This window comes from Budorcas taxicolor, chromosome 2 (genome assembly GCF_023091745.1).
Source record: "Budorcas taxicolor isolate Tak-1 chromosome 2, Takin1.1, whole genome shotgun sequence".
NCBI lineage: Eukaryota > Metazoa > Chordata > Mammalia > Artiodactyla > Bovidae > Budorcas > Budorcas taxicolor.
In genome coordinates, this window is record NC_068911.1 from 26,090,609 (window position 1) to 26,215,648 (window position 125,040).

A 125,040-nucleotide genomic window follows, 5' to 3' on the forward strand; every position below is an offset into this window, starting at 1 on the left:
CCAAAGCCTTGACTGTGTGGATCACAACAAACTGTGGAAAATTCTTCAAGAGATGGGAATACCAGACCACCTGACCTGAGAAACCTATATGCAGATCAGGAAGCAACAATTAGAACCAGACATGGAACAACAGACTGGTTCCAATTTGGGAAAGGAGTATGTCAAGTCTATATATTGTCACCCTGCTTATTTAACTTATATGCAGAGTACATCATGTGAAATGCCAGGCTGGATGAAGCACAAGCTGCAATCAAGATTGCTGGGAGAAATATCAACCACCTCAGATATGCAGATGATGCCACCCTTATGGCAAAAAGCAAGAGGAACTAAAGACCCTCTTGATGAAAGTGAAAGAGGAGAGTGAAAAAGCTGGCTTAAAACTCAATATTCAAAAACTAAGATCATGGCATAGGGTCCCATCGCTTCATGGTAAATAGATGGGGAAACAATGGAAAGAGTGGCAGAACTTATTTTCTTGGGCTCCAAAATCACTGCAGATGGTGACTGCAGCCATGAAATTAAAAGACACTTGTTCTTTGGAAGAAAAGCTATGACCAACCTAGACAGCACAATAAAAAGCAGAGACATTACTTTGCTGACAAAGGTCCATCAAGTCAGTTATGGTTTTTCCAGTAGTCATATATGGATGTGAAAGTTGGACTATAAAGAAAGCTGAGTTCCGAAGAGTTGATGCTTTTGAACTGTGGTGTTGGACAAGACTCTTGAGAGTCCCTTGGACTGCAAGGAGATTAAACAATTCAATTATAAAGAAATTCAGTCCTGAATACTCATTGTAAGGACTGATGCTGAAGCTGAGACTACAATACTTTGGCTACCTGATGCAAAGAACTTACTCATTTGAAAAGACTCTGATGCTGGGAAAGGTTGAAGGCAGGAGGAGAAGGGGATGACAGGATGAGATGGTTGGATGGCATCACCAACTAGATGCAGGTGAGTTTGAGCAAGCTCTGGGATTTGGTGACAGACAGGGAAGCCTGGCATGCTGCAGTCCATGGGGGTTGCAAAGAGTCGGTCACGACTGAGCGATTGAACAGAACTGAATCAAAGGAAAATGATGCATCTTTAGCTGAGATCATTATTTTTTTGATCCTAAGTTCTAAACAGGCTGGATGTGAACAATTTAAATTTATTCTTCCTGTCTGTTTTTCTATCTTTGCTCTTCTTCCTTCTCCCCGTTTGGTGTGGATGCACCGTTGTCGCTATCACAAAATGATTGCTGCCAGGTACTGGGCTAGGTGCTTTTCACTGGGGAAATGAGCTGTTATCGCCCTTATTTTACGCTAAAGGAACTGAGGCTACAAGAAGCTAAGGAACGACCCTCAACTTGCATTTGGCCAGCCCTGGAGGTGACAGTTGGGCAGGGTGTCCTCTGGAAGATAAATAACTTGTCCAAAGTCACATGGCTGGGAAGTGTCAGAGCTGGAATTCAAGCAGAAGTGAGATGCCTTAAATATCTTTAGCACATTTTGTGTAATTGTAATGGGATGTAGGTGGAAGTTGATTTGGGTTCAGTTCTGCCTCTTAACAGCATCGTAAGGGACTTCCCTGGCGGTCCAGTTGTTGGGAGTCCATCTCCTGGTTGGGGGACATGGGTTTGATCTCCGGTCGAGTATCTAAGATTCCACATGTTGCAGGGCAGCTGGGCCCGAGCGTGGCAACTAAAATCCGTCACAACCAAAAATAAATAAAATTTTAAAAAAGATGATCTGGGCAATTACTTAACTCCATTGGGCCTCAGTTTCTTCATCTAAAAAATAGGTAAATAATAGCCCCAGCCTCAGGAAATATTGTCCGGATTCCATGAATTGATGCCTAGGGAGGATTTAGTACTAAGTGCGGCAAGGAGGGTGCTCGTTATTATCAACTTTTGATACCAAGAGTCCTTGATGATAAAGAAAATGTGGTATACACATATAATGGACTACTATTTATCCTTATAAAAAAGAAGGAAAGGTTATCATATATAACAACATGGATGAAACTTGAGGATATTATGCTGAGTGAAATAAGCCAGACCACAGAAAGTCAAATACAGCATGATCTCATTCATAAGTGGACTTAGACATAGTCAGATTCATCGAAGCAGAGAGTAGAATGGTGGTTGCCAGGGCCCGGCGAGTGGTGGGCCAAGGGCTTCAGTTATGCAAAATAAAGTTCTGGAGATCTACTGTACAACATAGGGCTGATGACTAACAGTGTTATATAATATACTTCAAAATTCACTAAGAGGATAGAACTTATGTTAAGTGCTCTTAACCGTTAAAGAGGAAAAAACAAAGGGGCAGGAGGAACTTTTGGAGGAGATGAATACATTTATGGCATTGACAGTGATGATGGTTTCACAGGTACATACTTGTCTCCAAACACATCACGTTGTATACATTAAACATCTACAACTTAATATACATGTATAAAGAATCCTTGGTGAGGCAGAAATGGCCAGTTCTGGGCCTGAGATGGGGTCAACCTCTCTTTTCAATTTTATAAGCCTTTTTTTCCCTGGCCTGCACTCCCCCAGCTATCTAATTGCCCTGGGGACAGAAGTGGAAGCAACCAGGACAAGGGCTACAGTTTAATAAACTCCCCTTGAAATGACCAGGAGGCCCCAGCTCTGAGCTGTCTGCAGTGGTTTTCACTGCAAGCCTCGCAGTAATACCTCTGCTTTTATTTGTATTACATTTCCCTGTTTACTAAGCATTATTGCTACACACCCTTGTCTGCCCTCCGACTGCCTCACTTCACCTCTCTGGCAGTTCTGTGAACGGGCCAGGTTCTCACCCCCATTGCATAGATGAAGTGAAGGAGAGGGTTAAGTGGCTTCTTCAAGGTCACTCAGTAGAGTGGATACAGAACCCAGTTATTCTGGGTCCAAGGTCGGGGTTTTCCTCTACCACTTCCTGCTGCAGGCCAGCAGTTAATAAAAACCACTTCTGGAAATAGTTAGGAGCCAGAGCCAGAAAAAAGCACATTTTGAATTGGCCAAGAGGGATTTGAAAAACAACACATGTCAAATCCTTGGCTCTGCTCCTAATGTGGATGCTTATTCCTTGTCCCCTGTCCCTGCAGTCTTCATGTGTCTTTATTCTCCTACCCAGAAGCAAAGCGGTAGACTGGTCCATTCATTCACTCAGTGTTCTGACTGAACTGAGTTGAAGTTCCTAACGCCCAGTACATCAGAATGTGTCTGCCATTTGGAGAGAGGACCTTTAAAGAGAGAATGAAGGTGAAATGAGATCAGATGCGGGGCGAGGGGGGCCTAATACAATATGACTGGTGTCCTTACAGGGAAAGATGAGGACACAGAAACATGGATGGAGAGGGGACCACGCAAGGGCACAGGGGGAAGGTGGCCATCTGCAAGCTAAAGAGAGAGGCCTTAGGAGGAACCTGCTGACACTATGATCTTGGACTTCCAGAACTTTCAGAACCAAACGTTTGTTGCTTAAGACCCCCAGTCTCTGGGATTTTGTTGTGGAGGCCCCAGCAGAGTAACGCATTCACGTATTCCCGCATCATACTTTCCTCCACACCTTGCCGCCTGCGGGTCTCTGCTTAACTGTCATTCAGCGAGGTTTCCTGACTACCCTCTTTAAAACTGCAGCTCCACAGCCCTTTGCTTCACACCCATCAGTTCCCTTTTCTGCTTCATTGTTCTCTGCGGCACTTACCACTATCTGGAAACCCATGTATTTGCTTATTTCTATCGCCACCACCCGCCCCCTATACACTTAGATATAAACATAATGAAGGCAGGGATATTTTTTTTTTAAACCTGTTTGGTTCACTGCTACATTCGCAGTGCCTTATTCACAGAAGATATTCTATAAGTTGCACTCCTTATCCTCCTGGCTTGCCATCCGTGGCTTGCAGCACTTTGAGCTGCTCTTCTAGAATTATCTGCTGCTGCTGCTAAGTCGCTTCCGTCGTGTCCGATTCTGTGTGACCCCATAGACGGCAGCCCACCAGGCTCCCCCGTCCCTGGGATTCTCCAGGCAAGAACACTGGAGTGGGTTGCCATTTCCTTCTCCAATGCGTGAAGGTGAAGTTGCTCAGTCGTGTCCAACTCTTTGTGACCCCATGGACTGCAGCCCACCAGGCTCCCTCGCCCATGGGATTTTCCAGGCAAGAGTACTGGAGTGGGGTGCCATTGCCTTCTCCAAGAATTATATGTATTTGCCTTTAATTTTACTCATTTAGATATTTTTACAAAGGTGGAAGTTCAGCATGGAAGAGAAAAGCAGGCATATAAAGGCACTTTCTAGGGTGATAGAGATGTTCTGTATCTCAATAGGGGTTGGTGTTACACAGCTGTGTACCTTTGTCAAAACCCATTAAGGGGTATACTTAAGATCTGTGCAAACAACCATTTGGAATTTTACCTATACACAAATACTGGATTCCGGGGAATGATAATCGTGCTGAAACGTCTTTAGAAAGAAGTGAACTGATACCTGCAACTTACTCTGAAATGCATCGACAGCGCTCATGATGGATTAAGAGATGGAAAGTGAGATGGACAGATTCAAGATGAAGCACATGGAATGAAATACTAAATGCTGAGTTTATGTGATCACTGTAAAATTCTTTAGGCTTCTTGGTATGTTCAGACATTTTTATTTTAAATTTTGGAGAATAAAAATCATAAGCAAGGCACTCTCTCTTTTTCTGAGGAGAAGGGTACACAGGTTCCTTGAAGTACCATTTTCAGAAAAGTTTTCACCAAGCTCCTGATTCATTTTCCTTTCATATTTTTAATTTCTCTTTTCTTGACTGTGCTGGGTCTTGGTTGCTGCATGCGAGCCTTCTCTAGTTTCGGTGTTCAGTCTTCTCATTGCAGTGGCTTCTCTTTTTGCAAAGCGTGGACTCTAGGGTGCAGGGGCTTCACTAGCTGTGGTGCACGGGCTTGGTTGTTCTGTGACTTGTGGAATCTTCCTGGACCGGGAATCGAACCTTTATCCCCTGCATTGGCAGGTGGATTCTAAACCACTGGACCACCAGGAAAGCCCTTCTTTTTCCTTCTTGAGTAAACTGTTGGATCATTGGTGCCATTGTAAATAGAACTGTGACTCCTGATTCATCCTAATCTCTTCCAGTTTATAAAGTGGATTGCAGGTATTAAATATTTTAGAAAGCCCACCATATTTTTAACATCTATAAACTTTTTTCATTTGGAATTTGGGGACACATACTACCCATTCAGTCCACTCACTCACTCATTAACTTATTTATTCATCCATTCTTGTCTCTTTCTTGCCTCTTTCCTTCCTTCCTCCTTCCAATCTGTCTTTCACTAACTCCTTTAATCACCATAATACCTCATTGTTATAATTAAAATCAGACAATGAAACAAGGAAGAATAATTTTTCATATTAATAATCATGTGTTAGGATCTACAGTTAATGTGCTATCATTTTAAATAATTGGAGAAGGAAATGACAACCCACTCCAGTGTCTTGCCTGGAGAAGCCCATGGACAGAGGAGCCTGGCGGGCTATAGTCCATGGACGGAGTTGCAAAGAGTTAGACACAACAGAACACGTACGCACATTTTAATAATAAGGTTTATTTCTACATCTTCATCAATGTTACATCTGGATATCATTGCCAGATTTAGCAAATAAAAATTCAGGTGAATTTGAATTCCAGATGAACAATGAATACTTTAAAAAATGTATTTATTGCCCCACGCAATGTTTGGGGCATATTTATACTAAAAATCAGTGTTTTTCTGAAATTAAAGTTTAGCTGAGCTTCCTGCATTTTTTTTCTGGCTATCCTACACACAGACTCACCTTGCTTTTATCACCTGTAAAATACAAACCTGGGGAAACATCACTTGTTTTTAAAAATCTTTTGTAATAATTTTATATTTATGGAAAGCTACAAAGACAGCATAGAAAGTTCCAGTATACCCTTCACGTAGCTCCCCAGTATTAAATTTTCCGAAACCATAGTGCATTTGTCAAAACTGAAAAATTCACGTTGGCACAGTGGTATTCACTAACCTCCAGACTTTATTCAGATTTTACCAAGTTTTCCACTGATGGTCCTTTTCTGTTCCAGGATCCAATCGAGTGTAACACATCATATTTAATAACTTTGGTTTTCTTTTAAAGTTGCATGTTTTTGGAATTGAGGTTGAGTGTGTTTATCTGCCTTTTCTTATATAAGGGCAAATTTCTATGATTTAAAAAAAATGATTAAGTTTTCACGGCTGACAAAATGTGTATAGGAGAAGCACAGCAAAGAGAAGGATAGGGGACTTCCCTGGTGGTCCAGTGGCTAAGACTCCCCACCCCAAGGCTTGGGGTCCAGGTTTGATCCCCGGTCAGGAAACTAGATCCAACATGCCACAAGTAAAGATCCCGCATGCCGCAGCTAAGACCTGGCTCAGCCAAATAAATAAATATTTTTTTCTTTAAAAGAAGAACATAATCTAAGGCACAGATTACTTCCTCATACATTTTCATTTGGTTACAATCTGGGCATGCTGGTGGGAGTACATTGCATGAGTGAATCTCCTTACATCTGAGCTTCAATTATATTAATAGTAATAATATTATTTATTGAGATATTACTATTTGCTCCTTGGAAGAAAAGCTATGACAAACCTAGACAGCATATTGAAAAGTAGAAATATTACTTTGCCAACAAAAATCTGTCTAGTCCAAGCTATGGTTTTCCCAGTAGTCATGTACGGATGTGAGAGTTGGACCATTAAGAAGGCTGAGTGCTGAAGAGTTGATACTTTTCAACTGTGGTGTTGGAGAAGACTCTTGAGAATCCCTTGGATAGCAAGGAGACCAAACCAGTCAATCCTAAAGGAAATCAATCCAAATATTCATTGGAAGGCCTGATGCTGAAGCTCAAGCTTCAATACTTTGGCCACCTGATGCAAAGAACTGGCTCCTTAGGAAAGACCCTGATGCTGGGAAAGATAGAAGGCAGGAGGAGAAGGGGACAACAGAGGATGAGATAGCTGGATGGTATCACCGACTCAATGGACATGAGTTTGAGCAAGCTCCAGCAGTTGGTGATGGACAGGGAAGCCTGGCGTGCTGCAGTCCATGGGGTCGCAAAGAGTCAGTCGTGACTGAGCAATTGAACAACTGTGAAGTTATGATTATGATGAAATCACGAGCCCCGTGAGGACAGAGACAATCCTTTACTTGTTTCTGGAACCATGACACAGTATGTGGCATACAGTCTGTGCTCTGTAAGTGAAAGTGAAAGTGAAGTCGCTCAGTCGTGTCTGACTCTTTGCAACCCCATGGACACTAGGCTCCTCTGTCCATGGGATTTTCTAGGCAAGAGTACTGGAGTGGGTTGCCTTTTCCTTCTCCAGGGAACTTCCCAACCCAGGGATTGAACCCAGGTCTCCTGCATTATAGACAGACACTTTACCGTCTGAGCCACCAGGGAAGTCAAACACTTGCCAAATAAAGGAGGTATATCATTGTTCTCCCCAAGTCCCTCACCACCAGTTTAACTGGTTTAAAAGTTTAGATTTTAAATTAGTCAAGTGAGGCTAAGTTATGTTGGGGTAATAAGTGAATCCCTGAATCTCAGTAGCTTAAGAAAACGAACATTTCTTTCTGATTCCTGCTTCGTGAATGAATTTGGGTAGAGGAAGCAGGGGTGTAGCTCTGCTCCATTCTGTCACTCATAGAGGCTCAGGCTGACTGACGTTCAGACCTCCATCTCTGTATTCTTGGACCCCAGGCCAGAGAACCAGAGAAGGAAAGGTTGCACCTGCTTCTGGTTGCACCAGAAATGACACTGGTCATTCCTGTTATGTGTTTTGGCTAGAAAGAATTACATTGCCTCTCTTAGCTGCAGAGAGGCTGTGAAATAACTTCCTTTATCCATCCAAAAAGAGGGAACAAAAAGACAACTTGGTGGATCCGTGGCATTATGTGCCACGCGTTTAAATTAGTTTCCTTTAAGCGGAGTACTTGTCATACATGGCTAAACAGTGCTGAGGTGGAGACAAATTGTTCACTTTTATCCACTTGCCTGAACTCCCAGCAGAGGTTGGCACAATGAAAGGTGCATTGTCAGGGCTTGTGGACTGAATAAATACATGAATAAATCAAATGAATGATCACCTAACTTTTCACCTGGCTTTGGAAAGCACACACTCTGAGTCATACTTAATTCCCTCACACCCAGGCTGAACCCTTTAAAAAAGATCCTAGCTAGATTTTTAGAAGAAACAATACCCTTCAGACAAACAAATCACAGGAGGTTGCCTGTGGAGCTAAACTCCAGGCTGAGAAAATGTAATAAAAGGGCCTGTCCCTTCGGGGACTAGACAGAAATGAGGGAGAAAGGTCATGTCAATTCACAGTAGGCACCATTCCTTCAGGAATCAGCATCCTACTCACTGCTGTTCCAACAAGGAAGAGGCATCTCTTTCATGTGACTGTAGGGACTTACTTTGTTTCTGATAAATTAAACTCCAGAGAGTTCTGGATTGTCAATGAGGGTGTTTTACAACCAAAAGGGCTGTATTATGGGCAATATGGGGAAGTCAGAAACATCTCTGCACTACCATTTGGCAAAGCACCAGGAAGGCCTCCCGGGAAAGCATAAGACCCCTCTGTGTATTGGCCTGTTTTTTATACTCCCGTGTGACTGCACATGGTTTGTCACAGTATCATAAGGTTTCAGAAGGGGCCTCAGAATCATTCTAGAATGACCAGCTTAATTTACAGATGAGGAAATTGGAGCCCAGACTGAACTTAGCAAGATTAAACATCTGTGGCTGGGCAGGCTGGGCACTGCACAACTTAGAGTGTTAATGATGCAGGCCCCATGAATAGCACCTCCTGGAGGTGTGTGGTTCCATTGTCCTGCATCCCTTCATCGTGAGGGAAAAATGGTCTCCTGTTGCTTTGAATGAAAAAATGTGTGTAAATTTCAGGTAACTTTGAACTGACATGATTTAAAGGTGATTAGAATCTCAAATTTGTAAAGAGTCTCATTATTTTTGCTTTCTTTCTGAAAGTCAGTATCCCACTGCAACTAAGAGCTCAGACTTGGGAATCAAGGGAGAATTGTAATTTGATCATTAATTTGTTGTGACCTTCGGCAAGTCAGTTTATGAATACTTCTCTAATATTAAGCTATTCATTTGTAATATGGACAAGGTTACCTACAAGTTATCCATCCTTCTACTTTTTTGCCTACTCTGAATTTGTTCCAGGTAGGAGTGGGCTCACCTTAGACTATGGATCACTAAATCAATCAGGAAATGCTACTTCCTGCTGTCCCAGACTCCTTTGCACCCAGGGGTATCTGTATGATCCTGTTTTGGCCGAGGAGAGGGCAGCGTTCATTTCCAGGGGATTTGATGACACTTGAGCCCCTTTCATTCTTTCACAGACTTGATAGGTCTCGGAGGCTGTGGCCAGCTGGGCGGAGAATCCATCTGCCAAGCTCTGAATCAGAAATCAGAAACCCAAGCTCTCACTCCAGCTGTGCCAGGGGTCTTGTTGTGTGACCCTGGGCTAGCTACTTTTCCTTTGGGGATCTTGGTTTTCCCATGCAAAGTGAAGGGGGTTGGTGCCTAAGAGGTTATTGATTTATTTAAGTCTTCAGAGAACAGGTTTCCCTTGTGGCTCAGCTGGTAAAGAATCCGCCTGCAATGAAGGAGACTTGGGTTCGATCCCTGGGTTGGGAAGATCCCTTGGAGAAGGGAAAGGCTACCCACTCCAATATTCTGGCCTGGAGAATGCCATGGACTGTATAGCCTGTGGGATCACAAAGAGTAGGACACGACTGAGCAACTTTCACTTCATTTCAGAAAGCAGTCTTCAGACTTCCTGCCTGGCCCTGCTACCCATTACCCTTTTAGCCCCTCTATGAGGGGAAGATGCTAGCCAGCTCCCCGAGAATCCTGGACTCCCTGGGCCATGTGTCATTAGTGGGAGAGGTCACTGTGGGGCAATGGCTGCACTTCTGCTCTACCCCCGCTCCCTGAGGCTGAGCCAGCTCCAAGATTTATATTCATGAATGGGGGTAGGGGAATAAGACACCCATTTTATTCTAGAGCTTAAACTGAGTGCTCTAATTTAAATTTTAGAAGGAAATTTTTTATTCTTTTTTTTAAAATTGAAGTATATAGTTAATTTCAATGTTATGCTAATTTCTGCTGTACAGCAAAGTGTTATACACATATATACATTCTTTTAAATTTTCTTTCGCATTATGGTTTATCCCAAGTGATTGGATATAATTCCCTATGCTGCACGGTAGGACCTTGTTGCTTATCCATTTGAAATGTGGTAGTTTGCATCTACCAACCCCAGACTCTCAGTCCACCCCTCTCCCTCTCCACTCTCCCCTAGCTTGGCTGTCACACATCTATTTCTCTATGTCTGTGAGTCTGTTTCTCTTTTGTAGGTAGGTTTATTTGTGCCGTATTTAAAGGAAATTTTACATTGATGATTATTAGGTCTACATTCAACTATTAATAAAGAAGTGCTTGGGACTCTCTATAGTAAAGAAGTGCTGGGCTTCCCTAGTGGTTCAAACACTAAAGAATCTGCCTGCAATGTGGGAGACCCGGGTACAGTCCCTGGGTTGGGAAGATCCCCTGGAGAAGGGAATGGCTACCCACTCCAGTATTCTTGCCTGGAGAATTCTGTGGACAGAGGGGCCTCTTGGGCTACAGACCATGGGGTCGCAGAGTCGAACATGACTGAGCGACTAACACTTTCACAGCAGCTCCCTAAGTAACTTTGAGAGGGAGGAGGAGAAGAGGGGTGGTAAAAGGAGATTGACAGGGGGAAGGTTTAGGCTTTCCTGGATCCCTGGGCTCTGTAGCATCTAAAAGATGAGCAAAATCTCAACTCAGGCTAATTCTTACTGTGACCAGGTAGGACCCTATGAGGCCTTCCCAGAATATACCCCCACCCATGTCCACTGCCTGTGTTTTGTCTGTAGGAAAACTTGAGTCAAAGAAAAACTTCAATCAGAGAAGCGAGAAAATGCAGAAAGGAAGGAAAACTGTCAAGCAAGACAAAAAATAATAATACTTTAGCCATTATACCAAGTCAAGGACCCTTAGTTCTCCCTCAAGAGCAATAGATAATATTCTGAGCCATGTCCTTTGAGCTGTTTTCTAGATACTGAAACCCCCACCAGGTGCAATAAGTTAACTGTGTGTTGCCCACAAGCACGTAGACTCCAGGCCAGTTGGAACTAGAAGGTTGACAATGCTGACTCCTGATGACCTCACCACTAACCAATCAGAAGAATGTCCCACGAACTGATCACACCCCGCCCCTTGAACACTGTAGCGCACTCTTCACTGCTCCCTCCAGGAGGGGACACACAGTTTTGAGGGTATTAGCCCACGGTGGCCCCCTTTGCCTGGCAAAGCAATAAAGCTGTTCTTTTCTACTTCATCCAAAACTCTGTCTCCGCGTTACTATTCAGCATTGGTAAACAGAGGCCGAGTTTCACAAACACTGCTGAATTTTTAAGAAATATTTCTGAAACACTTATCTTTTGCCATGTCCCAGCTCTGATATGTTAAGATCCTAAAATCCTGCTAGACTGATTTGAGATCAACCCTGAATCCCAAATAGCTATCTTTCCAGTGGTTTGTGGTTTCCATTCCTAAGACCCAAATACCATTGGTGGTTCCCAGGGGACAGCATTATATGCGTGTGTGTGTGTGTGTGTGTGTGTGTGTGTGTGTGTGTGTACTGGGGGGAGTTTCGTTTTCCCCATTGTTCAGTTTCCATCCGTCCACCACTCTTTAATATGGGCAGCTGACATTTTCTTAATCCACTGTGCTATTCAACATCCTCATCGTCAAACCTCCTTTCCACCAGCGTCCTAACTCCCCTCCTTCCATAAAAATCCCAGGGCTACCTCTGCTGAGGAGTCTCCAAAGATTTTCACTTCCAAAAGGAGCGGAATGGGTACCATTCTGAAAAACTACTTTCCTCAAAAGCAAACGTCCAAGTGACATAGCTGAGTCTTGCCTTCCAACACCTTTGGTTGGGGTTGGGGGTGGGGTGGGGTTAGCTCCGCAACCAGGGACCCCAGGGCATTGTCATGCTTTTTTAAAGTGGAACAGGCTATTGGATACAAGTAGATGCTGTAAATCGGCCATGTGATGCGGATTCTTGTTCTTTTTCCCTGGGCAGGATTTGAAGGAAAGAAAAAGGAAGTAGCCAGCCCAGGTGGCTTAAGAATCCACCTGGAAGACAGGAGATGTGGGTTCAGTCCTTGGGTGAGAAAGATCCCCTGGAGAAGGAAATGGCAACCCACTCCCAGTGTTCTTCCCTGAAAAATCCCACGGACAGAGGAGCCTGGCAGGCTAATCCAAGGGGTCACAAAGAGTTGGACATGACTGAGCCTGCACACTCTACTTGATAGAAAGTAGGTGGTCCCAGCAGTTTACTGCGCCAAGTTCTGTAGCAGGTGTTCAGGAAAGAGAAGTGGAAGAGGTGCAGTTCTGTCCTTGCAGGGCTGGTGGCCTAGGGATGAAACAGACATAAAGACAAGTACCTAAAATACTGACTAGCTTTGGCCAGCGCCTCTCATAATTTGACATTCACAACTACCTGGGTTCTTTGGAAAATGAAGACTCTGAGAAGTCAATTTGGGAAAGAGCCTGAGACCTGCATTTCTCACAGGTTCCCAGGTGATGCTACTGCTGCTGCCAATCTAAAGACCACACTTGGATTAGCAAGGGGCCAGGCACTTGAGGCATCGTGTCTGGAGCCTAATTCAAATGGATTCAAATCCTGACTCCTCCACTTACCAGCTGAGTGAGTTTGGGGAAGTACCTTTAGCTCCCTGAACCTCAGTTTCCTCTTCTGTATGAAGACGATAATTCCTACTCAGGGTGTCGTGTCAGCATCAAATGATATAATTCAGGTTAAGCGCTCAGCCCAGTACCTGGTACACAATAAGCACAGAAAGCAAAGAGGAACTAAAAGAGCCTCTCGATGAAGGTGAAAGAGAAGCGTGAAAAAGCTGGCTTAAAACTCAGCACTCAAAAACTTAAGGTCATGGCATCCAATCCCATCACTTCATGGCAAATAGATGGGGAAAAGTAGAAACAGTGACAGATTTTATTTTCTTGGGCTCCAAAATCACTGCGGGCAGTGACTGCAGCCATGAAATTAAAAGACACTTGCTCCTTGGAAGAAAAGCTATGACAAACTTAGACGGCATATTACAAAGCAGAGACATTACTTTGCCAACAAATGTCCGTCTAGTCAAAGCTATGGTTTTTCCAGCAATGTGTATGGATGTGAGAGTTGGGCCATAAAGAAAGCTGAGCACTGATGAACTGATATTTTTGTACTGTGGTGCTGAAGAAGACTCTTGAGAGTCCCTTGGACAGCAGGGAGATCAAACTAGTCAATCCTAAAGGAAATCAGTCCTGAATATTCATTGGAAGGACTGATGCTGAAGCTTCAATATTTTGGCCACCTGTTGCAAAGAGCTGACTCACTGGGTAACACCCTGATGCTGGGGAAGATTGAGGGCTGGAGAAGGGAATGACAGAGGGTGAAATGGTTGGATGGCATCATTGACTCAATGGACACGAGTTCGGGCAAACTCTGGGTGATAGTGAAGGACAGGGAAGCCTGGCATGCTGCAGTCTATGGGGTCGCAAAGAGTCAGACATGACTGAGCAACTGAATAACAACAAAGTGCTCGCTAAATTGTAGCTGTTATTGGGAAAGGCAATTAGGAATTGTTTAATTAATTTTCTGTGCATTTTGCAGAATTCTTAATTTTAAAATCATTTTATTGAAATATAGTTGATTTACTATGTTGCATTAATTTCTGCTATAGAGCAAAGTGACTCAGTTATACATATGTATACATATATATAGTCTTTTTCATTATGGTTTATCACAGAATCGTGAGTATAGTTCTCTGTGTTATACAGTAGGCCCTTGTAGTTTATCCATTCTATATATAACAGTCTGCATCTGCTAATCCCAAACTCCCAATCCATCCCTCTACTACCACTCTTCCCCTTGGCAACCACAAGTCTTGTTTTCTATGTCTGTGCGTCTGTTTCTGTTTCAGAGATAAGTTCATTTGAGTCATATTTTAGATTCCACGTATACCATTGCGTGGTACTTGTCTTTGTCTGGCTTATTTCCCTTAGTATGATCATGTCTAGGTCCATACATGTTGCCGCAAATAGCGTTAGTTCATTCTTTTTGATGGCTGAGTAGTATTCCATTATATATTTGTACCACGTCTTCTTTATCTGTTCATCTGCTGATGGATGTTTAGGTTGTTTCCAGGTCTTGGCTATTGCGAATAGTGCTACTATGAACATATGGGTGCATGTATCTTTTTAAATTATAGTTTTGACTGGGTATATGCCCAGGAATGGGACTGCTAGATCATATGGCAACTCTACTTTCAGATTTCTGAGGAACGTCCATAATGTTCTCCATAGTGGCTGCACCAATTTGCATTCCGGCTCTGCTCCAGCTCCAGACTTTTTAACGATAACCATTCTGACCGGTGTGAGGTTGCACCTCATTGTAGTTTTGATTTGCACGTCTCTGATCATTAGCAATGCTGAGTGTAATTTTCATGTCCCTGTTGGCCATTTGTATGTCTTAAAGAACTGTTTTAGAATTCTGAAGTTAGAGCTACGGGCATTCAAGGAAGGCTTCACGGAGATGGGGATATGTGAGCTGTTGGGCAGAATGGGGAGAAGTATAGGGCAGGGGGATAGCATGGGCAGATGTCTTACACGTGGCAATGTGCTGGGCGCGATTTTTCTTTGGTCAGGTTTCAGAGTGACGTGGGATTGGTGGAGGCTCTGCTCTCTCTGCTCCCTCTGCTTCTTACTCATTCCTGCTGCCACTGTTGCTCTGGAAGGGACATGAGTAGGGGTCAGCATGCTCTGTCCAAAATACTAGCTGTGTGTGGCTAGTCAACATTTGCAATGTGCCTAGTGCCACATGTTGAAATGACAACATTTTGGATACACTGGGTTAAAGGAACTATATAAGAAAATATGTAACAAGATACATTATTAAAATTAATTTCACTGTTTCTTTTTACCATTTTAGAAAATGTGGCTAGGGACTTCCCTGGTGGTCCAGAGGGAAGAATCTGCCTTCCAGTGCAAGGGACACAGGTTCAGTCTCTGGTTGGGGAACTGAGATCCCACTTGCAACTAAGTCCAAGTGCCACAATGAAAAAGCCTGTGCACCAGGATGCCCCACATGCCACAACAAAGACCCAGCACAGCCAAAAAAAAAAAAAAACTGAAAGTGGGAAAGTGGCTAGTAACAAATATAAAATTAAGTGTGTCTTATTTTATATTTTTCTTGGTTTGGAGCCTCCATCTGGTCCTGATTGATTGCCTTGTTGAGACTGGGGCAGGGTCAGTGGGGAGGTCCGACTTGGGGTCTAGGATAAGGAATCATCCCAGTGACTGGGGCAGCTAGGAAAATAGATGTGGAACAGAAATGAGGGATGGATTAGGGGAAGTAAGGAGATCAATCACCTTTCCACCAGAAGTTCACAATGTTTTGTGTGTCAGTTAGCTACTGCTGCATAACAAACTACTCCCAAACCTAGTTGCCTAAAACAAGACCCATTATTAATGCTGACACCTGTTATTATTGTTTGTGGGTCAGTTGGGCAGTTCTGTTGATTTACACCTGGCTGGGCTGATTTTGATCTGGTGTTTTTATGGGCCTGGGATTTAGTTGGCCTGCAGATGGGGCTTAGAGATCCTAATACAACCAGGATGGAGAACTACTGATTTAGACCCTAAAGTAGCAGTTCTCAGACATAAGCATGCAACAGAATTCCCTGGAGGGCTTATTAAAATATAGATTGCTGGGTCCCACTCTCAGAGTTTATGATTTAGAAGGTTTGGACTGGGTCCTAATCACTTGCTTTTTTTGTTTTGTTTTGCTTTTTACAAGTTCCTAGATGCTGCTGCTGCTGGTCTGGGACCACAGGAAGAAAAGAACTATGAGGTAATGATGAAAGAAGATTCCTACCAGACAGAATGGGGAAGTAGGATCCACTGGGAGGAGGAAGGAACAGAGAGAGAGGAAGTGAGGTAAGAGAACAGAGTCCTCACTCCTCACTTCCTGGAAGAAGTGGCAAAGGCCAGTGAGTTGTTGAGGTCTCCAGAAAGGCTCTGGGGGATCTGAGAGAAACCAGCTTTCCATGACACAGCCTAGGGAGACCATAAGTCTCCAAAGAGAAACCTGCTTTGGTTCAGGGAATGGAATTCAAGGTGGCTCCGGAATGGTAGATTGACTAAGATTGAGGAGGACCTGGGGTGAAGGTGAACTTGAGGGTGGCCTCCCAGGGTCTGGACCACTGCAGAAACTCCCTCCATTCCAAAGGTTTACAACACCCGCCCCCGCCCCCCAACCTTGGGGGTACAGCGGTCACTGTGGTTGACAAAGCTTGGGATTGTAAAGATGCAATCACAGGGACAGGATGATGGAAACATCAGCAGAACTCGCAGTCATTGGTTCCAGCACAAAATCTAGGAAACAACGCAGTCCAGGCGAGTGAAGATGGGCTACTCCATAGCAGACAGCAGCAAGAAGAGAGGCTGAGAGTCAAGAGTGAAGCAGGGGAGGCACTTTAGTATCCAAAGTTCAAGTGCAGGGCCAGCGCTCACTGTAACCCCAGGCCCCACACAAACACAAGAGGGGAGGTGAGACCCCTTCTAAACTGAGGTCCCACAGCTGCAGCACTGTAAGTCAATTATGTGTGGGTGCCTGCTTAGTTACTTTAGTCATGTCCAACTCTTTGGGATGGTATGGACTGTAGCCTGCCAGCCTCCTCTGTCCATGGGATTCTCCAGGCAAGAACACTGGAGTGGGTTGCTATGCCCTCTTCCAGGGGATCTTCCCGACCCAGGGATTGAACCCAAGTCTCTTATCTTCTCCTGCATTGGCAGGTGAGTACTTTACCACTAGCGCCAGCTGAGAAGCCCAAGTCAATGATACTTCAATTTAAAAAATGTTTTATAATTGCAAAAACAGGTTTTGACAAATGAAAATTTGTTTGAGGCAAGAAAGAGTTTGATCCTCAGAAGACTTGGATAAGGGGTTTGCTGGGAACCTCAGACATGCCTGAGCAAGGTGGGGCGATAGGTGGGTGCACGTGCCTCTCTGAGAAACTGGCTGAACCGACAGTGTGAGAGCAGGTCTGGGATTAAGCAGACCAGCCCTCTCAGGAACTATCTGATTACTCACTCAGTCAGCAGCATTTCCTTTGGAGAGGGAGAGCCCCTTAGTGGCAGGGACAATCTCTGGGTCTTGCCGGATCCAGGGAAAAGCCTAGGGTTACAGACTTAACATTACTGTTCTTGCTCAGTCGCAAGACTGAAGGAAGTGCCCAGAGTCGGTGACAGAGGCCTCAGTGGTTTAATGGATAGAGGATCATACAGGTCTGAAGCAAGGGCCTGGAGCGACCCCCCACCATCTCTGGTGCACAGTGGTCAGGACGTAGCAGCAGCCTTTGCTATGGGGGCAGTGGAGGGGAGGGAGGTGGTTACCATTATAGAGGCAACTGAAATCAGCTTGGCTCATCAGTTGCCAGGGAAACCAGCAGAGGGGCGCGCCTCTTTGACCGACTATCATAGTGGAGACAGCTCTCATCTGAAGATCAGAACGATTACAAGCTGGGGTCAGAGCAAGGATGCTGGCATCATCTGATTAGGCTCCATGGTTAAGAGGGAAAGTCAGTCCTACGAGTGGGGTGTAGGTGAAGCAGGGACTGATCGAAGAGGGGATGTAAGGAGAACAGGAGAGTGGCCATCTTGGGTGGCCTGATTATATACCCCCAGACAATGGATATGTAGGCTTATGTGTCAGACATCATCCACTCCGAGACTGTGTTGGGGCCTCTGATCTCATCAGGGAGGTCTGTGGCTCTGGCAGTCAAGAATGCAAAAGGTGGTCCCCCAGACAGTGAATAGTTGTGGTGCATGGGCTTAATTGCTCTGCTACATGTGGGATCTTCCTGGATCAGGGATCGAACCCTTGTCTCTTGTATTGGCAAGCAGATTCTTTACCACTGAGCCACCAGGGAAGCCTGGAAGTAGTTATTAAACATCACCAAGCGGTGACAGCCCTGCTGATCGGGATTCCATTCAGGCAGCTACTCATCTTCAACCTGAGGCCCACGAAAAATGCTAGGGTTGTTTCTGGGCAAGGATGAAGAAAAGCACTGTCAGACACGCACACTTAGAGGTACTCAACATGCAAAACTCTTTCTCTTGGCAGAGCTCTCTAGCCTCAGAGATACTTGGATTTAAACTTGCTGGGGAGGTGGGGTTTTGGTTTTGTTTTTATTGTTTTTTTAATATGTTTTTAATACTAGATAACAGTGAGGCTAGGGTAAAGGAAGAGGGGAATCACAAGTGACTGGGAGGAGTGGGACTCGTGGGGTAGGGCAGGTACTGGAGTCTTCTAAGCAGGACAAAGAAGAAGACATTTATGTCATAAGGACAGGGCCAGCTTTAGTGGCAGTGGCACAGATCCCATGCTCAGAAAGACCCTGTGCTTGCATTCATGTTCTGCTGGTCATTGTCTTAAAATTGTTAATATTTTTGGTCAAGGGGCCCCTCATTTTCATTTCGCACTGAGCCCTGAAAAGTATATACATAGCCAGTCCTGCATAACTGTAAAGGTGGAAGGGACTCGGTAGACACTGAGCTGCCTGCTGTGGACCTTGAAAATATTTGAGATTAAATTATTAAAACAGCAAGTTGTTTTGCCAGCAAAGTGACTTTATCTGGGAAGAGCAAAGAATTGTGATTGGGGACATGCAATCTTTGGTAAACCATAAGCGTGTCCAAAAAACAAAATAAGGGGAAAGGGGGGCAGAGGGAGTTGGAAGGGGCTGTTCTAAGTAAAATTCACTGGGGGAAAAGTAGGAGTTCTGGCAACCCACTCTAGTATTCTTGCCTGGAGAATCCCATGGACAGAGGAGCCTGGCCGGCCACAGTCCATGGGGTTGCAAAGAGTTGGACACGACTCACACTTTCACTTTCAGGAGTTCGGGGCTGTGATGGCTTTTCATTAGCTGAGCCGCAACACTTCTCACTGGCTGGGCTGTTGCTGAACAAGGAGAAATTCTTCCTTGACGTCTCCTGTTGCAGAGAGCAAGGTGCCTTCTTCCTGTGGGGCAGGCAATTGAGACGGAGCAGCAGTGCCTGAGAGCGCCCCCTTCTGGCCTCTCAATTTTATTCTATTTGTTTTTAAAATTTTTAATCCGATGATAACAGCTTTACAATGTTGTGCTGGTTTCTGCCCTACAATATCATGAATCAGTCGTAACTCGGGCAGGGCTCCCCGTGTTCTATAGCAGCCTCCCACTAGCTGTCTATTTTATAGTGTATATACTTTCTCAGTTCGTCCCGCCCTATTCTATTTTTTCATATATATGCTTTAATGTGGGCTTCTGTTTTCACACTGCCCCTGTGGATCATCCAGATACCATCACCTCTGGACCACCGGCTATCCCAGAATCCTCAACACTTGTAAGTCCCTTGAATGGAGAGAGAGGACCTGGACACATTTGGGGCTGGCTCGTAGAAAGGAAAATCTAGCTGCCCCTGATCGAGGTGGATCTGAATATAACCAGGAGGGCATTTCCCTGTGAGCAGCTGTTAGACCTGTGCTCTCTGAAGTCCGCACCGGCTTCCCCTGCCCAGAGGACATCTTGCTCTTTTTCTGCACATGGGAGGACTACAATGATTATCTGGTGTTTCTACCTTCTCACCATCTTTATTTCCTTTGTGGGAACGTCCCTTCTCTTTTCCTTGTGTTTTCAGTGGGCTGCCTTTCATGGTGAGCTGTCCCCAGGGCAGGCATGGGCACTGGACCCAGGTTGGGCCAGACCTAGGGCTACATCCCCCTTGTGTCTGCACTTGCTGCCAAAGTCGAAGGCACCTCTGGCCTCTGATTGCATTGAGATGGAAATGGCAGGTCACCGAGACAAACTAATCAGAGTATTTCACTCTTTCTCATCAATCTCCTGTAATCACAGTGCAAGACTTAACTGTGCTGTTCCTGTTGCTACGTGAATCTGGATTCTTCAGTTGCTTGATACGCACAGATCCCCACAGCTGGCACAGTTCACCCAGGGACAGGGTCAGCAGACAAAGGGCTGCACACGTGACCAGAAAACCACTTCAAAGGGTCTCAATGTTATGACCTTTTTATTGGCTCAGGGCAGAAACAAGGCCTGATTATTGATTATTTTCATTTGTATGACTTAGGACACCAGTGGGAAGATTTTCACTGACCTTTCAGAGAAACAGTCATCTAAAAAGTGAGGAAAGTGTAATTCTCAAAGAGAATTTGAGAGGAGGTCCTTCAGATATTGAACCAAAAAAAAAAAAAAAAAAAGATTTTTCTCAAGGGCTTTTCATTTTATTTTCTTTTTAAAAAGAGCTTTGCTGGGACTTCCCTGGTGGTCCAGTGGTTGAGAATCCACCTTTCAATACAGGGCGCATGAGTTCCATCCCCACTCGGGGAACGAAGACCCCACATGCCAAGGAGCAGCTAAGACCACGTGCCATAGTGCAGATGCAGTTCAGAAAAAAAAAAAAAGCTTTGTTGATGGACACGCCATAAAATCCATTCATTTTTAAGGATGAATTCAGTGATTTCTAGGAATTCACTGAGTCATGTAACTACCACCACAATATGGTTTGAGAACATTTCCATCACTGCTGCCCCGCACGCCGCCCTCATCTGCGTTCATTTTCCATCCCCGGCACCGGCCCCAGGCAGCCTCTAATCGCCCTCCTGTCTCTGCAGGTGTGGCCTGTCTGGACATCTCATATGAATGGAGTCAGGCAGTACATGGTCATTTTTGTCTGGCTTCTTTCCCTTAGTAAAACACTTTTGAGGTGATCCATGTTGTCGTTTGCTGTTTCTTTTTATTGCCGTAAGGCTAGCCATCGAATGGCTAACCCTCACTTTACTTTTCCATTCAGCCACTAAGTGACATTCGGCGTGTTCCCACTTTGGGGCAATTATGAAGAGCGCTGCTCTGGATGTTCACCTACAAGTTTCCGTGCAGGACAAGGGCTCTGTAGACCATGCGAGCTCTCCTTCCTCACCTCAGAGACGCAAGCTCTCTTTTTTGGAAGAGAACGTGCCCAGGCCTCTGGGTGAGCCTTGCTGGACAATGATGGGCAGAGTGTTATGATCCCCTGCTTCTGAGGAGGCTGACTGATACGCTGTGCCTGAGATGTCAGAAGGTCTTAGGCACCGTACAGGAGATTTTGCCCTGTTTCCCTCAACAAGGCGGGACCAAAGCCAGCTGGGTCCAATTAGTCCTTTGCTGGATCAACACACACTAGTCCCCTCTTGTCAGCAGGGTGGGGGTACATTCCCCTGAAACCACAGATAGCACCAAACCCTTTGTATACTGTTTTTCCTATGCATACATATAATAAGTAATTTATGAATTAGGCACAGTAAGAGATTAATAACAGTCATAATGAAACAAAAGTTTAACAATACAGTATAATGAGTCACGTGAATGTGCTTACTCTCTCTCAAAATATCTTATTGTACAAATATAATGCCTTTTCCACCTGAGTTAAGCACTTATTACGCATTGTGGCGTAACTTTTTTAGTTTGGGGTGCAACAGCGAAACTAGCGGATTTCTGTTTCCTTCTTTACAATTTCACGGAGAAAAGATTCATTCTTACTGTGGATCTTAGCAATCTAGCCATACAATTTTTTTTCTTCTCTTGTTAAGTCAGGGACTTTCGCCTTTCCTCTTAAACGAAGCACTTACAGCTGCTCTTTGGTATATCCCAGTCGCCAACATCATGAATTGTGTTTTGGGGATTTGCGGTTGTTGTCCACTTGCTAAGTCATGTCCAACTCTTTGTGACTGTGGAAACTCTTTGTGGACTGCAGCACTCCAGGCTCCCCTGTCCTTCAAATCTCCCAGAGTTTGCACAAATTCATTTTGTTTGAATCAGTGATGCTATCTAACCATCTCATCCTCTGCCTTCTCCTTTTGCCCTCAATCTTTCCCAGCATTAGGGTCTTTTCTGATGAGTTGGCACTTTGAATCAGATGGCCAAAGTGTTGGAGCTTCATCTTCAGCAACAGTCCTTGCAATGAATAATCAGGATTGATTTTCTTTCAGTTCAGTTCAGTCGCTCAGTCGTGTCCGACTCTTTGCGACCCCATGAATCGCAGCACGCCAGGCCTCCCTGTCCATCACCAACTCCCGGAGTTCACTCAGACTCATGTCCATCGAGTCAGTGATGCCATCCAGCCATCTCATCCTCTGTCATCCCCTTCTCCTCCTGCCCCCAATCCCTCCCAGCATCAGAGTCTTTTCCAATGAGTCAACTCTTCACATGAGGTGGCCAAAATACTGGAGTTTCAGCTTCAGCATCATTCCTTCCAAAGAAATCCCAGGGCTGATCTCCTTCAGAATGGACTTGTTGGATCTCCTTGCAGTCCAAGGGACTCTCAAGAGTCTTCTCCAACACCATGGATTGACTAATTTGATCTCTCAATATCAAAGGATTCTCAAGAGTCTTCTCCAGCAACACAATTCAAAAGCATAAATTCTTCAGCGCTCAGCCTTCTGATCCAACTCTCACATCCATACATGACTACTGGAAAAACGTAGCTCTGACTATACAGATCTTTGTCAGCAATGTGATGTCTTTGCTTTTTAAGCTGTCTAAGTTTGTCATATCTTTCCTTCCAAGGAGCAAGTGTCCTTGAATTTCATGCCTGCAGTCACTGTCTGCAGTGATTCGGTAGCCCAACCAAAGAAAATCTGTCACTGCTTCCAATTCTGTTTGCCATGAAGTGATGGGACCGGATCAGTTCAGTTCAGTTGCTCAGTGGTGTCTGACTCTTTGCAACACCATGGACTGCACGCCAGGGTTCCCTGTCCATTATCAACTCCTGAAGCTTGCTCAAACTCATGTCCTTAGAGTCAGTGATGCCATCCAATCATCTCATCCTCTGTCATCCTGTTCTCCTCCTGCCTTCAATCTTTCCCAGCATCAGGATCTTTCCCAATGAGTCAGCTCTTCTCATTAGGTGGCCAAAGTATTGGAGTTTCAGTTTCAGCAACAGTCCTTCCAACATTCAGGGTTGATTTCCCTTAGGATGGACTGATTTGATCTCCTTGATCCAAGGGACTCTCAAAAGTCTTCTCCAGCACCACAATTCAAAGACATGAATTCTTTGGTGTTCAGCCTTCTTTAACGTCCAACTGTCACATCCATATATGACCACAAGAAAAACTATACCTTTGACTAGACAGACTTTTGTCAGCAAAGTAATGTCTTTAATTTGTAATATGCTGTCAAGGTTGGTCATAGGTTTTCTTCCAAGGAGAAAGTGTCTTTTAATTTCATGGCTGCAGTCACCACCTGTAGTGATTTTGAAGCCCCCCAAAATAAAGTCTCTCACTGTTTCCATTGTTTCCCCATCTATTTGCCATGAAGTGATGGGACCGGATGCCACGATTTTAGTTTTCTGAATGCTGAATTTTAAGCCAACTTTTTCACTTTCATCAAGAGGCTCTTTAATTCTTCTTTGCTTTCTGCCATCAGGGTGGTGTCATCTGCATATCTGAGGTTATTGATATTTCTCCCAGCAATCTTGATTCCAGCTTGTGCTTCATCCGACCCAGCATTTCACATGATGTATTGTGCATATAAGTTAAATAAGCAGGGTGACAATATACAGCCTTGATCTACTCTTTTCCTGATTTGGAACCAGTCTATATTGTTACATGTTTGGTTCTAACTGTTGCTTCTTAATCTGCATACAGATTTCTCAAGAGGCAGGTCAGGTGGTCTGGTATTCCCATCTCTTGAAGAATTTTCCACAGTTTGTTGTGATCCACACAGTCAATAAAGCAGAAGTAGATCCTTTTCTGGAACTCTCTTGCTTTTTCGATCATCCAACGGATGTTGGCAATTTGATATCTGGTTCCTCTGCCTTTTCTAAACCCAGCTTGAACATCAGGAAGTTCACAGTTCATGTACTGTTGAAGCCTGGCTTGGAGAATTTTGAGCATTACTTTGCTAGCATATGAGATGAGTGCAATTGTGTGGTATTTTGAACATTCTTTGGCATTGTGTTTCTTTGGGATTGGAATGAAAACTGGCCTTTTCCAGTCCTGTGGCCACTGCTGAGTTTTCCAAATTTGCTGGCATATTGAGTGCAGCACTTTCACAGCATCATCTTTTAGGATTTGAAATAGCTCAGCTGGAATTCTATCACCTCCACTAGCTTTGTTCCTAGTGATGCTTCCTAAGGCCCACTTGACTTCACATTCCAGGGTATCTGGCTCTAGGTCAGTGATCACATCATCCTGGTAACCTGGGTCATGAAGATCTTTTTTGTATAGTTCTGTGTATTCTTGCCACCTCTTCTTAATCTCTTCTGCTTCTGTTAGGTCATACCATTTTTGTCCTTTATTGTGCCCATCTTTGCATGAAATGTTCCCTTGGTATCTCTAATTTTCTTGAAAAGATCTCTAGTCTTTCCCATTCTGTTGTTTTTCTCTATTTCTTTGCATTGGTCACTGAGAAAGGCTTTCTTATCTCTCCTTGCTATTCTTTGGAATTCTGCATTCAGATGCTTATATCTTTCCTTTTCTCCTTTGCCTTTAGCTTCTCTTCTTTTCTCAGCTATGTGTAAGGCCTCATCAGACAACCATTTTACCTTTTTTGCATTTCTTTTCCTTGGGGATTGTCTTGATCACTGCCTCCTGTACAATGTCACAAACCTCCCTCCATAGTTCTTCAGGCACTCTGTCTATCAGGTCTAATCCCTTGAATCTATTTCTCACTTCCACTGTATAATTGTAAGGGATTTGATTTAGGTCATACATGAATGGTCTAGTGGTTTTCCCTATTTTCTCCAATTTAAGTCTGAATTTTGCAATAAGGAGTTCATGATCCGAGCCACTGTCAGCTCCCAGTCTTGTTTTTGCTGACTGTATACAGCTTCTCCATCTTCGGCTGCAAAGAATATAATCAATCTGATTTCAGTATTGACCATCTGGTGATGTCCATATGTAGAGTCATCTCTTGTGTTGTTAGAAGAGAATGTTTGCTATAACCAGTGCATTCTCTTGGCAAAATTCTCTTAACCTTTGCCCTGCTTCATTCTGTACTCCAAGGTACAGAATGTTGCTCCAGGTATCTCTTGACTTCCTATTTTTGCATTCCAGTCCCCTATAATGAAAAGGACATCTTTTTTTTTTAATTATATCTACTACTGTGGGCACGAATCCCTCAGAAGAAATGGAGTAGCCCTGATAGTCAACAAAAAGTCCAAAATGCAGTACTTGAATGAAGTCTCAAAAACGGCAGAATGATCTCTGTTCGTTTCTAAGACAAACCATTCAATAGCACAGTAATCCAAGTCTATGCCTCAACCAGTAATGCTGAAAAAGCTGAAGCTGATTGATTCTATGAAGACCTACAGGACCTTCTAGAACTAACTTCCAAAACACATGGGACTGGATGCCATGATCTTAATATTTTAAATATCAAGATTTAAGTCAACTTTTTCACTCTCCTCTTTCACTCTCACCAAGAGGCTCTTTAATTCCTTTTCACTTTCTGCCATTAGAGTGATATCATCTGCATATTTGACATTATTGATATTTCTCCCAGCAATCTTGATTCCAGCTTGTGATTCATCCAGTCCAGCATTTTGCATGATGTACTCTGCATATGTTAAATAAGCAGGGTGACAATATACAGCCTTGATGTACTTCTTTTCCAATTTGGAGCCAGTCTGTTTTTCCATATCCAGTTCTAACTGTTGCTTCTTGACCTGTATACAGGTTTTTCAGGAGACAGATAATGTCATCTGGTATTCCCGTTTCTTTAAGAATTTTCCAGTTTGTTGTGATCCACACAATCAAAGGCTTTAGTGCAGTCAATGAAGCAGCAGTAGATATTTTTCTGAAATTCTCTTGCTTTTCCTATGATTCAACAGACATTGGCAATTTGATTTCTGGTTCTGCTCCCTCTTTGAAACCAGTTTGTACATCTAAAAGTTCTTGGTTCACAAACTGTTGAAGCCTAGCTTGAAGAATTTTGAGCATGACCTTGCTAGCATGCAAAATGAATGCAATTTTACAGTAGATTGAATATTCTTTGGCATTGCCCTTCTTTGGGATTGGAATGAAAACTGACCTTTTCCAGTCCTATGGCCACTGCTGAGTTTTCTTAATTTGCAGCACTTTCACAGCATCAGTTTTTAGGATTTGATATCGCTCAGCTGGAATTTCATTGCCTCCTCTAGCTTTGTTCATAGTAATGCTTCCTAAGGCCCACTTGGCTTCACACTCCAGGATGTCTGGCTCTAGGTGAGTGACCATACCACTGTCACTGTGGTTATTCAGGTCATTAAGACCTTTTTTGTACAGTTCTTCCATATATTCTTGCCACTTCTTCTAAATATTTTCTGCTTCTGTGAGGTCCTTGCTGTTTCTGTCCTTTATTATGCCCATCTTTGCATGAAATGTTTCCTTGGTATCTCCAATTTTCTTGAAGAGCTCTCTAGTCATTCCCATTCTATCATTTTCCTGTATTTATTTGCACTGTTCATTTAAGAAGACCTTCTCGTCACTCCTTGCTATTCTCTGGAACTGTGCATTCATTTGGGTATCAGTTCAGTTCAGTCAGTTAGTAGTGTCCAACTCTTTGCAACCCTATGGACTGCAGCACGCCAGGTTTCCCTGTCCACCACTAACTTCCAGAGCTTGCTCAGACTCATGCCCATCAAGTCTGTGAGGCCATCCAGCCATCTCATGACAACCACTTAGCATTCTTGTATTTCTCTTACTCTGGGATGGTTTTGGTCACTGCCCCCTGCACAATGTTATAAAACTCTGTCCATAGCTCTTCAGGCACTCTGTCTACCAGATCTAGCCCTTGGAATCTATTCTTCCCCTCCACTATATAATCAGAAGAGGTTTGACTTAGGTCATACCTGAATGATCTTGTGGTTTTCCCTACTTTCTTCAATTTAAGCCAATATTTTGCGATAAGGAGCTCATGGTCTGAGCTATAGTCAGCTCCAGGTCTTGCATTTTACTGACTATATAGAACTTCTCCATCTTCAGCTGCAAAGACATAATCTGATTTCGGTATTGACCGTGTGGTGATGTCCATGTGTAGAGTCATCCTTTGTGTTGTTTGAAAATGGTGTTCACTATGACCAGCGTGTTCTCTTGACAAAACTCTGTTAGCCTTTGCCCTGCTTCATTTTGGACTCCAAGGCCAACTTCAGCTTCTTTGACATCAGTGGCTGGAGCATAGACTTGGATTACTGGGATGTTGAATGGTTTGCCTTGGAAAGGAACTGAAATGATTCTGTTGTTTTCGAGATTGCACCCAAGTACTACATTTCACATTTCAGACTCTTTTGTTGATGATGAGGTCTCCTCCATTTCTTCTAAGGGATTCTTGCCCACAGTAGTAGATATAATGGTCATCTGAATTAAATTCGCACATTCCTATCCACTTTAGTTCACTGATTCCTAAAATGTTGATATTCAACCTTGCCATCTCCTGCTTGACTATATCATGGACCTAAAATTCAAGGTGCCTATGCAATATTGTTCTTTATAGCATCAGGCTTTACTTTCACCACCAGACACATCCATAGCTGAGCTTTGTTTCTACTTTGGCTCAGCTACTTCATTCTTTCTGGAGCTGTTAGTAACTGCCCTCCGTTCTTCCCCAGTAGCATACTGGATACCTTCCAACCTGGGGGGCTCATCTTCCGGCGTCCCATCTTTTTGCCTTTTCCTACTGTTCTTGGGGTTCTCCAGGCAAGAATATTGGAGGGAGTTGCCACTTCCTCCTCCAGTGGACCACATTTTGTCAGAACTCTTCACTATGATCTATTTTGGCTGACCCTGCATGGCATGGCTCATAGCTTCACTGAGTTATTCACCACAACAGGGCTTGGGGACTTGAAAGGGGCTTTGGGGATTATTATTAAGTAAAAGAAGAGTTACTGGAACACAAGCACTGATATACAGCAACAGTCCACCTAATAACTGAGCTGCCACTAAGTGACCAGTGGTAGGAGATGCTGGACAAAGTGATGGTTCTTGGCCCAGGAGGACAGAGTGTGACGGCACAAGATTTCACCACGCTTCTTGGAAGAGCATGCAATTGAAAACAGATGGATAGTTTATTTTTGGAATTTTTCACTTAATAGTTTTGAAACACAGTTGACCCCTGTAACTGAAACTGCAGATAAGGGAGGACTACTGTATACAGATGTCTGGAAAAACCTCCTTCTTCACCGGGTTGCTATAGTGAAAAACTGTAAGGCTTTCCCCACTGTGTGGAGGAAGACAGTCAGCTGAATTCATTCATTCATTCAACAATATTACTGAGTGCTTTCTACATGCTCGGCACTACTCTCGGTACTAGGGATACAGGGATACAGGTATGGGAGAAGAAGACAGAAAACAAACAAAAAAGCAAACTCTGAGATCAAAAAGCTTACTTCCAGTGGGAGAGACAGGCCATAAAAATATGAAGAATATAAGCTCTATCACATGGTGATATGTATTATGGGGGAAAATTAAGTGGTGAGAAGGAATAGGGTGTTCTTGGCAGAAGGTGGAGGTTGCTATTATTAAGAGGAAAGTCAGGAAGATTCAACTGAAATGGAGACATCTGAGCCAAACCTGAATGTATCTAATGCTAACAAATTACCACAGCCTTAAGCTGCTTTCAAACAACATCTATTCTGAATCTCACAGTTTCTGTGTGTCAGGGGGCTGAGCATGGCTTAGTTGGACCCTCCGCTTCAGGGTCTCTTACAAGGCTTTAATCAAAATGTCTAATGGGGTTGGGGGTCTCACTCAAAAGATCAGCTGGGGAAGGATCTGCTTCAAAGTTCACATGGTTGTTGTCAGAACTTCAGTTCCTCTTGGGAATTAATCACCCCTTATTTCCTTGTCATGCGGGTCTCTCTGACATAGGTTGTTGTCATTGTTCAGTTGCTCAATTTTGTCTGACACTTTGTGACCCCATGGACTGCAGCACATCAGGCTTCCCTGTTCTTTACTATCTTCTGGAGTTTGCTCAAATTCATGTCCATTGAGTCAATGAAGCCACATCTAACCATCTCATCCTCTTCTCCTGCCCCCTTCTCCTGCCCTCAGTCTTTGCCAGCATCAGGGTCTTTTCCAATGAGTCGGCTCTTCGTATCAGGTGGGCAAATTATTGGAGCTTCAATGTCAGTCCTCACATGGGAACTTTTGTCATCAAAGCCAGCAAGGGAAAGTGTCTGCTGCTGCTGCTGCTGCTAAGTCACTTCAGTCGTGTCTAACTCTGTATGACCCCATAGACGGCAGCCCACCAGGCTCCCCCATCCCTGGGATGTTCCAGGTAAGAACACTGGAGTGGGTTGCCAGTTCCTTCTCCAATGCATGAAAGTGAAAAGTGAAAGTGAAGTTGCTTAGTCGTGTCCGACCCTCAGCGACCCCATGGACTGCAGCCCTCCAGGCTCCCCCATCCATGGGATTTTCCAGGCAAGAGTACTGGAGTGGGGTGCCATGCTACCAAGGTAGAAATTACTGCTTTGTGTAACCTAATCACAGAATTGGCATCTCCAGGCCTATGATAGATCCCACTCACACTCAGTGGTTGGAGATGAGAAGAAAGTGTCAACAGCAGGAGGCAGAGTAACAGTGGGCCACCCGAGAAGCTCCCTGTCACAGAGGTGAGAGTGAGCCACGGTGGAGCCCAGGTGGAGGAGCAAATACAAAAGTCCTGGGTGGGAGCTTGCTGGGGTGTTCAAGGAACAGCAAGGAGGCTAGTGTGGCTAAAGCACAGTGAGAAAAGGGTAGGGGAACAGAGATGAGCACAGCAGGGTAGATAATGGGGGCCAGGTTACATGGGATCTCTTGACTTTACTTTAAATGAGAAGGGAGTCACTGGAGGATTTGAAGCAGAGCAATGACATGAACTGGCATAGTTCTGGATCCTCAATACTCAAAACTTTGGTCCAGGGACTAATAGCATTGGCATCACTTAAAGCTCATTGCATTGTGGTTGTTCAGTCGTTCAGTCGTGTCCAACTCTCACAACCCCATGGACTGTAGCCCACCAGGCTCCTCTGTCCATGGAACTTCCCAGGCAGGAACACTGGATCAGGTTGCCATTTCCTTCACCAGGGGATCTTCCCAACCCAGGGATCGAACCTGGGTCTCCTTCATTGGCAGGCTGGGTCCTTACCACTGAATCACCAGGGAAGCCCACCAAAGCTCACTAGCAATGCAGAATTCAGGCCCCACCCCAGACCGACTGCATCAGAAAGTGTATTTAACAAGAGCCCCAGGTGAGAGGAATGCACAGCAGTGGCGTCAGAATCACCTGGAGCGGTTGTTGAACTACAGCTTGCTGGTCCCCCTAACTCCCCGAGTTTCTGATTTAGTAGATGGGGGTGGGGTCTGCGATTCTGCAATTGTAGCAAGAGCCTAGATGATGCTGTTGCTGCCAGGCCAGGGGCCCTTCTTTAGAACCGCTGGTCTATATGTGCCCAGTGCCGGGGCCCAGGGCCAAGTAAGATAAAATCCCTGTCTTGATGTGGCTCACAGCCTCTGGTAGGGAGATGACACTTCGGATCCCAAGCTCCTTCCCTGCCATAAATTCCAGGAAGATAGATTTTATATGCTGCCCCTTGAAATCACATCAGTGGTGTGGGTTCATGCTTACCCTGGCGTCCTGTTTCATTTCTGTAGTTAAATCCCATCTCTGTGTCTCCTAGTCACAGCGGAGAGAGGGAACAGGTGGTCACCAGCTCCCTGCTAATAACTCTTCATATGTTTGCAGCCCGTTATTAAATCGCCCTCAGATTTTCCTTCTTGAAGGCTAAATAATTATCTACCCTTCTCTGAATCATGGGGCAGAGAGGGTTGGGCTGACTATAGCTACCAGCCTCAGTTAGGACCGTATGTGGTAGAAATTCTTGAACCCGTGTGGGGGCTGGAGGTGATACAGGGTGGGGGCTTCAGTTTCCAAGTCGAGACCTTCAAACTCCTTCATCTGAGCAAGAGCCTGAGAAGTGATGCCAGCAGACAGCAGGCAAGATAAGGAGATGTTCAGTGGGATGCAGGGATCAGCTGGAGGTCAAGCATCACTGATGAGTCAGACATCTTCGGGACTTATGGGCACCATCAGGCCTCCATGCAACCTCCCACCCTGATCCTTTGAAGTCAATGTAAGGATGCTCCCGGGGTAGCCTGGTGATGGTGATCATCTTCCTCAGTGGAAGTGTGTGACCTTCATAAAGATAGTGTTCTAGTGTCCAGAGGTCAAGGTCAATCTTTGGACCACCTGCATCAGCGTACCCTAGGAGGCTTGTTAGGAAATACACATTCCCCAGACCCCACTGCACCAGAATTTCGGGTTAGGAGTCTAAGAATGGGGAAATTAACAAGACAGCCACTACCCTACTCTTCTGTGCAGTCAGGTTTGAGAACGAATGTCCTAGTGTGTGATCCGGCTCCCTCTCTCCCCTTTCTTGGCCATGAACAGAAAAGGACAATGGTTCAGGGTAAACAAAACATCTAGTACACCGACTAGTAATAATAGAGTGACTTGTCTGTGTGGTGTGTATAACATTTTGAAAGTAAAATGTAGTAATAGCATTTCTTGAGACCTTCCTTGGTGGCAGGCACTGTACTAAGGAATGAATAGAAGGTGGCCTGTAGAATCCTCATCTCCAGGAAATAGTGACTCTTAGCATCCCATTCACAGAGGAGGGAGTGGAGGTGCTCAGAAGGTGTGAAATCACACAGCTGCTAAATGGCAGGTGGCATGACTTAGACCCAGGTCCAACTGTCCCCAGAGGTGAGGACTTTAACCTCCAAGTTATCCCTGCCTCCTCCCTAACACGCTCTTCCCTTCCAACTGTAAAGCAGGAAGAGGCACCATGGTTGCAGATTAAGCATATGTTCTGGGGGAAAGAAGCCACTAGTTCTGAATTATATGCTAGTGTTTCATATGCATTTTTCTCATTGGCCTCATCTCATATCTCTCCCTGGGAGAGAAGCATTATACCCATTCTGCAGGCGAGGAAAACTAAGGTTCCCCAGGGATTAAATGGCTTGCCTGAGGCCACACAGTTATTTTGTGGGTGAAGTTGGACTCAAACCTTTCAGACCATACTGCCCCTGATGAGGATGGGGATGAAAGAGGTCTGACTCCTACGCAGGGTTCCTCAGAGGGTTACTCTGGGATGTCAGCCCTTGGGCTGCCCTTCCTATTTCCAGACCAGCTGTTTAATTAACCCAGAGACTTCTTATTTCCACGGTGTTCAGAAACACTGCCCAGGGTTGGCGCTAAATGGCATGTTCTGGAAGCTGTATAATTAAAGCTGACTTGGGAGACGATGCCGTCAGCCCTTAGGGCAGAAATAGAAAGTCTGTGTGTTGCCCATATGGATGCCACCGACTGCTTTTGTTCTGGTGCTTTTGATTATAATCGGTATCCTGAGGTCTGTGGTTTGCAGTGCCACCTCTCACTACCTTCTTAGGGATCATAAAGAGAAAATCATTATTATGTGCCTGCCTCTGCCATCCAGGGCTGGGTCTCTGAGGGAAGAAGGTGAGAGGCCAGGTTCCTTTTAGACCCTGTAGATAGAGATGAGCCCAGGAGTGCCACCAGGAGGTGACTGAAGCCTCATTTCCTGATCTTCAACTCTGTCCTTCTGTGTCAGGAGGGGCTGAACATGAACCATTGGCATCTCCGTCTTAGTGTTCCACTGCATATCATTATGGGCGTTTTTGTTGTTGTTTTGTCTCCCAGAATCTTTCTTAGAGAACTGCTTCTCCTCCTCTCTGGGTCCTTGTGAGGTCATACTGGTTCATGATACCCACACATATCTGGTCACCTGGTCCAGGCTGACTCAGACACAGTACTGGATCCTCTGGACACGGTGCTTGGTCCGGAAGTAGGCACGTGACCTAAGCAGGACCAATTCGAGTTTTTCCCTAAGATTGCATACAAAGTCTCCTCCCTTTGAAGCATAAACTGTCAAAATATAAGCTCAAGGCATTAGTAGCCACTTTTCTGCCGTGTGAATCAAGCCTACTTCAGGGGGCAAAAAATCCCGTGTTCCGAGAGAAGCTGTGAAGAGGTGAGATATGGAGAGAAAGCGACTTCATTGCAGCCCTAAATCCAGCCGTGACTGGGATTTGCCCTTGGCCTTCCAAGTTAATGAGCCCATAAGTACTTTTTAGCTCAAGTTGAATTGAACTGGGTTTCTTTCAGGAACCCTAGGCAATGCATATCTGAGGTTCAACATATTCAAACACAAAACCTGAATTCCTCTCCTGGCAAACCTGCCCTCCTCCAGCCTCTCCTGCCTTCCACACCCTTATCATTGTCTATTCACTTTCAGGCATTGATACATTGCCATGACCTTGGTTTAGACTCACACTGCTTCTTACCTGGTTTGCTGCACCAGTCTCTCTGCCTTCAGGCTTGTCTACTCCGTGCCCACAGACACAGACACACACACACACACACACACACACTCATGCCAAAATCTTTCTCAACCTCACCCTACTGATCTTCTGCTGGGTAACTTACAAGGCTACCAGACATCGGGCCCCTCCTACTTGTTAAATCTCACCTGGCACCTCCCTCCCCTCACTTTAGCTAAAGAGCTACTTGGAGTTGCCCTCTGAGCTCTAAGCAACCTCCAGGGCTTCTTAATCCTTTCTCTGCCACGGACATCCTGCCAGTCTTTTGAAGCCTATAGACCCCACCTTGGAATAATGTCTTTTCAACATAGAGTAGGATATATAGGATTATAGTGAAATTATACTGATACACATTTATCAAAATACTAAAACCAAATTTAAATTTAAATATGGTAATATATGTGCTTCTTCAGGCTTCCCTGGTAGCTCAGCTGGTAAAGAAGCCACCTGCAATGCAGGAGACCCTGGTTCGATCCCCTGGAAAAGGGAAAGGCTACCCACTCCAGTATCCTTGGGCTTCCCTGTGGCTCAGATGGTAAAGAGTCTGCCTGCAGTGCGGGAGACCAGGGTTCGATCCCTGGGTTGGGAAGATCCCCACTCCAGTATTCTTGCCTGGAAAATCCCATGGATGGAGGAACCTGGTGGGCTACAGTCCACGGGGTTGCAAAGAGTCGGATATGACTGAGCAACTTCACTTCACTTCACCCACTCCAGTATTCTTGGGCTTCCCTGTGGCTCAGATGGTAAAGAGTCTGCCTGCAGTGCGGGAGACCAGGGTTTGATCCCTGGGTTGGGAAGATCCCCTGGAGAAGGGAATGGCTACCCACTCCAGTATTCTTGGGCTGCCCTGGTGGCTCAGATGGTAAAGAATCCGCCTGCATTGCAGGAGACCTAGGTTTGATCCCCAGGTTGGGAAGATTCCCTGGAGGAGGGCATGGCAAACCACTCCAGTTTTCTTGCCTGGAGAATCCCCATGGACAGAGGTGCCTGGCGGGCTATAGTCCATAGGGTCGCAAAGAGTCAGACACAACTGAGCAACACAGCACACCACATGTGCTTCTTCATTAATGCATTAAACAGAAAGATCTAGTGTGGAGGCCCAATAATGGGTGTAATTTTCAAACAGTAAAGAGTGTCAATGAAATGTCAAGTTATTTGCAACAACTGTAATGTGATAGGAATATACATGATTTCTGTTGGTGATAAAGTCCCAGGTAGGGCTTCCCTGGTAGCTTAGCTGGTAAAGAATCTGCCTGAAATTCAGGAAACCCCAGTTCAATTCCTGGGTTGTAAAGATCCTCTGGAGAAGGGATAGGCTACCCACTCCAGTATTCTTGGGCTTGCCTTATGGCTCAGCTGGTAAAGAATCCACCTGCAATGTGGGAGACCTGAGTTTGACCCCTGGGTTGGGAAGATCCCCTGGAGAAGGGAAAGGCTACCCACTCCAGTATTCTGGCCTGCAGAATTCCATGCACTGTATAGTCCATGGGGTCGCAAAGAGTTGGGTGTGACTGAGTGACTTTCACTTTACAGTGACCATGCAGATGTAACTTTATGCCTTTCTATAAGTTTATGGACTCCCCCACCCCAATTAAGCACCTCTGAGGTCTAGAATAATCTCTCCATTTTCAGTTCTTTGGGATTCAGCTTAAGATCACCCTCAGATGGTAAAGAGTCTGCCTGCAATGCAGGAGACCCAGGTTCGATCCCTGGGTCAGAAAGATCCCCTGGAGAAGGAAATGGCACCCACTCCAGTATTCTTGCCTGGAGAATTCCATGGACAGAGGAGCCTGGTGGGCTACAGTTCATGGGGTCGAAGAGTTGGACACGACTGAGTGACTAACACTTCACACTTAAGGTCACACCTCAAGAAGCTTTCTCTGACTCTCACCACATTAGTTGGGGCCACTGCTACTTGGTACCCTGATAGCCCCTGGACTTCCCTTTATCCCACCACAGGTCGCATGCGATTCCACACGTTTGTCCTGGCCTGGGGCTTCTCTAACTGAGATCCGTGAAAGTGCCAGCTGCCTGGTCCAAACAGGCGCGGCCTTGGTCCGAGTCCAGGCTACACCTCAAAGCTGGACTGCGGGTCCTCTCTAGGGCAGGGAGAGGCTCACAGAGCTGGGGACCCTGAAGTGACTTCTGACACTCCCCTGATGAATGATGCAGGACCCATTTCTTTGTTCCTTCTTTTGCTGGAAGCAGGATGGTGCAGCCCTAAAGAGTTGGACCGTTCCAGTCAACCAGATCTGCACTTTCCTCCTGGCTCTGTCACATTCTCCCTGTTTACTTTGTGTGACTCCCTTCCCCTCTAGAACTTCAACTTCTTCACTTGTAATGATGATGACAGTACCTACTTCGTAGGGCTCTGGTGAGGATTATACAAGAACATATGTGAGTGAGTTGGAGGCACCCACATTAAGCTAATAATACCATCCATGTATTTATTCAACAAGCATTTATTATGTACCCATTGCCTGCCAGGTGCTTGACATACATGAAAGTGTTTTATTGATGTAATTCCAGGGGTATGTGCTCTTCTCCCCATTTCAAATAAACTTCTTCATTGGAGGAGGGGTGTTTGATATTCTGAGACAGCTGTAAATTTTTACAGATTAAAGTATGAAACTAGCCCTAAGGATTTCATCCCCCTCCCCCCAATAACCAGCAGTGGCTAGGAAAGGATTTGGGTTTAGGGACTCTAGGTTTGAATTACAGCTTCCTGATGCTGTATGTACAGCCCCTGGGCAGCTTCACTGCTTTGTGCCTCCTTTTTTTTTTTTCTCATCTAAAAGAGTGGAACAGTAACAGTACCCACCTCAAGCCTATCAGAGAATTAAAAGATTGAATTTGTTGTGAAAGGTTTTAAAAGGTTTAAAGGTTAAAAGGTTTGAGACTGGCACAGTCTCAAACAGCTTAGCTATTCCTCAGGAACACCTGGGAAACTCCTCCACTTCCCTTAAGTACCCCCGGGGGAGCACCCATCCCAGGAGGAACCCCTCCTCTGTGAAGCCCTCTCCTCACCAAGCATCACTTCCCATCACTGCAAAAGAAACATCGTGGATACACACCAAGTTTTACGAGTGCAGACCACGTGGGTTCAAATGCCAGTGCCCCCAGCTGCCAGCTGTCCTGCTTTGGTAGTGACATTCCCTCTGTGCATCTCAATTTCCCCATCTGTAAACTGGGGAGAGCTGCAGTGCCCCCCCTCGGAAAGGTAAGAGGAGTCAAGCACTCTGCTGGGCTTCCTAGGTGGGTTCAGTGGTAAAGAATCCACCTGCCAGGGCAGGAGACACAAGAGATCTGGTTCAATCCCTGGGTCTGGAAGATCCTTTGGAGGAGGGAATGGCAGCCCACTCCAGTATTCTTGCCTGGAAAATCCCATGGTCAGAGGATTTGACTGAGCATCCACACATGCTAGCACTCTGCCAGACATACAGGAATGAGCAAGGCAGTGGAGGACAAGACGAAATGCTTGAGCGAGATGCCTGCGAAATTATAAGCACTCGACATATGTTACATGCCATGTGCTACAAATGAAATATCATACTTAGAAATGTATATGTATGCTAGATATTTACACGAAATATTTACACATATGTGTATTACACCTTTTGTTCATAACTTCCACGTTCATTTCCTCATTTACTCCCACAAAAACAGTCCTGGAGGATAGGCAGGGTAGAGATTTTATGCTGTTTTTATTGATGAAAAGCTAGAGTCGCTGGAAGGTTAAATGGTTGGTAAACTGGCAACTGAAGATGTCTGGACATTTAAAAAAGAGAACTTGCGGAGGGCAATGTTCCACCTCAGATACCGCAGTGGAGAGCCAGCCCCAGCGCAGTGGCCTTGGGGTGGGAGGACCGGTTTGGGGGAAGCCTCCCGGCCCAGGGCGCCCAGCCACGTGGGCAGGCAGGCTGGCGCGTGGACACGCCCGGGGGAGCACGCTCGCTGGCGCGGAGCTTCCAGCGGGCAGAGGCGCGCAGGACGCAGGGCGCGACGCTGGGTGGCGCTGCTGGGCCGCCCCGCGCCAGACCTGTTGCGCCCAGGGCGCAAGTCGAGCAGGTTTAGGCTAAAGGGACGCTCGGGTCTCTCCGCGCGCCCCTGCCGCCCTCGCCAGTGTATCTCCCTCGGGGCGCCCAAGGCCCCATCTTAACTTGAGGCTTCCATTCGCTTGGCCTCTGCATTCCTCACCGCAACAGTTCTAGGCGCGTCAGCTGGGGCGGGAATAAAGTTTCTCCAACCCGGTCTAGGAAAGGGCTGGATGGGGAGGACCCTCCCGGCTCCAGACTCTGCGGCGGGCTGGACCGTGCCCTTTCAGCTTCACGGCCGCCCCGGGGGCCCTGCTCTCAGTAGGTGCCAGCCCTGGTGCCGACCGGATGGGCTGACCCGCGCACCGCCCCCTCCCACCTCCTTGCCCGTCCGGGTCCCCTCCCCCGCCTCTGGCGCGCCCGGGCCCCAGCGTCTCCGGCCCCGCCTGCGCTGGGGTCGCTGCAGTCCCCGCGGCTGCCCCGGGCTCCCTCCCCAGGCGCCCCGGCTTTAATCCCGCCTGGGGAGCGCCTCGGGGGGAGCGCGGGACGGCGAGGGAGGCCGAGGCGGGGGCCCTGGGCGCCCGAGCTCTCCCAATCTGGGAGGCGGCCCCGACTCCCGGAGCCGGAACGCAGGGGAAGGCAAGGACGGGGCGGCCGGCGGAGGGGCGGGCGCCGCTCATCAGCCACGCCAGTCACGTCTGGGGCCACCCGGCTGCCTTTTTCTTCCTTTCCCCCTTTGCTTTCTCCCCTCTCTCCGGTTGGCGAGGGCAAAGTGGCCGTGGCGGCGCCATGCCCGGGCCGGAGTGAGTGCGCGCGGGCGAAAATGGCGTACATCCAGGTAGGGCTGAGGCCGGGGGGCCAGGTCCGCGGTGTGGGGTTGGGGGGTGCCGCGCCCCCTCCGACTGTGAGCGCGCGGAAGGGAGGGCACAAGGCTAGGTTGCCACAAACTTGCCTCGAGAAGAAGGGTGCCTGAGCGCAAGGCAACCTGTGCAGCAGCGGGGGTGCGCCCCAGGAGGAGAGGCTGGGGACCCCCACACCCCGGGACGAAGGGCCCCAAGTGGACTCTGCACGCGCGCCCTCGCCTCCCGGGAAAGGAATGGGGGTGGGGCGGACTTTTCTTCCCCCCTTCCCCCACCCCGTCCCTCGGGCACCCCACCCCAGGGGAGGGGCCGCGGGGAGGGCGGCCCGGGGCGCGCCAGCCGCCCGGCCCGCCAGCTGTCGTTGCCTTGGTGACGGCTCTGGCTAATTGGCCGGCGGAGCGAGCCGGAGGCAGCTGTTCCGGCCAGGAGGGACAAGGACATCGTCTCTCCCGGGCACTGGGTGCTGAGAGGTGGGGCACACCCAGGAGGCGCGCTGGCGGTGTTGGGGGGCAGCCGATTACTTTGGGCCATTGCCTCGGGAGTTGTGGACCCTCCCTCCCTTCATCTTGGGGACACCCCACAAGAATCCTTAGGCGGAAATAATTTCTTGAGGAGGGCATGCTTGACTAAGAGACCTGTCTTCTCCTTAGGAGGGGGAAGCGGCGACGGGTCAGCGCCAAGGTCATGCGGTCAGGCCCGCTGAGCTGCTTGTTTCTGGCACTGGGTCCTTTGCCTCTGGCAGTGATACCGACGGGCTCCTACATTCTGCCTCCCGAGAGGCAGACGGGTGCCTCTGGGCTCGCTTCTGCCCTCGCCCACCACTGGAGGGGCTTCTGGTACCTCCTCCCCCTTTGGCTCACACCCCACCCCCCCTCCTCCTGCCTTAGTCTTTTCCACCTGCCAGGAACTCTGACCTGCCATCCGCCCATGGCCGCCCCATCCCTCTCCTGGCTTAGAATCGCCCCACTGACTTCCCTTTCATGGAATCCTTAGGTCATCTTTTCAAGTTCAATGAAGGTCACATTTACTGTTCACCTACTGTGGGGATGTTGTTGGGGGGAGTGGCCACTGAACAGGTTCAGCAAACACTTGGGTGACATGTAATATGTGTGGGCACTGGGAACACAGCTGAGAAAGCAGCATGGTCCCTGGCCGTCAGGGACCACGCACTGGGACATGAACCACGTGAGAACGGGCTTCTACGGTTCTTAATGACTGTCTTCTGCACAGTAATGAAGAGTAATGAGTAATGAAGTGACTTGCCCAAGGCCGCTCAGGGGCTTAGAGGTTGTGGTGAGGCCTAGCCGGGGGTGGGATGGGGATTGGTGAGGGATTTGTGAAGCATCTGGTATGAGGATGGCCCGGTGATGTTGACTTTTCTTCGAGAACAAGGTGTTCAACTTTTTCTGTAAAGGCCTACATAGTAAATGTTTGTTTTTCTTCGAGGGCTGAGTGGTCTGTATCACAACACTGCACTTCTTGATTATGGCACTACACAGAGACACTAGTAAATGAATGGGCATGGCTATGTTTAAATAAAACTTTATTTGTGGACGCTGAAACTGAATTTCATATACTTTGTACGAGTCAAGAAGTATTCATCTTTAAAGTTTTTTCAACCAGTTAAAAATATACAAACCCTTCTTAGCTGGAGGGCCATAGAAAATCAGGCTGCAGGTGAATTTGGGTCTTAGAGTCCTAGCTTGCACGCCCTGTTCTAGAATATCTGGACTTTCCTTCCTCCTTTTTTTTTCTGGCTTGAATCAATTCTCCATTGGGTCAAACACGTGAGCCTGAGGCCCAAAGGCTCAGCACACTTGGGAGCCTCAGCGCATCTCCCCTTTCCTCTTGGTCTTCCTTGGTTTCTCTGGCCCCTAGCACTCACCTTGCACCTAGGCGGGACCCCTGAGGTAGCCTTGCCTCTGCTCATCATGGTTTTAGAAATGGGCCTCTTTTGATCACTATATACCCAGGAAATGCCTTCCTGCGAGCCTGGATCGTTGTGAAAAAGCATCCCTTTAACCCTGCACCTTACCATAAGCATGTTAAAGTACTTTCTCATGTAAGCCCCATGAGGGCATAGCTGTTTGCTGCTTTCTTCGCCTCACCACTCTGTCGGCCAGGACAGTCCCCGGTACCTGGCAGGATCCAACTGGACTTGACAAACTGTCTGGTTCTCATAAGCCACAGAAAGCATGCAGATACCAGGCAGCACAGAGCCTTTTCATAGTGTCCTAGCTTAGCCCTTCCATTAAAGGAAAGATGTAACTGAGGCTCAGACTCCCAACTTGCCTGAGTCACATGACTGCCCACTGATGAGGCCAGGACGAGTACCTCTTTTCTCAGTTTTGTCCCTCCCCCTGCACCTTGTGATTGGTGTCCAAGACTCCCCCCCCCCAAAAAAAAAAACTGTAGTAAATCCCTTATCACTTCAAGGATTTTGAGTTTTTCACGGACTATGTTATTTACTTAATTTCTTTTCTATAAATGGACTTGTGCTTTATTTTAACTTTAATATGAAAAGGAAATGTCATGTCACTACCATAATAGAAAACCAGGGTCACCTGATAGAAACTGAAGGCAATAGGAAAAATAATGAGAATAATGCCACGTTCTTGGATTCTAGCTAGCTAGTCTGTCTGCAAGGCTCTGAGCTGGGGTCTGCTGTCTGTTCAAAAAGGAAGGCAGGGGTGGGATTTGCAACGGTTAAAAAGATGTTACATATAGTGCTACCAAATTAAGACCTTCTTTACCTTGCAAAAAAACTGAGAACCATGATTAGCTTTCTCCTTGACTCAAAGTTCTGAGTTCCATAGGAGACTCCTCCTAACCTATCTGGTTTACTTGGCCTTTTGGAAAACTGTGAAGACCCTTCCCAGAAAGGGGGTGGGGGGAGCCTGTGTCTTGGGAACCGGTGAGAAGAAGCTGGGGTGGAGGTGGGGCTGAAGATGGAAGGGAGCCCCTCCCTTCTTCCCGGGGACCAGACTATGGCTTTCTTTTCCGCTCCCTCTATTTGTGGGTGGTCATATGAAGCTCCCCACCATTGGAGCAGAATTGGAAGGTAGGGCCTCTGGGAGGGCGGGGGAACCAAGTGACATCCATGCTGTGCCTGCCTGCAAGTTAGCTAATCATGTCCTTCTGGGTTGGCTTCATGGCTATTTCTGTATAGGAAGGTTTGCTCCTCTCCTGAAGTGTGGCTGCATTGGATAGCATGACTATCTATCCACCCGCTCTGATTCATAACAGCATACGGTGCAAATCAAATCGAAATGCTAAAGTTTCCCATTTATTCGGTGTTGGTTAGCCAGGAGGCTACCAGCAGCCCTGAAGGTAGCAGCACCTTGTTAGGAGGTCAGCTCCCTTCCCAGGATGGTAAGTGGAAAGAAGCAGGGCTTGTTGTTTTTTTTTTTTTTTTTTTTGAGTTGCAGGAATATTGCTAAACTGGTCTTGTCTCTCTCTCTGTGTCATCCCTCGCCCCCTGTGCCCCTTGGCTTCATGTGGATCTCTAAAAGGGCAGTTGGAACCTTTAAACGAGGTGAGTGAATTCGGTGATTTGTTTGGTCTGGCTTCTAATCAAGTAATGCTTGCTTTTCATTTTGGAGCCTTTCGTGGGGCCGTGGGGATGCTGAATATTAAACAACAACCGGATGTTGATAACAGCCATTCTAGGGAAGGGAGATCCCAGTGAAAAGATACTAGTTAATGAGACTAGGTTTCCCTTCCCACCCTCTACTATTCCATTTGATTATCTCTGCTTACTTTAATGTCATGAAATTATTTTAAAAAAAATATTTGTGCTTCGCTTTCAAAAAGACAGAGTAATAATCATTGTGTTTTGCGAACATATTGCATAGCCCTCACGATGTTGAATAAACCACCCACATGTCAAGAAAGACGTTCATATAGAAAGGAAAATACCTGCAAACGTTTTGCTTGCTATTAATGGCTCGAGCCGGTTGGTGTTTGCCATCTTTGTACCTGCAGTTGGTAAATAGGAATGGAAAACAGTTTGTTCAGCCGTGGAGACAGACCTCCTGAATGTCGTTATTTCTCATCAGGGATCGGCTGCTTGTAACTGTGGGTGTTTTTCCTCTTCTTCCTCCCCTTCCCATCTCTCCTCTGCCCACCGCCCTCCATGGGCTCAGGGTTTCCTTTCTAGAATCTCCGACCTGCTGCTCTGCAGATGGACTTGCCGCCACTGCTGTCAGAAGTGCTATGAGTCCAGCTGCTGCCAGTCGAGTGAGGATGAAGTTGAGATTCTGGGACCTTTCCCTGCCCAGACTCCCCCCTGGCTGTAAGTAAAACTGCTCCGAACTTCCTGGAAAGCCACCTTAAGACCTTTCTTTTCTCTGTTTCTGTGAGGGGTGTGGGACATCTAGGGGTATGGAGGGGGGAAAGGCTGAGTTTCCATTGACCTCTTAGTCGCTGATGGCTTGTACTGTGTGCCTCATTGCGTTTGGCAAGCTGGTGAGACCAGCTCGGGGTGGGGCTTCGGTTCAGCTGGTTTTCACAACCGGCCTTCTGAGATACGAACAGTGTAATGCTAAGCATGTGGGCGCTTTTAATCATGTTGAATGTCGTTCCAAGTGGAAAAAGAGATCTGTGAGCGTCTCTGTTCTTCAAGGGATGTCCAGATCCTAAAGGTTTTCCATTCAAGTCAGGATGACGAACCATCCTAGCACCTGGCCCATGCTAAACACTCAGTGAGTATTTGGTGTGGATGACATGAACAAACAAGTGCCTCTTTGCTGATCTGAGCAAGAACTTCAGTAACAGGGAAGCAGAACACACCTCCAGGCTCCATCGTGTCCTCCAACGCTGTTTATGCTCTCTCTGGCATCTTTCGTTTTATTTCCAATTCGTTCTCCTCCCGCGCCTGCATACAACATCTCCATCTGCCAGTCGCTCAGATATTTTGGGAATGCAGTTTTGAAGCTTTTCAGCCACGTGTCTGGGCCACCTCTCTGTGGCTGGGAGAGGAGCGTGGCCAGAGTCTGGGTTGAATTTAGAGGGCCAGGGCCTGGGAATCATCCAGTACAGCTTCCCATGATGTAGAGAAGGACGCCCAGGGAGGCAGGAAGATGGTGTGAGGGCCCACAGTTGGAGCCTCAGTGGGGATCCTGTGCTGTCTCAGGTAAATCCTTGGGCTAAGATTCCAGAAGCCGCTGGCACCCCATCTTTTCCTTGGGGGTCATGCCTCAATCCTCTTTTTTTTGAGAAGCAAGTATCAAATATTTTCATAGCAGAATGGCTCTGGGTCACAATCTGTGAGTTCAAATCCTACTTATCCTAATTTTTTCCAGTTCTGTGACCTCAGGCAATTTGCTTGATCTGTCTGTGCCTTGATTTCCCATCTGTCAAATGGGGATGATAAAACAGTATTTATCTTATAAAGTTGTTGCGATGATTGCATGAATTAGTTTATGGAAAAATACCTTGTTGGCAATCATAAACATAAGTGATTCTTTTTACCCTAGTTTGGTCTGGGTTTCCTCATCTGTAAAGTAGGGGAAGTAATAGAACTTATTTTATAGGGTTGCTATTAATAATAGTGACATATGCATGTAACATGCTTAGCACAGTAGTAAGTATTCATCTCTATCATTATTAAGTTATTGAGAAATTCTTTAAATTGATGGAACAACTATGTGAAGGAACCTTCCCTGACTCACAGGTTGTAGCCTGAATCCTGCAGTTGTGCACAGAGTTGAGATGTTTGGTAAAACCAGCTCATTAATGAAGGGATTGTTCCCATTTTCTAGTGATGGATGTTGGCTCAGCCCATCTGGTGTCTTTAAAGCCATGCTCAGAAGAATTCCAGCTCTGTGATGGCACGGCAATTATCTGTCTTTTTTCATTCCAAAAACTAGTTATTGCCCAGCTGATTAACCTGAAGGCAGAAATTGAGTCCTGAAAGTGTCAATTATGCTGTTGGAAAGTTAAGCTCAGTTTTTTTGGTAGTTATTTCTTGAGGCTGCCCTATGTACCAGGCACTATGGGAAGCACAAGACTAGATGGAGTCCTGTTCCCATGCTCAGAGGATTTAATATCTGGTATAGAAGATAAGGGCTTCCCTGGTAGTTCAGCTGGTAAAGAATCCTCCTGCAGTGCAGGAGACCCCTGTTCGATTCCTGGGTTGGGAAGATCTGCTGGAGAAGGGATAGGTTACCCACTCCAGTATTCTTGGACTTCCCTTGTGGCTCAGCTGGTAAAGAATCCAATCCACGTGCAATGCAGGAGACCTGGGTTCAATCCCTGGGTTGGGAAGATCCCCTGGAGAAGGGAACGGCTGCCCACTCCAGTATGCTGGCCTGGGGAATTCCATGGACTGTACAGTCCATGGGATCGCAAAGAGTCGGACACAACAGAGTGACTTTCACTTTCTTTCACTTCACTATAGGAGATAAAGCAGGTAAATAAATTAGTTGTGTACTCACATCCTGCACACACATATGACAGTTCTGCATAGAATTTTGTTATGGAAAAGTTCTGGGAAAATGGCTTCAGGCATGACTGGATCCAGGGGCTCAGACGGTGTCACGGGTGTGCGTGTATGTGCTCTCTCTCTCTTTCTTTCTGTTTCTTCGGTATTGGCCTCATTCTTAAGCCTTCTTTTTCCTTTGCATTATGTTTGACAGCAGCAAAATATCAGGAAAGGCTCTCATTGCTCTGGTTTGGGTCACATGCCAATCATTGATCCAGTCTCTCTTGCTTGGAGGAAAAAGCGCTGGGATAATGTCTGGGTTTCCGGACCTGAAACGAGGGAAAGGGTTATTCCTCCTGAAACACATGAACTAAGCTAGTCGAACAGGAGTTGGCAGACTTTTCCTATAAGGGGCCAGAGAGTAAGTATTTTAGTCTCATGGACTAGTTTTTATTGCAGCCACTCACTTCCATCCTTGTAGTGCGAAAGCAACCATAGGCAATTTACTAGTGAATGGGTGTGGCTATGCTCTCATAACACTTCTACAAAATCAGGCAGTGGGCCCCAAGTTTGCTGACCTGGGTAATAAACAGTTTGGATGCTGTGACTGGATCCAGGGTAGACAAACACCACAGATGGGACACTGCATCTCGGAAGAGTTGGGGGAATCAGACAAAATGAGCCTGCAAGTTCAGGTTGTGTGGGATTTCAAATGCCAGATTAAGGAATTTGGATTTTCCTCTGAACGAGAGGAGACCCCTGATAGACACTGAAAATCACAGCCTGTTTGCCTCAGATGTTGAGTGTTACAGATGTATGGCTACTAAGCTGGAGGACAGTTGCGTTTTGCTCAGGTTGCTGACCCTTTGTGCAAGCAGGGTGTTCTTTCTGGGATGGCATCCTCAGGGAAGACACTTATTTTGGTTATGCTACAAGCAGAGAACTTTCCAGCAGCCAACTCACCACATGGCTTCAGGGGGCATCCTTCACATGGTGGTCATGATGAGCGAGACCATCTAGACTTATGCAGTGCACCGTCTGAACAGCTGTACATGACCTGTGTGCTTCCCAAGGTGACCCAGGTCTTCCTTGAATCCTGGATAGCACTGAGGACATTTTTGATAGTCAACATCATACCAAATGTTAAGAGAAATCTGTAAAGAGGAGGCAGGTTAAATCCTCCAGAAAGAATTTACAGCTTGTGCTTTCCCCAGATTTATTTACCAAGCGGGCAGTTGCATGTTATCAAACAGGCAGGGAGCAGAAATGTCAAGCATACAGGCTTTGCAGTACCATTCCTACCATGCCATTTGAGCCAGGAACCACAGAATGTGCCTCTCTGTGGGGTGGCATGTGGCAGGTGAGCTGGGTCTTTGCCTGTGTGATCAGAGGGGACACACCATTAATTGTCACATATGCTTTTGACATGTGGGACCTGCAGCTTTCCTGGGCTGGACTGGGCTGATGAGAATCAGGAAAACCAACTCACCATATGGTACCATCCGACTGGCTCTTTCTGGGGCAGTGCCAGAAAGACCCCCACTGAAGAGTGAATTAGGTTATTTCTTTGTTCAAGAAGCATGTGTTGAGTACCTACTATGTGCAGGGTTCTTCCAGGCCTCCTAGGGGATGCCCAGCTTGGTAGTGTGGGGCATGTAGTCCGGAGTCTGGTACTGCTGGACTCCACTGGGGTTCTGCCATTCAGTGGTGCAGATCCATTCTCCTTCCCTCCTGCCACCTGACCAGGGCTCCATTTCCCTGTCTGTAAAAGCAGTAGGGGTGGGTCATAACAACTAACTCCTGGATTGTTTCAAGCCTGAAATGACGATTCAGATAGAGCATTTAGCACAGTGCCTGGCACACAGTAGGTGCTCAGTAGCTACTGCTACCTTTGATCCTAATAAAGCAGATGCCAACATTAAGATTTGTAGGCTGTTATGGGAGGGGCGACAAGATGTGCCCTCCGGTGATTGTGACTCAAGATAAGTCAGATAAAAGCCACCAGAAATGTGTATTCATTCATTCACTGAAAAAATAAATCAGAGCACCCCATACGTGCCGGGTGCTGTGCTAGGAGGGCAGTGGTGAACGAAGAAGACACTGCCTCTGCCCGCATGGGCCTCTGGCTTAGTGTCAGATGCAGAGGAGAAGCAGGCAGGCCGCACTTAAAGAGTTATGTGCTGGAGGGGGACAAAAAAAAGGTGCAGGGGTAAGGGGAGACGGGCTGGGAGGAGGCGACTGGACTGGTGGGTCCTCTCTGAGGAGGTGCTGTGGCAGCTGAGATCTGAATGGTAAGGAGGAACGAGACAGGTGATGGGGCAGGACGAGCATTCCAGGTAGAAGGGACAGAGGGCCTGGAGGTTTGGTGGTGGCAGAGGAGGCAGGGGTGGCCCAGGTATACCCTGGTACTATGTCTGGGAGGAGGCAGCCAAGGCTTCAGGAAGCGATGGCATTTAAGCTGACTCTTGAAGACTGATGGGAGTTTGCAGCTGGAGGCAGCAGCCGCTATGAGGTGTGACAGCCGGGAAACAGGCCATGCAGGTGGAGGGCCCCAGTGGCCGTCACACGTTTTTGCCGCCTTCCTGGGGAGATGCAGCTGCTTTCCTTTACGGGAGAGAAAGATTGATCTAGTGTGATCCCGTCTCCCTTCCATCCCTCCGCTGGCCCCATGTTTCATCTGCTACGTTCTCCTGTTCTTGACCAGGAGTGGGAGGCACTGGGCATTGCCCCTGTAACATGCCTGCTTGTCCCAGCAGTGGCCCTAGCTTTGGAAGAACATCAGATCCATTTCATGTCATGCACAGCATGCGTGTGACCTCCCAGAACTTGAAAGTTGCATTTTTCGAGATTGGTTTCTCCGCAGGTTTACATGTCAACTTGGTGGATGCAGTTTTGGAAGGTATTGGTCTGTGGCTGTAATGGCTGAGGGGCTTGTTATCAATAGCATCAATCTCATGGCCCCTTTGCCAGCTCTCTCCCCTCCCCTTACCCCCACTCCCAGCATCCTCACTAGCTGTGTGAGTACTGGGGGATCTTAAAGCCACCTCTGCTATAATATTGCTAACATCAGCTAAAATGTATTAAGCATCTACCTAGAACATACCAAACACTGTTCTAATCATTGTATATATGTTAGCTCGACCTTCAAAGTAACCATGTAAGGCAGGTGCTATTATTAGTCCCATTTTACAGACAGGGAGATGGAGGGAGAGAGAGAGACTTGCCTTGAGCCAGCCCTTAAGTACTACTTTGTACCCCAACCCACAAAGAGTGTACTTTCTATTTTTCCAGCAATTCTAATCTTTATTAGGAGAACATTAAGTTGTGGATGCTGCTATTTACTGGTGTTTCTATGCACTGAACTGTTGTTCTTAAATCATTGATTCTCAGGGCCATTTTGTAGCTCAGAGTCTTAGCTGCTGGACCACCAGGAAAGTCCCAAGAACCTTTGAGTGACATTGTTACAGGATATTTTTTCAAGATGTTACAGACATAGTGACTATTGAAATAACAAGATAATTCTTACCGAAAACTACTTGCAGAAGTTCTAATGCATTTAAACAGCCACGTGGTTCCTTCCAGACTGAAGACTGAGAGGTCCCATCTTGATGGCATCACCAACTCAATGGACACGAGTTTGAGTGAATTCCAGGAGTTGGTAATGGACAGGGAGGCCTGGTGTGCTGCAGTCCATGGGGTTGCAAAGAGTCAGACATGACTGAGCGACTGAACTGAACTGATCACGGTTTAGTCAGGTGGTGCCCGTGTGGCAATATCTTGAATAAGTTTACATATCCCTTCCCCAGCCCCAGCCTCAGCTTTGAAATTATGCAAATTCTTGGCAGATTGTTCTAATTGGGAAATAGTCATTTACTTCACATCACATTTTGTGCAAAAAGCAAGACATTATTAAGAATTAAGGGCTATTGAGAATTTATTTCAAATTTGCATTATTCCGAGTTGCATAGACTGGGCCTGAGAGCAATTTCATCCTTGGTCTGTCCCCCACAGGACAGAGGTGCCAGTCCCTGGGGATTCTCTGACAGTCCCTGAGACCTCTTCCCTCCTACAGGTTGGCCAGCCGGAGCAGTGACAAGGACGGGGACTCTGTGCACACAGCCAGTGACGTCCCGCTGACCCCACGGACCAACTCCCCAGATCGGAGATGCTCATCCTCAGACACATCTAAGTCTACATACAGCCTGACCCGGAGGATTTCAAGTAAGCCTCTCTGCTCCGACTGTCGGGGGTCCTGGCTCAAGTCAGCTGCCCCTCGGGGTCCATGAAGTACAACCCTGTTATCTGGGCCCCCAGGATAAAGGGAAAGAGCTGGCGTTCCCAGATGCTCAACAGCACCCCCAGGGAGAGACCTGAAGGACAGGGTTGCTTCTGGTGGGGGTGTGGAGTGTGGTGTGACAGTCCAGGAGACAGGATGACGGAGAGGTGACGGCAGTGTGACAGAGGAGGGCATCGTACCTGATTTCTGCCAAGTTCAGGCAGAAGCAATCATTTTGATTGATTTTTGTTTATGCTGATCACAGGTTTCATTGAATTGGCTCAGTTGGTAACGTCAGCATATATCATTTCAGACCCCGAAAGGCAAGTGTTAGTTACCATGTTACACAGCAGGGCCTGCAAATTCAAGTGACTTGAGGGCCCAGGTGGATTGTGTCAGTGGCTAAGTGCCAAGGGCTGGAGGGAGATAAATATCACTCTAGTGAGTGACAAATGGCAGCCGACTCTTGACCTGGCACTAGGGCAGGGTGGGGACTGGGGCCAGTTGGGAAGCCAGTGTCTTATTAAAGGGGAGCAGCTGCTACTCAGCTGTAGCCATGTGGGATTGTATTACCTGACCTTTCTAAAGAGAAACTGGCAGTCTGGGTTTTTATATGAAACTTCCTTACTTTTCAACCCAAACAGAATGTATCTCTGGGTTGAATTTGGCCCTTGGCCCACTCTAGAGTGGGCACTCAGCACACACACACACTGTAGCCTGGGTGTAGACCAGAGGGTGTGATTTGGGTGGGGAAGAGAAAGGGTGATAAAGCCTAGAGTCTCCCAGCCTCTTGTTACTAGCCAAGTGTGTCTCCTCTGTCTCATGCAGCTGATGTCTGAAATTCACTTAACAGAGGGAAAAGGCTTAAATTCATGAAACTAATCCACTCAGCTGGAAATGATTGAGATCTCTGATCTTTTCTGGGAGTGGATGGGGAAGAAGAAAGAAGTAAATTTCAAGAGCTTGAAATAGTGAAACAGAATGGGTGTCTGGCTTCTGTATCCTCCATCTTTTCATCTGTAGAATAAGAGGGCCTGTCTGCCCTGTGCAGCCCGCTGTCCAATACAGTGTCCACAGGCATGTAGCTGAATTGAGATGCACTGTACGTGTTATATACCCACTGGATTTTGAAGCCGGTATGAAAAAAGAGAGAATTTAGAATGTCTCACTAAAATGTTTTTATATTGATTACATGTTGAAATGATTGTATTTTGGATATATTGGTTTAAATAAAATATAAAAATTTCACCTGCTTCTTTGTACTTTTACATAATTGTGGCTCCAAGAAAATTTTAAGTTACCTTTGTGGGCTTCGATGGACATGAGTTTGAGCACGCTTCGGGAGTTGATGATGGACAGGGAAGCCTGGCATGCTGCAGGCTACGGGGTCACAAAGAGTCAGACATGACTGAGTGACTGAACTGAACTGTGGCCTTGTATGTCTGTATCTGGTTCACGTTTTATTTCCTCTTGGATAGCGCTGGTCTAGATAATTCCTAAATCTTACTTCCAGCTCTATATAGAGATGACCGTGTTTAGCACAGTTATCAGGGTGCAACCATGCACTGGCAAGGTTTTAGCCAACAGGCAGGTATTTGGGCAATCAACAAGATGCCACGAAAGAACAAATACTATGTAATTTTCCCAACAACATGAGGAATCTCATAGTCAGACTCCTAAGCATCTGCCGAGTAGGATGTGGTTACCCAGGGAGCTTGAACCAGGTAGGTGTTGGTTTCACTTATACCAGATGAGTAAGTTCTAGAAATCCACTCCAGCAGAGTGTGTAAAATTAGCAGTACTATGTGGAGTACCTAAACATTTGCTAAGAGAGTAGATCTTATGTTCTTAACAGACACACAAAAGTAAGTAAATGAAGAAGGCAGGAGGAAGCTTTTGAAAGTGATGGATAGTTTATGGCATAGACTGTGGTGATGGATTCGTGGGTGCATACTTATCAAAGCCATCAAGTTGTGTAGATTGAATATGGACAACTTTGTGTGTGTCAGTCATACCTCAATTCAGTGCTTTGAAAGAGAAAAGAGTACCATGAGGTTATTGCTAGAATAGAGAGATGAGCAAAGATGGCAACAATGAACCTGGGAGCGGTAAACTCTTCTGCTTAATGGGGAGGGGAGAGGCACCCCGAAAGTGAAGAGCTGTGAATGTAAGCCTTGAAGGTGAATAATAGTTACCATTCAGTGCCTCTCACCACATGCACGTTCTGTGCATCGCATCGCTCTCCACGCATCGCTCAGTGAGTTTTCACCACCATCTTTGATGTGGCTGCTATGATTGGCTCCATATTACAGATGGGAAAACCGAGTGTGTAAAATGTGCCTGGAGTCACTTGTTTCGTTACTAGAGAGTCATGTGGTTCACGAGGAAGTAGCTGGGTTGGAATTTGACCCAGACACTAGCCCCAGAGCCAACTCTGTGAAATCGGAGGCTGGGAATGGTTAGAGTCGGACCCTGGGGCCAGATAGGTGGGGCTTGGATCCTGGCTCCTCCTCCTACCAGTGGGGTGGCCTTTGGTGAGTTACTTAGAGTTTCTGTTTCCTCTTCTGTAAAGTGAAGGTCATCAGTTCAGTTCAGTCGCTCAGTCGTGTCCGACTCTGCAACCCCATGAATCGCAGCACGCCAGGCCTCCCTGTCCATCACCATCTCCCTGAGTTCACTCAAACTCATGTCCATCGAGTCGGTGAAGGTAATAGTCACTGGCTAATGCCTTGTGAGGGTTGTGAATGTGAAAGTGTTAGTCGCTCAGTCGTGTCCGACTCTTTGCAAGCCCATGGACTGTAGCCCGCCACGCTTCTCTGTCCATGGAATTCTCCAGGCAAGAATACTGGAGTGGGTAACCATTCCCTTCTCCATGTATGCAGGGCATTTAGAGCAGTGCCTGGCGATTAGCTGTCGTGGAGATGGGGATATTTGTGCCGCTGCCCTTCCTCTCATAGAGTAAATAAGAGGATTTCCAGGAGTGGAGAGCACATGGAAAGAGCATTATGAAGCAGAGCAAACAATGTGAGAATCTACGAAAGGTCCTTGATCTCACACATCGGCCCAGATCCAGTCAAGTACTTGGTGGTGTTAATTGTTATTTCTGCTGGGTGTGTAGGTCTCGAGTCCAGACGGCCCAGCTCTCCACTGATTGATATTAAGCCTATCGAGTTCGGCGTTCTCAGCGCCAAGAAAGAGCCCATCCAGCCCTCGGTGCTCAGACGGACCTATACGCCGGATGATTACTTCCGGAAGTTCGAGCCCCGCCTGTACTCCCTCGATTCCAACAGTGACGACGTGGACTTCCTGACGGACGCGGAGATCCTGTCCAAGTACCAGCTGGGCATGCTGCACTTCAGCACGCAGTACGACCTGCTGCACAACCACCTGACGGTGCGCGTGATCGAGGCCAGGGACCTGCCGCCCCCCATCTCCCACGACGGTGCGCGCCAGGACATGGCGCACTCCAACCCCTACGTCAAGATCTGCCTGCTGCCGGACCAGAAGAACTCCAAGCAGACCGGAGTCAAACGCAAGACCCAGAAGCCCGTGTTTGAGGAGCGCTACACCTTCGAGATCCCCTTCCTGGAGGCTCAGAGGAGGACCCTGCTCCTGACCGTGCTGGACTTCGATAAGTTCTCACGCCACTGCGTCATCGGCAAGGTGGCTGTGCCTTTGTGCGAGGTCGACCTGGTGAAGGGTGGTCACTGGTGGAAGGCGCTGATTCCCAGTTCTCAGGTAAGGGGTGGGTTGGCAGTGTCTCCTGCTGGGAGCTTTGTAAAAAACGATTATTATTTTTTTAATCTCAGAATTTAAGTTTTGTTCGTTTGGGGTTTTTTTTTTTTGCATTTTTAAAACTTTTGATTTTGAAATAATTTTTTGACTCCCAAGAAGTTGCAAGAACGGTACAGGGAGTCCTGTGTGTTCTTCATCCACCTTCCTGGATGGTAAATCTCATACGATCCGTGTACGCTAGGATACCAAGAAACTGCTATTTGGTAGCTAAACTAGACCTTATGCAATTTTCCCCAGTTTTTTTTTTAATGTTTATTTATTTATTTGGCTGCATTGGGTGTTGGTTGCGGCACACAAGATCGTGAATCTTTGTTGCATCATGTAGGACCTTTAGTTGTGGCGTGTGGGATCTAGTTCCCTGGCCAGGGTCAAACCCAAGTCCCCTGCATTGGGAGTGCAGAGTCCTAGCCACTGGACTACCAGAGAAGTCCCTTCACCAGCATCTTCTGTGTGCGTGTGCGTGTGTGTGTGTGTGTGTGTGTGTGTGTGTGTGTGTAATTCTATGAAATTATAGCACATGTATGGATTCAGGTAACCAGCACTACCCTGGAAACTTTTTGTCATTGATGCTGGCTTATTTACTAAGAATTATTGTCCAGAGTATGAAGCTATCTGTCATTTTGACTTTCAGGAATTGATCCTGGAAAAATAAGATGAGGGCTGAAGACCGGGATAATGGATGATTGCTTTTCAGGTGAATTGTAAGATTAGCTTCCTTCCCTCTTCCAGCCCAGTGACACGCAGCGGGCTGCCTGGGGAGCTACCCATGGACCAAGCCCTCTCCCCAGTGGGCTTTAGGGTACCTTTCTGGGGCATTTTGTGGGCTGGCGGATAGCAGTGCACTCACTGTGGGTGGAAAGATGTGGGGGGAGTCCAGGGGAAAAAGATCCAGTTGGAGGTTGATCAAGACCATCCATGTCAGACAGTGATCCTTGTAATGCAAATAGGATTACTTTGCATCGAATACACCAAGGTGCTTCTAAAGCTGAGCTCTGCCGTCCAGGGATTTGATCATCCAGCATCACATTTGGGATGCACGTGTTAAACATGAGGACTGGAGGGGCTGCTACATTGTATGTGTGTATATACACGTCTTCAAAGCTATCACTCTCTTAGTTTGGATTCCCCAAGAAAAAGAAGACTCTTCAGGCAAGGAAGTCATTTAATAGGGAGGTGACACTGGAGGAAATACCAAGAGCAGGTAGGAATGTCACTTAAAAGATGCAGATATCAGGCCAGCCACCACTGTGGTGACTGGAGCAGAAACCTGTTAGAGGAGCCAGGAGCCAGTGTCAGACATAGGTCTAAGAGCCTTTCCTTCCAAGAGGCAAGGGAGCTGGGGTGTTAATACACCACCTCCTGTCAGTCACTGAACGAGGGCTGAGGGGTGGGGAGGTTCATTTCCTGGTATTTCTGGCTTGTGACACTGGCAGGTACAGAGCCCCTTGACATCCGCAGATGCAAAATATGTACAAGAGCTGGCAGATTCATGTAGGCAGGAATGATCACCGTCAGGAGAAAGTAGTTAGTGTCTGCTGTAATCCTAAGTTTGCCTTCCCATCACACAAGCGGGATATATGGGATCATGTCGTGTATCCTCCTCGATATTTGAGATTGAGGTTTTCAACTGTCAAGAAAATTATGTGGACAGAGGGAGACCCACCAAACACGATAAATTCCAGATTCCACTCTTTGTGTCAGGGCAGAGCCCTGGAGGGGGAGGGTCTGGACATGCCCACAGGTTGGCTCCTCTAGGTCTTGGCTGAAGTGTTATTGTGGCTGAAATGGAAAGTTCCAGGTGCACCTGCCCTGGTATGGTTCCTGAAAGCTGGGGCCAGGGGCTGGGGGTGGGTGCAGGTCGTTAATTTAGGAGGTGATCCCAGGAAGCAAGAGGAAGGGTAGAGGAGGAGACAGAGAAGGAGGGACGTCAAAGCCAGGGGTGGTTCTGAAGGGCGCCATTCTGGCCGTGGGGTGGGCGTGGACTCCATCCTTGCCCAGTGGCCAGGTGGGCTCCCCAAACCTCACAGAAGGGCTGGGCAGAAAAGAGAAGGCGCCCAGGCGTGCTGCTCTCTGCCTGAACTGAGACTGGGCTGTGGAGCATCCGTCGCTTCACCCCCGCCCCGGGCACGCCCCATCCCCTTCTCCTGCTTTGCTTTTCTCCATGGCACTTACCATCCCATAGACTGGGCATTTTATGGTCTGTCTCCCCTGATGGTATGTGAACCCCGCGAGGGCAGTAACTTTTGTCTGTTTTGTTCTCGTCTTTCTCCCCTGCTCCTGGAACAGTGATGAGCAGCTGATGATGCTCAGCAATATTTACTGAATAAGTGGAGGATGGAAGGAGCCCCAAAGCGAATTTCCTTCTTCCCTCCCTCCCTCTTTCCTCCCTTCCTTCTTCTTCCTTCTCGTGTAATGAGAGGCTCGTGGAAATCGAGGCGAGAGTCTAGACTCATCTCAAGCTTGCTCTGGAGTATATGCTGTTTGAGTGGGCACATCAGCTGTCTGTTGGGGTGTCTAGAAGCAGAGCTTGAGATAGAATTTCGAGGTGGCTTAGTTTCCTTAGGGTTGTTGTGACAAAGCACCACAAATTGGGTGGCTTAAAACTGTGGTTTATTGTTTTACAATTAGGAGGTTTTGAGTCCAAGATCAAGGTGCTGGCGGGGCCGTGCTTCCTCTGAAGCCTGGAGGGGATCCTTCTTGCCTCTTTCCAGCTTCTGATGGTTGTTGGCAATCTTGGATTATAGCTGCATCGCTCTGATCTTGGCCTCCCTCCTCCCATGGCCTTCTCTATGTGTGTTTCTGTGTCTTTTCTTATAAGGACATCAGTTGGATTAGGGGCCACCCTGTTCCAGGATGACCTCATCTAATCATATCTGGAAAGAAGGTCACATTCTGAGGTCCTGGGGGCCGGGATGTCAGGTCACCTTTAGGGAACACAGTTCAACCCACAAAGGGGTGCAGGAGAAAACCCTGCAAGGCAAGCTGTGAAGGGGCCTAGGTGAGGGTGACCACCGAGCGAGGCTGAGCCTCTGCCTGGTGTGTGGTTGGGAGGGGAACTCTGGATCCTGGACTTCACTGCAGTGTTTCTTCCTTTAGATAAGGGAGCCAGCCAGCCCTGATCACAGGTCTTTGGTGGGGACCAGACTGGGAAATCTGATTTTTAGCCGGGCAGCCCTGGGCCTCCCTGAAGCCTCTGTTTCTTTGAAACAGTGGTTCTAAACAGGGATAGTTTTAGTCCCAGGACATTTGGCAGTGCTGGGAGAAATCTGGGGTTTGGTGGATGGGATAGTTCTGGTGGGTAGAGATTAGGAATGCTGCTAAACTGCCTACAATACACAAGACAGACCCCACAACACAGACGATCTAGCCCCAGATGGTCCATAGTGCTGAGGATGAGAAAGCCTGCTGTGTGGTGAAGGAGAGGATGGAGGGTGGAGGACAGAACAGGGTCTCCCATGAAAAGGTGAGATGGGAGCTGGGCTGTTCCCTGTTGGGGAAGGAGGGTTTTCCAGGGAGAGACAGTGGTCAGGGTTAGGCCACAGGGCAGCGCTCCAGGGAACTGCTTTGCTTGTCGTTACAAATGTGGTAAAGGAGATACTGGTTTTGAACAAAAATCCACATCAGGCAAAATAGGCCTGCATTGGAGACAGAAAATAAAATCCACACACAGTGTGCCCAGGCGGTCACATGGCCATCACCGCTGATGTCCACTGGAGGCAGGCATCTGTCTTCAACGAAGCACTCCAAGGATGCAGCTGTGTGTGGGGTGGAAGCAGTTTCTCGTTTTCAGCCTGACTTCACAGTTTGTGGGTCAGAGTGACTCCTAGGATCTCTTAGTCATACAGTCTCCACCGTGGGGACCCCATGCGGACATGGGCTGCTGGTTGTAGGATCAGCATGTAGGCATCGTTTGGCTCATGCAGAATGTCTCAGCTGTTTTGTGCCTTTGAACACAAGACATGAGTGTGTCTTTGAGCTTGGCATTCAGGAAATCAGCAGCTAATGGAACTACTGCAGACTGGGTCTCATTGAGAAGGTTGGCTCAAAAGATAGTGGAAATGAAGACATAGGGAATATGAAGGGTGTGGGATGATTGACGTGGTATGAAGTTAAAATGGACGCCGAGAGAAATTCTCTCATCCGAGTGGACTGAAATGAATTGATGCTTTGGCCATTTAGAGGTGAAATCCATGTAGTCTCAACTCTTTTTAAAAAAATTGTTAATAATTGTGACAAAACACACGTAACATGAAATTAACCATCTTATCCATTTTTAAGTGTACAGTTCATTGGTATTGAGTACATACACATCATCCCCATTCATATCCAGACTCTCTTCATCTCACAAAATAAAGCTGTGTCTTCATTAAACAGCAGCTGCCCACACCCTGCTGGCCCCAGCCCCTGGCAGCCACTACTCAACTTCCTGTTTGACTCCTCTGGGTACTTCCTATAAGTGGAATGACACAATGTTTTCTATTTGAGGCTGGTTTATTTCACATAGCATAATGTTTGCAAGGTTCATCCCTGTTGTCGCCTGTGGCAGGATTTCCTTTTGAAGGCTGGGTAGTATTCCATTGTGTGGGTAGATCACATATTGTTTGTTCATACATCCATTGATGGAAGCTTGGTTGTTTCCACCTTTTGGTTATTGTGATTAATGCTCCTGTGAACATGGATGTATAGTTATTTCTTTAAGGTTTTTTTAAGTCAGAAAAAAATTCAGGATGAAGGATATTCATTTCTCTAGAGATTGTGTTGTTTAGGGAAGGAAGGAGGAGGGAGCTGGAGAGAACAGAGGCCCCGTGGACATGCTGGAAACTTACAGAGCTTTAGGAGGAAACAGAGTTTTTGTTCCAGCCCTTTCACTAGTTCCACTGGGACTGGCGCCATGTAACCTCATGAATCTTGATTTGCTCATGTCAAGTGGAGACATGGTACCTACTCCCCCCTCCCTTGCAGTGCATCTCTCGGAATGTAAACTCTCCTCAAGAGAAATTAACTTCTGACTGTGAAAGCCTCTCAAATTAAGGAAAATTATAAATAGACTGTACATTATAAATATGCAGTAAAAGTATTGTACATACATAAACCATCCATATATGTAGTCAATGAGTATTTGTTGGGTGCTTGTCATTTTCTAGGGACTGGGGCTGCTAATTTCACTTTACACTCATGGGGGTCAACTATGAGCTAAGCAATGTTCTACACATGCTCACTTGTTTATCTCACAAGCGTTCATTTCACAAAGGGGGAAAATGGGCTGTGGGTCTCCCAGACCTCAGTAAGTTCTCTCAGCCCCTTAAAGCAGAGAAAGGTTAAGTGATTTGTCCATGCTCAGTAGTAGAACTGAGGCCCTTTGGCTTAAAAAATAATATGTGATAACCAAGACATTAGACTGGTTCTCTGCAGCAAGCAAAACAAAGTCGCTGACCTCAGGGAGCTTATGTTCTAGTGGACAGAGGTGGGCAGTGAGCGAATGAGTTAACACATCATGCCTCTTGGCACTGTCTCTGCCAAAAGGAAAAATAAAGCAGGATTAGAGGCTGGAGAGGGGTGGCCGGGTGGTGAGAGTGGGGAAGCTGTTCCAGGTGGGTGAGGAGATGGCATTTAAGTAGAGAGCCAGGAGGATTGAGGGAGTGAGCCTGGGAGATGTTCAGGGAAGAGCATTTACACAGTGAGTACAGAAAGTGCAAAGGCCCTGAGGCAGGGTGTGAGGCTGGAGAGTGAGTGAGGGGAGAGCATCAGGAGGTGAGGTTGAACTGGGAAAAAAGGCCACATCACTTCGACCTTGTAGGCTGAGATAAAGACTTGGATTTTGTTCCTAAGGGTGTGGAGTGTTTATTCCCTGGAGTGTTTTGAGAAGGAGGGGTGACCCAGCCAGGCTGCCTGGAGAGAACTGTCACTGGAGGAGACACTATACTTACTTCCAAAATATATAAAGTACTCCAATGACTCATAAATAAAAAACAGAATTCAGTTTTTAAATGGGCGATAGTTTCGAACAGATGTTTCACAGAAGACACATGCAAACGATCTAAAAGCACGTGGAAAAGTGCTCAACTTCATTATCCATTAGAGACATGCAGGCTAAAACCTTAGTGAGACCACACCTGTCAGAATGACTGAAATCACCAAGACTGACAACACCCAGTGTTGGTGAGCACGTGGAGCCACTGGAACTCTCAGACAGTGTTGTGGGCGCATCATGTGATGTGACCCCTTAGGAAGAAATTCTAGTAGTTGCTTGTAAAACTAAACAAATCTACCCCATGCACCAGCAGTGCCACTCCGAAGAGAAATGAAAATGTAACGTCTACACAAAAACTTGTACATGCACATTCAAAAAAACTCTATATGTGATGCTGCTGCTGCTGCTGCTGCGTCGCTTCAGTCGTGTCTGACTCTGTGCGACCCCATAGACGGCAGCCCACCAGGCTCCCCCGTCCCTGGGATTCTCCAGGCAAGAATACTGGAGTGGGTTGCCATTTCCTTCTCCAATGCATGAAAGTGAAAAGTGAAAGTGAAGTTGCTCAGTTGTGTCTGACTCTTAGCAACCCCATGGACTGCAGCCTTCCAGGCTCCTCCATCCATGGGATTTTCCAGGCAAGAGTACTGGAGTAGGGTGCCATTGCGTTCTCCTCTATATGTGATAGATAGCTCCAAACTAGAAATTGCCCAGGTGCTCATCAACAGAGTAAGGGATAACAAATTTATTGTTTATTCATATAATGAAACATTATTCAGCAATAAAGGAAAAAGGATACACACAGGTATTGATACACACAGCATGGATGAATGTCGCAAACATTATGCTAAGTAGAACATCCTGCTGACATCCATTATGCAAAATAGAAGCCAGACCCAAGAAAGCATGACTTGCATATATATAAAGTTTAAGAACTGTATAAACTTATATATATATAAAGTTTAAGAATCACAAAATTAATCTATGGTGAAAAATTGAAACGGTGGTTGTGAATGGAGAAGGGGATTGACTGGAAAGGAGCCAAACGGAAATTTCTGGACTCATAGTATCGGGACATTGGATACACAGGTGTATGTGCTTTCGAACTCGTCACTTAAGGTTTTTACACTTTGTTGCATATAAATTTTACCTGGAAAATGAAAGAGCCATAAACATTGCATTTTGGTTAATGATATGCCTGCTGAAGTGTTCAGGGCCCTAGTGCCTGCAACTTACTTCAAAATGCACTCAAAAAAGATCAGTAGATATGCAGTAAAGCAGTTACAGCATGCTTTTAAAATATTAGTTGCAGAATTAACATTAATAACTGTTCATTTTAGGGTCTTGGTGATGTATTTAAACACGTCCATAGTATAGTTATTTTAGCTTCTCTGTATTTGGTAAAGTTCATAAGAAAATGTTGGGGAACACTGATTAGGAGTAATATGCTGCAGGCTTCCAGGCGGGAGGTGGTGCTGGCTGGACCCGGGTAGAAGGAGGAGTAAACAAATGGCCAGCTTGGGAGACGATTTGAAGGCAAAGTCTTTGATGCCCAGGGCCAGCCCTTAGACTTTACACTCCAGTTTCAGGGGTGCTGTTCCTGAGGGCTTTCAAGCAGAGGGGGGATTTTCAAGCAGGGGATGCCACTGTTGTCTTCGCCAGCAATCAGAATCAGTCAGGAGCTGTGGCCGTGGGGCTCCCAGATCTCAGCCTCCCAGATTCCAGTTTCCTAAGACTTGAGTGAACCTGCTCTTGAGGGAATGTGCTGGGAGATTCTGATGCAGGTGAACTGTGGACCTCATTCTGGAAAGCACTTGGGTGGCCGGTGGAAGGCAGAAAGGGCTTGGCTATTAGAGCTGGACAGACACGTCTAAGGTGTGGTCTCGCTGGTCAGCTGCTATGATGGTTTAATGAGCCAGTCTGGCTGCTGTTACCATTGTATTTTATGGAGCCATTCGAGCAGGCTCAGGGTGATGTGCTCTTAGACATTCTTGGGAGATAATTCTGACTCGTGTGGGGTGTGGTATCTTTTATTAGAAAGCCAGATTGCCTGCTGAGGAAGAATATTTGCTTTGAGCTTAGAAGAAAATGTGCTTAGTGAAAAGTGATATTTGCACACCTGGCTGCTGAATATTTATGTTTTGAAAACTACTTTAATGTGAGACTTGTTTTATCCAAAGGAACCCCTCTTAGATCTTCGATGCCTATAACTCAGAATCCCATGGCCTTGGAAGTGAAGCCTGTGTGTGTTTCCTCTGCTGCAGAAAAGTCAGTTCAGTTCAGTTCAGTCACTCAGTCGTGTCTGACTCTTTGCGGCCCCATGAACTGCAGCACGCCAGGCTTCGCTGTCCATCACCGACTCCCAGACCTTGCTCAAATTCGTGTCTATCAAGTTGGTGATGCCATGCAACTATCTCATCCTCTGTTGTCCTTTTCTCCTCCTGCCTTCTGTCTTTCCCGGCATCAGGATCTTTTCCAATAAATCAGATTCATTAGGTAGCGAAAGTATTGGAGCTTAGAAAAGTCGGAGGTTGTAGCAGTAATTGTGTTCTGGTTCTCACCACGTGCCAGACCCTGGGCTCAGTGTGACTCTTATGATACCCCTCCCGATAGATGCCATTGGCACCTGCATGTTATAGTTGGGGACCCTGAGCCTCAGGAGGGCTTCCCTTATGGCTCAGCTGGTAAAGAATCTGCCTGCAATCGTTCCCTGGGTTGGGAAGATCGCCTGGAGAAGGGAAAGGCTACCCACTTCAGCATTCTGGCCTGGCGAATTCCATGCACTGTATAGTCCATGGGGTCACAAAGAGTTGGACATGGCTGAGTGACTCACTTTCACTTTTCTGAGCCTCAGGGAGGTTGAGAAACTTACCCAAAATTGCACAGCTGTGGTATGGACTTGAACCTGAGACTCACTCCAAGCCCACATGCATGACCACTACAGATTAATCTAATAAAGGGGAAAATCCTGGCTGAGGACTTTCAAAACTGACTTAACTTGATAAGCGTAACTTGAATGTGATAAGACTGTATTCCTCATAAGTATACCCAGATTTTTATCTCAGTATGTATCTTGCTTCTTTCTTAAAAAAATTGTTTGCTTGGAACCTCTTAAGTGCCTTCAGAGTCTAAGGAGTGAGCTGGTGGCCGTCCTTAGGGGCACCAAACTGTCTGGATCTTTGGAAATGGCCAAAAGACAGTCTGATTTGGTAACCAAGAGGAATATTAGTGTGGGGACTTATGTTTCAGTTGAGCAATAGAAGCAAAATTGCATGACTCTGAAGTAAATAAATTTACTTTCTTATGTGGCCCCAAATCTTGGTTACAACTGACAGAACCCTGTCTCAAACTTCCTTCTGCCAAAGATGAAAGTCTGGTTGTGTGAGCTCCAGCTATCACCGAGTCTGAGGGATCTGGTTGTCCTGGGAGCCCTCAGCTGGAATGTTCCTCAGCTTGCCGCCCTCTGTTGTCTTTCTTCTCAGAAAGGCGCTTCCCCTGGGGAAGCAAAAGTGGCCGCGAGTTGCCCCGGGCTTACCTGCCAGTTGGGCAGTACTTGTGTAAAGTTCCAGAAGTCCCAGGGAGGATTCTCAGGGGCCTGGCTCCCCTCACCCCACCCTCCTCATGCACAGTGGAGGCTGGCTCATCACAGCCCTTGGAGGCCTGGAAGTGAGAAGGACTGTGGTTTCAGAGAAGGAGCATGACTGTCTCCTTACTTTGCAACCACGGCCATAGTTTTCTCTTTGTTATTGTTGCCTCCTCTCTGACTGATGTCCCCACTGAAGGACCTTGGCAGGCTGGGGTTCAAGAGCTGGCCCTGGTGGCAGGCACTTGTTAGCTGTTTGGAAGGTCCTGGCAGTGGGTAGACTCCTAGCCCGGGGAGTGTCTCCCATGGCCTCTTACTGTTGGGGTCCCTTCTCTAGAAGGGCAGCCCTGGAGGGTGGGTGCAGGTCAGATGGTCCAATCCCAGCTACCTTCTCTGGGGCTCACTACCCCCTGTGAGAGTCATCTCTTGGCTAGGTTGGGTTCCCTAGAAGTAGACCCTGAGACCAAGATTTTAAGTGCAAGTATTTTATTTGAGGGGTCTTATCAGGAAAAGCCAGTGTTATCAGGCAAGTTACCACTGTGGGCATCTGGATCATGATCCTCCTGGGTTCTCGGTATAGGTTGCCCCTGGGGTGAGGGTGGTGGAGCATATGTTCACCAGTGCCCAACAGACACAGGTTGAAGGATGCTTCCAGGAATCCATGTACCCAAGGAGAGTGTGTCATTGAACCAAACTAGGGTCCACTTGCCCTCAAGCAGTAAAGCCAGTCTACTAACATCAGGTTGTGGTGAAGGAAAGTACAGCCTTTATTTCAGGACACCAAACAAGGAGAATGGGCAGCTCATGTTCAATAGACTCAAACTTCCCAATGAATTTCAGGGAAGAAGTTTTAAAGGCATTGTGAAGGAGGGGGCTTCAGGGTACATAATCAGCTTGTGCACAATTCTCAGGTAGGTTGGCATCAAGGTGAAGTTTCAAGCATCATCAGGCCTTCTGGTTTCAACCAGTCTAGGATCTATGTTCTTGCAGTCAGCTTTTTCCATCTGTTGCGGGGGGAGGTCTACTTCCCGTAAAAACAAGTTAGGAATATGTGTCAAGTCTTTATCTGTTACATATCTTTCAGGGAATCGGGGGTTTTTTGATCCGTGGATTTATAGTCTAAATTGTTACCAGTGTCTGAGTCCAGTAGCTATTCTTTGTTTCTACATCTTCAGTTTCCTAATCATCAACTTCTGAGCCAGTCTTTAGAGACTCAGGGGAAGCCTGGTAGAGCTAAGCAAGAGACTTTGACTTCAAAGGACAAGGACACAGGGTCTTCTGTGTGGTTTCAGTGCCCCCTTTTCTTTGATGCTGCACAATCTTGAGGGGAGCAGGTTCAGGAAAAGAAAGGAAGTAAAGTTTTGGATAGAGAGGCTAATCATAAACTCAGCAGAGGAACTCAGTTTTAGGGGGAACTCAGTCTCAAGAGGACCCTGGCATCCAGAGACTCCGTGGGCAGAGAGTCTAAAGGCTGGCCAGGGCTGGGGGCTGTGGTGTACCCACAGTATCACCACACTTGACCTTGTCATGTTGAGGGCTCTGAGTGTAGGGTCTTCCACGTTCTCCCTTCCCTCTCCATTCTCCTTTTCCCTGGGCAGGAAGGTGTGAAGCAGGTGAGCAAGACCGCTGACCAAGCAGATGCCCGTGGAGAAAAAGGCTCTGGTCTCCCCTCCTTGAGGAGGCACCTGACCTTTGCAAGTGATCCTCCAGGCAGCCATCTCTCTCTGTTTTGAGTGGGTGGGCAGGGACAGTCACCAGCCCTTCCCACCTGGCCAGTGTCTCCCCTCTGCTCATAGAGGTGGGGAAGGGGGATGGTTTTGAAAACTGCTGGACCCAGTCTCTGCCTCTTACAAATCCCAAAGGGAGGCACTGGGTCCAGCTGATGCTGGCCCTGTTATTGCCTCTCTTTGGTTCCCCAGCTTTGGGCCCGGGCAGCCCGCTCTGTGGTCAGTAGGCAAAGTCCACCCACCCCCCACTGCATTCTGTCCATGTACAGCTAAAGGCTTGGCCAGACCCTCTGTGACATCAGCTTTTGTGATTCATTCTTTGTATCTTTTTAGAAGGAACTTGATAGGAAGGAACTTGAAGGAACTTGATAGGTGTTTTTTTTTAATTGAACGAATATCGTTGTGTAAAGAGTATTAGCTTTTGAGTTAGACTGACCTGGTTACGGTCCTGGCTTCACCATTTACCAGCTGCATAAACTTGGGTCCTATTCCTCACCAGTAAATTAGGGATGATAATTCTACTGTGAGGGGAGTTGGGGGAGTAATGTGAAGATAAGAGTAATTTGAGTTGACTTACAAAGCACTCACCATGTGCTAGGCACAGTGCTAAAGCTTCTGTTGTAGTCACTATTGTCATCATCCCATTTTATGGATGTGGAAACTGAGGCATGTATGAAGTAACATGCCCAAGGCCACAGAAATGGGATTTGAACCCATGCTGGTTCACTTCAGAGGCTGTGCTCTTAGCTACTTTCCTATGTTGCCTCAATAAACCAAGATCTGGCTGGCAAAGCACCTGGCATATATTATTGCACTGAATAGTAGTGACCAGGTACTCAGGCACCAGAAGGTTGGGAGAGGGAACTGAGGAGGGAGGAGGCCAAAAAAGGGAGAAGAGGTTGGGAAGCAATTGAGATTGAGCTGTGAGGAACTGGCTGTAGAATCCAACTGGTGTTTCAGTGTATAATTTACTTTGGTCTTAACCATGCTCCAGCCAATTTAGGACATCTTTTAATAGCAAAAATGGTGATGATTTGCAGCACCCAGAGTCATGTGTTGATTGGGCCTAGTAGCTGGAATCTGCTTGGGGGCCATGCATGCCCCAGCTTCCCCTGGTTGCATACTGTATTTGGTGATCATTCATCCCCTGATGGGGCTTCCCAGATGGTGCTTGTGGTAAAGAACCCATCTGCCAATGCGGGAGACATAAAAGATGAGAGTTTGATCCCTGGGTTGGAAAGATCCTGTGGAAGAGGGCATGGCAACCCACCCTAGTGTTCTTGCCTGGAGAATCCCATGGACAGAGAAACCTGGTGGGCTACAGTCCATGGGGTCGCAAAGAGTCAGACCCGACTGAGCATATACCCACACACACCGCCTGATACCTTAACAGGCAAGGCCCTCAACAAAGCAGATGTCCGGTTTTTAATGAGAATCTGTCTTTAACTTGTCCAGAGCTATTGTCAGTCTTGATTCTCTTGGAATAATCCTGGCCTCTGTGTGTGTGTTAAAAGGGTTTCCTGCCCAGGTTTGGTGAACAGCTGTTTTTTGGCAACACTATGTAGCCAGGGCTGGACTCAGTCCAGAGCCTTACAAGGTAGCATTAACTAGAAGTTTCTATCTATGTGGTCCTTCTTATTTCTTCCTCCTAAAAGAGAAATGTAGGTTACATTTCAGGCCTTAACACAAGCTTTTGATTCCTAGTTATAATGTGAACTAGAAGGGGAGCCAGAGATGGTTTGAACCAATCCTAGTTTATAGATGAGAAAACTGTAGCACAGAGAGGTTAAGTGACTTGTCCAAGGTCACACAGCCCTCCGTGACAGAAAGGAGACTAGAGTTAGGTTACCTGATCACCAGGCAGGAGGTCTTACCACCAGCACATACTGGTTTACCCCACTAGAGAAGGGATGGTGGCTAAGAGCACAGGCCATAAAGTCATACAGACCTGGGTTCAAGTCCTAGCTTTGCCACCTTCCACAGATAGGGGCCTGGGAAAGTTAACTTATCATTTCTAAGCCTCAGTTTCTTTGTCTATAAAATGGGGATTGTGTGGTATGCTGGAACTAGTCTGCACTGGCTTGTAGAGGAATTTTCAGGAATTTCACAAGCCAGCTGACTTCATGTTGGTAGATTGAAAATCAGCTATTGTGTATGAAATTGACAAATACTATAGTATTTTAATCAGAACCTCACCCCTCATGGTCCCCTCCCCAAAGAATTAAACATTTACCAGCAGACCACTGATCGTAGTAATACTGCTATGTTTTAATGGGCAGCCATAAAGCTAGTTCACGTGAGATTCAAACCGCAGAGCCTGACACGTGTATACAGTGGTGGCATGCTGTGGTCAAGAGCGTGACCCTGCAGTTCCCAGAATCTTCAGGCTGGAGTCAGTGCCACCAGTTCCAGTGGGGTTACCTTGGCCAGTTACTCAGGGTCACTGGTAATGAAACTGTTGACTCTTCCTGAGTGCTTCCCATAGACCAGAAACCATTCTAGGGCTTTCCATGTAAGTTTGAAAACCACCACCAGAGACTCTCAGTATTCCCATTTAACAGTTACAGAAAGTAAGACAGAAAATGTGAGTGACTTGCCCAAGGCCATGCAGTGAGTGAAGAAAGGAGGCTCCGCTCTGATGCCAGCATCTGCTCTTGGCCGCCACCCTGTCTCACTGAGGTTTACCTTTCCTCTTTTGGAAAATGACAGGAACAGCAACCCCGCGCTCAGAGATGTGATAACGCCTGTGCTGTCTACCCAGGCCCCCACGCGGCAGGGCCTCGGTTAATTGGCACTTACTGCTGGTTAACACTGAGTGAATGTCGCTGTCCATTGTTACCATGAAGATCGTGCTAAAACCTTCCCAGCCGAAGGACTGCAACTCAGATTGACCAAGGAAATTAAAGCAACTGTTGCCAACCAAGCAATCCATCCTCTCCAGCTGGCAGTGAGAAGATGAGGCTCTCGCTCTGAGTGGCCAGCAGGGTGGGTGGTCCAGGCATCTGGCGGTGAGCCTCAGACAAGATTAGCAAGGATGCTGGGGCTCTGTTCAAAGAGGGAGAGGCTGAAAATTTCCACGACTGTCCCAGTTGGTTGAACACATCCAGATGGCAGGTTCTAGGGCTACCAATGTGAGTGAGACCTGGTCCCTGCCTTTAAGACTCCATCACCATACAGACAACTCTCCATACACACGAATTCTGAATCCAGATCCACTTGGTTGAATCTGTGGATGAGAAGCCATGGATACAGAAGGCAGCTGTACTGCACCATTGGATATAAGGGGCTGCTCAGCCGCCCCCGGAAGGCATGGTCCTGTTTGATCTGGAAAGTTACTCCTGGCGTTGGCCTCAAGATGTGTGCTGGGGGGAAGGAGAGAAGGAGAGATGGGACACACGATTCACTTCCTGAAGCGTTTCTGCCTGTGCTGATAACTTCAGCTCTTTTGGCTCTGTACTGGCCTAGGAGTTAAACCAGGCAGATGGGTTGGTTTGTGGAGGCTGAAGGTCAGATCAGCTTGCAAACACATCTGGAAGAAAGGCTGCACATCCCAGTGGGGGGAACCCACTGGAGAATAGCTCTGACTCCCACCATCCAGGGCTCTCTCGTTGGCCCCTCCCATGTTCTCAAGGCCCATGGCAGAGGTCCCCTTCAGCAGCAGGCCCACTGTGGCCCTGACTACCCCTGAATGGTCCAGGTGACCGTGCAACCTGCACTTCAAGCTTGCGTGATACGGGAAATTGGTTTCTGGTTGGCAACACAATGCGAACGGAGGCTGCTTATCTGTAGCATAGAGAGACCGGCCACCCCTCATCTTCTGGCAGGAATGGGGGCTGGGACTTGCCTGCTGTGACATTAGTGAAGTGTGTTGAGACCCTTTGGACCGCCAGGGACACAGTCCCAACTCAGGTGTCCTTTACAGGAGATGAGAAGAGAGATTCTGGCTCAGGGAACTAAGACCCCCAGAAGTTTCCTGAGCTTCAGGCACAGCTGGATCCAAGGACTCAAGCCTTGTCATCCAGGCCCGCTTTTTCACTTTCTGCAAAACTGAGATAGACTCTTAACTATTGTTAGACAACCACTCACCAGCTCATACATAGCCTGGTACCCGGCGTTCGTTACTCCGTTGTTGTTGTTGTTCAGCTGCTAAGTCCTGTCCAGCTCTTTGTGACCCTGTGGACTGCAGCACGCAGGCTTCCTAGTTTTTCACTGTCTCCTGGAGTTTGTTCAAACTCATGTCCATTGAGTCAGTGATGCCGTCCAACCATCTCATCCTCTGTCGTCCTCTTCTCCTCCTGCCTTCAATCTTTCCCAGCATCAGGGTCTTTTCAAATGAGTCAGTTCTTCACATCAGATGGCCAAAGTATTGGTGCTTCAGCTTCAGCATCAGTCCTTCCAATGAATACTCAGGTTTGATTTCCTTTAGGATTGACTGGTTTAATCTTGCTGTCCAAGGGACTCTCAAGAGTCTTTTCCAGCACCACAATTCAAAAACATGAATTCTTCAGTGTTCAGCCTACTTTAATGTCTAACTGTCACATCCATATATAACTACTGGAAAAACCATAGCTTAGACTATACAGATCTTTGTTAGCAAAGTAATGCCTCTGCTTTTTAATATTCTGTCTAGGTTTGTCATAGCTTTTCTTCCAAGGAGCAAGCGTCTTTTAATATCATGGCTGCAGGCACCATCTGCAGTGATTCTGAAGAACAAGAGAAGAAGATCTGTCACTGCTTCCAGTTTTCCTCATCTGTTTGCCATGAAATGAGGGGCTGAATGCCATGATCTTAGTTTTTTGAATGTTGAATTTTAAGCCAGCTTTTTCACTCTCTTCTTTTATTCATATCAGAAGGCTCTTTAGTTCCTCTTCACTTTCTACCTTTAGGGTGATATCATCTGCATATCTGAGGTTGTTGATATTTTTCCTGGCTTGATTCCAGCCTGTGATTCATCCAGCCTGGCATTTCTCATGATGTACTCTGCATATAAGTTAAATAAACAGGGTGACAATTTACAGCCTTGACATATTCCTTTCCCAATTTTGAACCAATCTGCTATTCCATGTCCGGTTCTAACTGTTGCTTCTTGACCTGCATACAGGTTTCTCAGGAGACAGATAAGGTGGTCAGGTATTCCCATCTCTTTAAGAATTTTCCAGTTTGTTGTGATCCACGCAGTCAAAGGCTTTAGCATAGTCAGTGAAGCAGAAATAGATGTTTTTCTGGAATTCCGTTGCTTTCTCTTTGATCCAGCAAGTGTTAGCAATTTGATTTCTGGTTCCTCTGCCTTTTCTAAACCCAGCTTGTACATCTGGAAGTTCTCAGTTCACATACTGCTACTGCTGCTGCTGCTAAGTCGCTTCAGTCGTGTCCGACTCTGTGCGACCCCATAGACAGCAGCCCATGTGAAATAAGTGCAATCGTATAGTAGATTGAACATTCTTTGGCATTGCCCTTTGGGATTGGAATGAAAACTGACCTTTTCCAGTTCTGTGACTACTGCTGAGTTTTCCAAATTTGCTGACATATTACGCTCAGCACTTTAACAGAATCATCTTTTAGGATCTGAAATAGCTCAGCTGGAATTCCATCACCTCCACTAGATACATAGTAATGCTTCCTAAGGCCCACTTGACTTCACACTCCAGGAAATCTGACTCTGGGTGAGTGGCCATGCCTTCGTGGTTATCCTGGTCATTAGGGCCTTTTTTGTAAAGTTCTTCTGTGTATTCTTGGTACCTCTTTTTAATCTCTTCTGCTTCTGTTAGGTCCTTAATGTTTCTGCCCTCTACTATGCCCATCCTTGCATGTAATATTCCCTGGATACTCCAGTTTTCTTGAAGAGATCTCTAGTCTTTCCCTTTCTGTCATTTTCTTCTATTTCTTTGCGTTGTTATTTAAAAAGCCTTCTTATCTCTCCTTGCTGTTCTCTGAAACTCTGCTTTCAGTTGGGTAGATGTTTTTCTTTCTCTCTTGCTTTTCGCTTCTCTTCTGTCCTCAGCAATTTGTAAAGCCTCAGTAGACAACCCCTTTGCCTTCTTGCATTTCTTTTCCTTTGGGATGGTTTTGGTCACCGCCTCCTGTACAATGTTATCAACCTCTGTCCATATTTCTTCAGGTACTCTGTCTGCCAGATCTAATCCCTTGAATCGATCAGTCGCCTCCACTGTATAATCATAAGAGATTGGATTTAGGTCTGATCCCATCACTAGAAATACCCATGTTATCAGCTTTCCTTGGGCACTTGTTTAAAATATGAATTCTCAGTCTCCTCCTCTGAAGAATCTGGTCAAGTAGGTTTGAGGAGGCCCCACAAACCTGTGTTTTATAAGCATCCTCAGTGATGCTTCTGAGGAGGGTAGCTATGGAAACATGGAACTTTATAAGCCTAGGCCTGTCCCATGCCTGGATGGTGGCTGATGCCTCACTCAGAACACATTCAGGGTTGAACTAAATTGCTTCTGCCTGCATGTTCTCCATATCCATCAGTGATATCGCCATTTACTGTCAAACCTAGAAGTCTTATCTTATACCCATCAGCAAACCATGCCAGCCCTACCCACCACTCCAGTACCCTCCACTCTGACCAGCTGGTCCAAGCCACCATCACCTCTGACCCGGGTTATCATAACTCCTTATGGGTTTGTCTGCTTCATCTCTTTGCCGCCCTCAATATATTCTCAACAGAACAGCCAGGAGAAGGTAGTAAAATGAGTATCAGCTGAGGTCTTTCTCCTGCTTCTAACTTTCCAGTGGTTTCCCATCTCATTGAAGATAAAAATGTAAACAAGACCCAATCCCTTCTCCCTCCAACCTTTTTACCCCGTTGGTGGCCTCCTTCACTCTGCTCCAGCCATACCAACTTTGTTGGGTTTCTCAAGCACACCAGCATGATCCTGCCTCAGGGCCTTTGCATGTGCTGTCTCTGCTTGGAATGCTCTCCCTCCAGATACCTGCATGGCTCTCTCCTTTCTTCATTCAGTTCTGGCCTCAGTGTCACCATCTCAGAGAGGCTGTCCTTGACTTCCCTCTTTAGGGGCAGCCCTGTCACTTTCTATCCCCTTAGGCAGCTTTATTTTTCTTCACAGTACCTGCCATTAGCAGACATTACAAGTTGGTTTCTTTACTGTCTCTTTCTTCTTCTGCAGTATGAAAATCAAGAGGATGGGGATTTTTTTTTCTGTCTTGTTCACTGCTGGTTCTCCAGTGCCTGGTACATAATAAATGTTCAATAAAAGCACTTATGGAAGAGAATCAAGTAAGGGAGAAAGAAAAGGAGAAGGAGGAAAGAAAGCATGTAAGGCTTAGGCAAGACTAGAGCTCAGAAGAAATCAGCATGTTTGGAACACACGGAAAGTATGATAGTTGAAACCCTAGGCATCAACAGTATTCTTATATAAGAAACACTGTATATATAATGTGAGAAGAAATGGGGACCACAAGTTGAATTCTTGGAAAAACTGCATTTGTAGGCAAGGGAAAAGGATTAGGAACGATGAAGACCAGGAGACAGAAGCTAGACTGGGAGGGAAGGTAGGCGAGAACCCTGTCATGCATGGCAACAGAAGTGTAAGAAGAGCTGGTCTCTATACTCGAATAGAAACTTTAAAAAATAAAAATAAAAGATGTGAGTCATCAAGGTTAAAAATATAAGGACAGTTTGTAAAGACTTAAACAGCCAAAACAAGCTAGATTGAAATTTAATGATCACAAGCTTATGTCAGTTACTCAAAATACATTTCAAATGAGAATTTATTGGAGTGACTGATTAACTCCATCAGGTTGATTTCTCTAAAAAAAAGAAATGAAAGTTTATAAGAAAAAGAAAAAAAAGAAGAGCTGGTCTCCCCTAGAACTTTGTGGTTTGTCCCCCATTTTCCCCAGGAGGAAAGGAAATGAGGCTCAGAGGGGTTCAGCAGCACGTCCAAGGTCACACAGTAGGTCCGTGATGGAGCTAGCATTGGGATGTAGGGCTGTGACTCAGGCCTGCTTAGCGTACCATGGCATCAGTTTCCTGTGGCTGCTGTGACAAATGACAACAAATCATGTGGCTTAAAACAAGAGGAATGTGTTCTCTCCCGGATCTGGAGGCTAGAAGTCCAAAGTCAAGGTGTCAGCAGAGTCGTATTGCTTCTGGAGGCCTTGAGGGAGATTTGGTTCCATGATCTTTTTGAGGGATACAGTTCAACATGTAACAACCCTCCTACCTCCAAATATTTGGAGTAGGAAAGAGAAGTAAGTGAGAACATAGAAGGTGTGGTCTTGCCCTGGAGAAATGATAGCAGATGAAAAGTAACATAGGGTCATAAGAGAGTTTGTTACCGAGATGCAGAGAAGTAACTAATTACAACATGAGTGGAAAGGGGAGTCAGAAGGAGAGACAGCTTCGGTTGGAAGAGGAAGGAAGTGCAGCCAGAGAGAACTTGTATTTTATTTTGACCTCACCATGGGGCACGTGAACCCATGCCCTGCAGTGCAAGTATGGAGTCTTAACCACTGGGATCACCAGGGAAGCGCCCCAGAGAGATCTCTCTAACATGCACGTCTAATTTGGTGACTATCTGAAGCCTCCAGTGGCTCCCTATTTCTCGGAATAAGTCCAGACTCGTTACCTGGCTGCAAGGCATGAGCTGACCTGTTTTTGCCCCAGCCCCAGCCCTCCCCTGGACCCCCTTTACTTGCCCATGCTGGCCTTCTCCACTATTCAGTGGGCTGCCCTCTTGGCCCTCTATCTACTTCTGCCGGAGAGTTTTAGGAAGATTGGTTCCCACAGCACCTTGTTATTCTTCATGACACACACCACACTGCTAATTAAATTATCTTATAATGAATTAGTTCTACATAATAATTCACTGAAGAATGTTTACTATCAGCAACCACATTACAGTGACCTTGATGTCTTGCTTACTGCTGTGTCCTCTGTGTCTAGCATGCCTGCCCAATCAACAGATCATTACTGAGCACCTACTGTATGCTTGCCCTGTGCCCAACATGTGGTAGACACTTTAAATATCTGTGGACTGGATGGTTGGGTAAGGGGTGGTCTAATCAGGTGACTAAGATGCCGAGAAGCCGAAGGGGGGCTTTCTATGCAGAAGTGGGATGAGCTCACAGAAAAAAGGTCTAGGGGCTGGACCCTGCTGACTCGGAGGCCCTCCCTTAGCCACTTCCTTGTAAGTATCCTGGCTGCTCCCACTGCTTCTACTAGAGGCGGTTCTCCCTAACTGTCCACTGTTGGTCCTTCATTATAGACAGTGGGTAGCCTCATGCCTGCCATTCAGGTTTGGGTTGATAGTGTTACATATTCTGGAACCATCTTTGCTAGAACAGCTGTCCCTGCTACAAGATGCTCACTGGGGGCCCAATTTGGAAGAGAGTCAGTATCTCATTCTTTCAAGATACTTGAATGGATCTGAAGTAGGTTACTAATTTGGATGGCCATTGACCCTTAAGTTCTTCAGACATCAAGAGATTAAGCCTCTCTCCCATCTTCCCTTCACACACAGGATATAAACAGATGTTTCTCTTGGCTCACATTCACCCAGGGTCTGTTCTATACCTGAGGAGATGGCTGGAGGTAACATAAAATCACTACCTTCGAAGAACTTATAGCCTGATAGGAAGAAAGATAGGAGAAAAGAGGGGCACTCCCTCAGAAATGAAAACAGAGCCTTACCTCACACCACACACCAAAGCCAAGACCAGGTGGTCCAAGCACTTACTTTTTGAAAAGCCAAACTTTAAGTTAAAGGATAGAAGGAAAAAAAGGAGAATATCTTTATGACCTAAGTAGAGCAAAGCATATCTGAAAAGATCCTAGAGTGTAAACCATAGAGGAAAAGGGTGACTGCATTCTGCCACTTTAAAGCTGTGAACTTCTACTCATCAGAAAACGTGGTAGAAAAAAATTTTAAAACAAACCAAACTGGGAGAGCTATAAACATGCATTAGTTGGCTGAGGCTGTTTTAACAAAGTACCACGCACTGGCTGAAACAATGGAAATTTACCATAGCACAGTTCTCAAGATCCAGAGATCAACAGGGTCACTCCCTCTGAAGGTTCTAGGAAGGATCTACTCCAGATCTCTCTCCTGGCTCATGGTAGTTCCTTGAGAATCGTGGCATTCTTCCTGTGTGCATATCAGTGTCCAGACTTTCCCCTCCTTGTAAGAACACTGGTCATATTGGGTTAAAGGCCCACCCTACTGCTGTACGACCTCATCTTAACTAATGACTTCTGCAGTGACCGTGTTCTCCTCTTGTGACTCAGATGGTAAAGAATCTGCCTACAGTGCAAGAGACCTGGGTTCAGTTTCTGGGTTGGGAGAATCCTCTGGAGAAGGCAATGGCTACCCAATCCAGTATTCTTGCCTGGAGAGTTCCATGGATGGAGGAGCATGGCAGGGTACAGTTCATAGGGTTACAAAGAGTTGGACATGGCTGAGAGACTAACACTTTCACACTTTATTCTCAAATAATATCACATTCTCAGGCTCTCAGAAGTGGAACTTAAGCATATGAATTTGGGAAAGGACAGTTTAACCCATAACTGGTGAATAATTTTATAGTCATAATATTTGAGGTTCAATTCAATCACTCAGTCCTGTCTGACTCTGTGACCCCATGGACTGTAGCACACCAGGCTTCCCTGTCCATCACCAACTCCAGGAGCTTGTTCAAACTCATGTCCATTGAGTTGGTGATGCCATCCAAACATCTCATCCTCTATCGTCCCCTTTTCCTCCTGCCTTCAATCTTTCTAAGGATCAGGGTCTTTTCCAATGAGTCAGTTCTTCTCATCAGGTGGACAAAGTATTGGAGCTTGAGTTTCAGCATCAGTCATTCCAATGAATATTCAGGATTGATTTCCTTTAGGATTGACTGGTTTGATCTCCTTGCAGTCCAAGGGACTCTCAAGAGTCTTCTCCAACACCACAGTTCAGAAGCATCAGTTCTTCAGCACTCAGCTTTTTTTTATCATTAAACTCTCATATCCGTACATGACTACAGGAAAAACCATAGCTTTGACTAGACCAACCTTTGTCGGCAAAGTAATATCTCTGCTTTTTAATATGCTGCCTAGGTTGGTCATAGCTTTTCTTCCAAAGAACAAGTGTCTTTTAATTTCATGGCTGCAGTCACCATCTGCAGTGATTTTGGAGCTCAAGAAAATAGTCTCTCACTGTTTCCATTGTTTCCTCATCTAGTTGCCATGAAGTGATGGGACCAGATGCCATGATCTTAGTTTTCTGAATGTTGAGCTTTAAGCTCAAGCTAGCTTTAAGCTAGCTTTTTCACTCTCCTCTTTCACTTTCATCAAGAAGCTCTTTAGTTCCTCTTGCTTTCTGCCAAAAGTGTGGTGTCATCTGCACACCTGAGGTTATTGATATTTCTCCCGGCAATCTTGATTCCAGCTTGTGCTTCATCCAGCCTGGCATTTCACATGATGTACTCTGCATAGAAGTTAAATAAGCAGAGTGACAATATATAGACTTGACATATTCCTTTGCCAATTTGGAGCCAGCCCGTTGTTTCATGTCCAGTTCTAACTGTTGCTTCTTGACTTGCATACAGATTTCTCAGGAGGCAGGTCAGGTGGTCTGTATTCCCATCTCTTTAAGAATATTCCACAGTTTGTTGTGATCCACACAGTCAAAGGCTTCGGCGTAGTCAATAAAGCAGAAGTAGATGTTTTTCTGGAACTCTTGCTTTTTCTATGATCCAATGGATGTTGGCAATTTGACCTCTGCTTCCTCTGCCTTTTTTAAATTGAGCTTAAACATCTGGAAGTTCATGGTTCACATACTGTTGAAGTCTGGCTTGGAGAATTTTGAGCATTACTTTGCAAGCATGTGAGATGAGTGTAATTGTGCGGTAGTTTGAGCATTCTTTGTCATTGCCTTTCTTTGGGATTGGAATGAAAGCTGACCTTTTCCAGTCCTGTGGCCACTGCTGAGTTTTCCAAATATTTGAAGGCCTTCTTATAAATCACTAGGTGGCCAATAGAAAAATGGGCCAAAAGAATTGAACAGAGTCTTCAGAGAAGAGGAAAAAAGATAAATAGCTGATGAACATGAAAAGACGCACAGTCCTTTTAGCAGGCAGAGAAATACAAACCTAATCCATCATAAGATATCCCGTGGACAGGAATAATTAGGAAGCCTGCCAGTAACAGATACAATCCAGTGTAAAATGTGTGTGGTCAGCCATGCCATGAGCGTAGCAAGGAGGAGCATTGCACTCACACAGAAGGAAAGTCAGTGTTTCCACGCAGAGGAGGAAATGTAATTCAGTACGTGGCTAGATATTCAATCAGAGAAATGCAAACAAAAAATGTTTTGGCAGCCACACTGATCCCACGCCCTTCCGTCACATGTTAATACCCAGTGCTGGGGATGCTGTGAAGACATTTCTGCCCTCTCCCTTTCCTGGTGGCTGTGAAGTTAGTTCAGCCCTTTTGATCAACGGTCTGGTGGTTCATACTGAACAGCAGACAAGTATCTGGATGTTTTTCATGGTTTAATATATTCTTTGACCCAGTGATATCACCCTTGGGTTTTATTAGAGGGATGCAGTCTAAAAGAGGAAAAGTGCCAAAGTGCCCTATTTTAGGTTGTTAAAAATAACCTAAGTATCTAGCAATAGAAAGCAGTTAAGGTAAATTACAGTGTTTCAGTCTAATGGAATATTCTAAGTAGACATTACAAAAGATATTTGTGATGTCTGGGTAGTAACTTGGAAAACGTGTGTGTCTATTTAAGTCTTAAGAAGGCCAGGGGCGATATTTCAGAATTCACCTGTGTTGTCAATGCAGCTATGCAAATATTGTTTTGATTATTGACAGGGACTGGAAGAAGAATCTGAAAGGGTGGTGGTGGAGAAAAGAAAGCTTTTGATGAAATGAGTAATGTGCTGGGATTGTGGCTGAATTTTGCTTTTAAAAAAAAATCCAGTCCTAATTTAATATTGTTCATGCAGTAAATTAAGAGACAAAAGGTTTCTCCTGACTCATGGGAACAAAGGCATGAGCACACAGCAGCTGTGTTTGGGCATCATTAAAAGTGTGTGCACACATCTGAAATCCTCTGCTAGGTGAGTGAGAGCAAGGGTGCCCTCAAAGCACTTCAAAGGACGTCTGTCAGGAGGAGAGCCTGCTGTTTTTTCCCAGAAAGTGTCTTTTGTCCCAAATGGTTTTCTTTGATTTCCCTTTTATTGAGGAAGACTTAGCTGTGTTCAGAGGTTGCAGGCAGGCAGAGTTTTTCTCTGGGTGGAAAGCAGGGCTGCTGAGGGGCTGGCAGGGTGGCTTCTGGATTCATTTGAGTAATTTACAGATGAACTATTTCTGTTTTCCTAAGCCTACCCAACGTGGTTCAACCAAATGAAGTTCATTGGGCCCTTTAAGAAAGAAATGAGACCTATTTGCAACGTTGCCTTGAATCTGGAGAAGGCAGGTTTGGTGCCAGTCACCCAGGTCCTTCTCCCATGTCAGCTTCAGTTTTCTTGGGTAGGGCTGGTGACAGACCCTACGATTGTGATGATGACCCCTCTTGTCTGGGATGTGGTGCAGGGGGCCTCCCCCTTGGGGCCACATAGCTTGGTCTCATGGCCTCTGGCCTCAAGTTCTTCCTGGTGCTCTGCAGATAGTGGTGGAGAGACAGACATGGATGAGTGCATGAAGGAAAGAGAACAAGGTGACGTGGTAGAAAGTGGTGGGGGCGGGGGGCTCTTGTCCACTGGGTGGTCATGGAAAGCCTAGAGCAGGAGGTGACATTTGAGTTGAGATTCCCAGGCTGAGGGAACAGCAAGCTCTGGGGTAGGAATGGCCTTGTGTTTTCAAGGAATAAAGCAGAGGCAATTGTGGCAGGCGGATGAGGTCTGAGATGGAAGCAGCGGTCGGATTATTTAGATCCTGGTAGATAAGTGGTTCTCAACTGGGTGATTTTGCCCCGAGGGAACCTTTGGCAATGTCTAGAGACATTTCAGGTTGTCACAGTTAGGGGTGGTGTGCTGCTGGCATCTAGTGGGTGGGGACCAGGTATGCTGATAAACATCCTCCAGTGGCCAGGACAGCCCCACGACACAGAACGTTGTTGTTGAATCGCGAAGTTGTGTCCAACTCTGTGCGACCCCATGGATGCAGCACGCCAGACTTCCCTGTCCTTCACCATCTCCTGGAGTCTGCTCACACTCGTGTCCATTGAGTCAGCGATGCCATCCAACCATCTCATCCTCTGTTGCCCTCTTCTCCTCCTGCTCTCAATCTTTCCCAGCATCAGGGTCTTTTCCAGTGAGACGGCTTTTTGGTGGAGAGCAACACAAAATGATCCTTCCCCAAATGGCAGTAGTGCCAAGGCTGACAAATCATGTTGAAGACTAGGCCAGGGATTTTGAATTTCATTCTAAGAGTGATGGAGGGTATTAAGCAGGGAAGTGAGAGAATGGCCTGGCTCTGTTTTCTTTTATAAACCTAGAGTACTGAATCCAGTTCTTCCAGCTCTGACATGCCAACCTTATCAGATGAAATTTGAGTTGGAGAAAGAAGACTTCATAGCATTGGAGATCCCCTCAAAGTAAGCAATCCATTCTCCTTGGGCTGGTTGAACACATCTCCCAGAAGGAGTTTGTATCTGGTGCTTGGGTTCCTGCTTGCAGTGAAGAAAAGGATGGGAACTGTAGCTTGATCTATGACTTACAGCTGGTGCTCTGGCGTCTTCCAGTCTGGAGAGACTACCCAAGACAAGTTCAGCGGAGACAGTTAATGGACTTTCTTCCTAGTCGTTGGGGTAAAATTCAAAGTCTTTAGTTGCTGTGAACATTTGTTCAGGCTAGAATCATGGATAAGAGAAGAATCTGAACCAGTACAAGGTTCGTTGGTTTTATTACGATTTCTCAGCCTCAGCACTATTGATATTTTGGGCCAGATCAATCTGTGTTGTGTGTGTGTTTGTTGGGGTGGGGGGAGGGGGGAGGTGTCCTGTGTTTTGTAGGATATTTAGCTGCGTTGCTGGCCTCCACCCAGTAGGTGTCAGTAGCAACCCCTTCCCCAATTGTGATAACCAAAAATGTCTCCAGACACTGCCAGTGTCTGGGGAGGTTGTGGAGACGGCAGAATTAGGTTGCAGGGAAGGCGTAATTGCCCAAGACTGATGAAAGTTTAATGAGTCAGTATGTCATGGGTGTCCACAAAGATCACTATAAATCCCATGACCCTTCGGGGCGGGGGTCAGATTGGGGAGCTACTGAAGTAGGTGGTCCTGCTTTTTCTGTGGCCGTGTTCTGAGCTCCTTACCAGCTGTGCTGGTCAGCTTTTAAATTTAGCACCAGGTACTTCTTCTAGGGAAGAGAGACTAAGGGGACACTGGCTCCAGAAACCCTCCAAGAATATTCCACCCTTGGGCTTGATGTCCAGTACGTGTTGTCCATATGTGGGCACAGTCATGGGCAGAGGCCCCCAGGGTAGCAAAGACGCTCCGCTTTCAGAGCTGGGTTAAGGCTTGACCTTGAGATAATGATAGAGCCTCTCATCCTTTGTTGTTCAAGATGGTTATTCTCAACTGTTTATCCCAGCAGTGGTCTAAATTCCCTGCCAGGGGCACTTCAGGATAACTTCTGAAATATCAAATTCTTGCCAAAAAATATATTTCTGTCTTTTTTACTTGGAGTGGAGATGGGGGGCCATCCCCCACTTGTAGGGGCTCAGAGCACACCTCTTCAGGCACCATTGTCTTTCCTGCTTAAAAAACAGACAAACACAAACCAAGAATGCAAATGAGTGAAGATAATATTACCTGCAGTGAGCATTAACGAATGCTCACTTGCTTTAGTCGTGTCTGACTTTGTGACCCCGTGGGCTGTAGCCCACCAGGCTCCTCAGGCCATGAGGGTTCCTAGGCAAGAATGCTGGAGTGGGTTGCTATTTCCTTCTCCAGGGATCTTCCCAATCCAGGGATCAAACCCTCATCTTCTGTGCTCCTGCATTGCAGGTGGATTCTTTACCCACTGAGCCACCTGGGAAGCCCCTATTTGTAAAGAGACTCCTCACTAATTTATTTGAGAAACATAAATTATTAATCCTCTTTGGCTACTTTGTTATTAATAGCAAGTTACTTGGAAATCCAAGGACAGAGGAGCCTGGTGGGCTACAGTCCATGGGGTCACAAAAGAGTTGGACATGACTTAACAACTAAACAACAGCAACAACTCGGGAGTTTGTGTTAGTAACATCAAGATTGTTCAGGACCAGAGCGGCAAAGGGTGCAGGGCTGCAGTGAAGGATCCCTTCATTCTGTTTTACCTGCAAGGGGTGCCCCTCTCTGCATCATTTGATGGACAAAATCCTACTTCCCTTTCTTTTGTTCCAACTTTCTTGAGATATAATTGACATATAACACTGTGTAAGTTTAAGGTATACAATGTGGTGACGTATATAGAACTTTGTATGTATTTTGTATGTATTTTGAAGTGACTGCCATGACCAGCTGAGTCAACACATCCTACCTGTCTGTTAGGGATTAACTCAAATGCGTCCTGAGTGAAGAAGCCTTCCCTGATCACGCCCCTTCCCAGAGTGGATTGTGCTCCAGTCTTGTACTTGGTCTGGTTCATATGGCTTATTAACACCTAGGACATATTTTTTAATTGAGGTGAAATTCACATAACATCAGTTTAACCATCGAAAGTATACATTCCAGTGACACTTAGTACATTCTCGATGTTGTAAGACCATCGCCTTTCATTCCAAAACATTTCTATCTCCAGGGGAGACCCTGTACCCACTAAGCAGTCACTCCCATCTTCCCCTCCTCCCAGATCCTGGCAACCACTAATCTGATTTTTGTCTCTATGGATTTACTGATTCTGGGTATCTCATAAATGGAACCACACAATATGTGATTTTGTGTCTGGCTTCTTTCACCTAGCATCATGTTTTTGAGGCTCTACTACACAATACTGAAGCACATATCACTGCTTCATTCATTTTCATGACTGAACAACACCATTGAATGAATCATAGTTTGTTAATCCATTCATCCATTGATGGACATTTGGGCTGTTTCCCCCTTTGGCTACTGTGAATGGTGCAACTTGAAATTCATGTGCACATTTTTCTGTTCTCTTGGGTATATACCTAGGAGTGAAGTTGCTGGGTCATACCGTATCTGTATGTTTCATGGAATGGCCAAACTGTTTCGTAGAAGAGTGGCTATGACATTTTACGTGCCCAGCAGCAATGTACAAGGGTCCCAGTTTCTCCACATCTGTGCCAACACTTATTCTTTTCTTTCTTTTTTCATATTTTCCCTAGTCTTCCCCAGCCGACTGACTTGTTGATGGCTGGGATCATGCTTTAATTAGCAGCAACGCGATGTGAGAGTTAATACAGGGACTGAGCTTGCTTCCTGTCCTTCCTTATTGGTGTGCCTCAGCTAGAATCTCTTCATCTGTAAAATGGAAATCTCTAGGCTATTAGGGGAAGAAATGAGATTGAGCCTTAGCTTGCCAGGATCAATGCCTGGTCCAGGGTGCTTTCTGCATAAAGGTTTGCTCTAATTACCATGTTCACGACTTCCCAGGCCCAGGCCCCAGTAACTGTTGAATAAATGTTTGTTAAATAAATCAAGCCTTCGATATTGCTCAGTTAGTCTCCTTTTTGATTTCTACCAACTGTTCCCCAAATTCCAGACAACTGTCTTGCAAGTTGATCACTCCTGAGACAGAGAGAAAGAACAGCTAGATCAATGGACCTGCTTTCCTGGAAAAACAGCATGAAAACCTTGATGTGCTTGTGTAGGGTGGGGGTGGGAGGCACGGGAGAGGGCTGCCAGCTTGTATTCTACTAATGGAGTGAAGGCTAAAAGAACTTCACTTTTTTTCCTTTAGATGAAAAACAACCTTCTCAGAAAGGTGATGACACCAGCAAACTGCCTTGTTGAGGGTTCTGTCAATGGCCCCATGGAGGAGGCGAGCAGCCCTCTCCAGGAAGCACTCTACTTAGAGAGGGCTTGAAGGCCTCTTAGGAGCTGAGGGCTGGGAACTGGCCTCGGGTCCCACTCTCTTCATCCATCTCTTTGCACTGGCAGCTGGGCCGTGAGCAGGCTCCCACTGGGTCAGCCACAGGGCAGCTTTCTCTGGCTCCGTGGACCCTTCCAGAATCCACCTCCTCTCACCCTCAAACCCACTGGCTTTGTTCCTCCCTCTTTTCACTTGCTCTTCTCTCTGCCTGGTGTGTCCCCCTCTGCGTTTAACATACCTCCAATCTCCCCTCAGTGGAAAGAGTGGCTGACTTTATTTTGGGGGGCTCCAAAATCACTGCAGATGGTGATTGCAGCCATGAAATTATAAGACGCTTACTGCTGGGAAGGACAGTTATGACCAACCTAGACAGCATATTAAAAAGAGGAGACATTACTTTGTCTACAACGGTCCGTCTAGTCAAGGCTGTGTAGTCATGTATGGATGTGAGAGTTGGACTAGAAAGAAAGCTGAGCGCCGAAGAATTGATGGTTTTGAACTGTGGTGTTGGAGAAGACTTTTGAGAGTCCCTTGGACTGCAAGGAGATCCAACCAGTCCATCCTAAAGGAGATCAATCCTGGGTGTTCATTGGAAGGACTGATGTTGAAGCTGAAACTCCAGTACTGTAGCCACCTCATGCGAAGACGTGACTCACTTGAAAAGACCCTGATGCTGGGAAAGATTGAAGGCGGGAGGAGAAGGGGAGGACAGAGAATGAGATGGCTGGATGCCATCACTGACTCGATGTACATGAGTTTGGGTAAACTCCGGAAGTTGGTGATAGACAGGGAGGCCTGGTGTGCTGCGGTTCATGGGGTTGCAAAGAGTCGGACACGACTGAGCGACTGAACTGAACTGAACAATCTCGCGTCACAGAGAGGCCTTGCCCACCAACCACCCTGGCTGACGTGGCAGCCCCTGTGTGTGCCCCATCAGTCACCATCTCTGCCTGATTTACTTGCTTTCTTTTTTACTATTTATTTTTATTTGTGTTTTTAAATGAAATATTTCTAACAGAAAACAATACAACAGTACCCACCTGCCCATCTCCTAGACTTAACAAGGGCTAATATTCTGCTCTGCGTGCTCGCTTTAGATTTCCGCCCCCTACTTTACTCAGGTATAATGTATGTACAATAAATGAGAAGTAGAAATGTTAGTCACTCAGTTGTGTCCAGTTCTTTGTGGCACCATGGACTGTAGCCCACCAGGCTCCTCTGTCCATGAAGTTCTCCAGGCTAGACTACTAGAATGGGTTGCCATGCCCTCCTCCAGGGAATCTTTCTAACCCAAGGACTGAACCCCAGCCTCCTGCATTGCAGGCAGGTTCTTTACTGTCTGAGCCACCAGGGAAGCCCATAGGCCATAAACACATACATTTTTAAGTATTTAGTGTATTGATTTGGGGGCAACTGCACCTGTGGAGCAACTACCACAGTCAAGATATAGAATATCATCTTCCCCAGAAAGACCCTGCATCTCCCTTGCCCTGCTGGAGTTTTCTTCTAGTACTCAGCATCATCACCTGAAATCACCTCATTCATGACTTTTTTTTTAGTTTACTGTCTCCACTTCTAGAAGGTATATTCCATGACGCAGGCATCATATCTCATTCCTGCCCAGGCGCATAGTAGGCCCACAGGCAATCAATGGAAGCCGTGATAAGTACTCATTACCCTTGTGTGCTCACATCCTGACACATTTTGCGTGACGATGTCTGTAGGGTAGGTTGCTGGAAATGGAACTGTTGGGTGCAAGAATGTTTACTCTTTTTGTTAATACAGAGGAGACTGCTGTCTCCCTTTCTCTTGTCTATTCAGCATTTCTCAGCCTCAGCACTGTTGCCATTTGAGGTTGGGTCATTCTTTGTTTGGGGTGGTGGCTGTCCACTAGATATGGGTATTCTACAATCGGGGGGTACCAGCAGCATCCCCCATCGTAGCTGTGACAACCTAAGATGTCTTCAGACATTGGCAAAAGTGCCCTGGGGCAAAATTGTCCCCAGTTGAGACATAGGCTAATTTCTTGCCATCCTAAATTGTTCCTCAGTTGAGCCCATCTCTAAACTACCCTCGATGACTAGATTGGTTGAATCTGTTTTGTTTTTTTTTTGTCCTGTTTATGCAGCTCAGCTGACTGAATTACAAATCCTGATCCCTGTGTATACAGTTGCATTATGAGATGAGATGCTGGTTCATTTTAGAAGCAGGGAAGGCATCACTCTGACTTACAAACCTGGGAGAAACCAAGCCCACAGGACTTTCGAATGGCTTCTCTCTGGCCTGGGCACCAGCATAATGCACCGCACTCGTTGCCTGGGGACAAATACGTATTCCAGGGCTTCGAGAACAGGAAGGAAACCCTTAGCAAATGTGTAAAGGACTCTGAACGTCTCTGATTACTTAAGACACTGAGTTGGCCGTTTCTTTCTTGGAAAATCTGCAAGCTTGTGTGCCCAGAGCTGGACAGCAAGAATGTAAAAGGTGAAGGAAGACAAGTGGGAACCTTGTGACGTGAAGAGACAGATCCCGTCTGGAGGGCACTGCATTGTGCCCAGGTGTTGCCAGGTCGGGATGTGGGCTCAGCCTTGCCAGACCTTCCTGTTTTTCAAGAAAGGCAAGAAATCTAGGCTTTTTTTGTGTGAAAAATCTTAATTCTTGGATTTTATAAATGTTAGCAAGTAATTATCTGTTTGCTGCTGCTGCTAAGTCACTTCAGTCGTGTCCAACTCTGAGCGACCCCATAGATGTCAGCCCACCGGCTCCCCCAGCCCTGGGATTCTCCAGGCTAGGACACTGGAGTGGGTTGCCATTTCCTTCTCTAATGCATGAAAGTGAAAAGGGAAAGTGAAGTCACTCAGTCGTATCCGACTCTTCGCGACCCCAAGGACTGCAGCCTACCAGGCTCCTCCACCCATGGGATTTTCCAGGCAAGAGTACTGGATTGGGTTGCCATTGCCTTCTCCAAATTATCTGTTTAAACATGATGTGAACCAAACAAAACATATCTATAGGCTGCCAGTCAGCATCCTCTGAGTTGATTTCCAAGGTTGTTTCATGTTTGGTGACTAACTCAGTGGGTTCAGAAATATTTTGGTTTGACTCTTCATCCAGTCAACAAATGTTTATTGAGTATCTGCAGGTACCAAGCATTGTTCTAGAGCTGCCACTTGGTATTGACTTGTTCAAATGACTGACACCAAAAGAGATAGAGATTATGGGTGGGCGAGTATGTGGGTGGACAAGGGATGGGTGGATGGATAGACAGATAGATCAGTCTCATCATTGAGAGATACATGCTAGAATATTACAGATAAAATAATGTGATATTTGGGAATTACTTCAGAAAAAGATGAGTTGGATGAGGGTTTAGGTGAATCAATTATTGGCCATCTGATGGAATTATTGAAGTTGAGTGGCAGCGCTGTGAGGAAGCCCCTTATACGCTTCTGTTTTCTTTTAAATGTGATTGGAAATTTCCCATACTAGAAATGCTTGGGTTTTTATTTATTTATTTCTGGCTGTGCTGGGTCCTCACTGCTGCTCATGGGCTTTCTCTAGTTTAGACAGACGGGGGCTACTCTTCGTTGCGGTGCACGGGCTGTTCATTGTGATGTCTTTTGCTGCAGAGCCCAGGCTCTAGGGTGCAGGCTTCAGTAGCTGTGGTGCTCGGGCTTAGTTGCTCTGAGGCATGTGGACTCCTCCTGGACTAGGGATCGAACCCGTGTCCCCTGCATGAGCAGGCAGATTCTCAACCACTGAATCATGATGGAAGTCCAAAATATCTGTCTTAATGTCCTTATCAGAAAAGCACTCTAAAAGATACATAGGTAAAATAGCATCATGTCTGGGACTTGGTTTAAAATATGCAGCTGAAGTTTTTCACAAGTCAGGGTATAGATGTGCTGTGGTCTGAATGTCTGTGGTCCACTCCCCCCAGCCCCTGGGAAGTTCACATGTTGGAATCCTAACGTGAAATGTAACAGGTGTTAGAATGCTCAGCCTTTGGGAAGTGATTAGGTCATGAAGGTGGAGTCCACCATGAATGGGATTTAGTGTCCTTATTACAACTCCAGAGAGCTTCCCAGCCCTCTGCTAAGGAGTCTGCCACCCTGAAGAGGGCCCTCACCCAACCACGCAGGCACCCTGATCTACCAGCGTCCAGAACTGTGAGAGAGAAATTCCTGTTGTTTATAAGCTCCCCAGGCTGTGGCATTTTATTATTATAGCAGCCTGTATGGGCTAAGACAAGATGAAACGTGTTACAACGTGTTGATAACTGGTATAATTGGGTGATGGGTCTATGGAGATTAATTAAACTGGACTATTTAACTTGCATTGAAATTTTCTACAATTAAAAGAATGTTTACAGGGATGAAGAATTGGGGGCCTCTTGTTTCTTGGTACTGTTGGAAGGATGGAGTCATGCACCGGGTGCGTATGTGAACTTCCCACAGCTTCCCACAGTTTGGTTGTATTAACAACAAAGGAACAGATACGCTTCAACAAGTGACGTCCCAGTCCGAGCTTGCTGTGGTGAGGCTAAAAGCACAGGCTTTTTGTGGGCTCAGCCTGCAGGTTGAGAACAGGTTTCTCAACCGGTAAAATATTACAGATAAAATAATATAATGTCTGGGAATTACTTCAAAACAATATGAGAACCTGCAGGATGGTTTCCCTGCAGGCTGGTCTGCCTCCCCAGTATCCTGCCGGGAGGCAGAATAGCACAGTGGTCAGAGAGTCTGGAATCAGCCTCCCTAAGTCCAAGTGTCCGCACTACCGCTTTCTAGCTGTGTGGCCTGGGACATGTTTCTGAGCCTCTGTCTCCTCCAAGCCTCAGTTTCCTCTTCTGTTAAATGTGAAGATTGAACTAATAATTTCATGTAAACTACTCAGCACAGTACTTGGCATGTGGCATTTATTTATTATCATTATTGATACCTTTGTTCTTACTATGTTGTTGCTGCTCTTAAATATTCTAAAAGCAGAACAAACTTTCTGAGATGGATGGAAGAAAATAATTGGGGAAAGAGGCTAAAAGAAGTCAGAAAAAGAGGTACCCTCTGTCAGCTGATCCACCCACAGAAGTCCATTTGTGAGCTGCTGGAATCAATTTCCTGCATGAGAGGTGCAAAAGAAATACAAGAAAAATGCAACTTCCTGATTCTATCCTTTCTCCACAGAATGAGGTAGAACTCGGGGAGCTGCTTCTGTCACTGAATTATCTCCCGAGTGCTGGGAGGCTGAATGTTGACGTCATTCGAGCCAAGCAACTTCTTCAGACAGATGTGAGCCAAGGTTCAGGTACAGTGTGGCCCCTCCTTCTGCCATTGCTTTAACAAGGCATCTATGTTTGTTTGACACAAGGGACCTGATTTTCTGCATCTTGGATGCTGTTAATTAATAGGACCTTATGAGGATAAAATAGTATCCTGATCTAGTCTGTTAGTTCAAGAGATAAATGATCAGATGTCTCTTAGGATGAGGCAGGTAAATGATACCATTCCATTTGAAATGGGGGTTTGATCGAGAGCAAGTGTGATAACTATTGAAATCTAGATCCTCCTTGTACACATGCGGCCTGGAGGAAGTTACTTGCCCGTCCAGATGCTACGCTTCCCTGGTAGCTCAGCTGGTAAAGAATCTGCTTGCAATGCGGCATACCCTGGTTCGATTCCTGGGTCTGGAAGATCCCCTGAAGAAGGGAATGGCTACCCACTCCAGTATGCTGGCCTGGAGAATTCATTCCAAGGACTGCATAGTCCATGGGGTCGCAAAGAGTGGTACAGGAGTGAGCCACTTTCACTTTCCAGATGCTGTGCCCGTGGAGACACCATGATCCAGGTGGCGGTAGTGTGCACTGACGATGCTTTCTAGTCCATGAGACCAGTGGACACCCTCTGGGGTTCTTTTTCTAGCTCATTTCAAGTGTAGCATACATCTTTATAAATCCCAGCTCCAAAAACACTGCTGTATTTCAAGTGTCTATAACACACCAATCTGAACGTGACTTTTAATGAAATAGAACAGATTACATTCCCTCCTCATGTAGCTTTCCCATGACAGCAAAGAATATTATCATGAAAGTAGTCATGGTTGCTGGGATCTCTTCAGCTCAGTGGTGGAAATATAGTCTTTTCTAAGTGCAATAGCTAAAATAAATTACTTTTGCTATAAAGTGACAGCTGAATTTAGAAGACAACTTGTATTCTCAAAAACCACATATTAAAAACAGATTTTGAAGGGGCCAGTGGAGGGAATGGTATTAAAGCTGGAGAGTTTCAGATTCACCACAGTGGGAGAGTCAGTATGATAGGATGATTAAGGGCTCCTGAGTAAAACTGCCTGGAACCAAATCCTAGTTCTACTTCTTATAAATGATGTGGCCTTGGGGAAGTTACTTAACCTCTATAAAGCTCAATGCTCTGTCTGAAAAATTGAGATAACAGTATTTATCTCGTTGGGTTGTTTAGACGAACATAAAATTAGATCATGTACGTGAATTTCTCTGTAAGCTGTAAAGTGATCTAAGAATAATAGTTATAATTCTGCCATCTCTGATTTCCCCTGTATGGGCTTTGGGCTCATGACATGGTGATGGGCTTCTAAGGGCAGAAAAACTAGGACAGGCTCTGGGTCTAGCTATTCTTCCACTAGTCCTATCTTAACACAAATCATTTCCTATTTGAGTTCTCAGTTTCTTCATCTGTTAAATGAACACAATACCTAACACATGCGGGGAGCTCAGTAAATCTTGCATGGCTTAGAGAAATAGAGAAAAGGGTGAGCAGAGAAGAAGCTGGATTGGAAAAAGAAAAAAATATGCGGATAGATGGGGAAATGGATGAATGAAAGAAGTGGAAACCTGGAATGGATGGACTGATGAAAGATGAAAGAATGGGTAGACCACTGGGTCAAATGGTTGGAAAGTTAGGTGAATGGATGGATTGGGTTTCATGATCTCCAACACTCTATTCTCAGACCCATTTGTGAAAATTCAGCTGGTACATGGACTCAAGCTTGTGAAAACAAAGAAGACATCCTTCTTAAGAGGCACAATTGATCCCTTTTACAATGAATCCTTCAGCTTCAAAGTTCCCCAAGAAGAACTGGAAAATGCCAGCCTAGTGTTTACAGGTAGGTAGTGTTCCAGACATTGAGAACTACAGGTGAGACATATTCAACATATTGTCCTAGGGATAGAAGGTGATCTCAAGAGGGTGATATTTAAGAACTTCATGTCTGGTATTTAACTGCCTGGGTTTGAACTCACCATTTGTGAATTTGGAAAAGATTTATAGAACCACAAATAATAATCATTACAAATGCAAATTTTGAAGCCAGATTTCCTGGCAGTTCCACATAATTATTAAAGTCTTAGGCAAGTTACTTAGCCTCTCTGAGCTTCAGTTTCTGTTATCTACAAAATGTGGGCAATAATAGTACTTGTTTCATAGGTTTGTTGTGAAGATGAAGTGACTTATGACTTTGAGATAATCCTAAGTACTATGTGAGTTTGATGATACGATGATTCACGTAGCTTATGGTCTAATAGGGAAACATAAATGATCACCTAACTCAGAGAGGAGGATTTTGAAAGGCTTCCCAGGGGACATGGCATTTAAGTAAAGACTTAAGGTGCCACACTCTGGCTGAATCTATTGTTTCCAAAGTATAATTTCATCTACTGTTTCCAGGATGTATTGGTTATCTATTGCTGCAAAATCACCCCAAACTTTAGTGGTTCAAAACAATCAATATTTATTATTTCATATTTGCTGTGGGTCAAGAATCCAGGCGTAGCTTTGTTCGGTGCTTCTGGCTGAGGTTCTCTGACAGGGCTGCAGTTAAGGTATTGGCTGGGGCTGCAGTCTCATCTGAAGGCTCACCTGAAGATTGGGTGGGGATCTGTGTTGGCAGGATTCAGTTCCTTGCAGAATGTTGGCTTGGGGCCTCAGGGCCTTCCTGGATGTTGGCCAGTGACCTTGCCCAATTACTTACCACATGGTCTACTTCTTAGGGCAACTTACAATATGGCAACTGGCTTAAAGTGGGCAAATGAGGGGGTAAGAGAGGATGAGCAAGAGGGAAGCTATAGTCCTTTTGTAACCCAGTCTTGGAAGTGACAACCTATCACTTTTGCCATATTCCACTCATTAGAAGCAACTCACTAGGTCCAGCTTACATTCAAGAGGAGGGGATTATACAAGGGGGTGGATACTGGGAGGTAAGGATCACTGAAGCCATTTAGAAGCTGCCCTCATCCACCACCACAACATAGATTTAATAGAAATAATGGTTACTATTTCCTGTGTCCTTTTCACAGACTTTGCCTGTATTATTGCTAATATTCATCATAGTCCACCTTGTCAAGTCAACATCATCCTCATCAATTTACAGGGCAAGGGGCTGAGGCTTAAAACATGAGCAATCAACCCAGGGACTCCAGCTGGTAGACAGGATTCAAGCTCTGATCTTGCTAGCTCCTAAGATCAAGGGATCTGCATTTCCTCAAGCACTAAGGTCATGATGGCATTAGGGATCTGACCTCAGATTTTGAGGAGTCTTGCTCCAGAGTAATTGGAAACCATCATCTGTTTAGATCCAGTCTAGAATCCTTGGCTTACAGGTCTCCCAAGAAAGCAGGCCATAACTGAAAAATCCTGCGTGCAGTCCTTGCACTGAAACCTTATTGCCTCTCATCCACAAGATTGCAGATATTCCATGTTCCAAGACCCCTCCAGGCAGGCTGGCCTGGGGTTTGTCAAGACCTGTCACGCTGAGAGTCTGCATCCAATCAGGGCCGCCTGCCCTAGCAGAGGTAATGATTTCTGATAGAACCTGTGATGACTTCTGTCCAGACTGAGTTACCAACAGACAGGGACCCCGCTCTCCACAGTGTTTCAGGTCAAGACGGAAGACAGGGATTCCACTGAGTCCTTAAAGGTGGCGAGCAGGCAGTGGGAACCATATTGACCCAGACTGGATCCAAGCATGGAATGCGAATCCTACCTCCCTCCCGAGAATAAAGGACTTATTGCATGTTTAGATTAGGAAGGGATTGGGGCAGGGGGCATTGAGAGAGCCCATGTGGAAAGTCCTGGCACTTTTATATTTTACTTAAAATGTTATGACCAAAGTGTCACAGGCTTGTGAGTGATACAACTGAAAGAAGTGTATGAATGGAGAATCAGAAGAACAGAGAGGTTCACTGCATAGCCTGGGTCCTAACTTTATGGCCTTGGGCGAGATCTGTGTGCCTCAGTTCTCTTGTCTGTAAAACAGGGAAGCCATACAAGGAGACCTCAAAGGACTGTTACCTAGATTAAAAGAGATCCATTCATAATCAGTGCTGGGCACTCTGTCAAGCACAGAGCAAGCCCTCAGCCCTCAGGAAATTATACTCTCTTCCTCACCTCCTTCCAGGCCCTTCTCCCTGAAGTCACCACCTTTAATGCCCTGGTGTGTCCCACTCCACACTTTTCTCCTTGTTCACACAAATGTCATCCACATATGGAAGAGTCAGTTCTTTTAAAGAGTTATTCATTAATTCCAAAGCTGTGTATTTAGCAATCCCTGCTCTCTTGTGGAGGTTTCTGGACCATTCTGACACTTGCTCCTGTTTCAGGAACAGTGAGTGTGTTCAGTCCCTCCAGATCAATGCAGATATGGATGGATCTAAGTCCTTATTTTTAATAACTGCATCATATAGCATCATGTGGCAGACTATGATAAAAAAGCCAAGGAGCAAGGATGGAAGTGTGTGACAGAGCATCAGAGCCCGTGATAGGAACTCTGGAGGACCCTCCCCTCCAGAAAAATACACAGAAGGACAGAAAAATATTGCATACAGTTCTGAGTTTATTTATTTTTTGTGCCCCTTTAGATCCCATATGTGAAGCCCATACAGCTGAAGTCTCAAACCGTAGCGGCACTCCCATCCCCCACCCCAGCTCACACCCTGCATCCCTGTTTGGACACCCCCCCCCACCCAACCCCAGCTCCAGGGGGCTGTTGTCGTCTGTGGCCATCAGACAAGGCCTGTACTCTCCATTCGTGGAAGACCTGCTTCTCTCCTTTAAAGGCCTTAGCTCAGATTTTTCAGGTTAAAAGCCCATTGAAAATATTCTTTGTAGAGTAGGAAGGATTGCAGATTTCTGTGTCCTCCTAAGCGAGGGAGTCTCAAGCCTGGGTGTGCTTTGGAATCAGCTAGGAGTTTTCACCTGCTGCCAGTGGCCAGATCCCACCACAGAGCTGGGGTCCTGGGCTCTTTAGAAATATCTGTATTTTAAAGCACCCCAGATAGTTCTAATACTCAGTCAGGGTTCCGAACCACACACAGCTTTGAGTGAAAATCCCCGCTGGGGTGGCATTTGCAGAAAGACCACTGGCTGGAATAATAGAGAAATGTGGATTGAGCTGGGAGCTATCTCAGCAAAACTGTGACTCTCCGGAATTCAAATCCATGAGGTTCTAACTTGCTTTATTTATCAGCTGGGGAAAGAGCTGTCACCTCCAGGCTAAGGATCTGAAACCCAGCCCATTAGCATGTTTCCAAACACTTCCTAACAAAGGGAAGGTTGATCTGCAATTTAAGCATTTGCCGAGAATCCTGGTAAAAGCCTGTAATTAGCTGGTGGGCTGGGCTTTCTGAGCAGTTCGTTCCTGTGTGGGATGAGGTTCTTCAGCAGTTTTCAATCAGGTAATTTTTGCAGCTGAAGTTTAAAAGAAAAGAGGGGGGAAATGGCTTTTTGATTCCTGAGACAGCAGTGTGCAGTCCAGAGACCTTCTAGAAAGTAAAGTGGAGTTGGCCACTGAGGTTATTGGGCTGTTATTGAAAGTAGGAGCTAAAAAGAAAGGAAAGTAAAAAAGAAATGTAGCTTGATAACAGCTCTTTGAAAAATTAAAAATAGAATTGCCATATGATCTAGCATTTCTGCTTCTGGGTATATGCCCAAAAGAATTGAAAGCAGAATTCAAGACATTTGCACACTCGTGTTCATAGAAGCCTTATTCACAACAGCTAAAAAGAGCAGAGGAGGAGGGGTGGGGGTTGAGGAGTGGCCAACCTAAGTGTCCACTGATGGGGGCATAAATGGATAAACAGAACATGGTGTATACATACAGTGGCATGTTGCTCAGCCTTACAAGAAGGGAAACTGATACATGCTCCAACATAGATGAGTTTAGAGGACATTATGCTAAGTAATAAGCCAGATACAAAAGGACAAATACTGTATCATTCCCCTTATATGAGGTACTTGGAGTAATCAAACTGGTAAGAGACAGAAAGCAGCATAGGTTATCAGGGGTGGAGGGGAGGGGAGAATGGAGAGTTAGTGTTTAATGGGTAGAGAATTTTAGTCTGGGAGCATGTAAAGATTCTGGAGATGGATGGTGGTGATGGCTGCACCTTGTGGATTGTCTTAATGCCACTGTATACCTCGGGGCTTCCTGGATGGCTCAGCAGTGAAAAATCCGCCAGCAGTGCAGGAGACGCAGGAGACGCGAGTTCGATCCCTGGGTCAAGAAGAGCCCCTGGAGGAGGGCATGGCAACCTACTCCAGTATTCTTGCCTGGAGAATCCCATGGACAGAGGAGGCTACTGGGCTGCGATCCATAGGGGTGCAAAGAGTCAGACTTGACTGAAACAACTGTGCATGCACGCATACCTTATAATGGTTAAAATGGTACATTTTATGTTACATGCACTTTACCACAATTTTAAAAAGCAAGAGAAAGAGAAGAAATCCAGCTTAAGCTCCGTAGAACCCCAGGGTTTCTGAGTAGTTCTGGAGGCTGAGGCCGGACCCTCGCAGACTGTCGTCTCTGAAGGGTTAAGAACAGTGGTTATGGGCCAGACCCTTGAGCAAGATTCCCAGGGTTCACTCTGTGATCTTGGCGCTTTTCTCAGCTTCTCTTTGCCTCAGCTTCCTCATCTGTAAAATGGGGACAGTGGTCCTGACTTCAGTAGATTGTGGTCAAGCCCAAAATGAATTAATACATATGAAGGCTTAGAATGGTGCTCAGCTCAGAGAAAGTGCTCCTTAAGTATTGGCTACTGTTATTACTACTAGACAGACACCAAATTTATGCAACTAGATGCCATCTTAAAGCTTCTGAAAGAAGATGGGTTATTATATATAAATAAATACTTTGTTCTAGCCACTTTGTCAGTTTGGAGTCTGAGATTCTGTGGAAAACTCAAAAAGGGAAGGAAGCACTTATTTTGTAGACTTAGACTTACCTGGGTGGGGTATTTTCTCCTCTTCCAGTCACTTCCAGAAGAAGACCGTCTGTCTGCTTGGAGGTGAAGTTAGGGGGCGCTTGCTAGATTAGAATTAACTGAAGTTCATGTCCTGATCCTCTGACCCGGCCTTCTGAAAAGCATTCAAAGCTCGACCTCATCTGGTAACTGTAGTCAAGAGGCAGTTAGCTTAGAAAAGGTTCCCAGCACCTGGGGGCAGCAGTAGGGACCACTGCCTACAGGTGGCCTCTGATGCCAGAGCTGGGGACCGGCAGGGTGCAGCTCCCTGGGCCAGGAGCCAACCAGGCATCCGTCCCCACTGAGTGACTTTTTTTTGAGCAAATACTGTGTGCTGTTGTTCAGTCGGTATGTCATGTCCAACTCTCGGTGACCCCACGGACTGCAGCATGCCAGGCTTCCCTGCCTTTCACTATCTCCCGGAGTTCGCTCAAATTCATGTCCACTGAGTCGGTGATGCCATCCAACCATCTCATCCTCTGCCGCTAGATGCTCCTTACTCAGTAGACCACCAGGCATTCGTGACACATGTTCTCACGGAGCTTACTTCTAGCAGTAGTAATCAAATGCCACAGCAGTAACAAACTCATTGTGAATTGGTCTGAGGGTTATGAGGCGGAGAGCAGGGCCTGTTGCAGAGTGCCTGAGTCAGTCTGGGGAGTGAGAGGAGGCGATGTGGGGGCTGGGAACTGTAGGGTGTAGGGAGGGAGGCGAGGTCAGGCAGGGCTGGAGGAGAAACCGAGCCTGACTTCACACTGCAGCCTGGTGCTCACGAGCTGCCAGGGGTGCTGACCCCCCAAACCTGCTAGAGTTTCTCAAGGCAGCTGCTACAGGACTTGACCTGTGCATAGGCTTAGAAAGGGAGCCTTCAGTGATAACCAGCGCTGAGCAGCTGCACAGCACCTGGGAAGGGAAACCAGGCAATGAGTGACACTCCTAGCTTTTTACCAACTCTCAGCGTCTGTAGTGAGAACTAGAAAACTTGGTACCTCAAACTTTCACATGCACAGGCATTCACCAGGGGTTTGTTAAAATGCAGATTCTGACTCTGTCTGGGGTGGGGCCTGGGATTCTGCATTTCTGACAGCACCCAAGTGATGCAGATGCTGAGGTCTGCAGACCACACTTTGGGGAGCAGATACATAGAGACCCAGGAAGTGCTTTAGGGTGAGTGACCGTCTTTCTGCCTGTGTTAGAAAGAATCAAACTCTCCAGTAGTGATCCTATCTGCACATCATTAGATTTTCTAACCCCATCTGAACGTTAATATTACATGGGGTCTTAAAAATATCCTGATGCCCAGGCCCAGAGCAACTACATCAGCCAGAGCACCTGTATCTTGGATGGGGTGGGTGTATCTTTCAAAGCTCCCCAAGTGGATCTCTTGTGCAGTCTGGACTGGCAAGCATTTGCCTTCCTGTTCTGCCTCCCTCCCCATCCTGCTGTCTGCTTGGAGGCCTCCCAGACCTCTCTCTGATAGTGAGTTCCAAGGCACCTGGTCTGTTTTCCATAATTGCTTGGCTTTCTGCAGCTGTAGCATCAAATTGGTTAATTGAATCTGCTGGTGAGATGAGACGGGTAGAGAGGCATGGAGGAGAATGAGAAGGGAGGTCTGGAGCACAGTGTGCCACCCTCTTGCCTGGAAAGACCTCAGAGTTGAATGGGCACCAGAGGACATGCTGGAAAGGTGTCAGGGTTTGGGACATGGGGCAGTGGTTTTCCAGTGGAGGAGAGGAGGGCCAGCCAGTCTGAGAGGGGCATAGCCATTCTGTGAGAGCCAGAAACCCCCTTGAGATCAAGATGCTGTCGATTTGTTCCAGGGTACACATGTTCCCCAACATCTGGCCTTGGCCCACCTATGCTCTGCCTCCTCTCTGCAGCCTCCTGCATGCTCTGACTTCTCCCCTCCAAGACCTACTCACTGGGCAGCAGGCTCATCTCTGCCTCCTAGAGAGATGGTTGCTCAGAGTATGGATTGAAGTGTGCAATTTGGTTCAGATGTCACCTTTACCACTCAGCAAGTGCGTGTGACCTTGGGCAATTGAGATATCTCTTCTGAGCCTCAGGTTCCTCCTCTGTTTCTTCCAGTCTCAACAATTCAGGTAAAAAGCTTTGGGCAATGCCTTGTACATAGTTGTTGCTCAATAAATATCAGATCGATTATGATGATGATGGTGAGTGGACCCTGGAATGACCCAGACTTGGGTTTGAACCTTGGCCCCACTATGAACCAGCTGTGTGACTTCAAGAAAATTACTCCACCTCTTTGAATCCCAGCTTTCTCTTGTATAAAATCCAGCACATCATTCCTATTATGGGAATTAAACACAGGTCAGCTTGTGGACCTTTCCATCCAGAAATGATCGCTTGGAAATTCATATCTGCTGTTCTAATCATTGCAAAGTGCATGAGAATCAAAACGCTGACATTTTTGAGGTTAGCCGCTCAGCCCAGCATCTGACTCCTCACCTACACACCAGCATCCCACATCTGCCAGAAGCTATAGTGCCCGGGAGCCAGGGCTGGACACTAAAGCTGTGTGGACTCAGCGCCAGAACCAGGCCAGCTTGTGCTGCCTGCAGTGCCCTGGGGGTGGAAGCGTGTGAGGAGCTGGCAGTGGGCACTTGGCTCCATCCAGACCTGGTCATGGGCAGTGAGCAGCAGAGTGGGGAAATTAGAGCCTCCGCTTTCTAGCCAGAGGGCCTTGAAAGTGGATCCCTGGGAGCCAGAGTGGGAAAGATGCAGAGAGGACGCAGCTCCAGAAGGGATCCAGTGAGCTTGTGTGTGAACTCCTAAACCTGTCCTCAGGCTGTGCAGGAGCGGAGATGACCCCACACAGTGTATCAGAGACTGAGCCCGAAACCGCAGGGTAGACCACCACCCAGGTCCTGAGCCGGCCCCTGGGGGATGCAGGTGATGGGCAGATAGTAATAACACTGCAAAGGCTTTGAAAACTGGCCTGTCACTGGAGTAACGGCACAGGAAGGCAGGTTGGAACTTGTGCTCTGAGCTAGCCTGTGATCAGTTGCCTGCTACAAGTAAAAAAGATCAACATATTCAGTAGAACTGGGACAACACCTATACTGTCATAAGATTTGAAATACCCAGGTTGCAATCCCAAATTACCTGATGTATGAAGACCGAGCAAAATTTGACAAATTCCTAGAGTTAATATAATTAACAAACATTAACCACAAGATGACCCAGATGTTGAAATTATCAGACAAAGACATTAAAACAGCTATTATAACCATGCTTCAGAAAGTAAGGGTGAACCATCTTGAAAAGAATGATAAGATAGAGAAGATCAGCAGACCAGCAGATACAAGAATAGAAGGTATAAAAAAGAACCAAATGGAAAATTTAGAGCTGCAAAGTACAATAACTGAAATAAAATATTCATTGGATGGACTCAATAGCAGAATGGAAATAACAGAGGGAAGAGTTTGTGAACCTGAAGCGAGATCAGGAGAAATTAGGCAATCTGAACAACAGAGAATAAAAAATTCTCTGAGTGGTGGCAGGGGAGAGGGAAAGAATAGAAAAAAAAGACTTATGGAGAAATATTAAAAAGTCTAATATTCATGTCCTATGAATCTCAGGAGAGAAGAGAAACAGTGGGGAGCACTGGGATGGGGGTGAATGACTCCAGCTCAACAGAACCAGTACTGTCTTTCCCTTCCCAGAAAGCATCAGCACGTCATGAGTAGACAGTATTGCATGTGGACAAGGTCAGCTAGATCTAGCTTCACACTCTGTGTGACTGCAGGCAAGTTGCTTTACCTCTCCGAGCCTCAGTTTTCTTGTCTGAACAATGGGAACAGTAATATTTGTAGTTATCGTGAACCTCCTATATCTCACTTATCTTTCAACACTATATAAGGTATGATCTCTTTGATGGCTATTTTTCAGTTGGGGAAACTGAAGCTCAGAGAAGGGAAATGCGATGAGTTGAATCAACTGCAAAGACTGAGAGAGCATCCCCACAAGGCTGTCCTCGATTCAGACACCCAGCTCAGGGATCCCCAGAACCACCTTCACTTCAGGCCAGTTGGCTACAAATTCACAAGCCCTGTGACCACGCTCAGGTTTAATAATTTACCAGAACGACACACAGGACTCAGGAAAGCACTACCTACGACTACAGTTTTATGATAGCTGCTGCTGCTGCTAAGTCGCTTCAGTCATGGCCGACTCTGTGCGACCCCATAGACAGCAGCCCACTAGGCTCCTCTGTCCCTGGGATTCTCCAGGCAAGAACACTGGAGTGGGTTGCCATTTCCTTCTCCAATCCATGAAAGTGAAAAGTGAAAGGGAAGTCGCTCAGTTGTGCCTGACTCTTAGCGACCCCATGGACTGCAGCCTACCAGGCGCCTCTGTCCATGGGATTTTCCAGGCAAAAGTACTGGAGTGGGGTGCCATTGCCTTAGGATGCAAATTAAAATCCGTCCACCGACTCGATGGACATGGGTTTGGGTAGACTCCGGGAGTTGGTGATGGACAGGGAGGCCTGGCGTGCTGCGCATCATGGGGTCACAACTGAGCGACTGACCTGAACTGAGGAAAGAGACGCTCAGGGCAGAGTCCAGAAGGTCCTGTCATCCTCCTCCTGTGGAGTCATGGGTGGCAGTACCTCCACCTGGTCACAAGGGGGTGACAGTGTGCATTATATTGCCAACCAAGGAGCCTTTGATCTAGAGTTTTAACTGGGGCTTGATCACATTCTGTCCAGTGGCCGCCTGGAGGTCCAACTTGTGCCTCAATCATCAGGGGTCTGACTGAACTGAGTGACTGAAAGCTCCCTTCATAAATCACATTGTTAGTCCCACGGCCAGAGCCCCCAGGCACACAAAGGCGTGCCTGCCGGACATTCCAGGGTCTTGGAGATCACCTCCCGGGAGCCAAGGGCATAGACCAGACCTCGCTTTCGGTAAGTGAATTCTTCATTGCACAGTAAGTAACTAGTCACTTGTGCCAAGTCACCCAGCTGGTGAGTGGCTGAGCCAAGCTTCCCACTCAGTCTGTTTGGTTCCAACTGACTCTTCAGCATACACTTATGTGTGTATGAATCACCTGGGGGAATCTTGCTAAAATGCAGATTCCCAATCAGTCTGAGATAGGATTTGAGCATCTTTATTTCTAATACATTGCATGGCACCAGTGCTGGTATGAGGACCACAGTTTGAATAGCAAGAAGACCCTCCTCTGTTCTCCCACATTACTCCAATACATGGAGAAGCAGGAGCTGCTGCTGCTGCTAAGTCACTTCAGTCGTGTCCGACTCCGTGCAACCCCATAGACGGCAGCCTACCAGGCTCCCCTGTCCCTGGGATTCCCCAGGCAAGAACACTGGAGTGGGTTGCCATTTCCTTCTCCAGTGCATCAAAGTGAAAAGTGAAGGTGAAGTCGGTCAGTCATGTCCGACCCTCAGAGACCCCATGGACTGCAGCCTTCCAGGCTCCTCCGTCCATGGGATTTTCCAGGCAAGAGTACTGGAGAAGCAGGAGGGGGCAGATCAAATAGAACCTATAGGGCCAGAAGCTTGCAACTTTTTCCAGGTGCTTTGCGACACTTTTGGGCTGGGGCGGGGCGGGGGGGGGGGGCGGATTGGGAAGTGATAGGATTTGGATAATGTTCTAAAGTTTCATTCCAGCTGTTGAGTCGAGAATGGGCTGTCAGGGAGCTGGTAAGGGAGTGAAAAGTCCATGTGTGAGGCTGTATGCTGATGATCCAGGGGAGGGGTGAAGGTGGCTTGGGCCAGGGAGGTGGCAGAAGGGTTTCAGAGAAATGATGCCATGGGATGTAATTACATTGGCAGAGACAACAAAACATGCCAGTGGGTTAGATGTAAAGGATAATTCGCTATCTTGGCAAGCTACTTGACTGTGAACTAGGATTTCCCTGTTTGTAGATCTCAGCTGCCACCTCACAGGGTGTTGCAGGGACAAAAGGAAATCGTGTTTGCAACATGCTTGGCACAGTGCCTGGTGGGGGTTCTGTGGATTGTGGCTTTGACCTTGCACATGGGTAGAGGCCAAGTCATCAGGAGGTGGGGGTGAAGACCTGTCATAGTGGGGCTCCCCTGGCAGGACATGGAGCCCCCAGCAGCACTCCCACCTCACCTCTTCTCCAGAGAGCTCCTTGAGGCTACCAGAGTCCACTCAGGGGGTATAACTTGGCTGGATCTTAAACACTCATTTTGGATTGCAGTGGCAGCCTTTGAAGACCAGGCCAGCTGCCCGAGTTCCTGGGGACCTTTATTCCACTTGCATGGCTATTTAATGGTTTTGGTGCCTTTGGATGAAGCCTCATTCCAGACAAGTCCCCATGAGGGCCACCATCAGGGGGCTGGGGATTTATCCAGTCGTCCGTGTCCCTCAGGGCCTGAACTACATGGAGTGAGAAAGGGGAGCCAGTGGAGGCCAGGTTCGGCCTCGCCTGTACCTCAGTGCTGGCTGCAAGCATTCAGGCTCGGCAGCCGAGGCCAGCAACTGGGAGAGGGGGTGGGCTTGTGTGTGGAATAAAGGCAGAAATCGAGAGTATCCTTTCAGACATCCCTTCTGTCCATTGCCTCCTCCTGGCCCTGCCAACCCAGAGCTTCCCGTCAGCTGGAGAAGGCTTAACCTTTAAAATGCCAGGGCCTGCAGAGCACAAGCTGTCTGTCTATATTTCAGGGAAAGCATTTGCTCTAGTGATATTTCCAGAGCTATTTGCTGTATCTTCAAAACGAGAAAACCAGATTCCAGAGTTTGGTCGCTGTATCCCTTTTAATATCTTTGAGCTGCCATTCTTCATTTTGCAGACGCATATAGAAACTATCTTGGAGTTGTTCATTTTCCCCCCTGGTTTCTTATTTTGAATTTGTTTTTCTTCCCCCAGTTTCATTGGGAAGTAATTGACATACGTCAGTGCGCATGTTTAAGATGCACAGCAGGATGGTTTGATTTACATATAAATTGTGAAATGATCACAATAGGTTTCTAACATCTATCATCTCCTATAGATACAATTTTATAAAAGAAAAAAAATTTCCCCCTGTGATGAGAACTCTTAACTTTCCTGTGTATCATACTGTGTTAACTATAGTCATCATGTTGTACGTTACGTGCCCAGTACTTATTTATCTTACAACTGGAAGTTTATACCTTTTGACTGCCTTCTTCCTCACCCCTCCCCTCCCCAACCCTGTTCATTCAGTTTTTAACAAGGATAATGGCACATATAGCATCTCCTATATGCCAGGAGCTACTCCAACTGTTTTGACATGAATTAACTTATTTAATCCTCACGGAAACACTGTGATGTGGGAGTCGTCATCAGGTTAGTGAGGAGACTGACTGATAGGATGGGGACCGGGTTCAAGACCCTGGAGCCAGCGTTCAGACTCGGGTTGTCTGGATCCAGAATCTGGGCTCTCCACTGCCTCAAATATTTATCAAGCCCCTACTGTGCTGCGGTGCTGTGCTTAGTTGCTAGAGAAATAACAGAAAGGTAGAAATAATCCATCCTTTCATGGCTGGCATCCTAGTTGGGGTGAGATAAACAAGAAACAAATACACACTGAAAGAAGAGTAAAGGAAGGCAACAGAGGGGACCTGGAGCATTACTTTATTATTTTTTTTTTAATATTTATTTAGTTGGCTGAGCTGGGTCTTAGTTGCAGCATGCAGGATCTTTAGTTGTGACATGTGGGATCTAGCTCCCTGACCAGGAATCGAACCCAGACCCCCTGTTTTGGGAGCTACAGAGTCCCACCAGGGAAGCTGAGAGAGGACCAGCCCTGCAGAGATGGGAGAGAGGGACATGCTAGGCAGAAGAAATGGCATATGCGAAGGCCCTGAGGTAACAATGACCTTGTTCAAAGAAAAGAAGGACGGTAAAGTGACCAGAGCACATTAATGAGGGGAGTAACTCATGCAGTGATGTCAGTGATAAGTAGGGGCCGAGGGTGGGGGCTTAGGGGATAAGGACTTACTGACCACTTCCCGCACGCCCAAGGCTGTGCAGCGCTGGAGACGCTGGAGACGCAGAGGTGAGCAAGGCAGATGTGGCTCCTGCCTTCACGGAGGGTGGGTGAGCTGACACGAGTGCAGGACACTTGGCACACAGCAGATGCACGGGGGGTGTACTTTTCTTTCCCTGTTTGTAAGTTGACATGAAAACTGCCTCCCTGGGTGTCTGCCTGACCCCCACCCCCTGCATTAAATCAGGACAGACTGTAGTTGACTTATAATGGCAATTATGTCTAGAGATGGCCTTAGGCAAGGACATGATTTACCAGGAGAAAAAAAAGCACACAAGTGGGTGAAGAATAGGCAGAGTGGGCGGAAAGGCTCAGCCTTTCCTCTGTGTCCAGGAGCTGGTGTCTACACTGGCTGGAGAAGAGGAGCAGCAGTGTGGGGAGGGGTGTCTTTGGGGCTTAACTCTCAGCCACTCCCCTTAGGATCCTGAGTTACAGACATCCAGGAAGGGTGTCCATTGGCTTGGTGCCAAAGACCCCATTATGTGTCTGCTTTCAGATTTTATTCTGCCTCGTTTCGTTGGGGCTGGAGAAGCAGAGGAGAGACATCCTGTGGATGGGTCATGGGTGGGGTTCTCTTCCATCCTTGTTCAGGGTCACATTGACTTCTCAGTGGCCCCTTTGGTACAGAGGGGCCAAGATGCTTAAGAAATGCCTGGACAACCATGTGATAAAACTAGGGTCCCTAGCCTCATTACAAGAAAAGTGAAAGTGAAAGTCACTCAGTCATGTCCAACCCTTTGTGACCCCATGGACTATACAGTCCATGGAATTCTCCAGGCCAGGATATGGGAGTGGGTAGCCTTTCCCTTCTCCCAGGGATCTTCCCAACCCAGGGATTGAACCCACGTCTCTGGCATTACAGGCGGATTCTTTACCAGCTGAGCCACAAGGGAAGCCCAAGAATTGTCCCTAAAATGCCAAAGTGTCCCTAAGGCGTTTGAAGATGGGGCAGATCATTCTCCAGTGATCTGGAGTGTGACTGAGTGTGACTTGGAAAAGAATTCATGGAAGGGATAATGCGAGGGGCAAGAGTTCAGCTGTGGTTCTTCTCCGCGCTAATCATTAGGCTCTGGCTTCCGAGGTGGCTCAGTGGTAAAGAATTCACCTGCCAGTGCAGGAGCCACAGGAGACATGGGTTTGATCCCTGGATTGGGAATATCCCCTGGAGGAGGGCATGGCAACCCACTGTGGTATTCTTGCCTGGGAAGCCCCCATGAACAGAGGAGCCTGGCGGGCTGCAGTCCATGGGATTGCAAAGAATCGGACATGACTGAGCACGCATACGTCAAGCCTTACTGTACTCCAGGCACTGTCCTAAGTGCCCTCTCAGCTGGTCTTCACAACCAAATGAGGAAGGTACTGGTGTTATCCACATTTTACAGAGGAGGAAACTGAAGCTTGGAGAGCTCAAGTGACCCACTCTTTAAAAGGTGCCATTATTACTTAAGGGTAACAGCTGCAGTAGATCAGCCGCCAAGGTTTTGTGGTCCTTATTTCTTGCTTGCAAGTCCTTTGTGGGTCTTCTCCCCTGTGGCCTTCCATGCAGTGATTCAGCAACCCAGACCCCTTCCATCTTGTGGCTCTGCCATCTTCTCAAGCCTTGGAGGGTTTCATCTCCAGCTGGTGGTTGGGGGAGAGAGAGTTGAGGATTGCGCTTTGCATGGGAAGTTTTTATGAGGCGAACCTTGAAGTTACAACTATCACTTCCGCTTCCACTCAGACTCCTTTGGCTACAGCTGCCTGCAGAGGACGCTGGGAAATGTAGTCCAGTTGCTTGTCCAGGAAGAAAAGGCTTTGGAGACCACATGGGTATGTCTGCCACAGGCACCCAAGAGGCAAAGCACAGAGCGAGCCAGACCCTGAACCACTTCGCTCCTCTGCCTCCCTAAGCACGTGTTACTTCTGGGTTCATGGCCAGTGTCAGCAGGAGACCCCCTACCACCGAGTTCCAGGTTTGGGGAATTCAGCCTAACAGGAGCAGTTCTTGCACTGAATTTACCAAACACATTTTGGCTGGCTGGCCCTGGGCACCTACTGACTTAGAAAAGCAGTTAGACTGGTGGTTCTCAGCTGAGCTAATTTTTGTCACTGAGGGGACGTCTGGCGCTGTCCAGAGGCAGTTTTGGTGGTCACAACTTGGGGGAAGCTATTGGCATCTAGGAGGCAGAGGCCGTGGATTCTGCTCAACATCCTACAGTGCACAGAACAGGGGAGGACATCAGGGGTGCTGAGGCTGGGACACGCTGAGCGGGGGGCAGTGACTCTGCTGGTCTCCTTATGGTTTGTGGGTGGGGTCATGGCCTCCAGGAACTGTGAAGGGCAGGTTGGCATGGACTCGGAGCCAGTCCGCTCCTGTAATGCACCTGTTTGGGGCGTGTTTCTTGGCCTTATGGCGTTGTGGCCTCTCATTATTCTTCGAGGTTTTGCTTTAGCCATCTGAGTGTGAAGAGTTCCGAGGCAGAGCATGTTGGCTGAATTCGTGCTCATCTGTGCAATTGCAAACGGCTTTCCTGTTTCTGCCCATCAACACTGGGTCAGACAGAAATATCTTGCTCTGCAAACAAGCCCCATGTCACAGGTATTGCGGCCTGACTCAGTGGGAGGCGGGGCCCGGTGACCCTCCTGGGAAGATGAGTGCAGTACTTTTCACTCTGGTCTCTACTCCACCCCACATTGTGGCTTATGGGTCCCTGTCACCCTCGTGTGGTGATGGGACAGGGTCACACGGGACATGGAATGCTGTTGGTTGCTGTTCAATCACTAAGTCAAGTACGACTCATTGCGACCCCATGGACTGCAGTATGCCAGGCTCCTTTATATCCTGGAGTTTGCTCAAAGTCATGTCTATTGAGTCAGTGATGCTATCTAACCGTCTCATATTCTGCTGCCCCCTTCTCCTTCTGTCTTCAGTCTTTCCCAACATCAGGGTCTTTTCCAATGAATTAGCTTTTCATATTAGGTGGCCAAAGTATTAGAGCTTCAGCATTAGTCCTTCCAATGAATATTCAGAATTGATTTCCTTTAGGATTGACTGATTTGATCTCTGTGCAGTCCAAGGAACTCTCCAGAGTCTTCTCCAGCACCACAATTCAAAAGCATCAATTCTTCAGCACTCAGCCTTCTTTATGGTCCAACTCTCACATCCATACATGACTACTGGAAAAACCATAGCTTTGACTACACAGAACTTTGTCGGTAAGATGATGTCTCTGATTTTTAATACACTGTCTAGGTTTGTCATAGCTTTCCTTCCAAGTACCAAGCCTCTTTTAATTTCATGGCTGCAGTCACCATCTGCACTGATTTTGGAGCCCAAAAAGGGAAACTCTGTCACTGCTTCCACTTTTCCCCCTTCTGTTTGCCATGAAGTGATGGGACCAGAGGCCATGATCTTAGTTTTTTGAATGTTGAGTTTCAAGCCAGCCTTTTCACTCTCTTCTTTCACGCTCATCAAGAAGCTGTTTAGTTCCTCTTCACTTTTCTGCCATTAGAGTGCTTTTATCTGCATATCTGAGGTTGTTGATATGTCTCTAGGCAATCTTGATTCTAGCTTGTAATTCATCCAACCCAGCATTTCTTATGATATACTCTGCATATAAGTTAGATAAGCAGGGTAACAATATACAATGTCTTAACTCCTTTCCCAATTCTGAACCAGTCACTTGTTCCATGTCTGGTTCTAACTGTTGCTTCTTGTCCTACATACAGGTTTCTCAGGAGGCAGGTAAGGTGTCTGGTATTCCCATCTCTTTAAGAATTTGTTATGATCCACACAGTCAAAGGCTTTAGTGTGGTCAGTGAAGCAGAAGTAGCTATTTTTCTGGAAAATCCTGCTTTCTCCATGATCCAATGACTGTTGGCAATTTTATCTCTGGTTCCCCTGCCTTTTCTAAACCCAGCTTGTACATCTGGAAGTTCTCTATTCATATACTGTTTTAGCCCAGCTTGAAGGATTTTGAGCAAACCTTGCTAGCCTGTGAAATGAGCGCAGTTGTATGGTAGTCTGGACTTTCTTTGGGATTGGAATGAAAACTGACCTTTTCCAGTCCTGTGGCCATTGCTGAGTTTTCCAAATTTGCTGACATATTCACTACAGCACTTTAACAGCATCATCTTTTAGGATTTGAAATAGTTCAGCTGGAATTCAGTCACCTCAAATAGCTTTGTTCATTATAATGCTTCCTAAGGCCCACTTGACTTCGCACTCCAGGATGTCTGGCTCTAGGTGAGTGACCACACCATTGTGATTATCTGGGTCTTTAAGACCTTACTGCATAGTTCTTCTGTGTATTCTTGCCACCTCTTCTCTTAACCTCTTCTGCTTCTGCTAGGTCCTTATCATTTCTGTCCTTTATCATATCCATCCTTACATGAAATACTCCCTTGAAAGCTCCAATTTTCTTGAAGAGATCTCTAGTCTTTCCCATTCTATTGTTTTCCTGTATTTCTTTGCATCATTCATTTAAGAAGGCCTTCTTATCCCTTCTTCTCTGGAACCCTGCATTCCTTTGAGTATATCTTTCTCTTTCTCCCTTGTCAATACAGGAGGTTTTTTTATGTTGTTATGTATGTATAAATGTATATACATATATGTATGTATAATACATATGTGTATATAATACAAACATACAGGAGAGAGTAGAATAAAAAATGAAAGTGCCTCAGTCCCCTTACTTAAAGGTCACAACTCAACAATTTACTGTAGCTTTCTTTTCAGGAATGTGTGCACCTACATGTGTGTGTGTGTGTGTGTGTGTGTGTGTGATATGTGTGCACATGTGTATGTGTATAGATCTCCATCCTCTGTTGTTAACATCCAGAATATAAAATATATTTTTCTGCAACTTGCTCTTTTCACATAATATATCTTGGATATTTTCCATATTAATGTATATATTCATTCAGCAAACATTCATGGAGTCTCTCTTGTGAGCCAGGTGCTGTACTTGCAACAATGAACGAGTCAGACAAAAATTCAAGTTTCACCAGGTGAATGCGCTAACGTTGTAAACAAAACAGGGAGTAAACAAAATGGCTGAATTATGCCGAGTAGAAATGATGTTAAGTGCTAGGGAGAAAACTTGATATACTTAAAATGGATGGGTTTTATTCTACGTAGGTGATTTTTTTGAATGAAACAAGTGGCTGTGATTTTGATTTGCAGTTCTCCAGTGACTCATGGTGTGGATCAGCTTTTCACGTGGAAGGAGGAAGACACTGAAGGCAGGGGAGTGCTCTGTGGTCAGTGTTCCAAAGTCGACCTGAATTTTGTTTGGTGGTGTGAGTGGACAGATCCTCAGGCGGTGAGACCCCTCAGTTCAGGTGCAGGACAGTGTTTCTGGCAGAGTGGGGTCTGGTTACTGTGGTCTTTGGGACAAGCTGGCAGGACCCACTGGGGGCTCTTCACCGCCTCCCTAGGGAGTCTTGTCCTGCTCCTGTCTGTGTCCCCATTGAGTCACCACGCTGCCTTCCTGCTGCAGGATCCAGAGCCCCTGTGACCAGCCTACGAACCACATGGTCATCCAGACCCGAAAGTTGATATTTCTGTGCTATAAAAAAGCAAGTAAAGGCTATGAAATATAAAAGTAGGACAGTTGAGCTGTTTATATGTTTGCTTGTTTGTTTGTTTTTCAATTCTTTCATTAATTTTTGAATGTATTTGGCTGTACCAGGTCTTAGTTAGTTCCCTGACCAGGGATCAAACCCAGGCTCCCTGCATCGGGAGCATGGAGTCTTAGCCACTGGACCACCAGGAAAGTCCCTGGGTTCTTTGTTTAAATCTCAACATTTTATTAAGAAACTTTAAAAATTTTGAAAGAATGTTTCATCAACATCCATATTCCCACCACCTAGATTTCTGCTTGCTTTATCATCACATATCTCCATCTCTCTGTCTCTTAATTCATTTTCTTTCATGCGTTTCAAGGTCACTTATAGACATTAGTCCCATTTCGTGTCTTTTAAAATTGACTTTTTGTTGCAGTGTAATATACATATAGAAAAAGTGCATCAGTCTTAAGCATACAATTCATGAATTTTTATAAAATGAACACACCCATGTGACTGGCACTCAGATCAAGAAAGAGAATGTTCCCAGAAATTTTCTTGGGCCCCTTTCAGTTACTGCTTCCTCCCCCAGGGGAACCAATGTGATGACTTCTCTTACCATACATTCCTTTTGCTTCTTTTTGACCTTTGTAGAAATGGAATCATACCACTTCTTTCACTCAATATTATCCTTATGAAATTTATTCATATAATTATGTATACTTGTAGTTTTTCATCACATTTTTAATATAGTATTTCAATGTGTAACTATACAACAATTTATGTATCTATTCTAAAAGTAGAGTGATATTTAAACATGCTAGAATGTGCCCTTAGGACTTCCCTGGTGGTCCAATGATTAAGACTTTGTGCTTCCAATGTAGGGGGAGTGTGTTCGATCCCTGGTCAGAAAACTTAAGATCCCATATGCCAGGGTGTGGCGAAAAAAACGAATGTGCCCATTCAAATTAGTGTCATGGCTTTCAAAGCATAATTTGGGATGTTGTAAGTGCCAAGAGAAGTTAAGAGTAGAGACCCAGGAGGTCATCAGGACCTGAGTTCACCCCCAGCTCTACCACTGTCATGCTGGCTGGATCCCACGTGGGCCTCCACCTGTCACGAGGATTTGATACCTTGTCTTGCTCTAGGATTCAAGACACATGCAGCATTGACCCACACTGCAGGTTAAGGAAGAGTGCCTGTTGGGAAACAAGAAAAATTATATAGGACAAGGGTCTGATTCAGTAGATCCATGATAGAGCCTGAGAACTTGCATTTTTAACAGGCTCCGGGTGATGATGAAGCTGCTGGTCTGGGGACCATACTTTGAGCCCCATACTCACTGCCCCATATAGATCAGGGACAGGTAAATCACAGCCCCTGGGTCAAATCTGGCCCACTTCCTGTTTTTATAAATAAAGTTTTATTGGAACACAGTGAAAACAAAAATCTGTCTTTCCATACTCACATCTCTGACACCAAACATGTGGGATTTTTTTCCCCAGTTCAGCTGCCAATCCAATGGATATTTTTATCTGCTTCTGATGCAGAGTATCTAACCTGACCACACGGGAGAATCCTCTGGGGAGCAGTTCTAGGACACTGGCATCCAGTCTCCCACTCCTGAACCACTCAACAGAATTTCTTGGGGTGAGGCCCAGACACTGGTCTCTTTAAAAGCCTTCCAAGAGATTATCATGTTCATGCTGTTTCTCCTTTATTTCCTCAATTATTTTAGAAGATGAGGGGCATCTTCTCATATGAGATATCTTAACAGGTGTCTCATAACCAGCTCAGAAGACAGTTTGCCATGAACATTTTCTCCCAAAGCAGGGCCAGCATCTCTGAGACAAATGTACAAAGATGATCCTCATTCAGATGTGTAAGTTTTGGTTGTTCATGTAAAAACAAGCACATTACATTATAGTCACACTTTTAAATGCTTCCTCCTAGACGGTGTGATTCACACACAGATCAGAATGTGATTCTCCAACCCATATGTTGTCCCTGTAAATGCGGGCTCCGCATGGCTTAGTTTCCACATAGGCATGAAGAAATGTTCCAGCTGTGGTCTTAAGGAATTGTCAAACAAATCTCAACCTTGACTTCTTTCTCTTGGGAAAGGAGGACAATCTGATTCATAAGCCACGGCGACATTCTCAGCAGCACCTTCCCCCTTCACCTCAGTTTCCTCTTTCCCTGAATTTACTCTGAAATTTCTTCTCTGCTGAGCTCCCAAACCCTCCTGAGCTCAATGAGATGGCTTCTCTCCCTCCATCTCCCCTCCCAGCTCTCTTTCCCTGCAGATCTTTGTAGCTTCTTGGGTCTCAGTGACTTTCCTTTGATGTTGATGGGTTCAGTCTTAAAGAAAGGAAACCCCAAACACATGCTTTTTCCTTAAGGCAGAGTTTCTTAACCCCTGCACTTGTTGGCATTTGGGGCCAACTTCTGGCCACAATTCTTTGCTGGGGGGTTGTCCTGTGCATTGTAGGATGGTTAGGAGCATCCCTGGCTTCTACTCTCTAGATGCCAGTGGCTACTTCTCACCCCTACTTGTGACAACCAGTTGACTCTTGACAGTGCCAAATTTGGGGGACAGAATTGGCCTCAGCTGAGAACCACTGCATTAAAGGAATCCAACACATTAAGCCAGCATCGCCTGCACACCTGGACAAGAGGAGCCTCTCTCCTAAGCCTCGTACTTTAAATGGGGTGACAGGTCTGAAGGCAAGGAGTCTAGGGAGTCCAGGAGATGTCCCCACCTGGTGTCTACATCTCCCATTCTAGATCAATTCAGAGTACTGGTATCCCAGAATTTTTCACCCAAATGACCCAAGCCTGCTTAAGGCTTTGTCCAGGTCCATCTGGGAGGCAGGCCATGATGCCAATGTGTGACCTCTAGACCCGAGCAGATAATAATAATCCTCTCCTTGTAACTAGAGTTGTGTGGACAAAATAATTTAGTGTATTGATAGTCTGTAGAACAGGGTTGGCACATGATAAGCTCTATATAAGCGTTAACTGCTACTATTACACTTTTCAATAGTCCCTAAACATGAGACAACTCCCTTGGCTGCTGCACCCCTGAAGAAGCAGCCATCCATTCAGATGTTGGAGGTGAACCTGGCCCTGCTGGGCCTCAGAGAGGTGATGTAAAGGTCTCCAACCAGGCACCATCATGAGGGGATTTAGGGCCATTCTGACTCTCAGCACCTCTGGCCTTGACATGCTGGCTTGAGGACCTGTTGTGAATATTTTCACTCCTCATCTTGTGTTTGTCTTGTGTCAGGGTCCGTGGAAGGGAAGAATGGGTGAAACGTCTCTTCTTTCTGAGATGGGAGGAGAAGAAATGAGCTTTGAGTTTCACTTCCCTCTGTGCCCATGCTTGGAGGTTTCCTAAGCCCTGTGAGCCTCTCATTCCCCATCTGTAAGACAGGGATATAAATAGCACCTTCCCTAACAGGATAGTGGTGTTAAGTCAGAAATGTCAGTAAGGTATTGATATTTACTCAGTGCCTAGTAAAAAGAAGTCAGGATTCAGCATTGCTGATTTTAAATTATTGTAATACTGTTATCTAAATAGTCATGATGACTGTTAGAAGGGAAAACATGGAGAAAAAGTTCTGTCCGAGCAGCTGCTGTGAATCATAGTATGAGCCAAGAAAGGGTAAAAAAACATCCTTAAGTCATGGATGAAACGTCTTCGAACCAAAGACATCTCAAAGCTGAAAGGGACCTTAAACCCCCACTTATTGTGTAAATGGAGAAACCAAGGCCCCAGAAAAGAATATGGTCTACCTGGTTTTAAAGAAAAACCTGAAACAGTTTCTAGGTCTCAGGGAGAAGAAAAAAGAGGTATTTGCAGACTGTTGGCTCCAGGCTCACTTCCAATCCCAAACTGTGGATGCTCGGGCCCCTTATACTAAATGGTGGGGTACGCTCAGCCTCCATGTCCACAAACGCAGGGGACCAACTGAAGTTTGAGGAGGTTTTGCAGAAGTTGAATGGGCACCACATTTGTGGGGTGTCAGTGCTGACCCATGGGGAGGGGGAAGGAGAGGAAGCAGGGACATGCAGACTGCTTCGGGTTCCCCCAAGAGCTAAGTCACATCAGCCTGATGAAGCATGAGGATCCCTCCCCAGTGAAGCGTTTGGGAGGACTGTGGAACAGCGAGGATGGGTTTTTATCGCTTAGTGCAGTTTTTTCAAAAATGGGGGAGCAGCTCCACTCAGCACCCAAGAGGTGGGGTTCCATGAGTGGGGCCCTCCCTGCTTATGGGGACATCACCTTGTGAACCAAGCATGCAAAGTGGGGAGCAGCCAAGTCTGCTCCTGCTGGTAAAAGATCAAGATTTTTTTTTTTTCCATTTGCAGTGTTTATCACACCCACACTTTTAAGTCATCTAGCTTCCCTCCCAGAACCGTCTGCCTTGGCAAACTAAATTAGCAACCAAGAGTTTAGCTCTTTCAGGAAAGAACAAAATCGTTTTTACAGCAAATATCAACATGTGCAAGCCTCATCTTGCCCCTGACTCACTCGGGGCACCTAGATGTTGACTGGAGCAGGAATCTCCCTGCACCTCTGGGCCTCGGTCTCCCCAGCTGTAAAATGGACCGATGACAGCAACTGCCTTAGAGCAGTGGTTCTCAGTGGAAGGGGGTGGGGTGGATTATGTTTGGCTGAGTCTGGAGTTGCTTTGGGTTGTCACAGCTGGGAGCGGACTGCTAGTGGCGTCCATGGGCAGAGGCTGGGGTGCTACAGGGCATCCTGCAGTTCTCAGAACAGCCCCCATCACAGAGAGTGATCTGGCCCCAAATGTCAGCAGTGCAAAGGGTGGAAAGTGCCACTCTAGAGGGTTGGTGTGAAGATTAAGTGAGTTAATCCATGTGATGTGCTTAGTCCTGGCCATATGCATAGTAGGTGCTTAGTAGAGAAGTGGTGCTCTCCACACTCCTTCAAAGCCTGGAGCCTCTCATCCTGCTTTGGTTTTGCCAGTTGGGACTTCCTCAGCTGCATGGCCGTGGTGACTGGCACCACAGAGGCACATATGTTGGTGATTCTGTAGAGAGAAATTCCAGAAAGTGTAACGTGCCGGTTGTGTCTACTTTGCATCTGAGGGTGGAGAGAAATGGACTTCGGTGACTCACTGGTCCACACAGAGGGCGATGCTTGGAGACTGTGGCTGTCAGGGTGTTCGAGGTTTGTTGAGGTTGAAGGGAGAGCAGTGTGACAGCTCAGAGCTGTTCCTGGCACAGCTGGTACCCTCCTGTAATCAGGCAGGGAGGAGAAGTAAAGGGGTTTGAGTAAGTTTTCTACTTCACAAATGCTTTCCACTTACACTTTTAAAAAGGCTTTAAAGTTTTAACTGTTTGATAGAAAACTGTTTGTACTTCATTTGACCCATTAACCCGGACACTGAGCCTTCTTACAGATTCAGAATCTTAAATTATAAAAACAAATGATCACGTAATGCTTAACATTATTAAAACAAATAACCCACTCAGAAAGTGGGCAGAAGACCTAAACAGATATTTCTCCAAAGAAGAGATACTGATGACCAATAGGCACATGAAAAAAATGTTAACATCACTAATTATTAGAGAAATGCAAATCAGAACTACAATGAGATATCACCCCACACAAGCAAGAGTGGCTAACATAAAAAAAGCCACAAATTATAAATGCTGGAGAGGGTGTGGAGAGAAGGGAACCCTCCTACACTGTTGGTGGGAGTGTAAATTGGTACAGCCACTATGGAGAACAGTAGGAAGATGTCTTAAAAAACTAAAGACAGAGCTACCATACTCCTGGGCATATGTCAGAGAAAAGCATGATCAGAAAGGATACGTGCATCCCAATGTTCACTGCAGCTCTGTTTACGATAGCCAAGACATGGAAGCAGCCTAAATGTCTGTCAACAGAGGAATGGGTAAGGAAGATGTAGCACATATATACAGTGGAATATTTGTTGTTGTTGTTTCTCAGTCGTGTCCGACTCTTTGCGACACCATGGACTGCAGCACGCCAGGCTTCCCTGTCCATCACCAGCTCCTGAAGCTTGCTCAAACTCATGTCCATTGAATTGGTGATGCCATCCAGCCATCTCATCCTCTGTTGTCCCCTTCTCCTCCTGCCCCCAATCCCTCCCAGCATCAGAGTCGTTTCCAATGAGTCAACTCTTCGCATGAGGTGGCCAAAGTATTGGAGTTTCAGCTTTAGCATCAGTCCTTCCAACGAACACCCAGGACTGATCTCCTTTAGGATGGACTGTACTACTGTACTTTTTAAAGTTCTGGTATCTGTCTGGTAGTCATGGTCCGCTAAATTGATTAAAATTACTCCAGATGGAGAAGACTCTTGAGAGTCCCTTGGACTGCAAGGAGATCCAACCAGTCCATTCTGAAGGAGATCAACTCTGGGATTTCTTTGGAAGGAATGATGCTAAAGCTGAAACTCCAGTACTTTGGCCACCTCATGCGAAGACCTGACTCATTGGAAAAGACTCTGATGCTGGGAGGGATTGGGGGCAGGAGGAGAAGGGGACGACCCAGGATGAGATGGCTGGATGGCATCACGGACTCAGTGGACGTGAGTCTGAGTGAAGTCCGGGAGATGGTGATGAACAGGGAGGCCTGGCATGCTGCGATTCATGGGGTCGCAAAGAGTCGGACACGACTGAGCAACTGAACTGAACTGAACTGAACTCCAGATGGGGAAAGCAGATGACCAAGTATATTTGAATTATGTCTAAATTCATGAAGAGTAAATAAGATCTAAGAGAAAACTTGAGGCCCCCTCTACATAGGTTTTGTGCTTAGACTTTGTAACATCTATAACTTTTAAAACATTGAATATAGTTAATTTGCAGTGTTGTGTTAAGTTTAAGTGTACAGCAAAGTGATTCAGTTATCCACATACACACACATTCTTTTCAATTATTTTCCATTATAGGTTATTGCAAGATATTGAGTATAGTTCCCTATTGCTTTACAATAGGTCCTTGTTGACATCTGTGCCTTTCTGTCACTCTCTGGATTATTCAGGTTGTTTGGAAAATCCCTCCAGATGATGAGGATAAATTAGAGCATATACATTGTGCAGATATATACTAATGATGGCAGTAAAATGAGTCCCCATGACAGTCAGTGGGGATATTTGGGGTGCCTCACAGTAAAATTCCTAGATATTATTGATTTTGGAAAGGAGAAATATAGGGATCTAGTTATGAGGAATTCACTTCGTATACGGGGTTTTTTTTTGCCGCAAATACTGCATGTTACCACGAGCTCGCTCAGTGACTTGGCTTCCTTATGTACAGGGTGGAGCGGGGCAGGGGTATCTAGCCTCCTGTCTCTGAGCTGCTCTCTGGACTCAGTCAGTATCCAGTGTCATTCCCTATGCTCTCCACCAGCACAGTCCCTGCAATTGATAGAGATGGCAAACTTGATGTTCTCCCAGGCAACGTTTATGATAGAAGTCATTAGTTTTATTCAGGGTATTACAATTTGCATTTTAAATGTTTGGCTTTTAAAAGACTTAAGATTGCCATAACTTTTCCAAGTGATTTGCAAGTCCCGAAGCCTGCCAATTAGCTCAGATGGCCGTAGCAACGACTGCTTCCCTTCAGAAAGGCTGAATCGCTGAAGAGCAACCACCCTTCAAGAGCTGAATGAGTCACCAAGCCAAGTTACTTTGCACGTTGGGATAAGAAGCGTAGGCTATCAGATTTCCGTTCATACTTCTGCCCCTTCTGCTGATTTCGATGTAGATTCTCTAATAGAGGCTTATTTTTTTCTTTGTTTTTTTTTTTCCCCAAAATTATATATTCTTGTTAGAAGTTCAAACTGTACATACTTATATAATAAGTACAGAAAGTAGAAAGTTCCGTTTCCCCTCCCTAGAGAGAGCTGCTCTTAACAATTTTGTGAATAGTCTTCCAGATATTGTTTTCTAATCTATATATTGGGTTGACCAAAATATTCATTTGGGTTTTTCCATATGATCTTATGGAAAAAGCTGAATGAACATTTTGGCCAACCCAATATCACTTTTTTTTTTTTTTCAAAGCAAAAAGAGATTGTGTTTACATATACTATTTTGCAACTAGATTTTGTCTCCTAGCAATATGTCTTGGAGACATTTCCATCTTGTATATATAGGTCTGTCTCATTTTTAACCATGGTGCTGGTTTCCATGGTATTGTCACATCAGAAATTATTTAATTAGTCCTCTCCAGTCTTCGTCTGGGTGCTCCCAAAGCTGATCCTAAGACAAGACTTGGGTGCAAGCAGGCTACTAGGAAGGTGATCCCAGGAAATACTGATAAGAGATTGGGCAAGTGAGACCAGAAAGAGGCAGGCCAGTGAAGGATGATCCATGAGTGGGTAACTGGAGCTTGGGAGGCAGGACCACTGTCAGGCTCACTGATCCTCCAGGACTCACAGAACTTGGAAAAGCTGTTATACTCATGGTTACAGTTCATAGCAGTGAAAAGATACAGACTCAAACCAGCAAAAGGCAGAGTCCAGGAGAGACCAGGCATGAGCTACAAATGTCACGTAGGCAGCATTTCATTCTCCCAATAATGACATGTGGCAACATGCTCGGAGGATCACCAACCAGGGGAGCTCACTGAAGGCTTTGTGTTTAGAATTTGGCTTAGGGGTCAGTCCTGCAAGCATGGCTGACAGTCCGGGTGGCTGACCCTAGTCCCCAGCCTTTTCTGAGGTCAAGTTGCTCTTGTGTGGCCCAAGGCCCCTACGAAAGTCACGTGGTCAGCATACACTGGCATGTCCCAGGCAGAGAGCAGCAGGCTACTGCTGCTAGCATCCAACAAAGGCTAGGGGTAGCCTCCAGGGTGGGCAGGATATCAACAGCCTCAGTCACACTTGCTCATGAAGTGTTTCTGTTGTTTCCATTTTTCGTGCTCATAAATGATGTTCTAGAGGAGGGGTTGGCAAACGTCTTTGTAAAGGACCAGGTAGTAAATATTTTCAGCTTTAAAAGCCATACAGTCCCTCTTGCAGCTACTCAACTTTGCTGCTATAGCACAAAAGCAGCTGCAGACATTGTGTGAACAAAAACGGATTTGACTGGGTTCTAGTAAAACTTTATTTACAAAAAACAGGTACAGACCAAATTTGGCTTGAGGGTTCCAGTTTGTCAGTCCCTGCTACGGCGGATAATTCTTTTATGTGTATCTTTGTCCCTTCATGCAGGTAATTCTACGGGACAGATCTCTGGAGGTAGAATTGCTGGGTCTTAAGCAATGACATTCTTATTTTGAGCAGATACTCTGCCCAAAAGATGAAACTGCTTCCTCTTTCACCAACAGTACCTGAGAACATTTGAGATTTCTTTTCTTAAAACCAGTTCCCAAAGAAGCATAACCGCTAGGCTGTTTCTCCATTTTCATTCTTGAGTTTTGGAGAGGCAGAGGAAGATAGAACATTTTATCCCCAGGGAAGAAGTCCAAATGGAGCCTGAAATGGTCTCCTGATATCTTGCTTTAGATGTGAGGCCTACAGGGAAAGAGACTCTGGTAACTTGTTTTCATTTGGTGCAAGTTTAACCTTCCATTCCCTACAAGGTGTGATTTAAGAGTCATGCATGTTGCCTATTCAAAAAAGTTGTGCTTGTTTGTTTTTTCAGATGCATCAGAGAGCTTCTCAGCAATTTCCTCTATTAAGCAAAGATTCTAGTCCTAATTCTTCTCTTCTGTAAAGGGTTTCCCTATAAATAAGGTCTACCTATGCATAGTGACCACTTTATTGGATGTTCGAAAAATGAACATGGTCCAATTTTTGTTCATGCACCTGATAGGTATGGGACACTGTTGATGGAGATGTCACTTAGCCCAGTTCACTCTTGGTCTTTTGGGGCTTAAAACAATGGATAGAGTTTTTGTTTTTCCACTTTTCTTCTTTTCCCCTTATTTTTGTCATTTGGAATTCTTGATGTGAATCCCACAGAGGAGAACAGAGATTTGTTAGCATTCAGCGTCTGTTTTGGGTTGCATATTTTAGCTGGTTTGTGTGATAACGGGCACCCCTTCTGGGATCTTGCTTGCCTGTGCTCTGCTCACGCTGGGTGAATCTTTGATAGTCCCCATTCTGTAGTCCTTCATTTATAACACAGACAAACACAGCCTGCTTTCCCGTCAGCGAGATGGCATGCCCTGACTCCCCACATGCAGATAAGGAATTAGGCAGAACTCGGCTGGGAAGATACATCAAGCTATCTCATTAGGCTTGAAAGACACAAATTAAGCTTGCATGGGAATTAACAGCCTTCTGAAGGGACATACAGCACAACAAAGGAAGAAGAAATTGCCAGAGCCCTTTCTCTCAGGAACCTTGCCTCTGCAGCCTGTCTCTTTCATGAAGGTCAACAGGTAGAAACTGAGGATTGAAAGAGCAGTGTAGTGTTTGTTGAGCACTTATTAAGTGTCAAGGCTGCACTTACTAAGAAGAGGGCGGCAGAGGATGAGATGGTTAGAAAGCATCACCTACTCAATGAACATGAATTTGAGCAAACTCTGGGAGACAGTGAAAGACAGGGAAGTCGGGCGTGCTACAGTCCATGGGGTTGCAAAGAGTCGGACACAACTTAGCAACTGAACAACAGTAAGTGCCAGAATCTCACTGCAGGCTCCTAAGGTAGTTAAGATTCCTGTGTAACCGAGGAGGAAACTTAGTGTCAGAGGGGCTCCTTTGCTTATCTCAGGGGTCCCAGAGCTGTCGAATGACAGAGCCAGGATTCACTCTTTGCGACCCCATGGACTACAGTCCATGGAATTCTCCAGGCCAGAGTACTGGAGTGGGTAGCCTTTCCAAACTTCTCCAGGGGATCTTCCCAACCCAGGGATCGAACCCAGGTCTCTCACATTGCAGGCGGATTCTTTACCAGCTGAGCCACAAGGGAAGCCCGAGACTACTGGAGTGGGTAGCCTATCCCTTCTCCAAAGGCTCTTCCCGACCCAGGAATCGAACCAGGGTCTCCTGCATTGCAGGCAGACTCTTTACCAACTGAGCTATGAAGGAAGCCCTAGGATTCACCTAGGATGTCTGTTCTCATGACCTACAGCTTAACCAGGTGGTTCTTATCTGGGGTGAATTGACCCCCTGGAGATACTGGGCCCTGTGTGGAGATTTGGGGATTGTGACCGCTGGGCTGGGAGTGCAAATGGCAGCTGGTGGTAGAGGCCTGAAGTGCTGCTGGACAGCCTACAGCGCACAGGCTGCCCCCACAGAGAACTATCGAGGCCCTGGCGTCAGCAGTGCGGACTTCAGAACCCGGTTCAAGCACTCAGCCGGACTCCAGTGATGGCTGTGCGGTTCCACCGGGACTACCCGGCTGTTGTGCCCGGAGGGCAGCGCGGTGAGGCTGCCGGGTCAGAGGTCAAAAGCTGCAGCCAAGGGACTTGTGGGAGGATGAGGAGGGAATCGGGGATTCTCAGGGGTTAAAAGAGACAGTGTCCTGAAAACAAGGACTCGCGCCCGCCGTCAAGGCCTATGGAGACTAACACTCTGCCCTAACCCCCCCGCCCCTCTGGTTAGTGTTCGGCCACAACATGAAGAGCAGCAACGACTTCATCGGGAGGATCGTCATCGGCCAGTACTCCTCCGGCCCCTCGGAATCGAACCACTGGCGGCGGATGCTCAGCGCCCACCGCACGGCCGTGGAGCAGTGGCACAGCCTGCGGTCCCGGGCCGAGTGCGACCGCGTGTCCCCTGCCTCGCTGGAGGTGACCTGAGGGCCGCGGGGACGGCAGCTGTCGTCTGCGGAAACAAGGAAGAAAACTTAGGACCAAAAAAATGCCGTATGTGTATACCGTTCCATCCACACACACACACACCACACACACACACCCATGCACACCCAGCTTCTCTCAGAACCAAGAGGATGCTGACTATTGATCACACACTGGCCGCCCTTGAGGAGCGAGGCCTGAGAACTTTCCAGAAGCCCCATCCATCCATCACCCACGAGCTGAGCGGGCTCTGCCCTGAGACTTATGGGCAGTGCTTGCTCTTGTGGATCCTTCTGCCCCCAAATGCTCTTTCAACCCTCAGGCCAGAGAAAAGACCTCCCCAAGGGTGCCAGCCTCCAGTGAGATGAAGTTTTCCAAGAGTCTGGCCAGTGTCTCAGAGTCGGACACGACTGAGTGACTGACACTTTCACTTCACTTTCACTTTGGCCAGTGTTGGGAGGCCTGACCCCCCAAACCCAAAATGTGCACCCACTGGGTGACTCCTGAACAGTATGCTGTTCCCAGAGGTTCCTCGAACCTGCTACCTTTGCCCCATCGTGTAAGTACTTTGTCTCCTCTTTGTGGGTGTGATACATAGATTAGACTATTTGAAGAAACCAAACGGCAACAAAAAATAGTCCCGTGTCAGAAGCCTCTCCTGGCTTCACTGAAGCCATCCTTGTGTTAGCTTCTCGGTGGGGACTCCCCGTGGGTATGTGTGTGGATGTTCTGGCGTGTGTGCCCTCAGGTAAGCGTGTGTGTGTGTGTGTGCCTGTGTGTCCCCTTGGTGAGCAAGGCGCTGGCCGGGACCTCAGGCCTGAGCACTCCTTCTGTCTGCCTTGCCCGTCAGTGAAGTTTCACCCACCGCCCTCTTGTGTGTCAAGACCCCACCTTCAGTAACAGTAGCGTGTGTGAATACCAAGTTAATAGAATATGATAGAGCAGACGAAACTTTTTTTGAGCGAATCATGGTGATTGAAACTCCCAGACCTGCAGAGGACATGGGATAAAAAGGCCACCACTCCCACCACGCCCCCACCCGAGTCTCCCTCCTTGTCACACTCTGAGGGTCTCGCTGTGTTTTGTGTGTGAACCAAAGTCATTTCTCTCGTGCTAAGAAATTAGTGTAGTTAGAATAGATCTCTCTCTCTCTCTCTGTTGGATGCTTCTGTATCTTTTCTCACAGCGTATTGTCTGGTATAATGGAGAGTTGTTTATTGAAATTAAAGATTATTTATTTGTGCCATGCATTTGAGTTATCTTTTTCTTCATGAACACGGGCATGGAGGGTAGGAGGGTATTTCAGTTACTGTCTCTGTGTAAAAACTCAAAACACTGGTGTTTATCATGCTCACAGATCTCATGGGTCCAGAATTCAGACCAGGCACAGGGATGGCTTGTCCCTGCCCCATGATACCTAGGGTCTCAGCTGGAACACTCCAGGGCCACAGTGGGTGCAACCAGACGGCCAATCATGCTGGACATTGTTGGTAAGACTTGTGTGTGGTCTAGGCAGAAAGAACAGTTAAAACGTTAAGCTATATTCATCTGACAACTGACAGAAGAACTTGTGTAAAAGAAGATAAGGAGTTATGTTAGGTCCCTCCTGTTGCAAGCAATGGGAACTCAACACCTAATTGTTTAAGCCACAGAGGGAGTCCTTGCTTTAGGCATAGCTGGATCCAGGGGCTCAAATGAAGTAATCAGGGCTTTGTTTATCACTCCTGGACAGGCTTTCCCCATTCAGGGAGCATCATGGTTACCAGCAGCTTAATGATTTCAACTCATACTCATCATTAAGACCCAGCTTCAATTGCCAAGACAGAAATGACGGCTCCTTCCTGTCCTCCCCACAAGAAGCTTTTATTTCTGTTTAACTTTTGTAACAACAACTACCTCTAATTGAGGCCTTACTGCGTGCTAAGCCCACTGCCAGCACAGCCTTATTTAATTCTCACAACAACCTCTTGACAAAGGAGCTATTATTATCCCCATTTTCCAGGTGAGGAAAGGAAGAGTTTTTTCCTATAAAACTGTTCACTTGTTCAGGACAAGAGCCATGGCTACTTAGCTTTCTATTGGCCGTGCCCAGTAAAAGGGCCTTGACCTAGATAAACCTCGTGGGCTGAGATGGGTCCACTCCTGGCCGCATTGGGCTTTCCAGGGTCCCCTCGTGGGTCCTCTGGTGCCTTCCGCTCTGGAGTGGAGGTGGCATGAAGGTCAAGGGGGAAAGACAGGGAGGTTGCCTTAGGTTATGTTCCTAAGGAGAGAAAAGGAGAAGCTTTTCCTTCTTTATAAAACGGCTTCCTGCCCATGGTTGCACAGAAGAGGAGAAAAATAAGAGAGAATAAACAGAATGAGGGAAGACAGGACTAGAGATGAGGTTACATGGTGATTGGCTTTGGAGCCAGAGAAGCCACGGTTCAGACCTCAGGCCCAGCACTCCCTGCCTGCACCCTCATCAAGTCTTAGAGCTGCTCTGGGCCCCAGGTTCTCCATTATCTTACATGGGGCACTTTCAAAGCTGATGTTGAGGCAAGGACTTGGGTTCAGTTCAGTGCAGTTCAGTCGCTTAGTCGTATCTGACTCTTTGCCACCCAATGGACTGCAGCACACCAGGCTTCCCTGTCCATCACCAGTTCCTGGAGCTTACATCAAGTCGGTGATGCCATCCAACCATCTCGTCCTCTGTCATGCCCTTCTCTCACCTTCTATCTTCCCCAGCATCAGGGTCTTTTCAAACGAGGCAGCTCTTCCCACCAGGTGACCTAAGTATTGGAGTTTCAGCTTCAGCATCAGTCCTTCCAATGAATATTCAGGACTGATTTTCTTTAGGATAGACTTGGGTGTAATGGCTTATTTGGGAGGTGACCCCAGAAATCATAAACAGAAGGATAAGTCAGGGAAAGGAGGAAGACCATCAAAGCCTGCTTTAACTGGCATTGTGGGCAGCTAGGGCTCAGTCATGCTGGGGACCCAGATATTAATAGAATACACTTGAGAGTGACTGCTACAGGGAAACTGGACTTTTTAACCACTGCATCTTATTGCTCAGGGCCTGAGGGGTGCCCCTGTTGGCGTTCAGCGTTGGACATTTTAGCACTGTCCTGTTGGGCTGAGCCAACTTGGGTAGCATAGAGAACTCCCCGGGCAGAGAAGGAGGGTGTGCTCGAGCAGGGGAGCTGTCCCCATGGGTGGTTCAGCCCACGGCAGCCTCGTGGGCACTTGGGTAACTGAGGGTTGCAAGTGGGGCATCCCCAGCACCTGCTAGCCTCGTTCCCGATAACCAGAGGGCTGACCAGGCACCAGGCCAAGTGCTAAGGGTCTCATTTCATCCTCCCGCAGCAACCCACGTGGGAGATGTTGTTAGTTTCCTCTTATAAATGAGGAAGCTGAGGCTTCATGAGATTAAGTGGTGAGTACACAGTGGAGCTAGAATGCCAGGCAAGGCCTGGCTGACTCTAGAGCCTGGTGTGAGCTGAACTGTATCTCCCCCAAGCTCGTGTACTGAAACCTTAACCCCCACTATGATCTCAGCGTGTGACTATGTTGAGAGATGGGGCTCCTTAAAGGTGATTCAGGTTAAATGAAGTCATCAGGGTGGGTCCTGATCCAATACAACTGGTGTCCTTACCTTAAGGGGAGGTGAGGACACAGAGACAGACACGCACTGAGGGAAGACGATGTGCGGAGACATGGGGAGAAAGCGGCATGTACAAGTCAAGAAGAGAGGCCTGGAGACCCTGGCTGAGGACAGTGTCTTCCCAGGAACCGCTTCTGCCAACACCTGGACTTGGGACTTCTGGCCTCCAGAACTGTGAGGCAGTGAAGCTGGGCTATTTGAGCCACCCCATCTCTGGAACTTAGTTGCAGCAGCCCTAACACACTTAACTCAGAGCCAGTGTGGCTGATCACTGTGCTGGACTGACTCACCTGAAAATAGGATGACAGTTTCTACCCCGCAAGCCTGCAGGTGGTATGAGGATGAGCCAGGATAATGCCGGCAAGGTCTTAACGCACCGCACTTGCTGGCTGTTCCTACGGGACATGCATCGGGCAGTGTTTGCTGATTATAGACAGAACAGTGAAGCACAGGTGTCACAGCCATCCACGCCTCCTGATTCCTTTCCTTTCTGGGTGGCCTGTCTTCCACTGCCAATGGGATCGCTTTCCTTTTTTCAGGGTCAAAAATACCATTTAAAATAATTAGGAATGAGCACCACTCAGCAAAAATTTTAAACTTATGCCTAGAAAAAAGACTGGAAGACGTTGCCCTGAAGGTCGCAGGGGTTATCTTTTGGGAGGTCATTTTGCTACAATTTTATACCTTCCAATTCAGTGTTTTTGAGGGTCCTGTAGTGATCTCATGGTAGTTTAACATGTATCGAGCACTTAAGTGTCAGGCATTGTTCTAAGCACTTGTATGAGGGAAGGTATTGATTTGTTCCCATTTTTCAGATGAGGAAACCGAAGTTAAGAGGGATTAACTAATCAGTGTGCAGTCACACAGAAGCAGGTCTGAAATTTGAACACAGATACAGATATGCCTGAATTGGAACGTATGAAATAAACTAGCCTCTACTGTCTCTTTTATAATGGTGGTGGGGGGCAGGGAACTTTATTTCACTTACTAGTAAATAAATGACAATTTTTAAAAGGTAAGAAATTAAAGGAGATGATAGATAGATGATAGGAAGAAAGAAATAGATCTTTGCTGAACCCACAGGCCACCGTGAGCACAGTGGGTGTATGTGTGCATGTATAGGGTCGAGGGGAGAGTAATGTCTTTAAGAAACCAGAAAATATATTTTGTGTTACAAAGAGATCTCTGCTGCTGCTGCTGCTGCTAAGTCACTTCAGTCGTGTCCAATTCTGTGCGACCCCATAGATGGCAGCCCACCAGGCTCCCCCATCCCTGGGATTCTCCAGGCAAGAACACTGGAGTGGGTTGCCATTTCCTTCTCCAATGTGTGAAAGTGAAAAGTGAAAGAGAAGTCACTCAGTCGTATTCGACTCTCAGCGACCCCATGGGACTGCAGCCTACCAGGCTCCTCCGTCCATAGGATTTTCCAGGCAAGAGTACTGGAGTGGGGTGCCATTGCCACCTCCAAATGGCAGCAAAGATCCTATATGTTAAGTGAATAAATTGTCTATGTTCTAGACAGTAAACTTGAAGTCTGGAGTGGGGCGTGCAAACTATGGCCTACAGGCCAAAT

The 125,040-nt window shown here is 46.5% G+C and overlaps 1 protein-coding gene across 1 annotated transcript; it reads left to right on the forward strand.

Moving 5' to 3' along the window:
- The first annotated feature begins 38,414 nt into the window (after window positions 1–38,414).
- SYT17 (synaptotagmin 17) lies at window positions 38,415–119,827 on the forward strand. The gene is made up of 8 exons (XM_052635795.1): window positions 38,415–38,429; window positions 41,969–41,986; window positions 42,597–42,745; window positions 48,948–49,096; window positions 52,270–52,889; window positions 87,420–87,540; window positions 89,218–89,373; window positions 119,631–119,827. The coding sequence occupies exons 1-8, from the start codon at window positions 38,415–38,417 to the stop codon at window positions 119,825–119,827; spliced, it is 1,425 nt and encodes a 474-aa protein (XP_052491755.1).
- The last annotated feature ends 5,213 nt before the right edge of the window (window positions 119,828–125,040 follow it).

Excerpts from the sequence above, each read along its gene's own strand:
- SYT17 (XM_052635795.1), top strand. Across the intron at positions 52,890-87,419 it reads CGCTGATTCCCAGTTCTCAG|AATGAGGTAGAACTCGGGGA; the intron begins GTAAGGGGTGGG and ends CTTTCTCCACAG. Across the intron at positions 87,541-89,217 it reads AGATGTGAGCCAAGGTTCAG|ACCCATTTGTGAAAATTCAG; the intron begins GTACAGTGTGGC and ends CTCTATTCTCAG.